The 121,896-nt window shown below is 48.7% G+C and overlaps 1 protein-coding gene and 1 long non-coding RNA gene across 4 annotated transcripts; one reads left to right on the top strand and one right to left on the bottom strand.

Annotated features, from left to right (window-relative positions):
• Window positions 1-3,189: 3,189 nt before the first annotated feature.
• On the bottom strand, window positions 3,190-107,466 carry Rasgrf1 (Ras protein specific guanine nucleotide releasing factor 1). The gene is made up of 27 exons (XM_005316870.4): window positions 106,591-107,466; window positions 86,923-87,029; window positions 79,317-79,464; window positions 71,483-71,575; window positions 68,673-68,926; window positions 57,670-57,749; window positions 55,426-55,619; window positions 54,805-54,914; window positions 51,175-51,293; window positions 49,084-49,244; window positions 45,394-45,457; window positions 43,813-43,949; window positions 41,591-41,673; window positions 37,751-37,999; window positions 35,480-35,850; window positions 33,264-33,389; window positions 31,547-31,717; window positions 30,498-30,604; window positions 29,913-30,025; window positions 27,774-27,834; window positions 25,330-25,433; window positions 23,799-23,883; window positions 19,100-19,297; window positions 14,789-14,868; window positions 8,608-8,725; window positions 7,180-7,248; window positions 3,190-4,487 (listed from the first exon to the last, which is right to left on the bottom strand). Exons 1-27 carry the CDS (start codon window positions 106,864-106,866, stop codon window positions 4,395-4,397), a joined length of 3,771 nt encoding a protein of 1,256 aa, XP_005316927.2. The 5' UTR covers window positions 106,867-107,466; the 3' UTR covers window positions 3,190-4,394.
• Window positions 50,183-57,199, top strand: LOC144377690 (uncharacterized). 3 transcript variants are annotated; one of them, XR_013438674.1, is made up of 3 exons: window positions 50,183-50,626; window positions 50,928-52,644; window positions 53,526-57,199. It is a non-coding gene; the product is annotated as an uncharacterized LOC144377690 (long non-coding RNA). The 3 variants fall into 3 exon arrangements; XR_013438675.1 differs by lacking the exon at window positions 50,183-50,626 and adding an exon at window positions 50,633-50,805; XR_013438673.1 differs by lacking the exon at window positions 50,183-50,626 and having other exon boundaries at window positions 50,633-52,644.
• Window positions 107,467-121,896: the final 14,430 nt, after the last annotated feature.

Here is a 121,896-nt window from a genome sequence, read left to right as displayed (position 1 = left end):
GCTGCTCCAACATTATTCATCTTTACTGTTAATTTATGACAACTCAGGGGAAAAATATAACCAGCCTAGTTTGGTTGCAGGTACAAACAAACTTGAATTTTCCTCTGTACTGAAATGAAAGTGGCATAGCTCATCAACACTGACTACCTTTTGTGCAGCATTTTATCAGCCATAGAAATAAGAGAATCTGTAAAACTTTGTGGAGTGTGAGGGAGGAAAGGACAAAGTATCAAAAACAGATACTCCTAAAACAAGGTAGAGGTAGCTGATCTCTGTCACTGCTCGAGAAGACTCTGAGCTTGTGGTGGTTTGAAGACTTCATGACTTCAGAACTTTGCAATGTATTTGATAATACAAATGTCCATTGCAATTTAATATTTATATCTGATTTTTGAGGACTCTGCTCTATGTCCATTCTGTTAACTGCATGAGAAAAAAATACATATGATAATTTCTGTATGTCAATGATCAAGACTTGAAATGTCTGGAAGAAAATAAAAACAAGATTGCAGATTTGTTCTGTATTGGTGACATTCTAATACTTATATATTTGCAATAAATTTATGGCTTTTTATTTAAAAAAAGATTGCATTAGGGAGCTGGGAATGTAGCTCACAGGCAAGGTGTCTGCCTAGCATACACAGGCCCTGGGTTTAATCCTCAAACCACCTCCCCCTACAATTGCACTAAAATGCTATCTCTATTGCTGAATTTTTTGGTAGTCTCTTACATTTAATACTCAAAGTTGGTACTTCTCTTGCCTCACCCTCACCTCAGAGCTTGGCCCATGGCCCCTCCTCAGATCAGAGCCCTGACCATCTACAATCAGATGAGTGATGATCTTTAACAATGAGTGTCATGGTTTTGCATCATACATGTTAGTCAGCTTTCTGTCCTATGATAAATATCTGAGATAATCAACTTGTGAAGAGAAAAGATTTATTTTGGCTCACAATTTTGAAGGTTTTATAGTCCATGATTGGTTGACCTTGTTGCTTTGGGCCTGTGGGTGAAACAAAACTATTGTGGGAAACAACAACAACAACAACAACAAACAAAAAACAAAAAACTATTCATTTCACGGCTGGGGAAGTGAAAAAGAGAGGAAGGGGCTGGGGTCCCACTGTCTTCTTCAAAAGTATGCCCCCAATTGCTTAAAGACTCCACACTAGGCCCTCCCCTCTTAAAATTTTTACCACCTCCCAATATCACCAGTTTAGGGGAAAAAGTCTTCAGCAGAAGGGCTTTGGAGGACTTTTAAGATCCAAACTATAGCAATCCAGTTTCAGGTCACGATGTCCCAGCCTCAGTCAGTCTCTACAAACCCTGCTTGATTGTCATCATGGATATATTTTTTTAAGTTGCTCACCCCAACCACACCAGGATGTAGGTTTTGTGAAGACAGGGAACTTATTTGCTTTGCTCACTACTATGTTGGTGGTGCCTAGAATGGGGCCTGCTACAAAGTAAGTGCTCTAGAAAGATTTTCTGAACAAATAACAGCTAATGGTTATCAAGCAATTGACATAGACTGATCACCCTGTAGGAGCTCATTTAATTCTTGCAGCACTCATGCAAAGCAGGTGTTATCCTAGTCCCCATTTTACAGATGGGGAACCTGAGGCACAAAGTGCTTCCATAACTTGCTTGAAGTCATATAGGAAGTTGGGATTTGAACCTGAGCATCTGGCGTTTAGAGCAGAGATACTCAGTCTTGGCATGATTGACATTTTGAACCAAATCAGTCTCTGTGGTGGAGGGCTGTCTTGTGCATTGTAGGATGCTTAGCAACTTACATGATCTCCCTATTAGGAGTTATAGCATCCTTCTTCCAATTGTAACAACTAAAATTGCCTTCAGATATCATTTGGTGGGCAAAATTCACTTTCTCTTGTAATCACTGCTCTCTGGATTTTAACTGCTACACCACACTGCCTTTCAATAATGGATCGTCAGATCATACTTACAGGAGGCCATTGTTTGATCTAGGTTCCTGTACTAGGCCCCAACAGACTAGACTAAAAATCAAAATGGAGTCACTCATGCTTAAGTACCAAACCCAAACTAAGCTGTTTATCTGACCTTCCAAGAAATGAGGAGAATGAAAGATAACAGCCAAATTTTCTAAACAGGCCAGTTTCAACTGGCATGTTAATGAGGTTTTCTCCAACTTTGTCCTCACATAGAAAGAGGTAACCTAAGCCTGATGTGGCCTGTAATCCCAGCTACTCTTGAGGTTGAGGCAGGAGCATCACAAGTTCAAGGCCAAGCTGGGCAATGTAGTAAAACCCTATTTCAAAATAAAGAATAAAAACGGGCTGGGGATATCGCAAAAAGGATTGAGGTATGGCTCGGTGATAAAGCTCTTGCCTGGCATGTGGGAGACCCCGTGTTCAAACCTTGGCATGGCCAAAAAAAATCAAAGATAACCTGATGTTAACCAACCAGCTGTTTTGCTACTGTTCTGTCTCCTGTCCTCTACCTTACAAGTAAAGAAATTTTGAAAAGACAAATACTTTTGTTCTTTGTTTCTGGTTTTATCAGCCCTTTTCTGTCTATCAAACCAACGTCCTCTGCTGATCCCATTGGAACACTCATTCTGTTTTATGGAATGAAGTGTTGTTGGATTCTAGAAAATAAAGTCAATTAAGATCTTTAAACTGGGGCTGGGGTTGTGGTTCAGTGGTAGAGTGCTTGCCTTGCATGCATGAGGCACTGGATTTGATCCTCAGCACGAAAGAAAGAAAGAAAAAGAATGAAAGAAAGAAAGAAAGAAAGAAAGAAAGAAAGGAAGGAAGGAAGGAAGAAAGATATTGTGTCCATCTACAATTAAAAAAAATGAGAAAGATTTTAAAACTAAATTTCTGTGATTTCATTCTTTGATAAATCAGATGAAGAAACATGCAGTTTCTTCCTGGTGCCTTCATTGCCCCAGGGTCTGTACCCAGCATGGGTAAAGGGCACAGAGATCTCCATCCCAAAAGGTTTTAAGCCATTAAATTTTGGAGTGGTTGGCTTCTGGCAGAATTGGTAACCAAAACAGTCTTGCTCATCAGACTATTGGTCTCCCCCAAAGCAGGGACAATGTCCTATCACTCTGGATCTCTGGTCCCAGCCCAGGGCAAGGTAAGGAACAAGTACTCATCAAATATTTCTCGAGTAATTGAATAAAACCCATCAAAACTCATGTTCACCCTGAGATAGAATAGATTTATTAGCAAGAGGTAATCAGGAAACATATATTTTTACAAAAAATGGAAATTTCTTTTTCCAAACAAGCTGTAAGTTGAAATATTTTAGGACTTGAAATAGAATTCTCATACCACTAGGTATTGCTTACAGCAAAAGTTGTCTGTCTGTTGTAGTGGAGCATGCCTGCCACTTCTGAGTGAACCTGTGTTCTCTATACTGTACAATGTAAAAAATACATGGTAATATTCACAGAATAAGCACTACGTTACTATATTCCTGCTAGAAGGCATTTAGACAGGACTACAGTATATGCAATAAAAACACTTGGTTATTGATTTCCTAATTCTACAGTGTGGTACTAATTATCACAAGGTATACAGACTTAGAGCATCTCAAGGTAAGCTTGTAGTGACCGTCAAGGCGGCTCAAAGAGGAAAAGTGACATTTTTGTGTTCCTGACTTCCAGTGAGTGCTGGGCAGCCGTCGGCAAAGGTCGCCGCGACCGGGTGTTGTGACTTCCGTTTTCCTAGGGAAGTTCTAGGGCCTTGTCCACTTTGACTGAGACTGTTTTCATGCTATCTAGTGTTAATCCTAGAGCGAGGAACATGTGGTGCCTGACGTGGCAGCGTTGGTGCGAGAGGCGTGGATCTCAGCAGAGAGGACTCCCTTCCAGCCAGGTTACTGGGAGGACTTTTGAGACCTGCAATTTGGGCTGAGAAAGCAGCTTTGGAAATTGGCATCGCCGTCAGCGGGAAGAGTAGTCAATGACTGGACTTGAGGGTATGGCTCCCCCCCTCCTCCCCCCACCCCCCACCCAGTTATAACGACTACATGGAACATGCTGGGAGGTGCCTGGGGCGCCAACCCCACCCAGGGGCGTGGGCCGGGAAGGACGAAGCAGGATCGGAGTGTAAGACTCGTGTTCCCGGGTTCTGTCTCCCCCTGAGAAGAGAAGAGCGAGGGTCTGGGAGGAGGGACAGCTGTTTGGAGGTAACAGGCACTGCAGAGGGGGGTGGGGGGCGGCCGAGTCTTAAACAGTGCAGAAATTCATATTCCGGTTCTACAGGAATCTAAGAACGAGAACGGATTTGTATTCTTGGAGAAGCACATACGGAAGAGGAAAATCCAGAGAAACCAAACGAGTATGTACACTATCATATTGCACGTGTCCAGGGGAGCGGCTAGGTCCCGGTGGGTCGGCTTCAGGTGGGGAGTTTTGGTTCTATTCGGAGAGAAGACTCGTAGAGGCTTTCTTCGTCCATTACAAACGATTGGTCCAGTAAGTATTGGGTTACCTGAGGGCAGAAGAGGGAGGGCAGGATTATAGGCCTCTATGGGAATCTATGGTACTATGACTGGACACCAGGTGTCTCATGGGGCCCAAAGACTCTTGCAGGGGTTAGGCACATATAAGGCAAGAAATGTGTTTGGTAATGTTTGTCTTAATATCATCTGTCTTAGTCTCATGTTTAACATTGTCCTTTTCTGTGATTGAAGCCCTGGGTGCAAGCACAGTGTTCAATTACCCAGTACTATAAACCAAAAAAACCAACAAGAGCACAAAAAATCCTTTGGAACATTGTTAGAACTTAAAGAATGCTGGTGAGCTGGGCGTGGTAGCCCACTCTGGAGGCAGGAGGATCACAAGTTTGAGGCCAGCATCAGCAACTAAGAGAGGCTCTAAACAACTCAGTAAGACTGTGACTCAAAATAAAAAATAAGGGCTGGGGATGTAGCTCAATGGGAAGTGCCTTTGGGTTCAATCCCCAGTACCAAAAAAAAAAAAAAAAAAAAAAGTCAGTGAGACTCCTATTCCTCAGATATCAATCAGGTTGTTAAAAGTCATTGAAAATACATATTAATGTATTAATGCCTTGATTTTCCTTATACATACTATATCCCTTTTGTTGTGGTATAGTATGTATAAGATAAATGCACTATTTAAACCATTATTAAGTGCACAATTCACCGGCACTAAGTGACAACTCTTTAAGTTACATGTGTAAATATATGTATATATGTTGTTTTCTCTTATAAGGATAGTATTGAATTATCAGGACACAAGTTTTGAGATGCAATTGTTGATTCTTAGTGCCAGGTGGATGGGCATTCACAGTTTCCTCAGTGTTTCTGTTGAAAAGTTTCCTAATAGAATGTTTGGACAGAATGTATGCAAATATTAGGATGATGTATTGTGAGATATTCATCCAAGAGGGGCAAATGGAGACCGAGCTGCCTGAGGAAAGAGCTTCCATTGTTTTGGCCTTAATGTGACTCACTCTGGGGCAAAATGTTGGAGTGTAAAGTCAGGAAGATTCACCCCTGTGAATTAGGTTCTTCTCTTCCCTTCTCCCTCTTCTCTTCCCTTCTCTCTTGTAAAGCAAGAGAGCAGAACTTAAATCTTGTGGGCAGCTCCCAGCTCCAACAAGTGTCTTTCCAAGATTCATTTGTCAGCTGTTTGGAGCAAATGTTCATCCTCCACCCCCACCCAGAAACCCAGAGCAGAAAGTGGGGGGAAAAAAAGTACTTCTTATTACACATTTGAGAATCTTCTGATAGTTGGGAAAGTCGAGCCTTGTGACTTGTCTTGGCTAACTGACTCTGCCACTGTGAGGGTTGAAACCAACCATCTAGGATGCTGATTAATAGTCATAGATGAGATGACTCTTAAGTTTGCTTAGGAGCTTACTCCCACCACCTCTAGGAAGATGACTTAAGATGTCACAGTCTGGTTTAACCCATACCTGTGGATAAAGATATGGTGATTTACCACCATGTGAAAGAGGCTAGTCTTTTAGTCTTAGCTTGTGCTCCGTGGGAACAGTCCTTTCTTTAATATACAATTCTCTATGTTCCCAAACCCTCTGGGGTTGAGCAGACTGATGAGTTAGTTTCTTTCCTTAATAAGCATAGTCAAGATAAATTTCCCTCATATGTTTTTCTTTAGTGGGACACTGCAGATACCACTGTGGCAAGGCTATTAATGAAAGAAGTTTGAAGAGCCATAATATTTACTTATATTGTACAGTAGAGCTTCAGGAAATGCTTAAAGAAGTGTCTGGAGACAGAATAAAATCCTGAATTTTTTTCTGGGGGGGTTACCGGGAATTGAACTCAGGGGCCCTCAACCACTGAGCCCCATCCCCAGCCCTATTTTGTATTTTATTTAGAGACAGGGTCTCACTGAGTTGCTCAGTGCCTCACCATTGCTGAGGCTGGCTTTGAACTCTCGATTCTCCTGTCTCAGCCTCCCGAGCCACTGGGATTACAGGTGTGAGCCACCATGCCCAGCCTGAACCCTGGAATTTTGCTGGCAAATTCTGAGACTTTCAGGGTACCATGTGACCACAATGCTTTCTAGAGGGAGCAGCCCCTGTGTGGTCTACATGGCAACGCTGGATGAACACAAACATAGTCCCCCAAATGTTGCTGAATCACATGGATAGTTTGTTTTAGTATTATTTTTTATTACAGAAGAAATGATTTGACAATATATATATATATTTGGCACTGGGGATTGAACCCAGGGGTACTTTACCACCAAGCTACATCCCCAGTCCTTTTTATCTTTATTTTCAAGATAGGGCCTCACTAAGTTGCCCAGGCTGGCCTCAAATTTGTGATCCTGCTGTTTTAGCCTTCTAATTCACTTATCTATAATCTTCCAAGTATAGATGTGCACCATCCTTCCCATTTAGCATTTTTCAAAAAGAGATGTTTATTTCTTGCCCAAGGGAGATCAGACAATCTGTGAACTATCCTTTGGGAAGTTAGATCAGAAAAGAATCATAAGACAAGACGGGTCTGATTTGAACAAGGGGCAGCTCTGACCAGGGGGACAGGGAGCAGGGACACCTTCTTTACAGGGATGGCATTTGAGCTGGGCCCCGAGGATTTAGCAAGGGAAAGCCCGCCCACGTGCAGGGAAAAGGGCAGAAGGCTGTGTCACTGTGAAGGAGCTGGGAGTCGGTAAAGCTGGCCGCTTACCTTTGCTTGGTGCTCTATTTTGTAGGCAGTTTGTTGAAATTGGCGAATCTCTCGGATGATGTGGGATATCTGTGGGAAGGAAGGAGTTTTAGAAGACAATCTGCTTTCTTAGTTGTCCTTCTCCCCACCCTTTGCAGGTCTGAAGAGCATCAGTGCTAAGTCTGAAGTCAGACCCTCTTAACTCCATTCCCGTTGCCTCCAGGAGGGTCCCATTGAGGTACCTTATGGTTTTCCCTCTGTCCCTTCCTCCTTTCCTTCCTTCCCATTTTTCTCTCTTTCTCTCTCCATGTCTCTCTCTCTCTCTCTTTTTGTGGTGCTCTGAAGGAACCCAGGGCTTCATACCTGTCAGGCAAGCTCTACCATGGAGCTGCACCTCAGTCCACTTGTAGTTTTCTACTATTTTGGTACCAGGAATTGAACTTAACCACTGAGTCACATCCCCAGCCCTTTTTAAAATATTTTATTTAGAGACAAAGTCTTGCTGAGTTGCTCAGGGCCTCTCTAAGTGGCCGATCTCTAAGTGACCAAGATGGGCTTTGGACTCATGATCCTCCTGTCTTAGCCTTCTGAGCCGCTGGGATTATAGGCATGCGCCACTACAACTGGCTTGTAGTTTTTTTTTAACCTGTTTCTAAGAGTGATACTTGTCAAGTTTCTATGCACTGATTACGCTAATGATTGAAAGGAGGAAAAATAAAAACCTCCCTCAATCAGTGGCAAAAACTTTCAACATTGCTATACAAAACCTTTCAACAACAGCAAAAGTCGGAGGGATCTAGGTGTCTAACATATGTAAGACACGATGTGAAAGTGCCCCTCACCAAGATAGGGCTTTTAACTTAGTTTTGATAGAGAAACACTTTTGATTAAACTAGGGTCCTATTTTACAGCAGAGGCCCTCTGTTGAAGTGAGGATGGGAAAAGCCGGAAGTCCCACTCCAGCTAGGAGAAGTTTTCTTGGACCCCGTCCCACGTTCTTGATTTGTTTTTTTTTTTTTTGAGAAAATTTAGGAGGTGCTGCATAAGTGACTTTACTTTAGCCACATAAAGCAAGTGTTTCTATGAAAAATAATGGATGTGGTGTGAATGAAGGTGCAGGATTTGGAGTCAGACCGACCTGGGCTGCAGACCTGGCTCTGCCCTTGTGATGCAACCTTGAGCTGATCACCTGACCTCACCAAGCCTTAGTCTGTATAGTGGAGATAATAAGAGCACCTGCCCCTCAGCTTGTTGCTTAGCACCTACCAAATGCTACCATGCACCAATAACAGTGATGCTTCTTATTGGAGCAGCCCACTCTGGCTTCTGGTGGGGAAGCATGTGGAGCAGGCTGAGCTGGGGGTGGAGCCTGAGTGGCCCCAGGTTGAGTCTGGGTTTTAGTTCCCCTTCCCCAACCATCCTCCCTCACAGCCACACTGGGAAACACACCATTCTCATCTTGGAGAAGTTGACCAGGCCGTCCTCCGTGTAATTGGGCGTCCCCTCCTCGATGAAGGCCAGGTCGGTGAGGTACATCCCCAGATAAGGGACACAGGGTGGGTCACAACTTGGAAGCAAATGACATTAACAAAAGTTTTTCACTTAAAAAAAGAAACTTCTGCTAAGAACAGAACACTCCCTGCCCCCATGCATATTTTGCTTGGCTAGAGGCAAAGAATTTCTCTTTAACAATAATAATAGTACATAATAATACTGTCCAGTGGGCCTGGGGTCCCTCCTCTGGGGAGGGGGTGATGGGGTGCTGCTTGGGCCTCTTGCACAGGCTGGTCTGTCCCAACTGTCTCAATGAGTCAGAAGGCCCCCTCTACCTCTCTGCCCTACGTCCCAGTCAGAGTCCTTGGACTCTGCTGCCCCAGCTCCCTCCTGGTCCACCTTTGCTATCTTTTCACTACTCTCCATCCAGATCCTACCCCGAGGGCTCTACTGCCAGCCACCCTGTCCAGCACCCTCTCCCTCTTTGTTCCCTGACATTCATCCTCTGCCTCCACTGGGCTTGGGTTACCATAGCAAGAGACCTTGGCCTTCTGAGTTCACTTTCCTGGAAGTGGCTTCTGGGTAGGGTTTAGGTGATGTTTCCATGACTGGGGACTCTTAGAGATCTGCATTTTCAGGAGATGGGGACTAGGTGTGATGGGCTGGCCACACCTTGGACTGATGGGGCCTGTGATGGAGTCCAGCAGCCACTATGCTCTGGTAGGACTCCCTTTAGCCCTTCAGGGGACTCCTCACACGGTGCTCTCAGCTCAGCACACAGAGGTCGGTGGAATTGCTGTGAGTGATGCAGGTGACCTTCATTTCCAGCCCAGCTTCCTGGTTTCCTCATGGCCATTTATAATCCTGCCATGCTGGAGGGAATGAGGCAGGTAGGATGGCAGAGCTAGAACAGAAACAGCCCTGTCCCTCACCTGCATGCTCTGTGACCTGGGCTTGGCCTTCTCCTCTCTGGTCCTCAGGTTCCCCATGTACACTGGCACTGATGCCAGCTAAGAAAATTTTAGGTGGCCTGGGAGTCGATTATTATTATTTTTGGCACTAGGGATTAAACCCAGGGGTGCTTTACTACTGAATTACATTCCTAGTCTTTTTTTGTAAATTTTAAATTTTGAGCCAGGGTCTTGCTAACTTGCTTAGGGCCTAGCTAAGTTGGGGAGGCTGGCCTGGAGCTTGTGATCTTCCTGCCTCAGCCTCCCAAGTTGCCGGCATGCACTACTGCACTTGGCTCTGGGAGTTGATTTTAAGTGATGCATATATTAAATAACATTGATTCACATGGTAAGAAACTTAAGATTTTCAAATTTTCCCTTGGTGCTCCAAAATAGCCTCATTTGGGTAGCATGTCTTTAACACTTTCAACACTCATCATTCTTCTCTCCCTGCTTTTCCTCCTTTTTAAACAAATAGTAACAAGTATCACTATCAGAGTATTGGCAAGCATCAAAATCCAGACAGAATTTAAATTTTTTACCTGGTAACTTTGTGTTCACAGTAAATATGCTGATTTTCCCATTGATTGTTACCACATATAATTATCTTAAGTTTATTTTGGGGAATAAGTGAGTTCAAGGAGATTACTAAGTAAACGCGAGGACAGTTGGCACATGGGCATGGCAAAGCCGTGACAGAGGCAGAAACCTGGTGTAAGAGAGCAGTGGAGAGAGGGCTTTCTGAGTCTTGGTCCTGTCATGGGAGTCAAAATCAACTTAGGAGGGTGTAGACTGGATTGAAAAAACGTGGAACAGATAATACCTGTTGACTGCATGGAATAAAAGTAGATATGTTGTTGAATATTTGTTCTTATATTTGGTACAAATATGCATTTGTACCCAGGATTGTAATTTCAAATTACACACATACACATGCACACACTTTTTTTTGGGTGGGTGGTGCTAGGGCTGGAACACAGGGCCTCATGCTTGCTAGATAAGTGCTTTAACACTGAGCCACATCCCAGCTCATAATATATCTATATCTATATATCTATATATCTATATCATTTATTTCTCTCTATATTTTTAACAGTGAGCTATGATAAGATAAGTGTAAGGCTCATCCTGGACCTTGGAGGACCTCCCTGGGTTCATCTAGCCTTTCTAGTGGGTGACTGTCAGGTGCTCAGTCTTTATTTTTCTCTATCATGCTCAGGTCTGAGGCTTGGGCTCATACAGCTGATGGAGAAATAACCCAAAGACCTAGGACATGCCTTGGGGTTGGAAGTCTGTGTGGGGCATTCGGCTGTGTGCAGGTTCCACAGGATGCTCTCCCCCTCCACTGGTCACCTCCTCATGGGATGGCAGCCAGGTACCCAGGGGTGCTTGAAGGAAGAAAGGAGAAGGGGGCAGCTAGGGGATTGCCAACTGACTGTGAACAATCCAAAGGGTCAGAGGGTTTCAGAAAGCCTTTTAGGTTCTCTGAATACTGAGACCAGAGAAAGAGATCAGGGGTAGATTCCCCTGAGGTGTTTATGGGGGTTCACGATCCAATGGTGAGAAGGAAACTGATTTGCAGTTTAATCATTTGCAAGGGTGCTGGCAGCCCTATCAAACTCTGTCCCTATTTACTGTCTCATAGAGAGGGGCCTTGGATGAGGGGGCTAGAAAATAATATCTCCCCACGCCCGGCCCCACACACTCTCCCAAAGCCCTGCAGGTAAATGTCTGGGGTTGGCAGAGTGAGATAGAAGGCTGGCGGAGGGCTCCAAAGGCACCCTGCCTGGGGACTGAACCACTCTGAGCCTCTGAATGACAAGGGAAGCATTTTGGAGGCTCCATAGTGGCAAGATATCAAAAGACTGGCCTGTTCTAAACCTTTATGGGGGCATCTTGGTTATCTCAGGTGGGATCCAGCCTTGCCCCTGGCCAGGGTTTACCCAGCAAAGCTGACTGTGGGGTGCTTCCTCTGTTAGCAGAGCTCTTGCATGCCTATAGCAAATGTTTTAGGGGGCAGAGCAGGAAGCACCCCACCCCCATCCTAAGAGCTGTAGCTGGCTTCCTGGTCAGTGCCTTATGGTGGCACCCTAATGCCTAGTGACACCTGCCATCTGAGCCTTGCCTGTGGTCGTTCTGAGTCCCCAGGCTTGATTGATGTTTCTTTCTATCAAGAAGTTCTTGATGATGTCAGGTGAAATAACATAATAGAGGTCAAGCTGTGCCAGGCACCGAAAGTGAGGTGAGTCTGTCCCGCCTGCTCATTGCCAAGCCTCAGGAAGTAGGCCCATGATATGGCATCCCTGTCCTTCCTGACCCCTGCACCTTCTCCCTTCTCTGGGTCAGGTCATCTGTCTCTGCTGGTGTGGTTGGGCACCTCCTTTCCTTCTCCCATCTCAAGGTGTGGTGAGGGGCATTCAGGGAGGGCTTGAGGGGCACTTGGGGCTGGGCTCTGTGGGCTAAATCCCTAAGGTTCAGGGTCCATAGATCTAGCATAAGCTATAGGGCAATTAGGACCTTGGACTTTGTAAGAAATATTTCAGTGTGGTGGGGTGGAAGCCCCATCTTGCTTTTTGCCCCCTAGGTACCAAGATAGAAACAGGTATTTGACTTTGCCGAAGCCTCAAAACTCTGGAGCTCCAGAACATCAGCCTTTGGATTCATGGTATTCACAAAGATAAACAGATTGTTACCCCATTTAAAGAGTGTAGGGGGATGGCCTAATGGTCAGCTGGCTGTCACGTTCCTCCAGGGTAGTTTCCTTTCTTAATTTAGGGGAAGAACATACGGTAAAAGGCTGTCCTCTGTATTTCTCTAAATCAAGGACTTCCTGTTCTAATTTAAGACAAATGGTACAGATATGTAAGATATGTACATGGTACATATCTTGGTACAGATATGGTACAGATATGTCAAAACCAGAAATGACCAAATTTTACTGCTAAAATTTAGTGCATGGAGCTGTTCTGATCATTGAGAAATTGACATGTGGGGACAGTTTTGTGGGCTTTGCAATGGTGTATTTTCAAGGAATAAGAAGGGGTGCTAATGTCATTCTTGGGGTGGCTAGGCAGGGAGCTGAAGGGGTACCCATGGTGAGGGTTGTAGGTGGACCAGGGGATATTTAGGAATTTGGCTGGGAGGCTGGGGTGCAAGATTTGGGAGTAAAGCCTTGGCTGGTAAAGGCAGTAAGTCCATTCTCCAGCCTGGTGCTGGCACAAGAGTGGAGATTTTAATGACAGGACATAGGAATGGGGCTGAGAACCCACCCAGTGAGACCCATCCCAGGGTCTTGTCTGGGTGGGTCACCGACTATGCCTGCAGACTACTAACTTGTTTCTTCTGCCTATTGTCCCCAGCCTGCTGAGACAGGGTTCACCCAATGTTGCTCTACATGAATCCTTAGAGCCTTAGAAGAAAAGGAACAGGGCAGGCTTGGCCCAGGCTCTCTTTGCCTCCTTCCTGTGCACCGCTGGCCCTACAAGGCTAGAACCTGGTTTGCATAAAGGTCTTAGCTCCCAGGATGCCCAAAGGCCACCTCTGCCCTGTGCTATAGCCGAGAGGCCTGGGGGAGGCACTTACACAGGCCCACAGGTAACCTGAAAGAGGGAAGACAGTCAGGATGGGGACTCAGACAGAATGGGGGGCCACGGAGGCAGTGGAGGTGGCGGTGGCTGCGGCAGACGAAGAAGCCATGTGAAGGAGGCGGATGGAGCGGCGCCCGGGGGCAGACGGACAAGTTGCCGAATGCACGGTGGGGCTTTCCCCACAAGCACAGTCCACAGGGGCTCCAAGGAGCCCGGGCGGAGGAGAGACGGCCGGACAGCACAGATGGGTGGAACATCTGTCTGAGGACACAAAGTGGAGATGGTCAAGGCAATGACACAGGAAGCTGGCGAAGGAGGGATTGAGTAGGCGGGAAGGAAACAAGAACAGGAGGCAGATGAGGCCGGCAGAGTAGGAGTGGGCAGGCATCAAAGCCACTGTCAAGGGCTGGAGGCTTTGGCTGTCCCAGTCCCAGATGCCAGGGATGGGGACCTCCAGTGGGACCTCTATCGGCAGGGGTCATGAGATCCCTTACAGAAGGGAGGAGAGGATTCCTGACTCTATAGGGAACCAGCACTCCAGGTCTCCCAGGGCCTCTCAAAGTTCCAGTGAGTAGCCAGCCAGGCAAGGAGGGAAAAGAACAGTCAACGATGAAAAGAGGGTAGAGCCGTGCGGAAGTCTGAGGGAAGCATCCAGTGGCAGCGGCACATGCAAAGCCCACATTTCATGAGGGCGTGGCCACAGTGCTCAGTGGGCGGAGCCACTGCTTCCCTGGAAGAGGCTGCCCAGACCTCATGGGACACAGTTCAAGGGAAACCTCAGAGCACTGGCCTTGGAGGCCTGCCTGGGCCTAGTCTGGGCTCTAGTGCTACAGCCTCGTGTCCTTGGCACAAGCCACTAGCTCCTCAGCTTTTTTCTGGAAAAACAGGATGGGAGGAGCTGCCTTAGGGTAGTAGTTCTCAGGAGGGGCAATTTCAGCAATGTCTGGAGACATTTCTGGAGGGGGGTCTTAGCATCTCATGGGTAGAAGCCAGGAATGCTGCTAAGGATCCCATAGTGTATAACACAGCCCCTACAACCGAACCATCCTGGTCAGAGTGACAAGAGTGCAGGGTGGAGAAAGCTGCCTCACAGGTAGTGTTGAGGGGTAGAGAAGGCTCTTTGCAAACAGGTGTGATTTTTGGTAAAAATGTATTTCTTTGATTCTGAGACGCCACTGTCTGTAATCTGCACTCTTGTTTTGATGACTCATTTTCAAGAAAAAAGAAAAGACAACCACATTAAACACATTGACTTGAAGACATACTCTGAGGTCCGAATTCTTAAAAGAAAAAAAAAAGTGCATTGAGAATCAAGGTATCGAGCACCCCTATTGTCATCAGCACCGCCACCATGCTTCTGGGGATTCCAGTGTCCCTCCTCTGCTTCTCCTAGGAAATGCTACCAAACCCTGGACTTTCTCTGGTAGAGGACAAAGCTGACCCTTCTTTGGGGTCTGGGAATCCTAGGGGTTTTGTGGGAAGACAGAGGGAAAGACAGACAAACAGACCTCCTGCTCTGGCTGGTGTGGCATGTGGATGTCTCTGCAATGCAGTTCTACAACTTTAAACAGAAAAGTGACAAAATGACACATAACTTACTTTTTCAGAGCTTCTCTGAGATTCTTAAATCTGCCCTCTGATGACACAAGCTTTTGGAGCTTATCAATCAAAGCTTTTGTCTAGAAGGAATTAGAAGCATTTACTAACACACAGCACACATCAAGGCCCATGGCTCTGGCCCACACTCCAGCATGCTGTCCTCCAGGGTGCCAGAGCCATATTTGCTTTGGATTTGGGAACTTTTTGTGTCTGGCAATCTTGCCCCCACCTCCTTAGGAGTCAGGCCTGGGCCCTCACTATGTGTGTTGGTCCTCACACACATTTCTCAGAGTACAGAAGTGGGTGTGGAAGCCTGAATGTGCTTCGGTCTTCAGAAACACTGCTGGATCCTAAACCAGGTAGCGAGAAGGATTTGGTGGGTGACTCCAGAAAGCCTGTGTTCTGAGCAGAAAATGGCTGATTTTCTATTATCATACTTCACATGAACTCTATCCAAAGGATGTGACCATCTTCTCACACCTTCACTCTGATGTGCCAGAAACACTTCCAAATTTAAGACTCAAGACAAAAGATGGCAGATGAATTGATCATCAAAGAAGACAAGGCCTGGGTGGAGAAGAAGAAACCCCAGGTTGAAGGGTTGCCACATGATCATCCCAGGCCCAGCCCACCCATCAGCTGGAGCCGAGTTCCAGTGGCTGGAGTTTGCCTGAAGAGACCAGTGTTGTGTTAGGTCTGGCTTGCATTCCTTTTCAGATGTGGTCTGAGGGAAGTCCCTTCACTTCTGGGGTTCTCAGCTACATCATTTATAAAAGAGTGAGATGATTTGTGACTTCCTTTCTAGCTCTGGTCCTCAAAAATCCAGAATGTGGCTGAGAAACTATGCTGGAGAATGGCCATGGGTCACCAGACGCACTCATTAGCCTGGAAGAGGTCATGGCCGTAGATGTGCTAGGTCAGATTTAATCTGAGAAATAAGCCCATGAATGACAAACTAAGTATCCATGCTGATGGAAGATGGAATCAATGTACACCCTTTGAGGGAAAAAAAGGGCAGAACACCCCATTTGGTTTAGTGCCTCATCAACAAGGAGAAGAAATATTAGTGTCTGGTGTGCACTGACTCTGATCAAAACAGAAATGTATTCTGGATCTGGTGACAGAGACATGCACCAGGATGGCACCACCCATACCAAGTCAGGTGATTCTGCATTCCTTGAGAGTCTGCTCTCAGATGCCTGGCAAAGCCTATCTACGCATGCCAGCCTCTGCCCAGGGCCTCTGCTTCCTTCCTGCCTTGATCCCTTCCCAGAGCTGCACCCTCCTTCCTCTTCTTGTCCACCCACCTTCAGAGGAATGACCTGAGATGACTTGAGGTCAGATATGGGAACAGAACATCAGAAGACCTGGGGCCTCCCTGGACTCTGTCACCCACCCTTGACATGCCCATGGGTAAATCACCACTCCATGCATTTTGATGGGCCTCAGTTTCTCACCTAGAAAATGAGAGGGGTGATCCAAGTGTTCCCTAAGAGCAGTGCTAGTTCAGATATTGTAGAGTTTTGGGAGACACAAGAGAAGCTAGATCAGAAGGTCCTGGTGGCCACATACTTCTGGGTGAAGTACCACTGAGCTTTGAGGCTATGAAAAGGTACAGTGGCTGTTCTGAGCTATGGTTTTTCTGAAAACATCTGGGGCCAATGATGTCTCTGAGCTGAGCACATTTTGATCCCTTTCATATACCTGTGTCTGCTCCTTTTAAGCTGTCGCCATCTATCCAGGCAGGAGCCACATGGGCTGGGAGGCCACAGAATTTTCCCAAGTGCTACTCAAAAAGTATGTTTCAGGGCTGGGGTTGTGGCTCAGTAGAGCACGTGCCTCATATGTGTGAGGCACTGGGTTTGTACCATATATAAATACACGAATAAAATAAAGGTCCATCAACAACTAAAAAAAAAAAGTGTGTTTCGCTCTCAAGCAGCTCAAGTATCATCTGGTTGGGCTGAAGGTTGCCATCCTTTGATGTTCCCTGGGGTACCAGGCCCTCAATCCTGGGCATTTCTGCTGGAATATGGATGCCAGTGGGCTTGACTTATGCCAATGAAACCAGGGATCAAGCAAAGACTCTGCCTTGGAGGCAGTGTCAGGAAGAAAGATGGCTATATGGCTTCCAAATTCCCACCCCTTCCTGTTCAACAAATGGAAGACTCTAGAGGCCAAGAATGTTTCCTCCCAAAGAGGCCAAAATGTGTTGTTAGCCAAAAAGAGGCTTTTGTCCTCATATATACAACCATCCTGGGGCAGCAAACGAAACCATGTCACTCATCAGTGCCATCCTCTCCTGCCATCCTATCACTCATCAGATCCTTTCCTGAAGAAGCATAATTGTTGGCAAAGGGGAGGGGAGAGAGGTTGAAAGAAGAGAGGAGAAATGAAAAGTTCCAAAGTACATTTGATTGCTTGTTTCTTGTCCAGGACTGCACTGGACTTCACAAAATGCTTTTCTGCTTTGGGCCAGCAGATTTAAGAAACTGATAAAAATGAGCTGCTTAGACTGTTTCAGGTCTCTAAGAAATGTGGCCATTTTCATGGGTTACAAGTGTCCCTCGGATACCTGTAGTCATACAATGAATTGCCCCTGGCTGGTGCTGATCAGGCCCTGGCCAGGGACTCCCAGAAGCCCTTGTAGCCAGGCATTTTGCAGATACACAACTACTGTGCACAACTGAGGGCTGGGAGAAGCTGCTGTAGAGGGTGGAGGCCTGGACATACTGCCAGAGGCATCTTTGGTTTTTGGAACAGTTCCTGAATGACATCCTAGACTGCAGGCCACGCTGCATACACTGACCACACTAACTTCCCCTGATTTTCACTCTTGGGAGTGAATGGTAGATTTAGGATGGCCAAGGTGGATCCCTCCCAACTCCTTGAGGAGGGTGATACTGTAGAATGAGAGGCCAAGAGATGTAGAGTATAGGTTCCAGGAAGATCCCCATGGGGTGGGAAAGTGAAGCCTGATCTGGGGAACCTCTGGAATGATGATGTAATCCTGATAGTACAGGATAGGAAAAGAAAGATATTGATCTGGATGAGACCCCTAGACCCTGCTGCTTGAACCCTGGTAGGCCAAATCAGCCTAGATGACTTGGTGGCTCTGCAGAGCTCAATCTTGACTTCAACAGTTTATGATAGCATGTGCCATGTGTGGCTGGATGTCCCTGTAGCCCGAAGCTCCTGTGTCCCCTGCCTCTGTTCTTTCCTGAGCCCACTAACAACAATGACATCTTTCATGGTTCTTATCATGATCTTGGCATCTTTGTGGGCCAAGAAGCAAGCACACTAACCTCCACGGGATGCAAGGGCTTGTCCCTGCACACTCTGCAGCCCTGCTGCAATCAGGGCCTACAGTGACTGAAAGGCTGGGTCAGGGCACCAGAGATGTCCCAGGACTTTCCTGATTTGGCAGCTTATCTAAGTAGGAAGGATTTATGGATCTGCTTCGGGATTGGTAGGTAGGATCACGACTAGCCATTGGCATGAAGAGGGTAGTGAGGGGCAGGTGATAAGAAGAACAGTGAAGGGGACACAGTATGCAAATTCAGAGTGTGCAGATGAGACAGGCCCCTTGGAGACACTGGGTCCTGCATGCCCACCCATTTGAAGGACCAAAGACACTGTTGCCAAGGTATCAGTGCCTTTAGAGGCTTCCCCTATCCATAGTGGTTAGGCTGCTTTTCCAGCCTCCTGTGAACACCCAGGTTGGGACATCCACCATGTATACCAGGTAAGTGATCCAAGTGCCTCATTATGACCTCCTTTAAGGAAAGCTACCCAGTCATGACCCTTTGAGAAGGAATTCACCTTATAGTTTTTCAGAATCATGTTCTGAATGAACAAAGACCAAACTCATATTAAAGATGATGAATTATCCCATGAGTAACAGGGACCAAGTAATTTTGGTGGCCAGAGGGCTGGTGAAATCAGAGTTTCGACAAGGGATCATTTATCATCTCAGCTGCACTGAAGATCTGGGCTGAGATATCCATGAAGACACCACTTTTGTTCCAATCCAAGAAAAAGAGTGTTGAGGCCAATAATCACTACTTCCCACTACTCACTTTGGGGTATTAATTACTGACGTGAGAATTACATGTCACAGGGCCCACTCCCACATTTGTGGGCCCCATATCTGGTCCTGCCGGCATATCTGGTCCTGGTTACAGTAGTATGTGACTCTTTTTGGCCTAAACACAGTCTTCACCTTCTGGATGCCAATGCGCTCTGGTTCTCTGCCCCAGATCTTCCAGCCCAGACCCCTGTGGCAACAGTACCAGCCCTCTTGGCCTGCACCTGCTTAGAGACTTTGAGCCATGTCTTTTTGAGCCGGAAGATTGCACTCCGGTTCATGGAGGAGGTGATCTCCAGCACGGCGTTGTAGTTGTGTAAGCAGCGACATATGTCAGCCACAGCTACCCACTTCTCGATGGCGCTCACCCTTGCATTGATGTCCTCATTGCGGATGATTTCTGAAGCGATCAAGTTACTGATCTTTAAGCCAATGCAATGAGACAGGAAAAAAATAAGAGGAATAATTATTATAAAGATGACAAAACATCATTATTTGCAGATACGACTGCCTTTTGAAAATGGCAAAAGAATGAATTGGAAACTTCAAGAACAAGAATAGAGTTCATTGTGATGACTGGTTAAGAACTCAATATACAAAAATGAGAAGTTTTCTTTAAGTTGGCAATAACTAATTTGAAATACTATAAAAACAGATTATCTTCAAAATAACAATGGGGATTTGTAGTTACCTAGGAACTTAAATAATTTAGAATCATGTAAGATTTTACATGGGAGGGAAAAGACAGACACCAAAGGGTATAAAAGTCTTGAAAAACGGAGAAAGAGATCACGTTCCCAAATGGGAATATAAACATACAATTTTTCTCAAAATTAATACATGAGTTTTAATGTAATCAATTAAAACCCAGAGGGAGTTTCCTCTAGAGCTTGACAAAGTTCTAGATTCTAAAGTTTATCTGGAACAATCAATAGTTACAAAAGGCCAAGCTCTGAGGGAATCTCCCTCCATATGTCTTGCTTGGTTAGACATACAGTCTGAGGCTTTGCTCACCTCACATACACAGTAGAAGAGACCTCAACCCAGCCAAAAATCACATTCCACAAATAATTCAAGTGTGGGTTGTATTTTGAGTAGCTAGGAATGTGGGAAACTGGGGCCAGACAGCAGGGAACTAGAATTGCAAGGAGTTGGTGTAGCATGAAGCACCAACCTCTTTGCAATTTCTTTGCAACTTCCTATGTATATAATTATTTTAAAATAAAAGTAAAAAAAGACTAATTTTTAAAAAGGTGATAAAAGAATATTTGCAGGTGAATAATAGTTATGGGGTTTTACTACCAAATCTTATAAAAAACAATTTCTTCCATTTTTTTTTCTTTTTGACATGCTAGAGATTAAATGCAGGGCTTTGCACATGCTAGGTAAGCTCTCTACTACTGAGCTACATCCACACACCCAAAACAATTTCTAAAGATTTCTAAAAAAGGAGGGCTGGGGATGTGGCTCAAGCAGTAGCATGCTTGCCTGGCATGCGTGCGGCCCGGGTTCAATTCTCAGCACCACATACAAACAAAGATGTTGTGTCTGCCGAGAACTAAAAAATAAATAAATATTAAAATAAAAAAAAAAGATTTCTAAAAAAGGTACTGTAGAACTACTTAAGCATGTAAAACTACTCAAGAGAATCAGGAGGGAATGATAACATAAAATAGTGCATGTATTGTATCTCCAAATAAATTGAAGTAGTAGTTAAAATATCTTTCCATCAAGAAAGCACTGAACTTGGAAACAGTTTTACATAAAAGTTATACTAGTTATTTTGTATGTTTTGGTATTGGAGATTGAACACAGGGGTTCTTTACCACTGAGTTTCATCCCCAGAGCTTTTTATTTTTTGTTTTGAAACAGGGTGTCAGTGGCTGAGGCTGGTCTTGAACTTGAGCTCCTCTTGCTCCAGCCTCCTGTTGTTGGGAATTACATGTATGTGCCTCTTGGCTCAGCTATACTAATTTTTTTTAAGAAAAAAGAGAAAGAGAATACCTGCTAATTTATTCTATGATGCCAGCATTACCTTGATACTAATACCAGAGATGGACAACACAAGAAAGGAAATGACATATCGATTTATACACCACAATCACATTGGGTTTGTCCCTGGAATGCAAAGATCTTTGATTATTAGAAAAAAGAGTGTAACTGTCATTTACCATATCAATAGACTAAAGGAGAAAAACCATATGACCATTTCCATAGCAAGAGGGAAAATACTTGATAAAAGTCAATATCCAGCTAGGCATACTGGTGCATGCCTGCAGTCTCAGCTACTCAGGAGGCTGAGGCAAAAGGATCAAAAGTTCAAGAAGTCCAGCATGGGCAACTTAATGAGACTCTGTCTCAAACTAAATAAAACATAGGGATGTAGCTCAAAGCGTGAGGCCCTGGGGTTAAATCGTCAGTAACACACAGTCTCTCTCTCTCTCTCTCTCTCTCTCTCTCTCTCTCTCACACACACACACACACACACACACACACACACACACACACAGTCAATATTCATCATGGGGAAAACCTCTAGCACACAGGAGTAGAAAGGATTTTAAAAAAAACCTTGATAGAGGAGCAAACACCATCTACATGGGGAAATAGCAGAAGCATTCCCTTTAACACTAAGAACAAGACACGCTGTCACTGTTTCCGTTCCACATTGTCCTGGAAAGGGTGGGGACTAGGATGAGGCACCTGAGGTCCCAGTGTGCAACTGCCAGGAGGGTGAATGGCTTCTTACGTTTTGCACCCTGGCCACCTTGCTTGTCTCCCCCAGGTCTAGCCCTCATGCTGGAGATCTTAGCTAGTACCAGTCAGAAGGGTGAAGACATGGAAGGCAGAAGGGCTGGAAAATAGCAAAGAGGACTATTCCTGGGGGACATTAAGAAAGCCACCGTCATCGAGACACACATTCTGTATCTCAGGATACAGAATGATTTAAACACAGACGGCCAAGTGCCAAGGAGTGACGAGGCAGCCTCTGGAGGCTGTCCCTGGGTTCAGAGGGGACTTTCCTGCTGTGTAATATGGGCGATGCAATTTAACTTCCTTGAGTCTCAGTTTCTCCCATTATAAAATGAGAATAGTGAATTAAGTGAGATGATGTCTATGAAACCCTTAGAGCATAGCACCTGCCACACAGTAAAAAGTGAATGATCAGTTTGTGTTCTTGTCTTGTCCTAAACAGTCCTGGGCACACAGTGGGACAGCACAAGGGAGAGGACAGTGTCGGGCTGCCTGGCACTGTGCACGTGTGTGTAAGGCATGGTCAGACCTAGGCCTCTGGCAGCCTGTTTCCTAAAGCTCTGTCTGGTCTCCATTGCTCTCTGTCCTGGGAGACACAGGGATAGCCATTCTGCTCTCTGTTCAGGACAGAAAACCACCTGGTGCCCAGGACTGGAAGGCTCCAGATGGCTCCTCCCCTCTGCTATAATAGTGGGTCTTTTCAGTTCCTCCTGGCTGCCAAGGACCCGCCCAGGATGGGCTGTGTTTGCCTGGGGGCCCATCCCCTGCTGAGGTTAATTCTGGAGCCCTGGCAGGTCGTCAGGATAAGTGGAATCATGTGCTCCCACCTCCACCCATCAAAGGCTCTTATGTTGATGATTAAACTCAGAGGAATGAAGATGCTGAGTGCAAATTGCTCTCAGAGCTATCACGAGGTTGGGTGTGGATGGGTCCCAAGGATCCAGGGGGCAGACCTTGAGCAAATATGGAGAAGTTGCTGGGAGAGAGATTTTCTCACATGGGCCATCTTCCACAGTGCAGGCACGGGAGGTATGCACGGCCACACACTCTGCTAGAGCCTCAGCTTCTCAGTATCTCAAATGTGAAAACAGCCCCCATCCCTTAGGCTTGGTGTGAGCTTTAAATGAGATTATTATGCATGTAAAGCGCCGTGCTAGGCACCAGGCAGGAAATCAACCAGGGGCAACTACTACAGGGAACTTTGCCAACATTCCATGCAGAAGAGACTCTTGCCTTAGCAGATTGAGACCTGTTTGGCCTCTGATCTCTGCTGCTCTTATGTTTTTCTGAGATGGGCTTCTAGGAGCTGGGTGTATGGGATGCTCCCGTCTGATCTTAGTGTCCTAATCAGAGTTACCTCAGGTCCTTTGTGCTATGTACAAGGGGCTGCTTTGCTGTTTTGGTATCTCTACAGTTCATCCCCAAGAAAGCATAGGGGGTGGGAATAGGGGATAAAGTAGGAGACAGAGACTGACGAAGTCAGATACCAGGCCATCCTGATCTTGCCTAGGGACATTCACAAGCCCTTGGCTTCAACCCAGCCTTGCCCCTTATTGGTTCTGGGTCTCTGGTCTCCTTAATGTGATCCTGTGGGGTCTAGTTACCCGTCATGAAAGTCAAGAGGGTGGTAAGAACATCACTTCATCACTTCCAGGGTAATTTAAGCTCCTAGTCAACATTTCAGGAAGTTTGGAGGGTGCTGGGTAATATGTGTATGCATTAGAGGGAGGGTGTCTTCCATTCCCCAGCCTAACAGTCCTTGTTTCTGACACTGAGTTGAGGTTAAAAGGTAAGCAGCACAGCAGAAGCACAACCCTTTCCTCCCTTCCTTTCCATCAGGCTCATCACTACATCTGCTCTCAGGTGACTCCTCTCAGTAATCACAGGTTTGAGGGAGGGCTCCCTGGGAACCAAGGCTGGGCTTAGTGTCTTTCTCTGATTGTCCCTGTTAATTGTCATGTGACCTTTCAGTGGTCAGCCCATTTATTAGGTGGAGAAACTGAGACTGAATAAGTCACCAGCCCAAGGTTATATGGCTGGGGGTGGGGACACCAGAGAGGACCCAGGTGGCCTGGCTCCTGCCAGTGTTCAGTCTGCCCTCCACTCAACCCTTTGAGGGTCCTGCTGAAGAAACTCTGGGCAGAGAAAGATGCTGCCGCCCATACGCACATCATTGAAGTGCTTGGTGGTTTTCATGATGTAAGGCGTCCTTTCGTTCTTCTCCAGCTTCATCCAGCCCTGTCCGAAGAACTCCCTGCAGGAAGGAAAGGGAAACCCAGGGGGGTGAGGTGCTGGGGATTGAGTACTAGGCACTCTACCCCTGAGCTCCACCCCCAGCCCTCTTTGTTTTTTGAGGTTGCCATTTATGGGAGATCTACCTTCCTCAGAGCTCTGGAGAGGAAGGAACCCTGGACTGGAGTCTAGCTCTGCCTTGTGTTGGTTGTGTGGCTTCAGGCAAGCCCTTTATGCCTCAGGGTCTAGTTCTCCCAACTGTAAAATGGGAATAACCAGGGCAGTTTCCTCACAGGGTCACTGTGAGGCTGAAATAAGACAAGGCTTGGGAGGACCATCCTCAGCTGTGAGGGGGGGCACATTAGATCTTGTCAGGAGTCTTGCTCGCTGTAGGGAGAACTCACATTTTACTGACTATGCAGGGATTTGTCTGTGGAATAGGGTCAATTGAGGCCAGAAAAAAAGGACTGGATAGAAGGACAAGGTTGCCTTCAAGCCAACCCAGCAGCACAGAGGACCTCAAGGAAAGCCACAGGCTACTCAGGCTCCTGATTTGATGGAATGGTGAGGAGATGCACCTGGCAGAATCTCAAGGGCAGCAGGGCTGGGAGGAGACAGGCTAGGTGTGAAAACACATCCTGCTTCTCCTCCTGGAGGGAGCACATCAGGAATGATGACTATTTCTACATCCGGGGATGTGGCAAGTTTTCAAAATGCCAGTGTCCTCATTTAGGTGAGGCTGCACTCTGGGGGGTGAGGGCTGTGAGGGTGCCAGGCCCCCTTTCTGGAAAGCAGAGACTGAAAGCCCTGCATGATGTGTAGCTTCTGATCTGGAGATTCCAATTTGGGAAAATTATTCTGGAACAACTGTCAGAAGTTCAGAGAAATATTTCGTTACAGGGATATTTGGTTTTAAGTTCAGTTTTAAATATAAAAGTGAAAAGTGAAAACCACCCTGTGACTTTATAATGCTGCTAGAGAATTCTCTACACTTGTTAAAGAAAGAGGGATGCAAAATTACCTAAGCAGTATGATTACAGTGAACACTGCAGGTGATGACTACCGACCAGAGCTGGTAGGCCTTGGGGTTTAGTCAAAGTTTGGAGCTGTCCCCAAAGTCTGTGCCTGGAGCTTGCATGTGAACACTTGTGTGCCCATACACATGCCTGTGTGCATATTTTCTCACATGTCTATGTGCACACACACATACACACATGAACACAGCTTTTTCTAGACCTTTAGAATAGGGGTTCTGAGCGCTGCTCCTGGAAAAGCCTGTGTACGTGTGCACGTGGGCAGCTGATAAGTAGACAAAGAACTTAGGGGAAGGAAGGGAATCCGTGCATCTTTATTCTGGGACATGGAGGGTCCGTGCAGCTCTGGGAACCTGCTTCCTGTGTCTCAGGGATGTGCTGAGGAGATGCCTGAGGAGCAAGAGAGGGAGGAACTAATGCCCGTGCCCACTTACTCATAAGGAATCTTCTTGAAGACGAGGTGGTCCAACAGGGTCAGCTGTTCTGCGATCTCCAGGGCCGAGTGATTTTCAAAGGGCTCAGCCTTCACACCTTCTGCCTAAGGGAGCAAGGTCTTGAGTTAGGACCAAGAGGGACACTTCCAGGCTTTCTGGCCACCTCACTGAGGGGCTGTGTTCAGTTCTGGTGGCAGGGGAAATGGATGGGATATGACAAGGGGAGAATAGGGGAAGGGGAGCAGAGCCCCAGCACTTGATGCACCTTGTGTGTGTGGCCTGTGCTTCAGGATCATTCTGTGCAGTTGGCACTCTGCCAGGGAGCCACCACCATCCCACTGGGACAATGGAGGCTTGCTGAGCTCAGGTCATCTGATTCCAGGATGTGTTGGTGACTCCCTGCTGTCTGGGCTCCAGACCACCCCAATACAATTTCCTTTTGAAAGTCATCAGTCAGTGTGCATTCCCAGGTATGATTATCACCTGGGACAGTGTTCTTATCCTGTGCCCAGGAGACAGCCATCTGGCCTAGGTCTTGGACTACCATGGCCCTAGCACCTGGGACATCACCTTTAAGGGGGCCCACAGTCTGGGCCCATTGACTAGGGCAAGTTCTCAGGGAAACATCAGCCAGGAATAGTGGAGCCCATGGCAGGGATGAGAGAAGAGGGAGACACAGTGGCGGGCAGGGGGCTGCCGACCTCCAGCAAGAATGACTCACAGACAGTCTGCTGGATCTGGAGAGGGCTGGAGGGAGGTGGAGGAGGAGAGGGAAGGGACAATCGCGTTGGTCTTAGGAGCAGCTGGTGTTCACAGAGGGATGAGTGTGGAACAAGGATCCTCTGCATCCCTACACCCTTGGGGCCAAATGGGCCATATAGGACATAGAGGGGTAAGTCCATATGGGTATGTGGGCTCACAGGAGGACCTGCCACAAACCACTCATGACTTCTGCTTTCCCTGCCTAGAAGTTCCGGTGGGCTGGGCTGAGCACCCTAGACCATCTGCATTGATTGCAAGGGAAGCGGGGTCTATCCACACCCAGGGAACAAGCCATTTCTCCTGGACTCAGTGTCTTCCTCCCTCCAATACTCCCATTTCTTCTCTAAACATTGAGGTCTGCATCGCCAGGCCGGGGTTAGACAATAGAGATACACAGACCTGAACACACAGACCCTGACTTCAGGTGCAGGGTGCCCACCATGTGGATGGAGCAGGAATGGTGCAGGAAAACAGCTTGTGTGTGCATGTTGGGCAGGGGGTGGGAGTGGGGGGGTGCCATGGATGCTTCCTGCCAGAGTCACCAGGGAACAGAACAGAGCCCAGCTGCAGGAACACAGGTGTGGGGAACCCCATGTCTTCGGGGATGAGAGTTCTCAGGAAGGCTGAGGGAACGAAGGCAACAAAGGCTATGTGTTGCCCTGTTGCAGGGCAAGGACATTGCATGGGGTCTTTCCCCTGTGTGTTCACAGGGAGGGGAACTTCAGTCTCTGAAGCAGGTGAATGCATTAATACAGGCAGAAAGTTCAGCCATATTCACTCTAGAGAGAACAACACTGGTCGCCAGGGGCTGGGCCAAGGATGATCGTATAGTCAAGTCCAAGGGTTAATCCAGGAGGCCCCACTGGGGTGAGTCCAGGAGGTCAGGCTGGGGTATGCCCACGGTACTGAGCAGCACAGAGGCCTGCACCAGGCTTTGAGTCAGGAGAAGGTGTACTGGTCAAAAGGGGACAGGTGGCCTTCTGCTTCCTTCAGGTGTGGCCTAAGAAGAAGGGTGACCCTGGAAGCAGAGGTCAGAGCCAAGGGCCTGGGCCACATTTCATCAGGCTTGTGAGGAACCTCCTGGGGTGAAGCTTCTCTCCTCTCTGGAAGTCTGAATCTGCATCTGCCCCAGCCAGGTTCTGGGATGTTTGAAGGCTCAGTTCTGAAAGAGCCTCAGGCTATTCACGAAGGAACAAGGGGTCTCTCTCTCTTGAGGGGCAAATGTTCCAGCCTGCCTCTCAAGGAGCCATTGCGTCTGCTCCATTGGTAGGCGCTTGCGAGGGTTGACCCAGCATTCTGACCTCAGAGGGTCAGTCTGGAAGAAGTGGGGTCTGGGGGAACCAACTTCCTTGCCTGAAGGGCACATGTGGATGGGGGCGGGGCACCAGCCCTGCAGTGCTGCCCCAGGACAGAGTATGGGCAGGGTGCTGCTGCTCCATTGGTGATCCCCATGTGTACCCCAGGTGGGAACAGTCAGTCCTAGGAATCAGGAGGAGGATTGTGAGACAGGAGAGGATCAGAGGTATAGGAACCAGGGTTCTAAGTCACCCAGTTTGTGGCTTATTGTTACATCAGCCACAGGAAATGGATACATGGGTGGCCATGCCTGGTTGGGAGGTCAGGGGCAGGGAGGACCAAAAGGGGGCTGCCTTGGTGAGTGAGGGGAGGTTGACCCTGCTCACCATCTGTGTGATCTCCTCCAGTGTGATCTGGTTGTCACCTGGGTCCTCCTGGGTCAGAGTCCTGGGGAGGAGAAGGCAGCTGAGCCCCCAGTTGTCCTCCCAGGCAGCCCCACCCCAGCCAGACAGAATGCCCTGCAGCTGCCTCGAGGCTTTCTTGCTTTCTTCCTGTTCATGCCCTTTTCCAGGAGTCCCTTTCCCTTTTCTTCTTCACTGGCCTCTTCCTGATGGTCCTGACCCTCCTGGCTGGGTGAGGTCTCCTCCTGGGGCTCCCTGTGTACTGCTGCATACTGGCCACTGAGAGACCTGGGCAGGGGGCCCTTGAGGTCAGGCTGTGTCTGATTCATTCCTGTGGCTCTGGCCAGTATTCAGCAGGTGTTCCTTCATGCACATGGAAGGAGATGAGGCACGAGGGAAAGGAGCTCTAGGCCTGAAGGACCAGAGCAGGCAGGAGGAGTACAGGGGGCCTTCCAGATGGGGTGCCCCTCTAGTCTGGTCTGGACCAGAGGGGGTGCACAGGATGGGAGGTAGCAGCATGGTGGTCCAGGGGCCAGAGGGGGACTGTAGTGGGGGGGAAGTGAGGACAGAGGTAGATGACTGAGCTGAGCAGAGTGGGCACCAGGTGGTGGTGGGAAGTGAGCGGGGCCCTCAAAGTCAGGTCAAAGTGCCTTGTGACAGGACTCGGAGCCACATTCTGTGAAAGCAATGGTGGGCCAGAGGGATAGAGGCTGGGGACAGGCTAAGAGCCAGTCCTGGGGTGTATGTGTGTGGGAGCAGCTGGGGGTCTTCAGGGCCAGGCTGGAGAGAGTGGCACTCTGCCTGGGTGTCAGCCCTCACAGCAGGCACCAGCATGTGTGTACCAGAAACAACTGCTCTGAGAACTGTTTCACCTGAGGACCCGTGGTCAGAGCACTGAGGGCGGGCTGTTCACCCAGGGCTGCTCCACCCCAAGCCTGCCACTGCACCCTGAGATGAAAGTGTTCAGAGCCAGGTCTCAGATGGCTTTGGTCAGTGTGATCAGGGGCACAGCATGCTTCCTAGGGAGGACTGTGAGGGAGACTTCGAAGGCCTGGAGCTGACTACGTGCAGGTGTGCATGTGTGTGCGCATGGGCATGGGCAGGGAGGTAGGTACTGAGGATGAGGGAAGCCTAAGGACATTCAAGGACTGTGAACCTGCAGGAGTGACTGGCTGGAAGCTGGGGCCTCAGGTTAGGCAAGGGGAAGGTTTGGTAACGTCAGGAGGAGAGGTCTGAGCTGTCACTTGGGCTGGGCTGGGCTTGGCTGGGCTGAGAGAGGACAACAAAGTCAGAGCAGTGAGAGCAGTAGGTGGGGAGGGAGGGGGGCTGTGCCTGACATCCCCTGAGCAACCTTTGGAACTGCCACTCTCGATCGCACTCCAGCTCCACCCCAGCCCTCCAAGCAGGTATCCTTCACCCACTTAACAGAGGAGAAAAATGAAGTTCAGAGAAGAAACCTGCCCGGTCATTTGCAAGTCGCTGGCTCAGCCAGCTCTGATGAGGGGGCTGCCTGGGCCCTGGCTTGCACCAGGGGAGGCTGCCTGGGGAGCAGGAACAAGCACAGGATTGGGGACAATAATTTAACTTCAGTCAATTCCACAAACGTTCCCTGGGTCTTACCAGTACTGTTCAACGGCACTCTCTACAATGAGGGGCGTGTGCTGTGTCTGCTGGGTCCAGACTGGGGTCACTAGCTGTGTGTGAAGCAATATGACTGTGGAAATGAATTTTAATTTTATTCAACTTTAATTAACTGAGGTTTAAATAGCCACATGTAGCTGGTGTTTACCACACTGGATGGCACAGGCCACACAGGTGTTAGCCATGGACACACTTGGAGAAGTGGGCATGGTTCTTGCCTCAAGGAGATCAAGGTCTGCTGGGGGAGGGGGAAAAGGGAGGGATGGACACATGGACCACCCACTCCCAAGTTGGGATGCTGAAGGGGGGCTGCATGGCTCTCAGGTGACCTGGGGCTCATTTCTATCCTGACATACCTTCCTGGGGCCATCCTTTTGCCTGAGAAGGACCCTCCTCACCTCCCTGGCCTCTGGGCAGCCTGTATGAGGGCAGAGGTGAGGGTCCCTGTCCCAGCAGGCATCCTGAGCTGGTGGCTGTCCTTACCTGGTGATGTTGGCTGCAGCCTTCCGCTCCTGAGTCAGGAGCTCTGGGTCATGCATGACCTCCTCCAGGAAGCCGATCACCTTGCATTTGAGCTCCTCGTTGGTCTCAAAGTCCTTCAGGAAGAGGGGATGGGTGGCTTGGCAACAGTTTTCAAGCATTCCTGCAGTGGGCTGGGCCCAGGCTAGCAGGAGAATCACGGCTTCTGTTCTGCCAGGGGCTGCCTTACATCATTACCTTTCCGTTGACTTCCTTGCAGGGTCAAGTGGGGCTGTGGGATTCTTAGCTATAGGTATAGGGCACTGGGGCAAGGCTATGGACTCCAGGCCAGGGACGCAGAAGCCTACTTGTTCCTCTGGGAGGATGGAAGTGGACAGACAGAAGCTCCTTGTATTCTTGAAAGTCCCTGATTCCCTCCTAGGGGACTGTGTGGGTCCTCTGGTAATATTAGCGTGGCACTTGGGCTTCCTCCCTCCTGCTGTCCCGCTGGCCATCAGCTCATTCAGCCAGCAGTCACCCTGGGAGCAGCCGGCTCCTGGAACCATCCCTGCAGGTCTCCTGCAGCTGCCCAGGAGGACTCCCACTCACCTGAGAGTGCTTGGAGACCCAGTGGCGGAGCACATTCAGGACTCGATTGGTGGCCGCTCTGCGGATCACAAACTCCTTGTCCCCGTTCCTCTGGTCAGGGGGAAACCCTGGTTGCATGAGTGGCAGAAAAGAGAGAGGATATAGGAAGATGAGAAACAGCTCGCTCTAGTCTGGATTCAACTCCCAGATCTGGATAATCTGGGCTGCTGCTCACAGCTGCCAGATGAGTAGTAGGGACCATCAAATATTCAACAACTAGGTTCTGACCCTTAAGACAGGTGCCAAGAGTTGTTAGTGGACACAGTCCATGAATCCTCAGCCTCTGCCAGAACTCTTCATCTTTCAGGGGCTGCTGGAAGTTTCTGGTGGCCTCCCCTGACAGGTCCACTCAGACACCAGGGCTCTCTGGGGTCCCTATCCCAGCTGGTGCTATGGGGCCACTGCTGAGGAAGTGGGTGGTAGGAGGGTGGGGGCAGAGGCTCCTGTGGGCTTTGCTGAGTGGAAATTTGCCAGTTGCAAAGTGGGCTGGGTGGGGAAGAAGGAGCTCCCTGCTCTGGTGGATGCTGTAGGAAGAAAATGGGATGGGTGGCAACAGTCTGCAGTGTGGGAGGGGGTAGTGTCTGGGTGGGTGCTGGGATGCAGGAGATAAGGCCACCCTCCTTGGGGCTTGCCAGGCAGGTGGCTAAGACATTATCCCCTTGGATAGAGGCTGGGAAGGAAGAGTGAAGATCAGGCTGTGCCCTGGGTGTGCAGTGGCCATGGCTCCAGGGGTGGGGTGTGCAGAGGCCCAGCTGGTGTGGGGCAGGGTGGGGGGCGTTGCTTCAGCATCCCCATAAGAGGAAGGGGGGCTAAAGTCAAAATCATGATGTGGGAAGCGTGGCATCCAGCCAGTGAGAGCCGTGAGTTGAAGCAGGGTTCTTGGAAGGGGTGCTGTTAGCAGGACTCACAGCGTCCCATGGGAAACACTGACTGTGGCCAACATCTTGGCTTCAGGCCACAGAGGGGATGACCTGGGGGGGGATGTGTGAAGCAGAGACTGCCCCACGTACCTGCGCTGGCTAAGGACATCCTGCGGTATTTCTCCTTGTTCGGGGTGCCCTCGTTGGCTCCTGCGGTTGCTATGGCAAAGGCAGAGGCTGCTGAGAGGGCGCTGCGGTTATTGTCCAGTTCGCGACAGGAGGTCACCACCACTCCGTTGTTGTAGGAAAAGAGCGGGAACTCTGTGGAGAGGAGGGAGGGAACCAGTCCTCAGCGTCCCTGGTGGTCAGCCCTTCAGGTGGCAGGAACCCTAGGCATCTGAGGCTGGACTAGCACCATGAGCAGGCAGCTCTGTCTTCACGGACCAGGCTTGGTCAGCTAGTGGAGGGCAGTGTGTGTGGGGTCTCTTCTCCAGCTAAAGTCTCTGGGAAGGGTCATGCTTTGATCTCCCCAGGGCTGTGCCAGGGTGGGAAGGTCCTGCCACCCTATTGCTTCCACCCACCTTTTCCATCACTCTGTGGCTCCCAAACCCATTGCTTTTCAGGCCCAGCTGTGCCCAGTCCAGCTTGAGGACAACACCATGAGTTTTCTTGCCCTTTCATTGTCCAGAGAAGTGACACAGTTTGTCCAATGTCTGATATCTAACAGTTCATACTGATGGGCTCATGGGCACAGTGCCATGGGGAGAATATTGCAACTGGAGTCCATCCACCTGGGTTGAAATTGTTCCCAACTATTCACTAGCTGTGTGATCTTGGTTAAGTTACTTAACCTCCCTGAGACTCAGTAATCACCTCTAGGTAATAGGGATAACACCTGTTTCCAAAGTGGATGCTAAGATTAAAGGAGATAACATAGATGAAAAGCTATATAAATACCATGGAACATCCTTGATGATGATGATAATAATAATAATAATAATACTTATTATTATTATTCATTTTTATAGTAATTATAGTAGAAAGTGACTCCAGAAACTTTTAGTTTTATCTTGTAAGTCTATAAAGTAATCCATACTTGGGACGAAGTAGCAGTTCTTAAGCTGTGGGGAGCAAGTGATTTAAAGATTCAGACTTATTTCTGAGAATTGGCCTTGCATGAGATGTGTCTGTGTATGTGAGAAGCTGTACCCAGCTGCAGTGTGCCCAGGGAGTTTTTGGATAGCCATCGAGTTTGGGATCCCTGTTGCTCCTTGCATGTGGAAGTGGGGGCTTGGAGAGGGCAGTGCCAGGCAAGAGCGGCTGTCCTCTCCCCACCTCTGGTGTCTCAGAGCCCTCTTGGGTGTGGGCAGGTGATTTACGAGAACCAGAGACCAGGATGGCTCCTCAGTGACCCTTCAAGATTGTGAGTCTGAGATGTCGGGTGAGCAACATCACCACCCTTCAGAGACTTTTTTTCCTTATTTGAAAAACAGGAATAACCTGGCCTTTCTGCAAGACTGTAGAGAAGAGGAGAGGGCCTGTCACAAGTCCTGATAGCCAGGGCCCTAGGAAGTGCCTCTGATCTCCCCTGAGTGAGCCTGACACGTGGCGCCTTCCTGCCCCTGTGTTGGCTGGTTAAATGCAGTTTCGCCTGAATTAGGGGTGACTTCACTGAGTTGAAGAGCAGGATCTACCCAGCTAATGCTCCACCACCTACAGCCCCCCGGGGCTTATGAAACATCAGAATAGTCACTGCCCTCAAGAGTTACTCAAAAAACCCAAGGATGACACCCACTTGCTTCAACTTGACCTGCTGCCCTCTCCCCACCTGGGAATCTATTTGTAATTTTGTGCTGGTCAGCTGTACCTGAAGAATTTTTGCTTTTGACTGATTTTGGTGTTGTTGGAGATTTAGTTGGCGATGTCTCAGTATCACCATCATCACTCTGGTTTTGATCAACATCTGACTCTTCTTTCACAGAGACTTCTGAGCCTGGGAGAAAAGAAAGAAATACTCTCTCAGTTATCTATCAATTTGAAAATTCTGTTATTGAAGTAGAGTAAGTGTGGGCTATTCTGGACGAAGAAAGTTTAACAGCTTTATTTGCCAAAGCCTTTGCCAGAACCTTTCATGTGCCAATGGGTACTGTCAATCTCCAGGATGGAGTTTGTTCCGTGGTGCTTCTCACACTTTAATGGATACACCCAGGAATCTTGGTAGAACATTGGCTTCTGATTCAGGTCCCCTGTGAGGCCTGAGAGTCTGTAGTTCTAACAAGCTCCAGGTGGTGCCCATGTGGCTGGCCCATTAACCACGCTTTGAGTAGCAAGTTTTTTCTATCTGATTTAGTATCTTAGGGTGAACATCTGCTCTGATTTGCCCAGGATAGTCCTGTTTTATAGGAACTTGTTGTCCTTCTGGTTTGGGCAATCTTGGGAGACTCACTCTCTATATACTTTGGAAAAGCAGGTGAATTGTATTAAAACTTAATTATGGGGCTGGGGGTGTGGCTCAAGTGGCAGCGAGCTCGCCTGGCATGTGTGAGGCACTGGGTTCGATCCTCAGCACCACATAAAAATAAAATAAAGATATTGTGTCCACCTAAAAAACTTAAAAAAAAATATTTAAAAACAACAACAAACAAAACAAAACAAAACTTAACTATGGCATGGTAAGTTCTTGGTCAAAAATTCTTAACTACTCTGGGCCTCAGTGTCCCCTCCTAGAAAGTGAGTGCAGTTACACTTGGACTTTTTGAGAACTCAACAAAACACAGTTATTCTCTTAAAAGAATACACACACACGCGCGCGCCTGGGTGTGCATAGGCACAAAGGCACACAATTAGGTTTGAGAGCCCCTGGATCACTAGCTGAGAAGAAGCCTGGTGGGCTTGCCGAGACAGCATGCATGAGACCCTGGGTTTGATCCCTAACACAGAAAGAGGACAGTGCTCCTGCTGCTGTCCCTCTGAGGATCCTGTATGCAGCACCATGAGATGGCATTTGTGGCTCTGTAGTAGGCTCTTACCTTACTTACCAACTTTCAGCTGTGAGAGTCACGCACATCACCCATTTGTAGTATGTGCCACAAGAAATGTATTACCCCTCACCACTTTTGCCCTCTGCTGGGGGTAACCTCTGCCTTCCTTCTTCTCAACTCGAAGGAGAGAGATCATCCTTCTCAAAGCCTAGTGCTTCTGGCCAGTCCAGGGTTGGGTGTGCATATGCGCGCGTGCATGTGTGTGTGTGTGTGTGTGTGTGTGTGTGTGTGTGTGTATGTGTGTGTATGTGTTGCTGGGCGATCACATGTTCATCAAGTCTGTGTTGAATGGTTCCTCAGGATGTGGCCAGATCATCTGATCTACAACAGAATCAAACCTGATCCTTCTAGAATGGTCAGGAGAAGCTCTAGAATAGGGAGGCACTGGCCTGCCTTCGCATCCTCTCTGGCCACTGCCCCCACATGCAGTGTTCTGGGTGTGCCAGGTGTGCAAGCTTCAAGCTGTTCCCTGAACACACAATGCCTTTCCAAGTGCCTCAGTCTTTCACATTCCATCCTCTTTGTCTAGAAGGTTCTGCCTTCCTCCTGGTGAAGATCTAGATCTAGTAGGTCCTCCATGGAGTTTTCTCTGCTCCCCTAATGCTGTCTCCACCCCGTCCCCAGTGCCCCTGAGCAGCTCTCTAAAACAACACATGTCACACGTGTCCACCTTTCAGTATCTGGTCTGTTTCTGCAGCTAGACTGTGAATCCCAGTGGGCAGGAGCTAGTTCTGATGACCTTTTCTCTCCTGGGCCCTGAAGGAGGCCTGGCCCAGATGCGTCTACTGCAGACATGGATGAACCTGGGGTGCAGGATGCTGCTGTCAGGCAGGGCGATGGGAGCTGACACCTCAAGTGGGCTGAGGCCCTGTGAACTCTGGCCACTCCCTGGCAGGCTGGGCGCCACATGTGCTACCTACCTGCACTGCCCACATCCTGCATCGCCCACACCCTGCACCACCCCCCAGCTGGATGGGCCCTCCACGCCGCTCCACTCCTGTGTGCCCCAAAGGCAACGCTGCTGCACCCACACACCACTCACTCTGCTTGCTGAGAGCTGAGGGGTCTTCAGGCTTCTCAGGGGTTGTATCACCCTCATCTGGAATCTTGTTGGCGAAGCTGCTGGACACATAGAGCTTGTTGGTGTCTAGCGTGGCCTTGCTGAAGGGTGACATGGCTGAGTACATGCTGGTGTAGCCATTGGAGCTGCAGCTGAGTGCAGCCAGGTCCAGGGCCTTGCCACCCGTGATGATGGGGATGTTCAGGGAGAGTTTCCGCCGGCGGCTGGGTGACGAAGTGCTGATGGTCAGGGGTGGTGGGGAGGAGAACTTGCGGGTGGCACGTGGGGACTTGGGAGGTTCCCCATACAGGAGCTTGTTGTTCTGGCCACTGGCAAACAGGAGCTCCAGGGACCTGCAGGAGGACAGGGAAGGACATGGTAGTCAGTGGTCATTTGACCTGGTCATCAGGCTTGCTTCCCATCTCCAGCAGGGCTCAGGAGGTGGCTGACAGCAGGGGCTCTCTTGCTCTCAGGATCTCTGAGACCTGGAGCTGATCCTCTGAGTATGGACTGTGTGATTTAAGGGCTTGTTGCCAAGTGTCTATGGATGTGATGGTTCACATGGTGGATGTGGGGGTTCATGGCCGGGTTGGGTGTACCTGCTGCTCCCTCCTCTGCCTCCCTTGGATTAGCAGCAGTATCTGACCTGAGATGCTCATGGTTGTTGACCTGCTGGTTTCTGCAAAACTTCCCTCCATCCCACCCAGGGCCTCACCTGCACATTCTGACCATATCCTTACAGTGGCTCTGATGGGTGCTTCATGCATGAGAAAGCTGAGGCTCAGAGACAGGAAATGACTCCTGAGGCCTCCAACTCTAAACCCAGTGTGCCCACCATGGCAAGTAAGGGGTCTCCCATGTGAATCTAGGTTGGGGGATGGGTGGGAAGTTGGGGAGCCACCCAGCAATCCTGAGACCAGAGACCTGGATTCAAGTTCCCACTCAGCTACAGACTTCTAGGGGCCCCAGGGAGTGTCCTGGCCTTTCAGGACCCAGCCAACCCAGGGGAAGAGCTGAGCTACAGTGATATAGATAGGAAAGGTGGCCTCTCAGGATAAGGTCTAAGCAGAGCAGCTGTAACCTGTGTTTCATTCTTTTCTTCCTTCCTCCTTCCCTCCCTCCCTTTCTTTCTTCTTTTTCTAGAGGGGTGGGGCCCTAGGTTTCCCAGTAGGGGACTGAACTGAGAACAGGGAGGAGAGAATAATGTGTATCCCTCAGACTCCCCCACTCAGGGCAGGAGTGGAGGAGGCCAAGACTGAGTGGAGGTGTCCTGCTTGCCAGCCCTCCCTGGCCTTGGGAGGGGAGGACCCAAAGCTCCTTTGAGAACATATTCTTAACCCTTACACTGCGCACAGTGGCCTACACCTGTACTTCCAGAGACTCGGGAGGCTGAGGCATGAGTATTGCAAGTTTGAGGTCAGCATGTGCTATTTATTTAGCAAGGCTGTAAGCAACTTAGTGAGACTCTGTCTCAAATAAAATATAAAAAGAAGAAGAAGAAGAAGAAGAAGGAGGAGAAGAAGAAGAAGGAGGAGAAGGAGGAGGAGGAAGGAGGAGGGAGGAAGGAGGAAGGAGGAAGAAGGGAGAAGGAGGAAGGAGGAAGAAGGGAGGAGGAGGAAGGAGGAAGAAGGGAGGAGGAGGGAGGAGGGAGGAGGAAGAAGGGAGGAGGAGGGAGGAGGGAGGAGGAAGAAGGGAGGAGGAGGGAAGAGGGAGGAGGAAGAAGGGAGGAGGAGGGAAGAGGGAGGAGGAAGAAGGGAGGAGGAGGGAGGAGGGAGGAGGAAGAAGGGAGGAGGAGGGAGGAAGAAGAAGGGAGGAGGAGGAAGGAGGAAGAAGGGAGGAGGAGGGAGGAGGGAGGAGGAAGAAGGGAGGAGGAGGGAGGAGGGAGGAGGAAGAAGGGAGGAGGAGGGAGGAAGAAGAAGGGAGGAGGAGGGAGGAGGGAAGAGGAAGAAGGGAGGAGGAGGGAGGAGGAAGAAGGGAGGAGGAGGAGGAGGGAGGAGGAGGAGGAGGGGGGAGGAGGAGGAGGGAGGAGGAGGAGGGGGGAGGAGGAGGAGGAGGAGGAGGAGGAGGAGGAGGAGGAGGAGGAATACAGATGCATACTGTCCTTGTGGTTCATGAGCTGGGTATGTCCCAGCATCCAGGCTGATGGGATGCCTTCTCCTCCAGGGACCTCCTGGGCACCCCTGGAGCAGAGTTTAGTTTCCCTCCAGGCCTCAGGTTCTGAGGGTCCAGTAGGAGGAGGGAACCTGTGCCCACCTGGCAGGGATGGCACTGATGGGTTTCTTGTAGATAGTGATGAGCTTGTCCAGGACCACGACGGCCGTGGTGAAGACGCGGTAGGAATGCAGGAAGGTGTTGAGGAAGTCGATGCTCAGGAAGCGCAGGTCGGTCAGGCGCTCCAGCAGCCGCTCCACGCTGGCATACCGGATCTGCAGCACTTTGCAGGAGTTCATGGTTTTACTGAAGCGAATGTCAACGTCATCACAATATAAGGAGGCGTCGGATCTGAGGAGGGAGGAAGAGGTGACATGGGTCTGAGGTTGTCTGGGCCCACCAGCTGGCAAGCCCATCTCTGTCCCCATGGTCCCAGCCAGGGATGGTCTTACTAGGAGAGCAGGGGATGCTTTAGAAGCATGGCACTGAAGGAGGGTCCTTTCCCCAGGATCCTAAACACCTTCAGCATAAACCTAGCAGTACTGGAAAAAATGACAAACACATGGGAAAAAAATGTGCCACCAAATTCTTGAGACACACAGGAAGTCTGTTCACTGAAAAATGTGTGCATGAATATTCATAGCAGCATTTTCTGTTATAGCCTGGAGATGGAAATATCCCGAGCAGCCACCAGCTGAGGAGTGGACCAGTGCCCTGTTATATCCACAGGGGTGGGACACTACTCAGCCATAAAAGGGAATGAAGCACTGACACACACGATGAGCCTCAAAAACATCAGGCCAAACCAAAGAAGCCAGACACAAGATCACGTGTCCTACGACTCCCTTTATAGGCGATGTCCAAAATGGGGACTATAGACACAGAAAGAAGATTGAAAGTTGCCAGGGAACAAGGGAGGGTGGCTTTGGAGGTGATTGCTACTAAGTACAGGATTTTCTATTGGGGTGGTGGAAGTATTCTGTGTTTAGATTGTGGTGATGACTGTAATCCACTAAATTATACACTTTAAAATGGTAAATTTTATGTTATGTGAATTAAATCTCAATTAAAACAATTAGAAGGGAAAAAAGCATAATAAGAGAAATTCCCAGGGACTCAAAACAAGGAGCAATTTGGAAACTAGCTGCCACTTTTGCTGTCTAGAGGGTGTCTGCAGATCTTGGGAACCAGTGTCTTGGGTTTTCACAGGAGCAGGAGACAAGGCCTGGCCTTTGGGAGTGGGAGGGTTGGACGAGACCACCATGTAAAGACGGACCCTTGAAGGGCCGCATCCTCGGAGAAGGGTGGTCTAGGAAAAAACCCACCCTCCTGAAAATGAAGATAGCAAGTCTTTTTGATTTGGCTGGGCTCTGGGGAACACAGTGCTCCCTTGAGAATGTAATACTTGCCCTCACAGTTATTTTGAAATACAAATATGCACTCTTTTTGTGGTCTAGGAGCCTCAAACAAAGGGCATAAAAATGAGGTTACAGGAAATAATGCTTTTAGTGCACCTGGTAGAAGCAATCACAAAACTTTGTGAAGGGCACTTCTCAGCTGGGCTGGTCTAGGGAGCCTTCAATATAAAATCAGCCATATCCTTGCTGACACCTGTTGCCTCTTGGTTCCAAAGGGTCAATAAGGTGAAGCTGGCTTTTCAATGGGTGATCATTATGAACTTCCAGCTCCTGTATCAAGGAGGGTGCATGCTCAGCTTTTATGTCTCTTCTAACTACTTAGCCTTTACAGGGGAAGATCATCCTGTCCTTGATCTACCTTGGCTGCCTGTTTAGTATTAGAAGAAATCTTTAGCCAGCAGTGGATCAGCTGGACTTCTGGTCTTTGACCGAAAGTGAAACCTTCCAGGTTGGTCAGACATGCTGGGTTGGATCTATCAAAGTCTTTCATCCTGAGTCAAAATGGGGAAGAGAGGAAGAGCATGAGATGAAGATTACCTCTACATAGGGAAGAGGGGTGGGAGGGAAAGGGAGGGAGAAAGGGAATTGCATGGATGGTGGAAGGAGACCCTCCTTGTTATACAAAATACGTGTATGAAGATGTGAGAAAAAAAATAGTGTTACCCTAGATTAGACAGAGAGAAGTGATGGGAGGGGAGTGGAGGGGTGGGGGAGATAGGAAGGATAGTAAAATGAAACAGACATTATTATTACTGTGTGTATATATGTCGATGCATGACTAATGTGATTCTGCAACCTGTATACTCAGAAAAATGAGAAATTATATCCCATCTGATTCCAAATGTATGATATGTCAAGGTCATTGTACTGTCATGTGTAACTAATTAAAACAAAACAAAACAAAACAAAACAAAAAGTCTTTCATCCTGGACAAAAGGGATCACTGCTTGAGGTCAGAATCTGACCCAGGCAACACCAATTTGAATCCTTCTCTGGGACTTTGCAATTGGATCTGTTAGCAGCAAATCTCTTCTCAGGCTGCCAGGACCCAGGGACAGGTGTTTAGTGCAGTCAAACGTAGCCCTGGGGACTGAGGGTGGAGCAGGTTCTAAACTTCTAAGGTCAGCCACCTCTACTGGGCGTGGTGGGAACCAGCAATCCCAAAAGCTGCTGCAACATGCAGCGCCCTCTGGTGGCTGAACCACAGCACACACATTTTAATGGTGGGATCCATCTACTATTCAAGGAATGTTTTGTTGTTTGTTTGTTTTTGGAACTGGGGATGGAATCCAGGGTGCTCTACCACTGAACTGGGGATGGAATCCAGGGTGCTCTACCACTGAACTGGGGATGGAATCCAGGGTGCTCTACCTCCCCATTTTGAGACAGACTCTCCCTAAGTTGCTGAACATGTGATCCTCCTGCTTCAACCTCTGAGTACTGAGTAGCTGTATCTGTAACCATAGGCATATATCATTGTACCCAGCAAACATTGACCCTTTTGAGCAATATTTTTTTTTCATTTTCTGGACATTCGAATCTTTGTTATCATGTTTACCTTTTTTTTTTTGTACCAGGAATTGAAGCCAGGGATGCTTACCACTAAGCTATATCCCCAGCCCATTTGATTTTTTTTTTTTTTTTTTAGACAGGGTCTCACTAAGTTTCTGAGGCTGCCCTTCAGTTTGCTTAGGGCCTATGTTTTTTAACCTGTAAAAGGAAAATAATAAGATCTACCATACAAAATTTCTCAAGAATGTAATAGGTGAACTGACTGAAGGACCTAGAACAGTACCTGGCACACAGGAGGTAACAAGTGGATGTCAGCTCTGAGCTCACTGGCCCTTTAAAGGATATCTCCTACTAGGACATGGTACTGCCTGGGTGGCCGCTGGCTGGCAGTTGATCAGTCCATCAAGCGCTGGCTTTGTCAGATCTGCCCTTGGGTTGGTGGTGATGTGCATGAAGGAGGTGTGGCATTTTGGACTCTAATACTGTTGTGTACTGATCCTTGGCACATGCACTTGGAGCAGCATAGAGACTGTGGTTACAGACACAGGTGGGAACTGGGACCTGATGTGCATGAGCTGAATGAACATCGGCAGGCTGGGGGCTCACAGGTTGGGATGGAGCCAGTGGGCTGCAGGGTGGAAACAGGAAGGAGGGTGGACGTTCAGTGTGCAAATCGCTGGAGGAGAATTGTGCCTGGTGCAGGTGAGGGAGGCTGCATATGGAGGGCTCAAGGTCTGGAGAGCTGTGTCCAGCAGAATCCTAGGCCCTTTGTCCTCGAGGTTGCTCAAACAGGGGCAGTGGCCCTGGGGTCTTCTGTGTGAAATGGTTTTGAAATGTTCCTTGTATTTATTTTGTAATTAGGAGAAGAAAAATAGTTATTTATAAGAGTGTGTAAAATAAACCCAGCATCTTTTGAGCCCCGGGGGCTGGCCCATACCAGGGTCCTGGCTGTCCCCGCATGGTGCACAATCTCTGGGACACAGCCTGGTGAAAACAGGTTAAGGGCACTTACTTGATCATCTGCGGCACAGTGACCTTGGAGTTTTCTTCAAAGGCGTTCATCATGAGTCCATTGCACCGGATGTTATCCACACACTGGAAACAGAGGGGACCCCAGGGTCAGAACCTTAGTCCCTTCCAGGATCTAGGCCCACCGAGGGCTCTGCCCACTGAGGGTTCATACACCCCAGCCTGACATGGGGTCCTCAAGCTTCAAGGTCATTGTCCAGGCAAGGACAGGGTGGTCTTGATGAAAAAAGCCTTCCTTGGATTTAGGTTGGAGGTCAACTCTATCTGAATGACCTTGGGGGATTACCTGACCTTCTTGAGTCTTAGATTCCCCAACTTCAAAATGGAGACAAGGACTCCTACCTCACTGGATTGTTTGTAAAATAGAGGCACATGACACTGACCACCCTGTTGCCTACCTCTGAGGTCCAGTGTCAGGGGCAAGATCAGCTCTACCATGATCTGGGCTCTCTCTTCTGGGAGGCCTATGCAGCTGGGCCTTCGCATCCCCTGCAGGAGAGCTCTGTGCTCTGCCCTCTACCTGCCTACCCAGTGCCAGTGCTCTGATGCCGTGGACAGTTTTCCACATCTCACATCCATACATGGGGGGCGCTTGCAGCAGGGGAACCTGTGATTGCATATTTTACGCAGCCTCCAAAAAAATTCAAAATCTAAGTATTGCTTTGAATAAAAACCACTCACACAAACAAAACTAAGAGACACATTTCCTGAATGTTCCCTGCTCTAGGACTTTACATTTCTGCCATGACAGGGTTTCTCCTTGGCTCAGGCCCATCACAGAATCTTCTGGAGTGTATGAGTGGGGGTGGATGTCAAGGTCACTGGGGTGTGGCAGTCTGAGAGGCTGGTAGGATGTCTCCAGATCCAGCTCCCTGGTCAAGGTCAGTTCCCTAAAGGCGGTACCTCACATAGGGAGGTTTCTGACATTTGTGTTTCTAGTCCAACTTCCCCACCTGCCACTGAGACTCTCCTTAGTGCAGCAGACTCAGAGGAGCTGGAGGGCCTAGGGAAATGGCCAATGTTGCTCCCCAGGGGAAAGGGCTAGGGGACCCATAATCACTGGCATCCGTGACATTGCCAGGAGAGCCGAGGACCTGTGAGCATCCTCTGGGAGAGCAGCCTGAGCCTCTGACAGTTATAGCTCCCTGGAGGTGGGAAAGGGCTCAGCTTGGGGTTCCCAGTTTTCTCCAGGGCATGCTGGGACCTTTGAAGACCCACAGGAAAACTAGAAAAAACAGACAGATACCATGCATTATATCAACATGCCTTGCTCTTCTGGAACTGAGAAGGCAGGCTGGAGTAGGTAGTCAGGGAAGCCTGGAAGTGGGCAGCAAAGAGAACGAGGGAAGCTCACTTGGTACAGTGAAGACTGCCCTTTGAGGGTCCCTAAACCCCTGACCTATAGGAGGTCACACTCCTCTAGGTTTGTCTCCTTATGGAGGAAACACCAGTCTTGCCTCCTATTCTGCTATCAGCTGCTCTCTTAAAATACCCATCCTGCTCTGCAGAGGGGACAGCCACAGGCAGGTGCACTGGGAGCCGGCTGCAGGGCTGGGCTACCCTGGTGTTTCTGGAGGCTGAATCCCAGCACTGCTGACAGTCTCTTTCCATACTCAGAATCCCTGCTCCCTGTACTTCCAATGCCCACGGGCCTGTGGGTCTGCTGATTGTACCTGGGGAAGCCTGTGCTTCCTGGTTAATGCTTCAAATAGGGCGAATGACCCTGATACTTGCAGTGGGCAAAGGACAAAGCCAAATCTTTCCTTTGCACGGCTGATGCTGGGTTTGATCTCAGGAGGCTACCTGCAGGGACCCCAGCAAGGCTCTCTCTCTTCAAAATCTGTTGCATCTAACATCCTTGGCTGGTGCTGCCCAGACTTTTCTTGGGGTGTATAAAGATGTAGATCCCAAGCCATCCACTAGGTCTTGAGAGGGGTGAAGAAGAGCCCAGGATTTGAAGTTTCTAAAATCACCTTGCCAGGTGACTCAGATGCAAGGGGTCCTCAGACTACACATGGCTGGTGGCCCAGAGGACTATGCAAAAGGATGCACTAGCTGAGCTCAGCCTTGGCTAGGACTGTGGACCTGGAGGACTTGGGTCTTTTCTAGCAGAACAATGTAGCTATCATCCCTCTTTGTCCCAGGTCCCCCACCAGGTTGGTCATTTAGAGATCACTTGCTCTCAGGAATAGGGGACATGCTTACCTGGCTGATGTCACTGGTCCATGCTGCCTTCTCCTGTCTGGATGAGGCCACGAGGATGACCGTGAAGGGCGGGGAATCCTTTGGCTCTACTCCGATCTTAAAATCCAAGTGGTCTACGTCTTGGCCAGATCCTTTGGCTTCCCGTTGCAAAACATGAAATTGGCAGAGTGGGTGTGGGCCCTTTGGGAGTTTTGCTGGTCCCTACCTTACCCATCAGTGATGCTCTGGATTAGGGCACCCAGACAATGGCTGCTACTTTCAGATTTTTTGATGACCTGGAGTGCAGAGTGACTTCCAAGCATTCAGGAATGTTCTGGATTCAGAGCCAGACTTCTGGAGTTTGCCCTCCGCCCTCACTGCACCAACAGGGAGCTGAGATCCTGAGCAAGGGTTAGCCATGCCTTCAGCAAGGCTGCCAAACTGGGGCTAAAGATGCTCTCACAGCCGGGACCTGCTACCCCAAGGCGTTATTTGGGCCAGCAGGGAACTTGGATGTCTTAAATTTTTATGCACTGGGCTGGTTGTTTAGTTCAGTTTAAAGCTCCCCAGTGCAAGAGTAAATCCTAGGTATTTTTATTACTGCTCTTAACCTGAAAATTTCCTTGAACTCTCAAAAGCTGTTTACTAGGAAGTCCAAGGCCAGAGTATGGATTTTTTTCAATGTGGCTACATTAATTGGGTATGTACTGAAGCGGGTAGGATGTTGTGGAATGTCTGCTTCAGTCCTGGGCTGTTCTGCTGCGTATTGCCTTGTGGCCCTGGAGTGACACCTTCCCCCTCCATCAGAGAGGCGTCAGGAGTCCTCCTGTACAACAGGACTGGGATCCAGGTCTCTGAGGCCCTGTCCCTTCCAGTTCTGACACTCAAGAGTTTTAGGACTTCTTGCTGGGCACAGGGGAGCTTGGGGAGCTTGACCTGTGTGGTGACTTGGGGGACCCTCTGGCTTCTCTGAGAGGTGGGGTGTCTGTGTGTTGCAGGTGGGAGATGCTCAGGCCCCTTTCCAAAGCCCAGGGAGGAAAACAGTTTAAGGGCCTCACAGTTCCACTCAAGTCGGGGCTTTCCTGTGCACCAGAGGTGGCTGACATCAGAGAAGCTTGTGCTGGTCAGAGTGCTCCAGGTAAGTCACACACATTTTCCTTGGGGAGCCACTGGGTTTGGCCCTCAGTGGAATGTGGCATGATGTGTTCTGCATGAGTGCAAGTCAAGGGGACATGGAGCAACCACCAAGTCCAAGCCCAAGCCCATGCTGTGCGAGATTGGGATGCAGACTCAGGCCCTCCCTGAGGAGCCCAGTGTGGGGAAGAGCAAAGATTGCAAGTCCTGCTGGTGTCCTCCCAGGGCAGGGCATCCACTAGTGTCTCTGAGTGTTGGCTGGGGCCAGTAAAGAAGGAAAATGAGGACCAAATTTGGGAGTTGGTTCAGGAAGACCCAGACCCTGGCCCCTCTGCATCCAGGCAAGGGGCTTCCACACTTGAGCATCTGCTCTTCCTCCCAACCAAAGCCAGTGCTGGGCTGTGACCCTCCTGGGTGATGTGTGTGTCTGTGTGAGCATGCATAGGCACAAGCAATTTGCACACTCACCTTCCTCCTCTGTGCTTTCTGGGTCCTCCATTAAGGTGCAGTCGATGAGGGATATGACTCCATTCTGAAAAAAAGCAGCAGTTTCCACTTGGACCAGGGTGGATATGCTAGCTCAAGAGTCCTCCTAGCATGCTAGTGTTGGAAGGGGCTTTACAGAGAGGGCCCAGGGATACACATACACAAGGGTATGTATTATATGCCAAGAAGAAATTTTGCTCTGGAAATCAAAGGATTTTGGTTTTGGTTCTAGAGATTGAACCCAGAGGTTGCTTAACCACTGAGCCACATTCCCAGCTTTTTAATTTTTAATTTTTTTTTTAGATACAGGGTCTCACTAAGTTGCTGAGGCTGGAACTTGAGATCCTCCTGCTTCAGCCTCTGGAGCTGCTGGGATTATAGGTGTTCGCCACCATGCCCGGCCTTGGAAGTCAAAGGACTTTATATATAAAGCCTAATAAAGTGGACGACAGGAGACTGACTCAGAGAGGCCCTCTCCAGATGAAGGCTGAGGTCAGGCTGTGGGCAGAGGGGCCAACATCTGTCCTGCTAGGCCTCCTTTTGCCCCTACAGCATCTCTGAGCATCACCTTAGAGTTCTACATCTAGAGAAGTTTAAGACCCCCTGTTCGAAGTCAAACCCTCATGTTACCAGACGAGGAAGTGAATTCAGACTGGTCTTGTGCAAATCACCTGGTCCATTAGTGGTGGGGTCCAGAGAGAGCCTCGGGGAATTGATCCCAACCCAACATCAGTTACTCATTTCTAATTATCAGGAAGACTCCTAAAATGCCTCCCATCTTTGAGTGTGTGAGCACTCCTGGATGTGAGAGCCCTTGATATTGTGGGGAGTGTGACAGAGCCTGTGGTGGTCGCAAGCATGTCCACAGATTGACACTCCTGCCTTCTGAAAGCAAAGGTGGATGGCCTTCCACCTGCATGTGGGCTGAACTTAGTGATTTGCATCTAATTAAAAAAATAAAGCAGAAGCAATGGTGTGCTACTTGGAGTCTGCAGCCTGCTGCTCGCTGTCTCGCTGTCACCTGTTCTGCAGGCAACTGTCATATCATGGGGGGAGGTGCACGAGGTCCCTTGAGCCCCAGGGATGCATCATCTCAGAATGATGAGATGGTCTCTGGCCCAGTGAAGCCGTCAGAGCCCTGTGGCCCAGAAGAAGTCTTGTTTGCAAACCCATGAGGGACCCTGAGCCGAGACCACCAGGGTAAGTCACACATGACTTCCTGACTCACAGACTTTCCTGACCTCCAGCTATTCCACTGGGAATAACTTGTTACACAGCAGCAGATAAATAACACAATAATGGACCATAACAGAGAGCTGGCCATGTGGCTAACTGAAATCTCAGATGCTTGTAGGCAGGGAGCCCTCTGGGAGGCAGAGGGGCACTGCAGAGGGGCACTGCAGAGGGTACAGGGGACGTCCAGGCTGTGGGATCTGCTTCTTGTCCAGCTCTTTGGTGGTCTTGGGAGGCTCCCAGACTTGCTGGGCCTTAACCTTGCCAGTGAGGTCATTGAACTTGGTCATCTTGGAGGCCCCACAAGCTCTAACATTCTCCTACTTGAGGCCCAAACAATTCTTACAGTAGTTTGCAGATTTGTGACCTGCTCCCTTCAGAATGGACTTAAGGTGTCCTGTTTCTACCTGCATGATTTAAAGAGCAGTGATTTCAATTTCAGCTCTTGGCTGTTGGAGGCCATCTGGCATAAGTGACTAAACACAGAATTTGCAGGCAGACTGCTTGGGTTCAAATCCTAGCTCTGCCACAGAGATTCTGTCTACTTCCTTTATCATCATATTGGGGAAAGTGACAGTGTCTGCTTCAGCATCTCTTCTAGGAGTTAAATACACATAAAGAATCTGGGATAGTACCTGGCCTGCAGTAATCATTATGTAGGGCTTGCTATTATTATCATCGTTACAAGTTCATTATTATACGATTAAGAGTGACAATGGTGGATACCTATTGAGCACTTATTGTGTACCAGGCATTGGGACTCCCTCACTTAATCCTCAGGGCATTCCTGGAAAGTAGGTATTTTCATACCCATTATGCAGATATGGAAACTGAGGCTCAGTGAAGTCACCTGATTTCTCTGAGGTCCCACTAGGATAGAGCAATGCTGGGACTGGTCAGTGCTTCAATTCTGTGTTCTTACTAGTATGCAAACTATCTTTCAAAACTACGAACAAACCAAAAGAAAAACCCTCAAATAAAACAAAATTAACCAATGTAAAAACATGTGCTTTCAGACTCTCTGAGCAGGAAGCTGCTTCCAGGTCTCCAGGGTAACCTGCCTGTTCGGACTCTGCTGCTAGGGAGCAGACCCCTGGCCTGGACAGAGAGCTCTGGATTAGAAGCTCCAGAGCTAATACATAATGAATGCTTTCCTTGGTACACAATTTGGTTGGAACTGGAGTATTCAATATTTGTAAATTAATTTCCCCTTGTGCAGCCAACCAACTAATTTGTTGACATGTTAACAGAAGTAGTGTATTCCCCGAAGCCCAGGCCTGATCTAACAGCTTGACAGGAGGTTACGGGCCAGGCATCCAGGGTCCGGAAGAATGGTTTCTCCAATGCTCTGACTTAATTAAAGGCACCTTCTGGCCCTTTCCAGGCTTCAGCATGTTCAGATGCAAAATCCAATCTGCTTCCATGAGGATGGACATGGTATTGGGAGAAAAGATAGCTTTCTAGAACTTGTGCTTCATAATCAAGAGGGCAAATTTGTGGACACCATTGGCTTACTGCTAAGTCCTCTGCACAATGCCTCTGTGAGGACAGTTGTCCCTGTTTGACAGACAAAGTGCAGACTGGGGCAATGACTTTTTTAGGGTTACACTTGTGACAGAGCTGGGAGCTAGGTCCTGAATTTGCATTTGGAACAATAGGACAAGCAAGGTGCCACATTGGGGAGCAGTAGATTCTGCTCAAGCCACAGGCCTTCCAGCAGAGGTGGTGTTTGAACAGGCCTTGAGTGACACGAGGAGTTCAGCCAGGGGAGAAAGAAGGCCTTGCAGCTGGGTCAACAGCAGGAACAAAGGCCCTGGGGTCTATGAGGAAGCAGGAGGGGTCTGAGATGCTTCTTTCCCTGCACGTTTAGGGATAGATCAGGGAGTTGAGCATGTGCTATGAGGTCCTGTGTGATGTGAGGGCAGGTCCTGTGGGAACACAGTCAGCAGCCTCCAAGGGCCACCAGGACAGTGTTCCTGTGATGGAGGTGAGGGTGGCTCAGAAGGGCACTTGAGGGGGTCTGTCCGAGCAACTTTTGGTTAGAGATGAGTGAAAGGCCCTGGGTGCTGCTCTGGCCCTCAGCCAGGGGTGGTCCTCCGCGCACGCACACGCACACACACACACACACACACACACACCCACACCACATATACACACGTGCGCACACACTCACACACACAACTATATACACATACCTGGCTCCTCTGTAGGAGAGTCTTTCATACTCTACTTTCTATTTCCCGTGACTCCTTTGGTGGAAAACCCGCTGTCTGTTCATTCCAACCCTCAGTTGAGCCAGGCCCTGTGTGCCTGCTCTTGTACTCACAGGTCCCAGACACCATCTGGGTTCCCATCGGGGTCTGTCCCAACCCTGTGGTCAGGGTGGAGCCTGCATGACTGGTGGACCTCCAGCCCTGGGGGAGGTGGCATCTCCCTTACCTTGGTCAGGTGAAGTTTCCCTCCGGAGCCTCTGGTGCAGATAATGAGATGCTTCGAGAACAGGAAGCACTGTCGCTCGCCTTCTTTCTTTAGCGACAGAGACCCGAGGCGCCCCCTCGTGATCTTGCCCTTTTCCGACATGGGCACCTGGATGAGGGAACCTGCGGATGGAGGAGAAAACCTGAACCCCCTCCCAGGATGACTGTGAGCCCCCAGCCCTGGTTTGAAGGTTGGGGTGTCAGCGGCAGCAGCAGTGGGACAGGGCCATCCTAGTTCCTGCAGCAAATGCCTGGGGACTCTCCTTCCAGCCCCTCCTCTGTGTGTGGTGGGGTGGGGGAGCCACCAGAGAAACCATGCAGGGTCCCTTGAACTTCCAGTCAGGGGGCCAGGGCCTTGGCAGCAAAGGAACCCTGAAGGGCTCGACCCATGAGGCGAGACTGAGGCTGCGTCAGGTCTGAGGGTGGCAGGGGCTGGACCAGTGGGGAGCTGGCTGCGGCCCCAGGAATGGGCAGGTTCCATTGCACTGCTGCTCTCCCGCCACCAGACATCACCCGCCAATCACAGCACTTAGCTGCAGAGCCCAGACTGAGCAAAGTCCTCATGAGGTGCACCAGGAAGCCATTACTGGGCAGAGCAGGTGGCTGTGAAGAGACCCATTTGCTGTCCCTCTTCTGGTCCCACCCTGCCACACATGCTCCACGGGCCTCCTTCTCCACTGGTCTTGGGATTCAGGCACACAAGGCCCCCGGTGGGATCTGACCAGGGCGTGCCTCCCAGTTTCTCTTGTCATTGTCTCCAACCTCTGTGACAAACTTTATTTTAGGTCATATTGCCCTAAATGCCGCCCTGGGCCTGGAAAGCCTTCACTCCAGTGACACCATGACCTTGGTCTTCTCCTTCAAGCTCCACCTGAGCTGTCGCCTGGGGACAGCCCTCGTGGACGTGCTTGGCCACACTCAGCCTCCAGCCTCAGTGTGTCCACCTGGGCTGCTTCCCCTCGTCTGTCTCTTTCTGACTCTACACAGGGGGCTTCTGGAGGCAGGGGCTGGCTCGTTCTCTGAGCAACCCCAGAGCCCCATGGAGGCCTGACCCGGACAGTGTAGGGGTCACTCACTGCTGGCTACATGACTCACACGTGGGAAAGGGCTGGCTGGACTGCCTGTCCTGTCTGCAGTCCTCCCCACTGTGTGTGGGTGGGGAGCTTTGGCTCGGGTGATGGAGCAAATTCTCAGTGTGTGAGGGCACTGCCCACTCCAGGAGGGGCCACATTTTGGGTCACTTCCAAGACAAACCCAGTCTGAGGTTCCTTCAGAGAGGCCTACAGATACCATGTGGGGTGTTTCTTGCATAGAAAGCACCCAGCACAGGACAGGGAGGCCAGGAGACCGGCAAGTTTGACTCTAGGCTCAGCATGTCACAGAGTGAGCCTGGGGAGGGGCACAGGGGCCACAGTGGGTCCTGGGAGCAAAATTCCAAGGACACCAGATCCATCCCAAGGACAGCAGGGCCAGAAGCAGCTGCATGGGGCCATCGGGAGGCTCTGGTAAGTGTTTCACAGACAGAGTTTCTGGGCTGGGTAGACGGGGCTCTGGAGGCCCATCTGGAGGCAGCAGTCCCCTCTGGGCATACGAGCTGGAGCGGAGTCTCCCACAGAACATGGAAGTTGAATGAGATGACCAGGAGACCCACTGTGGACACCGCCTTCCCTAGACGCAGGGGATGGTAAGGAAAGGACGGGGGCCGACCCAGCACCCACCTCCTCTAGGTCACCGAGAACGCTTGTGACTCATGGGATGAATCGGTCTCTGTCCTCATCCCCTGTCTCATACTTTCTCCCCCCAAAGGACATGTCAGTGTTTACAACAGAAAACCCAAGGCCATCTGGGCAGACTTGTGTTTACCTCGGGAGAGAAGGAAACTGTGAGAACCAACCATACCCACGCCTGTAGGTAGAGATTCCATCATCTGCAATCACTGGCAGGTTTGGGCACAAGGCAGCCAAACCAAGTGGCCGTGTCCCCGAGTGTCACCTCCCTCCCACTGTGGGGCCAACTGGGGGTAGCGGGGGGAAGGGGAGTGCAGTCACCGCACCTTGTCTTACGAAGGTCTGGCTGGTGTCCAGGAGGATCTCACAGCCTTCGATGATCATGCGCTCGATGGCCAGGTTTTTCCGGATGTTCTCTGTCTCACTCACTTCGTCATGCATTATTCTGTGGCAACAGGGGTGACAGGGTCAGAGGAAGGCCACCCCACCTCCCAGGGAGGACAGAAGGCCGGGTCTATGGCCAGATCTAAGAAGAAGGGCCAGGAGCCGGGACTCTCAGGTGGGCCTCTAGGCATGAGGGGGAAGCGGTGTGCCTCTGTGAGCACCCACTGTGTGCCAGGCACTTCGCAGGTGCCACCTCATCCTTCTGACACCCTGAGGAGCCAGGGGGTTTATTTCAGAAAAAAGGCAATGAAAGCAGTTAGGAAGCGGGCCTGCCATACTTCAAAGTCGGAGCCATGTACATCAGAGAGAGCAGGCCCAGCCCCAACCCCAGGAGGGATGTGGGAGAATGGGGGACATCATTTATTCATTACCTTGCCCTTCATCCTCTTCTGTTCTTACTCTCATTCACAGAACAAAGCTCATTCCTACCTCAGGGTCTTTGCCTTTACAGTTTTCTCCTTCTGAATACTCTCTGCATATCCTTTTTTCTTTTTAATATCCCTCTCCCATTAACTCAGGAGTGCTCTACCTCTGAGCTACATCCCCAGCCCTTTTTGAAACAGGGTCTTGCTAAGTTGCTGAGGTTGGCCTTGAACTTGGAATCCTTCTGATTCAGCCTTTGGACTTGCTGGGATTATGCACCACCACACCTGGCTCCTGATTTTTATATGTCGTCTTGTCTCTTCAATGTTGCTCAGATCCAGGAATGGTTATTTTTCTGTAGTGCCTGGTAACCCAGCTGGCTCAGGGGAAGACCGGTTCCAGCTTGCTTCCCTAGGCTCTGGCCCTTCTAGGAAGGAATGTAAGCCACTTTCATTTATCCCTGTTCTGATTTCTTGCAATATCCATAATTTCCAGGAGGTGGCACCATTTAACTGCTTTTTAAACAGCATTGGTGGTAAAAGATGGATGTTGGAGGCCAATATTGCCTCCTTGTTTCTAGGATTCTTAGGAAAGTCGTGAGTAATGTGTGTGTATGTGCGTGTGTGTATGTGTGTGTGTGTGTGTGTGTGTGTGTGTGTGTGTAGGGTGACTCTGGAAAAGTATTCCACTTACTTACTCTAAGAAGAGCACAAAGTCTTTTGAAATCCTACAATTTCAAGACGACCACTCAGGGGCAGGTTGATAAGTGTGGCTTAGAGTTCTCTTGCAGATACCATCCAGGTTAGCCCTCACAAGGATGAAAGATGACAGCACTCGAGCAGACCGGTCTCTGTGATGCACTGAATCAGCATGATCTTGAGCAAATTACTCAAGCCCTCTGATCCTTACTTAGTGCCCTCATCTATAGGATGTCGGGATGAAGATGGAAGAGAGAATATTCCAGGGACCAGCCCCAAGCCTGGCACTTGGTAGGTGCTGTAGTCAAGGGCAGTGATCATTGTTTCTGCTGTCACTGGTGGAAAATAAATATCAGATTTTCCCCCCCCTGGATGGGGACTAGCATTTCAGGCATGAACTCACTCAACAGTTTATCAGTCTGGGGCATCAAATGGAATCTTTTCTTCAGGAGCCTCAGTTCCTTCCTAGAGAGGGACTCCATTTTGAAAGAGCCAGTGGTAATGAGATCTCTTGGGGAGGTTGGGGGAGGCTGTACTCAGTAAAACATAAAGGGGAGATTGTAAAATAGCAAAACTCATTTTTCCTGTAGGACATGAACAAACGGTAGCTGGCGAGGATAAGTGCTGCCCCAGGCTGGGGTTTGTGATGGGGACCCTGTGTGAACATAGTTTGAAAACTCTGGGGGGCTCCTGGGGGACCTAGAAGTGAAGCCTTGGGTTATTAGTCAGGATATAGGGGTTCAGGATAGAAGGAAAAGTGCAGGCCCAGTTCCTAGAGGGGACCAGTGTTTCTGAGCACAGCTGGGGAGGGGGTTGGCCATCTTGCTGGCTTCCTGCTGGACAGAGAGCTTTCCTCAGCTGCCCTGTGGGAGGGGGAGAGGAGAATGAAAGGGCTATGCCATTCCTATATGTCATCAAGGCTGGGTTCTGTGTCAGGCACAGGTGGAAGAAAGCAAGCAGGCTGCAAACCTAGGATTGGAGGAAAGGGGATCAGGGTCTTAGGCCTTGTGTGCCTGTACCCATTTGCACAGGGCAGGGCATTCCTCAGCAACGAGAAGCCCCACTGCCTTATGACAGTCCTAAGCCCTCTCCCTTGGACAAGGGTGTGCAGGATTCGGATCCCTGGGCACCGTCCTTTCTTCCTTCCTGTCAATGATTTTGTTCCTCTGCAGGCTCACCATGCAGAAGACATCCTGGTCCTGATTCTCCACCCAGAGTCTGTAACTCAGCTGGGTATTAGAAGGATCTGGGGAAGGCTATACCCCGGGTCCAGCCCATTCCTTCCTCTGTGCAGCTAGAAGCAGTGGCCTGACTGGCTGTCCCTTGTTGTACTCAGGAAGCTGTCAGGGGACTGAGTGGACCCCACCCCCTGAAGACCTACCTCCTTTGCAGCCTTTGCCAGCCTACTTCTGACCACAAGGCCCATTCTCAGGTCTTGCTTTCTTCCACCTCCACACAGTGGAAGCCCTGGGACCCAGTTTTTGGTTCCTGTGTTTTTATCCTTAAACTCACTCCCTTGGCCATCTTACCAGTGCTGTGACTTTAAATCCCATCTCCAAGCTGATGACTGACAATATCTCTTGCCTCTCAACTCCAGACTCCAATGCCCCTCCCCAATGCCCCCTGCACTTGGACATCACATCAGCATCTTCAAGTTCAAGGTGCTCCCCAAGCAATCTCCTGAGCTCCTCCTCCTCCCCCTGTAAGTCTGCCCCTCCTGCAGTTTCCTCCAGCTCAATTAACAGCAATTCTACTCCTGGTTGCTCAGCCCAAAGTTCTGGAATCACCTTGACTCCACTCTTTCTCTCACCTCCCTCCCCCCATCTAATCCATCAAGGAATCCTTGGTTCCACCTTCAAGCTATATCCTGAATTTGACTCCTCTCAGCCTCCATGGCCACCACCTGATGCAGGTTGTCATCATCTGTGCCTGAGGTGTTGCAGAGCCTCCCTTGGGCTGTCTGCTCCTCCCCTTGCAGAGGGAGGTCCCTTTGGGTGACAGTGAGCCAGGTGAGGGACTCTGAATGGAAGACCAGGAGGACCAGGAATTGGACAGCCATGGGCTTATCCATCACTGTCACCACCTGCGGCTGACTGGAGCCTTGGGCACATGAATGCCTGTCACCCAGGATCCACTCTGGGGGTCCTGCCACCCCAGGTTTTGATACACTGACAGTGAAGAATAGAAGAAACAGGCAGAGTCCCTGGGCAGCTCCTTCTCCTGGGAGATGGGCCCAAGGGAGTGCCCAGAGCCCTTCCTCAGATCCCACGTGTGCAGGGACAGGGCCCCACCCATGCCATCCCCACTTAGTGACCACCTAAGCTTAAGATGCTAACCCCAGAGGTTACTCCAGGGTACTCAGCTTGGAGGGGCCCCGCCTCACATCCTGGAACCCGAGGGTCATCCTCAGCGTGCCCCACTGCTGCCTAGTGCCTGCAGGCAGGGGCTCACCTGGACAGCTCCTCCAGTTTGGACTTGGCATAATCCAGGCTGTTGCGCTCCACGTGCTCATGGGGCGTGTGGGCCAGGAGCTCATGCAGCGTCAGGATGTACCTGGGGATCTGCGGACATCAAGGGAGAGGCAGGGAGTTGGGAGGTAGTGGGGAATGGAGCAGAAGAGGGATGGGGCAGGGAGCAAGAGAGAGACAGAGCAGGCAGACAGGAATGAAAAGCAAGAGAGGCAAACACAGTGCTCTCAGCACGGGTGGGCGCTTCCACCACCCGACCACAGATGCGCTCTGACTCTGAGGAGTCTCTGCAGCCTGTCTGGGCTCTGCTCTGGCAGAAGGCAGGACCTGGGTGGTTGGCTTGGGAGCCAGGAGTAAAGGGTCCCAATGGATGTCTCCGAGAGCTTCCACCTTCCCTCACTGCCCGAGGGACAGGCCTATCAGTGGTCAGCTTGCTCTCACTGTCAGGGTTGGGGGCTGAGGGCTGACCCTACTCCATCTTCCAGCCAGGGCTGGGGTGTGTGCCAAGGACTGTGTCCTCTCAGCTGCGGCCTTCGAGTGTGGCTCCCAATACCCCCTGCTTCCCCCCAGCGTGCCCCTCTTGCTGGCAGGCCTGGGCAGCCACCTGGAACATGGGGTAGGTGAGGAAGGTCTCCAGGGTCCTCTCCTCGCAGTCCGGCTTGGCCTCGTAGTGCTTCAGCAGCTTGTCGAAGTCACGGTTCTGCTTGCAGTGCGCCAGGATCTGCAGGCTGTACTGGTGGTTGCGCACGAACTCTTGGTAGATGTTGAGCATGGGCAGCAGGATGTCGAACAGGTCGGCTGGAAGGAGGGTGGGTCAGAGGGTGACTGATGGCACCCTGGGAGGACCTATCCTGCAGCCACTCATGTGGCTATAGAAAGATCCCTGCCTTTGGGGGTGACCAATACCTCTGCCCTACTCAGAACCAGAGAGGTGGGCTCAGCCACTGGACCACATTAGAATCACAGATGTTTGGAGACAAGGCTGTCTATGTGACACCTGTGAGAGGGCAGGTGCGGGGATCTGCGGACATCAAGGGAGAGGCAGGGAGTTGGGAGGTAGTGGGGAATGGAGCAGAAGAGGGGACGCTCTTCTGGGGCACGCTGTCAGGTGTGGCCTGTATCTCCTTCAGAACCCATGTGCTCAATCCCCAGCGGCCAGGAGTGCTGGTGGCTGGGTTCCCCTCTGGGAATTGCTTTCAACTGAAGGAAGCTGCCTTGTTCAGGTCCTACTCCATCCCATATGGTCCACTGCATGGCAGACTGGTTCTTTGCTCCACCTGTCCCATGTCCTCATTCACCCACCACTGTCATTGCTGAGGGTGCTTCCAAGAGCTCCCATCTGAATCCTGCAGTCTTTTTCAGAGTGAACCATCTGAAGTCTCAGGGTCAATCAGAACTGGCCTGGAGCTGGGTCTCCTGACTTCCGCATTCCAAAGCCTTCCCACCCCATCCTCCCTTGGCTCCTCTGTCAGTCCTTGTCCTAGGACCTCCCAGGTTCACCGAATGGTTCCCTTCTGGCCCATTCTATCTTGGGTATAGACCTTGTCCTCCCCAGACCCCCAAATTCCAACCAGTCTCCTTAAACCTGCCCTCCAACATTTGACAGGATGGGCTGGAGCCCTGTGGAATTTTCCCTTATGAACTGGGTTTCCCGCCGTAGGCTCTATGAGACAGCTCCTAGAGCAGGCGTCCCACTGCCTGGTAGAGTGTCTGCTGCAATGTGACTGCAGGAGAGGCAGACCCTGTCTTTCTGGAGACACTTCTTATTTGGAACCCAGAGAAAAGCAGGGCTGTTTGCCTTTGAGATACACAAAAAGAGTGCCCGTCCAGAGGCCTTCTAGCTGAGGCTTGGAGAGCTGTGTCTGATCCGTGTCAGTGGCCTGCACTCAGATGAACCGTCCCCTCCTGGAACTGGTTTCTTGTCTCCAGAGTGGAGATGCCTCCAACACTCATCTTTACCTACCCAACTGGGAAAATGCCAAAAGAAAAAAAAAAAAAGATCATGCCTGGTGGGTCACGGGAGCAGGACTAGGTCCTGCCATCCCTCCCTCTGGGTACCCGGGCAGTGCAGTCCTCCTGGACACAAGTAGACAACAGGGTTGAAGCCAGAACCTTTAACACATTTATACCTTTTCATTTCAGTGATTCTACTTTTGGAAACCTATCCCAAGGAAATGGCCTCTAACATAGAACTTCATAGGCAGAGACAATTATGTCTAAAGATAACAATTTGGAACAACTCTAAAAGCCAACAATGAGAGCCAGTTGCACGGGATAATGGTCACATGCAGGGAACACTGAGAATACTGTCAGTCCTTGTCCGGCGACACTTTCCTGAAGCATTAATATGGTCAATAAAAATCTTTCAGCACGAGAAAGCGCTTCTGTTATAATGTTGAGAAAAAAAAAATCAAAACAACTCTGCAAGAATCACACTCTATAATTCAGCATGTTTGCAATTATGTAAAATGGGGGAAAAAAAAACTTAGGATCTATGTACAGAAGAAAAACACCGGAGTGTTTATAGTGGGTATCTTTGAAAAGCAGAATTATGGGTGATATTTTTAAGCTTTTTCTACTTTTCTGGGTTTTCAAATGTTCTCAAATGGGCATGTGCACATTCTTTTTAAAAAGGGAAAAGTGATTAAAAAAAACTAAAAATATATTACTTCCTCTTAGAAATATGACTTGTGACAACTTGTCTGTCTTCTTCCACCACCGTTGAGGGTGTCTGGGTTTGTAGGGTGACACTCTGATGCTCTGGAAGGACAGAGCTGCCCCCATCTCGGGAGGGGGGTGGCATCAGGAGAGGGATGGGCTGGGGCATCTTCGAGGGCTGGCTACTCACCCAGGACCAGCGTGGGCCAGCTGGAGATGCGGGCCTTCAGGCCCTGGTAGAAGATCTGATGCAGAAACATGATGGTTTCACTGAAAGAGAAAGCACAGCGTGAGCTCTGGCCAGGGACTTCCTGCTGCTCCCAGCCATGCTGCACTCTGCAGCGACACTTTCCTCAGGGTAGATTTTCTGTGAGAACTCCATCAGCTGGATGGACCAGACAGAACGTGAGGCCCAGCGCCAAACGAATACGGGGCCCCTTGTGAAAAAAGGACTAAGCACCTCAAGATGGTGACTACAGAGTGTTCAGCCAAGCAGAGGGTCACCTGCCCATGAAGAGGGTGGAGTTGGGGGCTGTTCTGGCTCATGGCCTCTGAGTCTCCTCGGGTCCCACTTGTGGGGGTGCCCCCTGAGATACATAGAGGGAGCCAGGGCTCTGGAGAGCACAGGGTAGTGGCCCTGACAATGTGAAGATTCAGGGCGTGGGACCCACTCAGGGCTCAGATCTGTCAGCCACATGACCCCAGTGAGGGGCTTCCTGCCTCTGAAGTCCAGTCCTTCTGTGTAAAACAGGAGAGTGAATGAAGAAGCTCCTGCAAACAATGGGTGACGTGAGTGCCACGGGTATCACAGGTGCCCAGCAAACGCTGCCCCCTTTTTGGACTTTTGGTAAGTCTGAAAAGCCAAAATACCCTGCTTGGGCACTCCACACGTGCCCTGGGAATACAGTGTTCTTATTGGCAGCTAAGCCCTGGCAGGGAAGGCCTCCGAACACTCCGTGGGCATCAAGCTGGCCTTGGCCCCTCCCTGCCTCTTTCCATGCCCACTTCTCCCCAAGAAGCTGGTCCCAGAGAACAGCCTGGGTCCTCTTCTGCCCAGACAAGCTGTGAGCACAGAGAGAGCACCAGAAAGAAGGTACCTTGCAGGCCAGGCCCCCTCTTCCCTTCCCAGTGGCCTTTCTGTCTCACCTCCCTCACCGCTGCCAGCTCCAGCTCCCAAAACCTGGCGACCTGGGGGTTCCCCCAATGTGTCTGGGAACTTCACAGTGCCTCCTATTTATGGATAGAAAAACTGAGGCTCAGAGAGGAAGAAGGAAAGCCCCTGAGAGTCACAGGCAGTCCTGGGCCGGCTGCCTGTCTCCCTACCCCGGAACTTTCTCATCTTTCTCTGCCACATTCTCCACGACTGTGCTCTCTGTTCCCTCCCTCCTCTGTGCTTCCCCAGGGCTGGTGTTTTCCACTTTGGTAGGCAGTCCTTGGATGCTGTCCCCTCTCCCAGCAGTCTGTGCTCTGACAGCCACTGGAATCCCCAGGTCTCCCTGCCTCCGCACAAGAACTGGCAGGGAGGGGCTGAGAGAGCAGAGAGGCCCTGAGCTGCAGCGGAGGTGGAGGAGGCTGTGCCCAGAGGGGCCCCTAGATGTCAGAGGCTCATGACCCCGGTGGGCTTGCAATGTCCTGTGCATCCCGCTATGTAGAGAGACAGGTGGGGAGAGGCAAGAGGGGGCAGGGAGGCTAGGGATAGAAGGAGCAAGAACACACATCTCCAGGCTGAAGGGCAAAGCTAGGAACTCCCTTGTGTTCCAGAGAATGTACAGAAGGAAAGGAAAACAAAGACTGAAACAAGACCCTTTTTTTTTTTCCTAAGTAGAGAATACTTTTCAAGTTCTTATTTCCAAGTGTGGATCTTATCATTACTGTGAGTTGTCTGTCTGTCAACTCCCTAAAGCTCCAAGTAAAAAAGGTCCCTCCAGGGATAGCAAGGCCAGTTTCCCTCTGCGGTGGGCCTCAAAGTAAACTATTGAATGAATAAACTTGTACCAATTTTAAGAAAAAATTTTTGACTACCTGTGAAGATCCTTTAAGACCAAGACACTCAGCCAGGGGTTCAGGAGAGTGTAGAGGGGACAGAACTAAGAGCATCTAGGCTGAGTGGGTGGCACGGCAGTCACGGGACTTTCAGGAGTTCATGACGGAGCCATACGTAGGATCTTGACATGTATCTAGATCTTTCTAGATAACCCTAAACACTGCTACAACAAGACTCAGGGAAGCCACTCCCAGGCAGCTGTGGCAAATAACTGTGGAAAACTCATCAGGGAGGAAATGAACTTTCTTCAATTCCAACCCTGCTCAGGCTTGCACAGAGCAAATCAGGATCATCATGAGCTAGAACCACAAAAATACACAGGCATGCCCTGGAGATATGAAAAGTTGGACTCCAGATGACTATAATAAAGCAAACAGGTCAATAAGGCGAGTCACGTGATCTTCTGTTTTCCCCAGAACAATTTTGTTCTGTTGACACTATACTGCCATCTATCAAGGGTGCCACAGTATTGTCTGGGAACTTCACAGTGCCCCCCATTTATGGATAGAAAAACTGAGGCTCAGAGAGGAAGAAGGAAAGCCCCTTTTTTTGAATTTTATTTTGTGGTTCTGGGGATTGAGCCCAGGGCCTCATGCATACTAGGCAAGTGCTGTACCACTGAGCCATACCCAGATCTTATCTAAATTTTATTCGTAACCAGCCAACTAGCACTTTGGTGTGTGATGAGAATAATAGATCTAAGTACAATCTTCTCCTTAGTTTGGTGAGCCAATGGCCCAATTTGAATACATCACCTTTTTCCTAAATTCTAATCAATTCTGGAATCTGTTTGTTCTTTTGTTTTATTTTAATGATCTACTATCTACTCTGGTATTAGTCTCAGGCTGTTTCCATCACTTTATATTGTAAATCTTAAAATCTTTTAAGCACAGGTAGGAAACATTATTATTTCCTTGTGTGCATTATCCCTTCGAATTAACTTTGAAACCTGTTGCCAGCCTGGGTTTTGATTGGAATATTAAATTTGCAAAAGATTTTGGGTGAAAATGGCATCTTTGGTCATGGACATACTAGGGTGCAGGTACATTTCTCTACTTTCTGATATCCTGGTTCATGCCCTCATTGCTTGGGTCCTGGGTTTATTCTTGGATAGTTTCTGTTCTTGTTTCTATTCTGAATGCAATTCTTTTCTCATATTATATTTTCTAAGTATCCCTTGTAAGGTGAAGGGAAAAGCTATTTTGATTTTTTTATTTTAATAACCTGGACTCATTGCAATTTTCTTGTTGATTCTGACCTCTGATCTACCCCATTGATTTGCTCCTCCTTCATGGGCTCCTCATTTCACTGAACGGCAGCCCCATCCCACCTGCCTCTCAGGCAGAACCCCTCCTCCTCCTTCACCCCTACATGTACGCCATCAATCTGCTGATTCTGTTCTCTGCTCTTGATTACCCCCGCCTCCCTTCATCTCTACCTGGACTTTTTGTTGGTGGACCCCTAACTGCTGTGCTTCCAGTCTTGCCCTGGTCCACTACATTTGATTCTCCACACAAGCAGATTCATCTCTTAAAAATCTAAATCAATCACGTGGAGTGGCCTTTAGTTGGTCTTCAAAGCCCTGCAGGAACCACCTCAGTCAGTCTATGGGTTGCTCTCTTCCCCCTCCCTCCTACCATTCTGACCTTATTTCTGGTCCTGGAATTTGTCAAGCATTTTTCTGCCTGAGGCTATTCCCTTCCCCAGCTCTTTGTTGGCAAAGCTCCTTTATATGGGGGGGGGGGCAGAGCAAAGAGGGTAAGGGGAGAGATTGTGCACATGCAAATATGCTTTTTTTAAAAAAATCAAATTTTGGTAAGAAGGGTTTTTTCATGTTCCATATCAGTTTAAGTAGAAATGATTGATTCTTTTAAAATGCTAAGCAAGTGTATTGGGACCCTAAGGGGAACACAGCATGCAGTTTTCCACTTTCCCACATGTATGCAGGTGGAACACCTCCTACATCTTGCAGAACCAGTGTTTCATTCATTCACTTAACACATACTTGTCAAGATCTCCTACTGGCAGACCTTTGGTGGGACACTGGTCTCCCTGCATTTGAACCCCAGTAACTGTCCCCACCAAGGCTGCTGGGTACACATTCTAGAGGCCCTTGTTTGTGTCATGTGGGCCAAATCTGGCACACACCTGTTTTTGTACAACCTGAGAACTTAGAATAATTTTTACATTTTAAATGGTTGAATAAAGTCAAAATAATATTTGGCAATATGTGAAAATGACATGAAATTCACATATTAGTGTGCATAATTTTTTTTTGTTTATGCCAGAGCCATTTATTTATGGATTATCTATTACTTCTTAGTTACTCTAGGGGCCCTAGGGCCTCCAAAGTTTACAATGTTTGTCACCTGGCCCTTTGCTGACCCGTGGTGTATGCGAATGATGCCCCCTGAATTGTGCAGTGTGTAGTGGGTGCAGCTGTATTCTAGGACCCTGTCCCCACCCAGTGAGTTCATTGTCTAGTGGACAATCCAAACACACACAAAAAATCATTATTTAGGTGTGACATAGGCTACAAAAGGGACTGCAGGGGACTCTTGGAAATGTGCAATCAGGGGACCAGTTGATGGCAAAGGGTGTGAGGGGTGGTCAGGGACATGACATCCAAGGAAACAAAGAAATGAGAAGGAGATTGCCCTGGGAAGGATGGTAGGGTGGAAAGAGTATCCTGGGGTGCAGGGGGGTGGTGGCCTGCCTAATGACACACTTGGGACCTTCTCACTTCTTTCCTTCCCTGAGGGAATGGAAGGAATCCTGACTACTCAAGGCCAGTCCAAGGTGGGGCAGTGACTGAGCATGACAGGAGCAGGTCTCTTACCCTGCCCCTCCTCTGCCTGTTGCATTCTTCCATTTACTCATGATGGCTTTAAGTGCCTTCCCCTCTCTACTCCCCAGCCCATGCAGACAGGAGGAATTGACTGGGGCATGGTCCTCCCGGGAGCCTCATCATCTTCCCAGTCCAGGGTTCCAGGTAGCCCCTTTCAATCAATCACAGCAGCATCAAGACACAGAGCCCATCCCCAGGAACTGGGTGGGTGTCTCTCATTCCAGGGCATCGCCTGTGGTTCCCAGCACTGGATACCAGGCCTGGCTTCTATGACAGTGAAATAGCCCAAGTCTATAAATAAACTCCCTGTCTTAGCTATACAAAGCCCACTGCAGGTGTGGCTTTCCAAGGTCTCTCCCTTTTATGAGAAGAACACAATTGACCCCTTCCCCTGTTCTGCCAATCTAGAGAGAGGCCTCTGTCTTCCTCAGGACCACTGTTAATGAGTTCCAATAAATTAAACCACCAAATTATCATCAGGTTTCTAATGTGGCTGTCCATTTCCACCTGGAAGCAAGCCTAGGGGACAGGTACGTGCAGAAATACTTTCCATTAGGTGGGCTGGTGGCCTGTGCTCCTGGCATGGGGTACCCAGATGCCTGTGCTGTGGCCTGAGGCAGGGAGGCCAGGGTGGTTCCTGCCCTGGATCCTGCCCCCCCTCCCCCCCTCCCGCAGCATTTACAGTAGGAGGGAATGCTGGGCTCATAGATGGGGAAAGGTCTAGAATAGAGAGGATATGCAGAGTCCTGCCCCGTGATGATCACACTCCTTAGAAGAATGGAGATCATGGAGAGGATTCTGGCCCACGATTTAACAAGGCATGGGGGGCAGGTTACGGTCCTTTATATAAATCAACTCAAGCTTAAAATCTCAACTTCCCCGTTCCCTGCCTACTGCACTGTGTGCCCTTGAGCACTTCCCTTTATCTCTCTGAGCCCTGGTTCCAGCCTTCTGTGGAGTCTCTGAGGATTGAAGACATACAGGCAGGCTGAATGTGGACAAGGAGCATGGCACGAAGCGGGTCTCACAGAGCACCACTCTAGGGTGGAAAGTACCCCCCACAACACTCAGGCCTGCACCATGCTGGTGGGGCTGTGCTAAGGGAATGAAGAAAATTCCAGTTGTTCTTTATGCTCATGAGATGCATGGAGGTTAAGACAGGGAGGACTGTGCTGTCCCTGACTGGCCATATACTGAGGGGATCATGTGGCAAGCACCTTCTAGTTCTTTCACCCCATCCCTGGTCCCTAGGGAAGCTAAGTTCTCTGGCTCATTCCTGTTTGAGAATGAGGTGGGGGGCATTTGGAGGGAAGAAGCCACTTGTATCAGACTTGCATGCATTGAGAGGACCATTGACTCTTCCTGCCTAACACATAGTAACCTTCATGTCCCGGAGTTCCACATCTGTAGATTCAACCACATGTGGATTGAAAATACTGGAAAAAAAACTGCAGCTATACTGAACCTATAGAGATGTTTTTCTTATCACTATTCCCTAAACAATACAGTATAACAATTATTTATACAGAATTTATGGGTATTGGGTATTAGGTATCATGCCATCCAGAGATGCTTTAAAGTATACAGTGGGATGGATGTGTATAGTATTCAAATACTGTGCCTCTCTCTATAAGGGGATTGAGAGTCTTCAGGTTTTCATATCTGTGGGGATCCTGGAGCTGTGGTAGATAGAATGGGAACTTTAACAGTTTAAGAGCTGACAAGCTGTGGTTTTGTTCTCTGACACACACAGCAGCTCTGCTTACTGACATTTAACCATAGAGACTTGCAGTGGCTAACAGGTACCTCTAACAGATAACCACAGTAGCAGAAGGAGGAAACAAAGCAATAGGGACAGAACAATCCCCCTTTAGGCTTGGTGTGTGAGCTGAGTCCCTAGGTCATTGACAAGCTTGTGCCCATATAAAGAATGTAGAATGCACCCTCCAATAGAATTGTACCAATTCCCATACCTTGATAGATCCCAAACTTGCTCATGTATAAAAGTAAAAGCCCAGCTGAGCTTGGGACTCAGATTTTGGGAATTATCCCTCTGGGTTGTGGTACCATTAATAAAGTGTTGCTTCTAGAACTCAGTGTCCTGACCCTCATTTCCCACTACAGAACCAAGGCCCTGAAAATGGTGAGAGAGGACTATAGAAAGACAATAAATAAATGACCTTGGCTAATTTTCAGTGTTGAACCAGGTTTGCATTCCTGAGATGAATCCACTTGGTCAGGCTTTTATTTCCCTTTTTATACACTGCTGGATTCACGTTGATAAGATTTTGCTTCTACACTCATGAGAGAGATTGGGCTGCAGTTTTCTTTTCTCATCATGCCTTTGTCTGGTTTTCATGTGAGGGTAATGCTGGCTTTATAAAATGAACTGGGAATGCTCTTTCCACATTAGCTTTGAATTTGATTTCTTGCAGGTGTGTTACTATGAGCACCTGGGATATGCTGAACTTGAAGCTAAATGTTTTACACCAACTCTCTCATTCGTCTTTCTGATACCTGTAAGAGGCAGATAGGGTTCCTGGCCCAGCCATTTCTGATGACCTCTGGGGTCCATATTTTGGAGGTTGTGAGAACTGATCTGACTGCTGCTACTGTGACTGGAGTCAATGTGATGACAAGGTGAACAACAGCAGACCTAGAATGCCTCTCAGAAAAGGTTAAAACAGACCTGGCAGTATATCAGCAGAGGAGGGGGTGTTGCCTCTCTGTGCAGAGATTCTCCTCAGACAAGAACCCTGTTCTTTTTGCCCCTAAAATCCAAGCCAGGCCTGGAGGTGTTGCTGTTAGAGAAGAGCTCAGAATGTTGAGCAGGAGAACAGCACCCCGGGCTAAACAGAGGGGCTCTCTGGGAGACGGAGTTTTGTAAGGAGCTTCTCAGTTGTGGAAGACAAAACTGATCCCTGTTCTAGGTGGCATGGGCACTGCCCCAGAGGCCTTGAGGAGAGTCACATCCATAGTGTCACTGTTTCAGAGCTGGAGATCTTAGAGGGCATAGCATCAAATAACCTCTTTACTGCTTCTGGAAAAGGGCTGCCTTTCTAGATTCTGCCTGTGATGGAGCTCGCTTCTGCCTGGTACTTTTTCCTGTAGTGCTCTGAGCCTTCAGCTACCCAGCACCCCACAAGGCACCAGGGCAGTGCACTCAGTGCCTTTGGCTAGCAGGACAGGAGGGGGCCTGGGACTCCCTCCATGGCCACTAACCTCCTCATCAGCCTCTCAGCCTCCACTCTTCCCCTATAATCACCTTCCACAAGGTGGAGAGGCTGAACACCCTGCCACAGACATGACCATGACATTCTCTGTCTGAAACATCTGATGGCTCCTTCCTGCCTTCAGGATCAAGTCCCATTCCTGCCTCTGGTCCTTTGAATGTGCTGTTTCTCTCCACTTGTGAAGTTCTTCCCTCTTCCATGTCCTTCACGATCAAGCTCAGACACCATTTTCCTTAGGGAGCCTCCTTTGGGGTTCTTATTCCATTTCATAAAAAAAATCTGCTCAGCTGTCCGTCCTTAATGGTAGGGTCCGTGGGGATCATCTCATCTCCACATCTATGGGCCAGCACACAGCCAGGTGCTGTGGGTCACTTGCCTTGTTTGCTGAAAGGATTGAGTGTCCCCGCCCTTGGTGGGACCACTGGTCATCAGCCCTTTCCTTCCATCCTGAATCACTGTTGGACCTCTATCCTGTGGACCAGTTTATAATGACCACAGGAGAGGGGACAACAGGCCCTGGTAAATCCCACTGCTCTGCTAAAGGATTAGTGAGTTCTATCTAGTTTTGTTTCTTTTTGAGGTCACTGTTGAAAATACCAGCTTCTTGAGAAAGCAAACACCCCTTTTCTCCTCGCATTCATTCTCAAAGGCATCCAAGCAGACCCTTTCAGTTCTTCATGATAAAGATGCAAAATCCTGTTGTGATTTTTTTTTTCAAACAATTTTTGAACAAGTTCTTTGAACTGGCATGAACACTCTTAACCCAAAATTTCAGGTTAAAAGGATTCTATTAAAGATCAAGGTAATGTGATAAGACAATTGTGGAAAGATAAAGAGAAGTAAAAGGATACCCTGAGCTCTTAGTGATGATGATGGTCGACAGGGGTTGTCAAGTTTGCAGACATGGCTCAATGTGCCAGAGACGTACAGACTATGTGGAGCTCCACCAGTGCTTCCTGAGGTGTTCTCCACCGCAGGTCATGGCTGGCCCTTGGACACCTTGTACTTACCTCAAGCCTGGGTTTCAGTGTGGTCCGGGCCCAGCAGCATCAGCTGTACCTGCAAACTTGTTGGTAATGTACTCTCCTGGGCTCCACCCAGATCTAGAGAAGGGCCCACATTTGAGAACCTGGGAACCCAGCGGAGCTGTCCAGGATTTATCAGGAGGGAACACATTCAGCCAAATTCCAGGTCAGAGACTCAATGTCTGGGCACGGTGGCACACACCTATAATCTGGTGGCTCTGAGGCAGGAGGATCATAAGTTTGAGGTCAGCTTTAGCAACTTTGTGAGATTCTGTCTCAAGTAAAAAATAAAATAAGGACTGCGGATATAGCTCAGAGGTAAAGCACCCCCAGGTCCCATCCCCAGTACCAAAATCAAAACAAAACAAAATAAACAGAAAAAAAAAGAGAAAAACAAAAACAAAAACACAATGGGATTTTTCTTGAGGTAGTATGTTACCTGATTTCATTACAATATAATATTCTTTTTCTTTAGTAAATGCACAAAAGCATTTATTTCATGTTTAAAAACTGTCAACATGTACATTAAAAAGCAACCTCATGAGGCCCCTCATGATTCAGTTTCTAGAAGGTCTCATGAGGCCAAAAGCTGTTCCCCCTCCTGCCTGTTTCTCTCTCTCTCTCTCTCTCTCTCTCTGTACCCTATTCTGATACTGCCGCAGTCTGGCTAGGCATGAATAACTGAGCCGCCACAGAGCCTTGTAGGTTCAAACAGCAACTACTTTATTTCAACTCTCACCGGCACTGCACTCCCGCTTTTTTCCGCCAACGCCACCCACGCAACCCTTCCAGAAACCCCCCACACCGGAAATCCCTCCTCCAGCACTTCCCCAACCAATAGGAACTCTCCAGGAATCCCCACGAGAACTCCAAAGTAGCAAGAGAACTCCAAAGTAGGGGGCTGCGCCCGAGGCTCTCTGCCCGACAGTAAAGGTCAAATATACAATACAATCAATCCAATATCACAGCAATTATATATAGCTTAACTCAAATCATCATCTCAACGGTTCCTGGCACCATCTTTCAAACATTCCCTCTGGCAAATGCCAGGCGTCATTCTGACCCGCAGTGGGTCTCAACATGATACCTCATTCATGTCCCTGCTCCACCCCAATGACTGGGTGGTGAAGGGATTAATGCCGGTTTCATAGAGTGGGGTGGTCTCCCAGGAGTTGATTAGCTACCACCAGAGTGGGTTGTCATAAGAGAGTGAGCCTGGCCTCTCCCTGTCTCTTGCTTCCTGTCACCATGTGACACCGCTCTTTTACACATGCACTTTCTAGGTGGGATCATCACCACGAAGTCCTCACCAGAAACCAGTGTTGTTACTGAGCTGTTAGTCTTCCAAAACCATGAGTGAAATCAAACTACTTTTTTTTTTTTAAAAAAAATAAGTATTCTGCCTCAGGTATTTTTTATAGCAACACAAACTGGAGTAAGCCAATAGTTCTTGAACATTGAATCCAAGGCTTCTTAACTATGGCACAATTTTGGGTGGAGTGATTCTTAGTTGTGGGGTCCCATCTTGTGCATTAATAGGATGTTTAGGAGCACTCTTTGGCCATTACTCATTAGATGCCAGTAGAAAACTTCCCCAATTTGTGACAATTAAAAATACTTCTCCTGGGCTGGGGTTGTAACTTATCGGTAGAGCACTTGCCTAGCACGTGCAAGATGCTGGGTTTGATCCTCAGCACCACATAAAAATAAATAAAATAAAGATATATTTTTTAAAACAACTCTTCTGAGTGTCTCCTGGGGAGCAAACTGCCCCAGTTGATAGCCACTAGTTTAGACATATACTATACAAGGTCCTTCTCCATTTGAACTCCTGTCCCAGGCCCCCAGATTGTTGGGGCTATTGTCTTCCAGCCACAAGACCTTGGGCCACTTCCTTCCTCTCTGGGCCTCAGTTTCCTCATCTGCCTTTGGTGGGAACTGGAGGGCTTTTGGTGAGGGCTTGTGTCAAGTTTGGCTTAGCATCTGGGACCAACGCTTGTTAGTCTCCTTTTTCTCTTTTTGGCCCATCCTGGGGGTGCTCACCTGTTCAGGAAGATGCTGCTGACGTCGTCATGGGTGATGGGGGGCTTCTTGGAGCTCGCGGCCATGCGCAGAGGACGCAGGAAGTTGTTCACGAGGATGTGCAGCTGCTGCACGTATTCAGCCTCGGCCTCCAGCATGCTGAACACCACCTGGTTCCTCTTGCGCATGCTGTCGGCATGGGGCGACCGGATGTAGTCCTGGATGATCGTCTTCCACTTCCGCCGGCACAGCCAGCCCCGCAGGAAGCTCTGCACCTGGGTGTGGAGACCAGTGGGGAGGGCCTCCTGTTAGACAATCTTGATCATTCTTGTCCTTCCAGGTCCTGAGCACTTCAAGGGCAATGACCAAGGTCACTGTCATCCCCTTTGCTGGAGGTATGGGGACAAGGGCTCAGACATGGGCCAGGCCTGCCTTTGCTTCCTGCATGACGCTGAGCATGGTGAACAGTCCCCAGGAGCCAATTTTCCTATCTGTAAAGTGGAGCTGAAGAGATGATGGCTGGACTAATGTGGACCATAGACTGGGCCAGCATCTCTGGAGATTTGGTCACAAATGCAGATTCTTGGGTCCTGCCTCAGACCTTTGCATTTTAACAAGATTCTTGGGTTGCTTTAGAGAAACCTGATGAAGGAGGAAAAATGTGGCCTGGAGTCTCCATATGGGAGGTGGCTTGAGGACAGAAGTTGCCAGGCTGTGCCTGGACCTTATCTTGTATAATGACTCACCTGAAAGCCCAGAGGTTTCAATTGGAGCATGTCTGAAGACAAGGTGATTATCAATGGAACACAACATGGCAAATTAGTTGCCTGGTGCTTGAGCCTCAGCAGTGGCTTTTAAGCCCTGGCGCCTGCCTGGAGGGTCTTCTAACTCAGGAGGGAGATGAGCACAGACACTGGACTCAGTGGATTTGAAGTCAAGCTGTGTGGAGTGGCCTCCTGTTGGCAGGAGCTTAAAAAACTTGACTCATTTACACACACCCACACCCATGCGAACAGTTGTTTAAGGTGTACAGGCTTCCAATCCAGGGGGCACCTAGCTCCCTGCCATTTCCGTGGAAATTCATGGGAAGTTCATGATCCACAGAGGGAGGGACACAGGGCAGCTAGAGCAAGGGCACTAGGCATTCTCTTCTGAAAGGACACTGGCCATGAATTACAGGCCAGGTTGTACGGGTGCAGAACTGCCGACTAGGGCTGTGTGCTCTGGAGACCAGCCTGACTCAGCCCAGCAGCTACCTCTGAAGATAGGAAGGACTGAGGGGCAGAGGGAGGGGCTGGTGGCTGGAGGCTCCCAGAGGGTGAACACAGCGTGGGGAGGTGGGTCTCAGCTGGTGCCCGATAAGAAAGGCTGCTCAAAGGGAAGGGGTGAGCTGAGACATTCCAGGGGCCACAGCAGAGAAGGCAGCCAGCTGTCCCTGCCTGAGGGGGGGAGGGCGGATGTTCCCAGACCTGGACAGCAAGTCCCAGTGCCTTCGTGTCTGGCAGGTCTTGCAGATAGATACATGTGCCCAGCTGGGCAGGGATGTGTTGGGGCAGCTCTTCCTGCTTGTCACCATGTATGAGAGGTAGTCTGGGACTGCTAGACCCCCTGTATTTTCAGGAGACAGTATATCCTAGTCCTGGTGACTGGGGATGTGGGCTCTGGGGCTGGTGGCCAGGGTTTGAACGTTGTTCTGGAAAGACTTTGCTGTATCAAGTTGAGCAAGTTACTTTGCTCTCTGTGTCTCAGACGTTCCAAGAATGAAATGGAGATAATAATAAAATCTAGGAGGCTTTTAATGAAGGTCCACTTAATCTGCACCAAGCTCCTAAAATCGTATGTAGCACATAGAAAGTGGCTAATGAACATTGGCTATTTTTCTTTCTTTCTTTCTTTTTTTTTTTTTTTTTTTGGTACCGAGGATTGAACTAAGAGGCACTCGACCACTGAGCCACATCCCAGTGTATTTTCTTTAGAGACAGGGTCTCACTGAGTTGCTTAGAGCCTTGCTATTGCTGAGGATGGCTTTGAACTCGTGATCCTTCTGCCTCAGCCTCCCAAGCTGCTGGGATTACAGGGGTGTGCCATTGCACCTGGACCGCTATTTTTGAGAAAACAGAAATTCAGATTTTTGTGTGAGGTATTTAGCTTTTAAAGCACTAGCTGAACTTGGCTTGTGGGACGTCTATTGCAATTTCTGGTCTAGGTGGCATTGGGTCCTTTTGCAGTCTCAAAAACAGACATCTCTGGTTTCATTTGTTCTCCTAAGGTGAGTCAGGCTCCCCTATCCTGAGTCTGTAGAGCTCAAACACAAGCCGTGCTCCTTTCCTGTGCCAGTCTGTCACCTCCCTGGCCACTGGTTGATCCCTGGTATCTCCCAATTTGTCTAACCCTGTGAGCACTAATAGGGTCAAAGCAGTGGGGCCCACTGTGGGTCCTATAAAAGTCAGGCTCCCTGTTGAGTCTGTAGAGCAGTTGAGAGAGGTGGTGTGTGGGTGATAGTAGGGAGCATGCAAGAGAGTGACTATGGAGAGGTGGCCTGGGGGAATCAGCAAGGCTGCCTTACAGTTGGAGGAAAGCTCTTAGTTGGGACTCTCAAGGCCTCGGTTCTGGTCCTGGCTCCACCTACTCCTTCCTCTAGTGGAATCTCAGTTTTCTTATCTGTAAAATGGAGCTGAACTACCCTACCTCCCAGGGATAAATGGCTTGACAAGCTGTCATTTGTGGGTCAGGAGCTGTTGGTTCTGTCTTTGGAGCTGAAGTGAGAAGGTGTGTGGTGTGCCCTGGGGACATGTAGGACATGGCCAACTCCAGGCTGGCTCTCTACAGACCTTCTTGATTTTCTTGATGTCGCTGTCTTCATCGTTGGGGGTGACAGTCTGGGTGGACTGGATGCGCTCATTGTCCTTGAGCAGGGATGCGATCTGCAACAGAAACACAGGTCAGCTTGTAGCAGAGAGGGGCACTGACAGGTGGGCAGTGGGAACATGGTGGCAATTGAGCACCTGCCTCTTCTTTTCCAAGAGCCAGTGATACGGTGGCTTGGGTCCTCTGCCCTCTGCATCTGGGTCATGGAACCTGACATGTCCCAAGCATCTGGAAGACAGTGAGTGCTGTCCACCATGGTTTGGGGTCATCCAAGTGACCTTGGGCAAGGCCCTTCTGCTCCCAGGGCTGCAGACTTTGGCCTAAATCCGCTGATTCTCCTCCCGACTTCCCAAACCATCAGTTCATTTATTGCTAAATTTTTTATTGTGGCAAAGAACGTGCAACACAAAATTGATCATTTTAATGAAGTGTACAGTTTAGTGGCATTCAGTACGTTCGTAATGTGTGACCATCGCCACCACCCATCTCCACAACTCTTTTGTCTTTCCAGACAGAAATTCTGTACCATTTACAAAGCAGCTCCTTATTCTCCTCTCACCTAGACCCTGGCAACCACTGTCCTCCTTTCTCTGTGTGGATCCTAGCAGGGACCTCATATATATGGAATCATGTAGTATTTGTCCTTTATGTGTGGCATATTTCACTTAGGTTAATGACCTCAAGCTTCTTCCGCCCTGTAGCCTGGGTGAGAATTTCTTCTTTTTTCAGGTTGAATAATAAATAAGTACAGTACAGATGGTATTTTTTTTTATCTCTCATCTGTCCATGGACATTTGAGCAGTCCCTTTATTTTTCCAAGCAAAAACCACACCTGGGTATAAATCAGATCATAGCAGGTGGCTTTGGGGATGGCCTGGCTGGCTCAGCTTTCCCCTCCCTGGGCAGCCCTGAAGCACTTCTCAGAACTAAAGTTCTCTTTGGTGCACAATCTGTACTCAGCTGGGCACTATGAGCTGCACTGTGGCCCGGGGCTGCTGGGACTACCCCTTAGGATAGCTGTCTGGGTGGGGCTCATTCCAGCCACCTCAGTTCTGCAGGTCCTGTGTCAGGTGCTCCCACTGCACATTGGCCCTTCCTATCAGGATGCTGAAATTGCCTAGGTCCTCTTCCACCTCAGCTGTGAGCTCTGTGTGTGGGGAGGGGGCTGGATCTGCTTCATTCATTAATGTACTCTGGGTGCCTAGCATGGGGCCAGGCACTCATCATGTAGTCACTGGCTACATAACAACACGAGTTTAGAAAAAAAATCTGAGCAACAGCAGCCACCAAACCCCAGACCAAGGAAAACCCGGCAGGAACTGAGCCCCACGTGTCTAAAGATAGCAGCTTGGGGGATTCTACAAACAACCATCGCCAAGCCGGCAGCACTGCTCCCTCTTCAGAACACGTGGCTGTGTCCCCTCAAGGCCACTCGCTGAACCACAGAATGAATGGGCTCTCACAATCCAGTGAATGCCACACTTTGAAAGCAAAATGGAACAGTTGCCTGCTCTCCACTCCCTGGTTGCTAAAATTACCCCAGCCCAGGCTTGGAGAGTGGCTGAAAATATCTGACTGAGAAATGTGGAGCGTGGAGGTGGGCTTTCTGTTCTTTCTCTCTCCTCGCCCTTTTTCTGATCCTTTGAGAACATTTGTACGTTGAAATAAAAACTGATTCTTGAATCTGTCTTCTAAAGGGCTGAGGAACACACACACACACACACACACACACACACACACACACACACACGAGAGCGCGCGCGCGCACGCGCTCTGGGAGAGCTCAGAGAGGCGGCACACCTGGTCAGCACCTTCACCTGGGCCTGAGGTTCTCACCTCCAGGCTGGTCTGCTTTCTTTGCCAGTTTTGGGATTTGCACATAGCACCTGTTTTCTCTTTAGGGCGCCACACACTCTTTAGGTGTGTGCGTGCGTGGTGGGGGATGGGTGGGTAGTCTGTATTTAAAACGGATGCTGCTTTTCTTGCAGAGAGACAATACCTGGGATCTACTCAGTGGGGACCAGGGCAAAAAAATAGATGCAATAAGGTCGAACACTATGTTACCTGCTCCAGTGACACTGGCAGCTTTCGGGTCTTTATTTAAGGATCAGGCTGGAAGGGTAAAGCTCCAGAAGGTGAGAAGCCAGGGGACCCTGCAAAAGTCTTGGGCTATAACCCACCCCTGCCAGGAGCCCGTATGGGGATGCAGTGGCAGCCGCAGGCCACTCCAGGAGACAGCCTTTCTCTAACCCCAGGAGGCCCTTCTGGAAATAGATTTGCTCTGGACCCTCCCATGGTTTGTTTGGTTGACCTCCAAGCCCTCAATGATGCTTGTCAGTGATGGTCATGGGGGACTGGACCTTTGGCTCTCTGCCGGTCTCTGGCTGCCTGGCTTCTCACTTAGCTCAGTGCCTGGTATCTCCACCAGCCCCTGCCCACCCACCGACTGGCCCCTGCAGACTGTCTTTCTTTGCCCATCAGGCAAACCCTGGCTTGTCACCCACCATTAGGCACTGTGCATTGGCCCTTGCCCCACCCTGTCCCCCTCCCTGGAGGTGCATTCTTTAAACCACAATGAGTTCAGTCAGCGTGTACTTGATGGTGGAATGACCAGATTTGTTTCTTTTTGTTAGTGACCCAGGTTTTACTAAAGACTGATGCATTTCCTGCTTTTCAAATAGCTGCCACACAACTCAGCTCTCCCTCCTTCCTTCTTGCTGGTCCCTGGTCCCTTCCAAGCCCAAGAGGATCCCCTCTCTACTCTGTGCCAACCTCATCAGCACACCCTGATGCTCTCTGTGTTGGGCGCTGTTGCTGTGCCCTGGGGTGACAAGGAGCTGGATGTGGATAAGTCAGATCCCTTCCCTGGAAGTGTTCCCAGCTCTAAGAAAGGGGTCAGACATCCATAGAGGTAAACTTCTTCTCTGTTTCTGGGGAGAACTGGGGATTTAACCCAGTGGTGCTTTGCCATTAAGCTATATCCCCAGTCCTTTTATTTTTTATTTTGAGATAGGGTCTCTCTAAGTTGCTCAGAGCCTTGCTAAGTTGCTGGCTTTGAACCTGAGATCCTCCTGCCTCAGCCTCCTGAGTCACTGGGATTATAGGTGTACAGCACTACACCCAGCCACAGGGGTAATTTATAATCCAACAAGGTAGGGCCAGAACTGCTGTGGGCTTTCCAGAAGAGCTTTTGAAGGACAGTTAATTCCAAAAGGTAGTCTATGGGAGGGAGGGAATTTGGAGAGAGGAAATGCTGTATCCAGGGGCACAGGGTGTGATAGGGTGTCATGTGCCAGGATAGCAGATGTGAATGCAGGGTGGGCTGGACAGGAGATGAGAAGCAGGACCCAAACTCTGGAGGGTTGGCATTGCTGAGGAAGGTGCTGGCTGGGGAGGGGTCATGGCCCCTCTCCCCTATTTCCCCAGAGTGGTTTTCTCTTTCACCTATTATACATATTGATGTTCCATGTTAAATTTTGTTTGATTCTGAGGTTGTTTTTATTTCCAACCTTAAAGACAAGATCTCTGTAGTTCCTTCCAGAATCGACCTTCTAGGAGTCTGAGTACTTACATGATGATAAAATATTATGACTATCTGTAAACCTCTATCCTGTCTTTAGGGCCTGTCTTAGCGCTCCAAATTTACTTCAATCATAAATAGGAGAAAACAGCTATTCAAAACGAAACAGTGCCAAACTGGGCATTCCAGGGGAGGAGGGATTCTCAGAGGTACCTGTCTCCTTTGTTTTAGATGATTTCTTTCTGGGCTTGGTGGAAAAAGTGAAGGTCTACAAGGATTGTTCACATGGAAGAGAAGAGTCTGAGACAAAGCTGGATTATTTTACTTGATCAAGTGACAGGTGTGTGGGCACCATCTCCTGTTACCTACAGAGGGAGTGGCTGGGGAAGGCACCACAGATTGGAGTGAGAATAGACAGGCTGGCTTCATGAATGAGTGACCTGTGCATTTGCCCCATGTCTAGTTTATACTTTTGCTATTGTTGTCTTGAGATTCACCAGTGCCTCACATTTTCATTTTGTTCTGGGTCCTGCATTTGTATATCTGATCATGAAAAAAGAGGCAGACAAATGTTTGTCCTTGGATGAAAAACTCTGATGGGCAGCATTTGCCAATTCCCATGGTGAAAACGCTCTTACCTTGCCCACTGCAAGCTATCAAAGCTCGGATAACCAGCTAGCAAAATTCTTGAAGATTTACCAATTGGCTCTTGCAAGCTGGTCTGAGCTGGCTGCAGCACATCTCTATATAGATGAAGGTCTCAGTAGAGAGAGAGAATATGAACAATGTTGACAAAATGGCAGTTGAGTATGGAGACCAAGGTCAGTGGGAAATTGCCTTAGCAGAAAAGGCTGGGTGGCATGAGGGCAGGGATGTCTTCCACTCATTTTAAAGTTGCTTTCTGTTTTAGCAGAGGAATGCCATTGTATCTAAAGATTTCATAGTCTGTGCCATAGAGCAGCCTGTGTCACAGGACTGGGGACTGAAGGAGGAGCCACCATTGAGTAGCCACTAGGTGTTTGGTGGATCCTCCAGTTTGCTTCATGCACATGGCAGGATTGTTTCTCTGAGATCTCTTGAAATTGGGTCTAGTCATGTGACTTGCTTTGTCCAGTGAAATGTGAGACTTGTCACGTGTCATTTGCCATGATCTTTCCCCCCACTGAATGGCCAATGAATTTCTTTCTTGTTTTGCTTATTTTTTTTTAAGATTGGTGCATTATAATTATACCTCATATTGAAATTTGTTGTTACAAATTTGTACATGCACTGGGGCGGGGGGTACTGGGGATTGAACTCAGGAGCACTCTACCACTGAGCCACATCCTCAGCCTTATTTTGTATTTTATTAGAGGCAGGGTCTCACTGAGTTGCTTAGTGCCTCGCTAAACTGCCTTTAAACTCGTGATCCTCCTGCCTCTGCCTCCTGAGCTGCTAGGATAACAGGCAGGCACCACCGCGCCTGGCTTGAACAGTGAATTTCTTGATGACTGAAGCTCCTTTGGTCTGTGTCCTGGTCTCTGAGGGGAGGAAGAAGATAAAGAGGTACAAAAAGAGAGAGGTGGGGGGAAAGGGAGACTACAGCCAGATAGCTTTACCAGTATGGGCTTTCTTTCAAAGCCATCTTTTAAAACCTCTTTTGCCTGGCAGGGTAGTGCAGTGCACTCAGTTAGAAGTATTGCTCCAAATTCCCAGCAAATGGGCCTCTGCTGCCACTTTGAGGCAAAATGCGCGCGCACACACACACACACACACACACACACACATACTCTCTCTCCTGATTGATTTATTTTCTGTTCCCTAGCACCAGATAGGCCCTTTACACCTATAGCCCTTCTCTGGCCTATAACCCCCTGAAACCTTTCCAGGATCTGCATGGCATGACCCACACCCTCCCAGGCTCCAAAATGACTCACTTCCTGAGTCCAAACTGACTCCCGTAAGGAATCAGGGAAGGAGTGAGGCCCCAGCACCAATTACTAGCTTTGTGACCGAGGGAGTCCATATCATTTTCATTCCCTCTCTCACTGGAAAGATCACCTACCCACGAGTCTCACCTTCTTCCACCATGGCTGTTATGGCACTGGTCACACCCTACCACAACAGACCTGAGAGGCTGAAACTTCCATATCCTTGGTGCCTACCACAGGGTAGGAACCCACTTACTCATCAAGCCCTTATCTACTATGCGCCAGGCAAAACAGAAGTGTTAAAGGACACTGCCCGGCCCTCAAGGAGGTCCCTCCCAGTGGGTGGAGGGACAGATACACATGGGGCCAGTTCTAATGCTGTGTGCAGACATTTGGGAAAGCCCAGGGAGAGATGGCAGAGAGCATGCTCTGGGTCTGGAGTCCCCAAGGAGGAGTGCTTGAACTTAGGATTTCACCAGGTGGGAACTGTGGAGATGAGAAGGGCATTCCAAACAGAATCACTGGCATGTGCAAAGGCCAGGAGGCAAGGAGACAGCTGTGGAGTGCTGGCTACTGCCTGAGTGACTCTAGAGGAGGGGCTTGGGGAAGAGGGTGAGAATCAGTGAGAGAGGGAACCAAAAATGATACTGGACTCCCTCAGTCACAAAGCTAGTAATTGAATGCTGGGGGCCACACTCCTTCCCTGATCCCTTACGGGAGTCAGTTTGGATTCAGGATCTGTGTGGGGCTAGGATAGACTCCAAAGATTCTCTACAGAGAGGAACTGATTCCAGAATGAACCAGGTGGGTTGAGAGGGGCCGGTGCTGAGCTAGGTTCTGAGAGTACGAGGGGTGGGTTGGGTGGTGGTGGTGGCAGTGGGGGGCCAGAGGTTCTAGGTAGAGTGGGGAAACAGGCAGGCAGGAGACCTGGGTCCTGGGTCTGGGTCTGTTGCTTCCTAGCTGAGTGAGATTGGACAGGTGAGTCGTGCTGTCTGAGTCTGGTTCCCCCTGTGAAACATGGTGACTGACTGGTCCTATCAGGATGGCTGTGGGGACAGATGAAGGAGGTCTGACAGTATCTGCTGCTGGGCTAGAGAAGGTGTGTTGAACCTAAAATTTTTTTTGAACATGAAGTTCCAAGTTGATGTTATTACTAGTTCAGAGCTTTGTTCCTGCGGGGCAAGGAAGAATTGGTGGCTTCAGGTCTTTGAGCATTCAAGAACTGGTTCCACTGGCATGTGATGGGGTCTCATGCACAGAAAGCTCTGTACTTGGTAGGTCTGCTTGGGGCTTCAAGCTCTGCTTTTGACATTTTGGAATTCTTGTTAATTTCCTCTTTGAACTATGTCTTGTAAGAGGAGCCTGTTGGAACTATGGAACACCCTGGAGGCTCAGAGCCTCGGCTCAGCTTCCTGCCTCTCACTGCCCTCTTGCCTCCCTGGATGGGTTCTTGGCTGCCAAGCCCCATCCTGGGTTTCAGGACCTCTGCTACTCTCAGACCAGGGAAGCAGATAATGGAGCCAGCAGGGGGAGGCTCGTGTCTCATCTGAGGGGGCCTGGGTATATGTGAGGGTGGGATCCAGTGGACACCCTGCATTAGGTAGATAACTCAGAGGACCGAGGAGGTGGGTCCTTATGTGATATGTCCAGATGGTTCTAAGCATTCTGGGAAGGTGAGGGGGTAAGAGGGCAATAGATTATTCAGTGATGGGGGGACCATTAGAGAGGTCACTGACCAGAGCCATTGCATCCCCATAATTAATATAAAAAGGATCCCCCGGGATGTTGGTTAAATCCAGGAGGACTGGGGTGGTGAGATTTTGCATTTGCAGCTGGCTCCAGATGAGAGGCAAGCTGCCTCCTCGCTGACCACACAGCCAGTAGCTGGACTCCAGGGGTGCATCTGCCACAGCAGGGCCACTGCTGCCTGGTGAGTCTCATGGCAGGCATGAGAAGGGGCCACCTTGGGGCTGAGCTCCTAGTGCATTCTAATGACCTACTAAGGACCCTGTGCTCTCCATAATCCTGGGCTGTTGGTGCGGAATGCTTAGCCACTGTGGTTCCAGCACAGTCTAGGAACTTGCCCATACCTGAGCTCACTCAGTCCTCATCCCCTTGTCAGGTAAATATGAAAGACCCTGTTTTACGGATGAGGAACTGAGAAGTAGGAGGACTTGTTCCAGATGGCACTTGGTAAGTGGCAGGGGTGGAATGTGAACCCAGGCTGACCGCAGGACCTTCCCACTGGGCAGCATGGCCATCTTTCACATTCAGTGGCTGCAGCCAGTCCTGCTCCCATCATTCGCCTCCCTCCTGCAGGAGCCTGGGCCCCGGCCAGTCCCCTCAGATCCCCAAGCCCGCAGTCACCTCTGCTTTCAGCCTCTCTATCTCGATCTCGCCGTCCTCGATCTGCTGGCGAAGCTGCTTGGCCACTGTCTTTTCTGTCTCGACGATCTGCAGCAGGTGCAGGTACTTTTGCATCAGTGCCTCGTGCTCGGTGGCCAGAGTCCTGTAGCTGTGGACGGAGGGACACAGAAGGTAAGATGCTGCCTCCCTGTGCCCTGGTGATTGCTCCAGCCCCTTGCAAACCCCAGTCACTCCAGGTGTCTGGAGAAGGAGCACACACACAGCCTCCACTTTGGGAGTTTTGCACTGGGAGGCCTGTCTTAACCTGTCTCTCCCTCTTTCCTCGCTGAGTTAGCTCCATCCTCTTCCATAGGCTGGTTCTGGTTCCAGGTGAAATGCTATCCCCAGGAAGCCTTCCCTGGTGGCCACCAGGCAATGCATGGTGTTTCCTCAGCACCTGGGCTCCTGGCCACATGATGGGTGGCAGGGGCCATATCTGTGTTGCTTGCTCCTATACCCCTGGGGTACAGTGTCTTTTCCTTAAAAGGCTCTCAGTGGAAGAAATGCTTGGGGGATGGATATTAGGCTTTGCAGGAGAGTCAGGCATATACTTTTCACTGTTTGGGGACATCTGAACAACCTACACAGTGCACATGACTGCCAAATTTTGAGTCACAGGCTGCTAGTGCTATTGGATCGATGAGGGGGCAGCAATGAGGACTTGCAATCAGGTAAGTCCTCATTGGAGGAGGAGGTCACCCCAGGGAGGAGAAACCCAGGCTTTGACTCCAAGCCCAGTGCACTGGACACACGCACTTCAGAGGGCAACTCTGGGTGAAAGACTTGTGTTAGGGGTAACTTGTAACAGGGCTAGGTAGTTAGGTGTTGCCAGATCAGAGGACTCCCCAAAGGATAAGCAGAGGGTGGAAGAAATGTCTCATAATTTGTATAAATAGCAGACTTTATATGTGTAGAGCATCAGAACAGAGGTGGAGGTGGGGGACTTGGAAGGTCAGAGGTGTCATGGCTTGTGTAAGGTCACCAGGCCCCTAAGGAGAGAGCCTGGTCCACTATGTTCTAGCCCTGGCCCTCTCTCTGATGCCCACAGCATCAATGGGGCCATTTGAGGGTGTCAGAGCTGGGGAGGACTCTGATTCCAGTAAAGAAGGTGAAAGAAGACTCTGAGAAGGGGACCCCAATATCCTGGGGGAGGTGTCTGTCCACAAGGCCAAAGCCAGGAGCCTTGAAAGGCAGGTGTGTTTTATTTTATTTTATTTTTATTTCTTAACATACATCACAATAGAGGAGTGCATTACATTCATATTTTTTTTTACATTTCAATTCTTAATATACCTTTATACCACAATTTATCGAATCTCTATTTGTATATAAGATATGTTGTCACCAATTCACATCTTCATACATGAATTTTGTATAATGATGACAAATGTGTTTTCTGATTGGGAAGGAAGGTTTTGAGCTCTTGTGGCCTAACAGGTCTGGGGCTGAGGCTCTCTGTCTTCCTCTTTCTATCCAGGAGGCCTGGAGTCGTGAGATTCTGCATTTGCAGCTCTCCACACTCCTACTCCCTGTGTGCTCCAGCCCACCTCTACCTCAGAGCCACCCCTTCCCACCTTCTCTCCCCTGCCCCAGCACAGCCCTGTATCTCCCTTCTCAATGGTGAGGAGCTCCCTTCTTCCCTGTGCATGCCCGTCAGGGCCCCTCAAGCTTCTGTGTCAGGTCTCTGCCTTCCCATGCTTCCTGCCCACCCTATGTTAGCAACGATCCTGCTCCATGTAACCCCCTCAGCACACAAAAAAGGTTCAGGTAGCTCCCCTCTTAGGACACCACCAAGCTGTCCTGGGCCTCCCTGACTCCTGCTTTGTTCAAAGAGGGCCTCCGTCCCCACTGTCTCTTCCCCTCCCTGTCTGGCATTTCCCCCAGCACTTGCAGGAACTGGGCCCCTCTGTCTCCTATCTGCCAATTGAGGGCACTTTCCCACACTACTGTCCAGCTACCCTGGACAGGGCTAGTGAGTGGGGGCCAGGGGAGGGAGGCTGGTCTTTGCTGCACATGGGGAGCCTGTCACATAAGCTCACTAAGCCTCTGTGACTCTTGAGGTAAAACAGGACAATGATAGCTTCCCTACAAACCCCAGGTTTGAGGTGAAGACCTGGAGGGTCTTGGCGGGAAGCAATTTTACAATAAAAGTGCTGCACCAAGGTGGTGACGGGGCCAGGGCAGCTGCAGAGTCCTGTCCCCTGGTGGTGTCAGCAGGTGCTTTTTGTGGGAGAGGGGAGGGGTGGGGGAGAGCTGCAGCTGCACCCTGGAGAGGAGGAAGGCGTGGACCCCCAGGCCAAGGACACCTGGTGCAAAGACCTAGAAGTGGGCCTGGGCAGGAACCTGAGGGAGAAACCTGACCTGAAAGGCAAACCCCTATTCTTGTCACACCACCCCTTAGAGATAAGTAACAGCTGTGAGAGACAATTCTTGAGATTACAGTACTATCTGGTTAATATGAGGAGTTTTGTGCTCCTCTTAGGAAAATGAAGACCAGCTTTTAAAATTTTTTTCCAGCTGCCCAAGAGACTTAATTGTCTCTACTTGCAAATGAAATTCAGCAGAGAACAAGGAGTGTGTTTCCCCCGCTGCCAGCCTCCCTGACCTGAGCACGGAAACCTGCTTCATTAGCCTAGTCCTACTAATGACACCTCGTGGAGCTTCAGTAGGAGAAGCCTCCTCTGCAGTGTGGTCCTCTTGCCCCACCCCGCCCCCATCCTTCCCTCCCCCTCTCATCCTCCCTCCCAACATCCATGAGGAGCCACTGGGTGCCTCCCTCTGCAAGCACTGTCCTTACAGACTCATGGACTCTCAGAGCTAGACAGGAACTCAGGGATCATGAAGGGCGGTTGGAATGGCCTCATTTGATAAATGAGGAAACTGAGGCCCAGAGAAGGGAAGCAACTTGCCCCAAACGACAGTGGGTCGGTGTCAAAGCTGGCACTGGCTCTGGGCCCCTCTCCTACCAGGTGGCCTGGTTCGGGACCTAGTTCCTTGCTGAAATGCAGACTATGAAACGCATTCCATTTTATAAATCTACACACACACACACACACACACACACACACACACACACGTGCGCCACAGAGGCATTCCATAATACTCGAATGATATACATGCAGTGTGAGAGAACATTGTGTCTCTACATAATATTAATACCCTACCGTGCTTATTTTTGTGCATAGAATGTGTCTATTAAGTCTATGTAAATAAAAACTAAATTGGGAGTATGTAAAAATACTGTGGAAGAGAGCCAGCGCCTCCTCTCTCTCTCTCCCTCTCTCTCTCTCTCTCTCTCTCTCTCTCTCTCTCTCTCTCTCTCTCACACACACACACACACACACACACACACACACACACACACACACACACAGGATACAGCAGGAAGGCTTATGTTGCCCCAGGTGCTGCCCAAGAGGCCTCAGCCTGGCCAGGTTGGCCGACAAGTAGTTCAGGGAAGGTGACTCAGTTTCCCTTCTCAGTGACCATCATTATGCCTTCCCCAGTCTCAGTGGGAGATCCTCCTCTGAGGTCAGTGTGCTGGTCCAGGCTCTAGGACTTGGCAAGCAAAGATCAACAATCTGCCCAGCCACTCGCACCTCCCCATGCAGCTTCTAAAAGATGCAGAGTACAGAGAGGTTTCTGTTCAGAGGTAGGTGTGTCCCTTTGCCCAGCTGCTCCTTTTCGGGGAGGGCAGGCTTCTGGTTTGGGTGGAATCTGCCTTACCTGGGAGTCACAGAGCCCTCAGCTGTGAGTCAGGATCTGTGGCACCGCATCTCCCACTCGAGCAGATCCCCAGGCCCATGCAACACTGTGTCTCAACTGTCTGTGGACGGACGGACCCTCCCTCTGGGTTGTTGTAAGGAACATATGACACTCTTTGGGTAGCATTTTGCAGATTCTTGAGGACTGTGCTGGGGACACAAGACCCAGACTGGTCTTGCAGGTTAGGTGGTTTGTTATTATTCCATTGGCTGCTTGGAGCCAGTTTTTAATTTAGTGACTTGCTTTAAAAATGACTGTCCTCTATCAGTGGCAGGCAGGATCCTAAGACTTCTGGCCCTGCCCTGTTTACCTGTCCTGCATGAGTGGAGTGGCTTTTACTAAAGCCTACTTTGACATGAGCCTACTGTCACTAGGTCGTATTGATATGGCACAGGTGACTTAAGATAGGGAGATTATCCAGGTGGCACACCTAATTACACAAGTCCTTGAAAATGAAGAGCTTTGTCTGACTAGGGGGAGAAATCAGGCTGAAGAATCTTTGGCTTGAGAGTGGAGGGGACCATGTGGTGAGGAATGTGGGTGGCCTCTATTTGCTGAGATCCACCTTGGCTTACAGCCAGCAAGGAAACAGGCACTTCAGTCCTACGACCACGAGGGACCAAATCCTGCCAACAACAAGGAGGAGGCTGGGAGTGGATTCTTCTCTGAGCCTCCAAACAGGAGCTCAGCCAGCAACTCCATGATTTCAGTCTCTCAAGGTCCAAGGCAGAGACTTTGGCCAAGTCCTGACTTCTGATCCAAAGAACTGTGACATAATGAAAGGACATTGTTTGAAGTTGCTAAGCTCGTGGTGACTTGTTATGCAGCAATAGAAAATAGAAATATTCTCTTTCTAAATAAATCATATCGTATCATATATCATTGTTTAAATATTTGTAGTTTAATATGCATGTTGTGAAAAGCATAGTTTTTTTGTTTTGTTTTGTTTTTTTGGTACTGGGGATTGAACCCATGGGTGCTTAACTATTGAGCCACATCCCCACCTCTTTTTTATTTTTTATAAATTTTGAGACGGGGTCTCTAGATTGCTTTTCTGAGCTGTTGGGATTACAGGCATGTGCCACAGTGCCAGGTGAAAAGAATAGATCTTAACTACACAATTTGATTAATTTTGATGAATTTATAGACCCTCATCAAGATAACAAACATTTCCACCACCCCAGAAAGTCCTCTTAAACCCCTCCCTAGTTAGTCCCCTATCCCTGAAGAAACTACTGTTCTGATTTCCATCATCCATGGATAGTTTTGCCTCATACAGAATTTTATATAACTGGAATCATATTGTACTATTATAGCTTGTACTACTATGCTATACTCATTCAGCATATTGACTTTTAAATTCACCTGTTTCACTGTACTTAACTTTATTTGACTCCTTTTTATTGCTCAGCAATATTCCATTGCATGGATGTACCAATGTTTGCTTGCACATTTGCTTGTTGATAGACACTGTGGCTATTTCTAGTTTTTGGACTACTGTGCATAAAGCTGTTAAGGACATTTGCATATGAGACTTTTTGTGGACATTTTTCATTTCTCTTGGATAAATACCAAGAAGTATAATTGCTGGGTAATAGTGTAGATGTATGTTTAGCTTTTTAAGTGACTGCTTAACAATGTTCCAAATTGGCTGTGCAGTTTTACACCCTCTTCAGCACTGTGGAGAGTTATCACAGTTCCATTCCCTCTCCAGCAACTGGTATTGCCAGTCTTTATCATTTTAGCCTTTTATCATATGGGTATTGATATTGTCTTTAGAAAATTTTTGCATTAATGGATATTCTTTGTCAATGTAGTCCTGGTTATCAGATTGCACAACAAATCAGAATGCTATAATGCTTCAGTAGTTACAAAGTCCCTTGATGTAAATGATCCCATTTGAGTTAAATGAAATGTTTGACCTTCAAAACAACCCTATTATTGGTTCTGCATTAATGTTGGGGAGACTGATGTCCAATTGTTCTCCCTGAATCTGGGTTCTTCTTCACTTAGTTCTGTTCTTGACAACACAAGCAATTTCTATTTCAAATCATAGCTTTGGTCACGTTACTCCCCTGACATAAAACCCTCAGTGGCTCCTATTGTTCACAGAGGAAAGGTCAAACAACTCAGCAAGATATTAGAGATCAATTATGGTCTGATGTCAGCTGATTGTCCAACCTCACCTACTTTCTAACACCTGAACTTTGTCTCTACACTATCCTTGTAGTTATCTTTCCTGTATTACTGCTTTAAATAAAAGGCATTTTACTTAAAGGTTTAAATGCTTATATTTAAACTCATCAAATCCACTCTCCTGTCTTCCACTCATGTCAGATTTATTCTATCTGCCTTCCCCAGATTCCTTCATTTCCCTGCAGATGGAGTTCATGTGTCTCTCTTGTAGTGTGTTGTACTTGACACAGCCTTGATATCCCAGAGTTATTTGTGCGTAGGACTAACGTCTCCCCAACTAGACTGTGGTACCCCAGAGTTGTATCCATCTCTGGTCTACCCAGCACTATGCACAGGGCCTGCTTTTATTGGTTCATGTGTTAGTTCCTGGTCTCCATATCAAAAGACTCTCCTGGAGGACAGAAATAGAGGTGGCCTAATTCCAGGGCTGAGGTCATTGCTATGGTCATAATAAGTGTTTCTGTCATAATAATTTTTGGTTCCGGGGCTAACTAGTCTGATTCAAGACTCAAAGAGGGGTCCTGGGATCCATCCGTCCGTCCGTCCGTCCATCCATCCATCCATCCATCCATCCATCCATCCATCTATCCATCCATCCTTCTGTCCATCAATCCATCACCACATACACTTTCAACACTCCTCCACTGTTCCATCCATCCATCCTCCATTCATGCATCATCATCTTCCACATGTAAACTCAACATCTAGCCTTGCATCCACCCTCCATTCATCCATGCATCTTTGGTTTCTTCCAACCCATGTTTGCTGAGTACCATTTCTATGCTTTTATCAGTCCCTGAAAATGTGAAGAATTATACCTGGTCCCTGTCTTCAGGAACTTAGTCTTATAGAAAGGCATCCATCGCTAAACTGAGCTAGAAGCATCTATTGCCTGGAGGGTGAACCTGGGTTCTCCATGCTCAGCTCTGGCAGGGGATTGTTGGTTCTGGGGCCACACCTCCACCCACAAATCCATCAATTCCCTAGGACCCAAAAAGGACTCATCCAACTTGGAGGCCCACCTTCACTGTAGCAGATATTGTCATTTGCCTGTTCTTCCTCCAACCCCTGGGCCCAGTGAGTCTCCCTCCAGAAAGGGAAAGGATACTGCTGAGAATGCGGGGAGGAGTAGGTCTAGGAACCCTGAATATCAAAGTTCAAAAAGGTGTAGAAAATTTCAGTACCTAGATGAGGAAACCGAGGTCCAGAGGGAAAGTAGGACCAGTCCATGGTCACACAGCAAATTAGTAGCTGAATCTGGGTTAGAACCTCCACACCTGAGACTTTGGTAGCCAGAAAAACCCTTCTACCAAACTAAATCACACTTGGTTCCCCTAACATTTAAATAGGAATTAGTCTGGTGGAGCAGGGTGAGAAGCTGCAGTGCCATTCCTGATGGCCTCTCATTTCCTGTGGTCCAGGGGTTCAGCCCCTGAGGGTGGCCCTTGACAAGAAATGCAGTCATTCTCCCCTTCTCTCCTCCTTTTCCGCAGCCTCTTCTGTCTGGGGCATGGGTTTGCAGAAGAACAGGGTGCTTGGTTTGGTCTCTTCTGCCTGGACTGTTGGGTGGGGGGGCTTCCTGCCCTGGGAGTGGGGTGAGACATACCTGGCATGAGCGATGGCTGCCACCCACTCGTCACAATCCTTTGCATCCTCTGTCCTCAGCTCCAAAGCTTTCTGATTCTCATGGGTGAAGTTCACTGTGAAGTAATGCTGTGCCAAGAAAAAGACAGCCCAGTCACCAGGGTGTCCGCGAACCAGCGACTTCTCCTGCTGTCAATCTAGCTGTTTTGCCAAGCACTCTCTGCGATATCAGCCAGGCATAGATCCATTATTGTGGCTATTGGAATGCTGTTCTATTTAGTGGTTTCATACTCTTGATTAAAAAGCCTTTTGTGCAATGTAACAAAACCTATGCTTAGGATGTAACAAGGAAGCAAAACCCACAAAACCCTATTTGCCAACAAATTACAAAAAAAACGTTTTAAACCATCAGGCATGCTGGAGGGAAGGCAGGGAAAACACCAAGGGAACATCCCCTTTGGGAATTGGGTACCAATTCAATGCAGTTGCATTTAATTCACTCCATGAAACCTGACTAAGCGCTTCTCTGAATCCTGGGGTTAGAGTGGTGAATCAACAGACACGGTCCCTATGAAAATCCACGAAAGCCACCTCGGTTGGGTGCAAATGACTGACTTAGAGCTGAGTCAAACATGGGGCCTGCCTGCCCACCCCCTAACATTGCAGGGAAGTGGAGGAGCCAGACAATAGACATGCATCTGCAGTATTGTTATGTGAGTTAAACACCCATAAAGCTCTTTGAACAATGCCTGGCACTTGGTAAGCACTATCTCTGTGTTTGCTATAATTAATGCAGTGTGATCACTACTGTACAGGAGGTAAGAAAAAGAGCCATGGGGTGCAGAGAAAGCCACCCACTGATTTAGCCCAGAGAAATCAGAGAGGGCTTCCCAGAGGATGGGACATTGGTCCTGGTTCTATTTCAGTTGGATGGAGGACTGGGGGTTCCAGTTATAGCCCATGGTATGTTGGGGACTAGGGGAGCAGGAAGGGTACATTATGCATCCAGTACAGATGGCTGAGGGTGGGTCCCCAGGTGCTGAGCACTGGACTAGAGTGCATGTGGGAAGAGAGAGTAGGGAAAACTCCCAAGTCTCTGCTCTGGGCAACTGGAGGGTGGGGTGCCATAAACTGGGGTCCACTAGCAGGATGATAACGGGTTTCAGGGGGCAGGGATGGGGAAGGGGGACAGACATGCAGATTGTGTGGGTCATGCCCTGAGAGGCAGCCTCAGGGTGGAGATGTGACTGGGAGAGGGTTCAGTCAGATAGAGGGCAGATGAGCACCCTGCTGCTGCCTCCTGGGTCCCGCAGGCCATGGGGACGCTGGGAGGAAAGAGAAGGGGAGGGTATCAAGAGGGGTCCTTGGCCCTACCATTTGGAGGGTGCACCAAGGGCCAGGCACAGTGTGGCACTGTGCCAGAGATGGTGTCTCTCCCTCAGTGTCCAGGTGGCAGGGAGCAGCAGCTCAAGGGGTGGTGTGCCAACTAATTTTAGCTTCTGCTGACATTTATTGTCTTTCTGCTAATTGTCGTCCTAGGTGGCAGCCAGCATGTGAGTGTGTGTGTGAGAGAGAGTGTGTGTATGTGGGGGGAGCAGGAGAGAGACTTGTTGCAGAGTCAGTGTCTCTCCTGGTTTCCTAGGAAACAGATAACTGGGGCTATAGAATGAAATGTCAGCTACAGCCTCAAATAACTGAATTTGAAGGCTCTAGTGGGCACCTCACCCCCCCGTGAGAAAGAAGCAGGTTAAAAACAGAGCTGCAGGTGACTTCCCCATCTCTGGAGGGGTGACGAACACCCCAACGCTCATCTTTAATGATCTTATTCTTTCCCCGCTATCCACTATCTGTCTGACAGTGATGAATCTGAAACTCAGAGAAGTCGAACTACCTGTTGAAGGCCACACAGCTGGAATGGAACACAAAAGAGGACAAGCCTTCCTGGACATTGACTCCTGCCCTGGGCTTGGCTCCAGGGTGCACGGATGAAGAAAGCAGGGTCCCTACCTCAGAGGAGCCTGCAGGAGGTGAGGCTCAGGATTCTACCTCAGACCACACGGGTGTGTTCAGGGTGGTGTGGCCTCAGATGGGGTCCTTCCTAACTCAGAAACAGGCCTGCTCAGCTCCACACAGGCACAGCAGGGTGGCTAGGCCCCTTTAGAGCCTCCAGGGCACATCCCGGGGCTAGATGATCCCATTGCGGCTCAGAGCAGGAGTGGCTCCTTCCCTGCTGAATTACCCTGGGTGTGGCTGAGGCCCCCACCTCCTAGAAGCTTCTTCCCAACTAGTCCTGCTTCAAGGAGAAGCAAATGGCTCCCCGCCACCCTTGAGGAACCCTCCCCCTGAAACATCGACCCTTGGAAATCTAACCACAGAGAACCAAGCCAAGGAGACCTCTAGGCCTGAACCCACCACCAGGGACCTCTGGTTTCTGACAGGGGATGGCACTTGCCTCTGGCCCTCACACTAGCACTAGGGCTCCTGGAGGCTGCAGAAGGCTGTTGCAGGACCCCCCCAGACATCTTCCTCTTTGCCTCCCCAATGTCCCCACAGGTAGTTGCTTGTCCACCCATCTGTCTGTCTGACTTCTGTGTGGCCTTGCTCTATCTGGGTAACCACTGCTCTAGGTAGGCCACAGTCTCCTAGCCAGTGTCCTGCAGATGGTGTCCTCCTTGGAGACAGTATCTAGACCCAAACTGACTGACAGGCTGGAAGTTCTGAGCCCCACTGAACACACAGGCCAGAGATTCAGATATTGGGGGAAGGATTTTTTCTGGACCTGAGGTTTGGACTGGTTCTGTCTGGTGAGGGCTGTCTGTGGACACCCCCTTTACCTCACTCACAGGACTGACTTCTCCCTGCTGCCTTGGAGCCTCGCTCTTCAGCTGAGCATGGACTTCTCAAGGCCAGGACCTGGGTGGGCTTCATCCAGGGTCTCCAGAGTACCACATTGTGCTTGGTCCCCAGTGAATGCTAAGAAATGGCCAAAGAAAGAGGGAATGAACAGACACTGAAAACTTCACCCTACTCTAAGGTTCTGACATCTCACTCAGGTGCCCAGGACACTGTGGTCCTTCTGTTGTCACCCTCACTAAGATTAATAATGATTCCCAAAACAAGCTTCCTGAGCATGTGCCGTGTGCCCACCATGCTGCCAGGCGTGGCTGCTTCTCTCAGGGACACAGGGCCCTGTAGGGAGGGCAGGACCTTGAATTGATTGCCTTTAATTAGTGGGGATCTGGGGTCATTTGTTTTTTTTTGTTTTTTTTTTTTTTAGTACCAATATAGAATCACTCCAAGTAACCCAGAGCCCAGGGGGTAGGCACTGTGGGTGACAGAATTTTCTCTGTGCCAATCTATTTCCTGCACAGAATGGAGAGGTTGGCAAACTTTTCCAGGGGAAGCAAATTCTGTCACAGTGAGAGAAAAGGGACATTTTTGTGATGGTGTGAGAACAGCAAAGGTTATGGATGTCCTGGGGTTTTAAAAGTAAGGGAACGCTAGAATTGGGGGAATAAAGGAAAGAGGAGGGACATTCTATCGACTCTTATCGGGCCCTCGAGTTCCCTGTTCCTCACTCCCTCCTCTCCTCCTGCCAATATTTATGGTGAAGATCTTGAGCTTTCACCAATGTTACAAGAATTTTTTTTAATATTTATTTTTTAGTTGTAGTTGGACACAATATCTTTATTTTATTTATTTATTTTTATATGGTGCTGAGGATCGATCCCAGGGCCTCACACATGCTAGGCGAGTGCTCTACCACTGAGCCACAGCCTCAGCCCGTTACAAGAATTTTACAGTAAAAACCCACATGTATGACGGCCTAGATTCCTGCACTATACTCTGACACTCTCAGGTAACCTCCACGACATGCTCTTGGAGCACAATCACTCAGGCGGAAGACTCCCCTGCAGGGGTTGGCACAGACACCCTGAAGGCCATGCAAGTCACCTCCCCATAAGAAGCTCTGTGTGGTCCCTGGCTGGAGCAATGCCCCAGCCCCCAGAATCTGCTACTTGTGAGCTCACGTTTGGCTCTGTTCAACTGTTTCTGACCTTCCATAGGCGTGAGGCTGGGTTGGTGACAGCTTAGGTAGCCTGGGGGACTTGGGAATGGAGAATTCCCAGAAGGCTCAGGGTTGGAACAATCCAGTTTTGTGACCCACTTTGGGCCAAGGATACCACATCCCACCTAGCCTCCACCCTGGGAGCTGCCCTGGCTGCTTTACTTCAGTCTTAATTTCTGTGTGGGGCTGGAAAAAGGGAGGATGTCTCCATTTGGAACTTTATTTCCTATTGAAATAAAGAGGTGGCCTTAATCACGGGGGAGGGGGGTAGTTCATCTTTCTGTTTTAGATGACAACAAATGAAAGGCGTTAGGCACAGTGTTATTTGAGAACTGCTATTGTTGGTGCCACTTGCTAGCTGGGTGACGGTGGGCACTTAGCTTGATGGCTTTCAGTTTCTTCATCTAAAATGGGCATTAGAAGGGTTCCTTCCTTTCATGACTGCTGTGAGGCTGACTGAGAGAACACTAGTGCCTAACAGCTAGCAAGCACCCTGCATGTTCACTATAGTCCTATTTTATTAATATCTTTATAATATTCTCCTTGGCAACCTTGGCTGGACAGGAGAGCTGAGCCTAATTCAAAACACAGGTGACTTCTCGATTGGTACATTCTGTCGTGGGCTTAGGGTAACAATACGATGCTCTGCCAGGCCTTAATTCATTCTAGACATTTTTGGCAAAGCTTGGTACAACATCAAAAAACCAGTTGCAAAGTTGTGGAGGGTCTGAAGTGCCCATTTCATGGGTGCCTGATGGCTGCCCAGGAGCAGGTGGAGGTCAGGGTGTGCCCTCCCCAGGGGTGTGCAGAACCCTTCTCCTCCTCTACTGATACCCACCCCAGGAGGGCAGCTGCACCCTCCAGTGGGGCTTGGATTGGGTCCCGCCCTGGGAGAAAGATGGAAGGCAAAGGGATATTGGTGCTTGAGATGGCGTCATTGCCTTCAGTGGTGACTCTGGGGTCCCAGGGAAAGGCTGTCTCCCCTCTAAGGGAGCAAGGATGCCTCTGGCTTGGATGAGCCAACATTCTAGATGGAACCTGCCTCATGGTTCTTTGAACCTGGAGAGGTATCATGTCCACCCCCCCTGCTCTTTCCACGGTCCTCTATCTTCTCTCTCTTTTTGTGTCTTGGTTCCTGCCCATTTCCTCTCCACCTGCACCTCAGGTATCTCTCCCCCTATCCCAATGTCAGTCTGGGCTGGGTCTACTTCCCCTCTTGTCTCAGGATAAGCCTGGGTTTCTGCAGCCCTTGGTGCCAATATCCAAGAAACTTCCACTTCCCAGAGCTCTGGCTTCCTCACTGCCCAATAAGCAGGACTGTAACACTTGCCTCGGTCAACCGTACACAAGTGGTGTTAGCCGTGAAAAGTAAACTTTTCACACCTTTTACTCTCTGAGTGATTGATCGTTCACTAAACTGACCAAGATGTATTATTCAGTCTCCTGGAAGAAGCCAGTTCACCTTCTGGCTTGATTGACAACATCTACACCCCAGGGCAAGTGCTGCCAGAGGGCACAGGTGCTCCTCCTAATCAGCTCTTAGCCCACGTCAGGCACCATGGCTTAGGCAGGCTTCCGTGGGCCCTGGCAGCCCTGCCCATTCCCACCCAGGCCATATTTGCCTCTGCAGTGGAGTCTGCATCGTCCGCTTATCAGTGATATCTGGGAACTCAAAGAAATACTGATGCTTGAGCCCCTCCTCAGACCCAGGAAAGCAGAGTGTGGAAAGCAGAGTGGGGGCACTGGTGTTAATCACCCACCCCCAACTGGTTCTGTTGTCACCTAATGCCCAAAGCCCCTGAGGGAGGAGCGCTGTTTGGCAGATCAGGCACTTCTCCTCCTGCCCCCTCACCCTCTCAGAGACCCACAGATGGGGATATAGCCACCAGGAGCAGCTGTGGAAACCTGCCCCAGAGTCACCCAGCCGGGGGCTCCTGGATTCTGCAGCAGACAGGGAGAGGTCAGACTGGGCAGCTGTGTGTGCTGAGCTCCAAGTGTGGGACAGAGACAAGAAGGAAGCAGAGCGTCTCAGAGAAGAAGCAGACAGGAGACAATGTCACTAGAGTGATGGGGACAAGGGCAGGGCAGGGCAGGAGGGTTCCTTTTCTGGGTTCTAGTAATTTCTGCGCTAAGCATTTTGCTTAGGCTGCTTTGAATGGGCTCATGTTCCGCTCAAAGAAATGATTTCTGACTAAGAAATACCTCTGAAGCCTGGCACCAGGCCTTGGCCTGTTTATGAAATGGATTACCAAAGGCATGAGCCCAGCTTATTAATTAATTAATCAGCTAATTAAGAGCTAATAGCATAACCACAAAGTAGGTGGCATGAATTTGCTCCTCAGGCATGGGCAGTGAAATGAGTTGGAACGGGGTGGTGGTGGTCTTTTCTTCCTTTCTTTGTATTTATTTATTTTCTTTTTTTTCAGTACTGAGGATTGCACCCAGGGGTGCTCTATCACTGAGCTTTTAATTTTTTATTTTGAGACAGGGTCTCACTGCATTGCTTAAGGCCCCTCTAAGTTGCTGAGGCTGGCTTTGAACTTGTGATCCTCCTGCCTGAGCCTCCTGAGTGGCTGGGATTACAGGTGTGCTTGACCACGCCCAGCAGAATGGGCTTTTCATGAAAGACATCTTGATTCTTCAGAGAGAGCTGGAAGGCACTGAGCAGTCCTGCAGCCAAAGACCTTCTTCTGGAATTTATTCCTCCATGGAACCTTTTTGTTTTCAATTTTGGAGAAAAATCTATCCACAGTCTGGTTGTCGGTGTGAGGGTGTTAGGAGTTCACTTTGGAGCCCTGGATTGTGGCCTATGCCAGGGTTTGCAGTCATCAGACCTGGGTTCAAATTTATTATTTAGCCTTGGTTTTCAAAACATGTGTTTACTTCCATGACAGTTCCCTTTTATAAAACCTATCTCACAGGATTCTTTAAAACAGATACTGTTGTGAGGCCTGGTTCAAAGGGCTTATATTCATACATGTGCACACACATGTATATACACACAGCACGAAATTCAGTCCTGTCCTAAGGGTGAGTGCAGGGCTTGTAGGCAGAACGGGGTCACAGTTGTGCCAAGATCTGGGGTTATTATGAGTTAGCACTTTTTGGCCTCCTCTTCCTCCTCCTCTTCACTTCCTATTTCTTTATCATTCCCTCATTCACTGGCCACTGAGTGCCTGCTCTTTCTTTCTTTCTTTTTTTTTTTTTTTTTTGGTTTTGGCATCCTAGATTGAACCCAGAGGTGCTTACCCACTGAGCTGCATCTCCAGACCTTTTTCTTCTTTCTTTCTTATTTATTTATTTGTTTATTAATTAATTTATTTTTGAGACAAGGTTTTGTTAAGTTGCTGAGGCTGGCCTCCAACTTGTGATCCTCCTGTCTCAGCCTCCCAAGACACTGGGGTTACAGGTGTGTGCTACCACTCCTGGATCCATCTGTTCTATAAAATCTCTTCACTCTGTGCCTTTCCCCCATCCTCATTGCCACATATCATCTTCTGTCTGGACGAGTAAGCAGCCCCTCCAGCTCCCCTGCCCCTTCTGTTGCCCTCTCCTATTCATCCTGCCTTTGGGAATTCAGTCCCAGAGTCTGGGGCTCTGCTCGTTGCGTTACCCAGGAGGAGGGGTGGGCTGGGTCTGGGTGAGAATGGGTGTTATGGCTCTTGGGCAACCCCATCCCTTACTGTTCCCACCCTGTTGCCCTGGTTCGGTGGGGCTGGCCTCTCCCCCACCAGGTCCTGGTTCTTTCCTTCCTGGTCGAGTTTTGGGCTGGCCCTGGCCTCAGCCAGCCTGCTCAGCCAGATGCTGCTTGATGTCCCAGTGCAGAGGGCAGCTGTGCTACAGGGAACCTCATGTGTGTGTGTGTGTCCTATGGTCTGGAGTCCAGCCTCACCTTCCTTCCTTCAGTAAGGGGACATCCATCCAGGATCCCCGTCACGTACTCCAGCTCCCAGGGCAGCCACCTGTCCTCTGGCTCTTGCAGGCTATCCTGGGAGCATCTTCTGGCCACTCTCACAGCTTCTGCAATGCAGTGCAGGCTCATCAGTGCTGGCCTTCCCTGTCTGGCTGCACCCCCCTGGGCTTGGAACCCAGCGGGGATTTCACTGGGGGTAGGCTTTCCTGCAGGGCCTACTTGATGGCAATATCTTTCTCCAGGTCACTGGTGTCCCCACACAATCCAGGAAGGACCCGCCTGCCCTGCCACTCACTGCTGTCTCATCTGATGTGCCTGACATGGGGGTCAGGGGCCCTCCTCAGGACCTCCTTCTGCCTAACCTCCGCCCCTAAGTTCTCAAGTCCCAGTCTCCCAGGGCCTTGCTTGCTGCACCAAGACCCCTGCTTTGTTCCTGAGCTGAGTGCCTGCCCCAGGACTTTCCAGATCCTGGTCTCTTGTGAGGTCCAAGCCATGAGTCCCTTCAGCCTGCAACCCTGCCCAGGATGAGGCCTGCTGCTAGGGAGCAGCCCCCTGTATGCCATCCTGTGCTCTACGGTGCTCCCTGCCTAGGCCCCCGGGAGAAGAGAGGACGTGGGAAATAACTGCAGTGCCAGAGCTTAAAAGCCCTGTGACGGTCTATCCCGCAGAGTCAGCCTCAAAGCAGGCCCAGGTCTGCCCGCCGAATGGTCTGTTTTAATGTGCAGTATATGACTCGGTGCCCTGGGAGCCACGGCCACAGATGAGGCAGGTCCTGGTGACCATCACACTTGGCTCGTCCTGCACAGACATCTTCCAATCTATCATTGTACCCCAGGCAGCCTGCCCTTCACCTCCCTACCCCCCACCTCTGTTTGCTAAATGAAGGTCTAAACTCTAGTTTGAACATGCCCTTCAGCTTCTGCCCAAAACCTGGTTAGAAATGATCTATGCAATGTATGATTACATGACCTGTGTAACATCATGTATGACCAGACAAATGAGAAGTTCATACTCCATTTATGTATGCTGGGTCAAAATGCATTCTGTCATGTACAACTAATTAGAAAAATATATAAAAGAAATGACCTATTCAAAGAAGTATTTATTAGTTGCAGCTTTGTTTGCAACAGCAAAAGACTTTCAATATCCCAATATCCTTCAAGAGGAGACTTTCTAAAAACACTATAGTACAGCCCCATAATGGAATACCATGTAACTGCAAAAAAGAATGAGGACAATCTCATTATACTCACAGAGAATCATCCCCACTAAACAGTAAGAAAAACAAGGTGTAGAACAGAGTTTATACTATATCACAATTTGTATAACAATTATGTACACGTGCATATATCTGGGCATATATTTGCATACATATGCTCTCTGGGAGATTGCACAGAAACTGGTAATGATGACTGCCTAATGAAGCAGGAGAGGAAAGCGCACTGTCACTGTATACTTTCTTGCATCTGAATACTGAGGCGTGGGAATGTGCTACCAATTCTAAAATTTAAAATAAATGAAGGAACTGCTGTTTGAGTGTGTGATGGATGTGGAGCATCTTCTGACCGCTCTCACAGCTTCCATTCGCCGCCAGGCTTCAAGCTGTGCCATGCACTGTCTGGTCACCAGGACCCTCCTCGCTCGACCCCATCAGTCTAGCCTCCTGAGTTTTACTAGTCTCCACTGAGTATGCTCAGCAAGCTCTGAGATCCAGCAGGAACAGCTGACGGATGGGGGCAGGCCCCTGCATTTGCAGGGTTCTGCCCTCAAGGTCAGCATCATTTCCCTGTGGATCCTTCTTATCCAAACCCCTAGAACATAAGACTCTTGCTCATTTCATCCATGAGGCAGCAAAAGTCTAACTAGCCTGTTTCCCTGTTTGCACTGGCCACCAGGAAGCTCTCAGATGTAATAACTCACCTGTCCTCACCTAAAGCCTCACAGTACTTGCTCTCCTCCTGAAACTCTACCCAGCCTCCCTTTGCCAGTTCCCGCTGCCTGCAGCTCTGACCAGAGGTAAAGGGAGCCCAGCTGGCAACTAGTATAACTGAGGGCAGGGAAGGCCCATTGACCGGGGAAAGAGGATGGAAGGGCACTAGTGGGTTCACGATGAGGGGGTCCAGGCAGGCTGAACAACTGCAGGTGACCAGCTTCTTCCAAACAATGTCACTACCTTAAGTCTGCGTAAGAGCCCAGGAGGCATTTAAACAAAGTTGGTGATATTTCACTGTGAAGTCTGACAGAGGAAAAGTCAGGCTAGGCCAGGCCTCTCTCCGCATCTATAGATGGATTTTTGGAATACCAGCTAAGCTTGCTAAAAATTCATCCCTTCAGTCTTCTAAAACCAGTTTTGAAAGGCTTTGATTTTAAGATCTGAATTGGGTTTTCTAATTTGAAGAAAATCAAAGTTCAACCAGGAGGTATCTTTTGGAAAATAATTATCTCATTTTCCAAAGGAAAGAGACTGCATTAGCCCTGCAGGATTAAAAAGATCTCATCTTTAAAATAAAAGTTGCTTAATTTAACAATCAGCCTGAAAGTCTACTGACCAATCAACCCAGAGCAGGGAGGTCTGGTTCAAGTTCTGACTCTGACATTTAGCAGCAAGAACCCAAAACAGACCCCCCACAGCTACCTGTGTGGAGAGGGAACTCCACTCATCTGAGTGTCCTCTGCCCAGTGAGGATTGTGTCTTTCTTGAGTGAAACTGCAGTGAACAAAGGGTTACTCTGCTGGCTGACAGGATGGCCAACCAGGTGGACTATGCAATCTGAAACAGTGCTTTGTCCAAGTGCATGGCTGGCGAGGAAACTGGGGTGGCAACATCTTCCCACAGGATGAGACCTTGACACTCCCCACCTTTGCCCCAACCCAGGCTGGGGCACAGTTTTAATGCCCCTGGGGTTCTAGATGGTTTTAGTGGCACAGCAGTGAGCCAAAGCAGCGGATTCCATGGTGCATTCAAAAGACTCGGGATGAGAGCAAAGGGGGCCCTTTAGTGCTCCCCAAATTCAGGCCCCTGTCACTGCTCGGTTCTGTAGCCTTTGCCTGACTGGCCTCCTGCCTCCCGATGGGTTTTTCTTCCATTCCTTCCCACCCTTCAGGAACCTTCCTAACAGAGATGGGAATAGCCCCCTCCTGCTCAAAGTCCTGGCGACTCCCCACTATGCCTGGGCAGGGCCCAGGCTCTGCAGCACCACACACAGGCTTTGGGGGTGGTTTTGGCCTCCCTCCTATCTGACTCGTCCTGTCTGAGGAGTAGGTCCCTTTCTTTGTGGAGCCTTCCTGGTCTCTCCAGCCTGGGGAAGTGCCCTTATTAGATGCACGTAAACTCCCTTGTCCCCACCCCTGCGCTTTCCTTTGCTCCAGCTGCGATGGCACTGCCTGATCCTTATCTGTTTCCCACCTGCCCATCACTGGATGGTGAGCTCCTCCAGGGCAGGTCCTTTGACCCCATCCTCCCAGTGCCAGGCAGCCACAGGCAGGGCACCTAGGAGGTACTGCTCAATCCCTGATGAGCGAACACTACCAATGGAGTGTTAACAATCTCACAATGACACCTCAGCCTTTAAACCCCCCCCCTTCCTTGTTAATTCCGGTGAGCCCAATGGCCAAAATGCTTTCGTGGCACTTGGTCAAGGATGACAGAGTCCCTGTGCTTAATGAAAGGAAGGCAGGTCTGGCAACGGTCCTGCCCCTTGAAGCATGAGCAGAGTTAACTCCGCACACTCTCTGCCTCCTCATTAACCATCACGAGTGCTCTTTGCCTTTATCTCCAGCTGCTGTGTGTGTGTGTGTGTGTGTGTGTGTGTGTGTGTGTGTGTGTGATGATCAGATTTGCGCGTTAGGAAGATTGTTCTGATTGCAGAGAGGACAGTGGGTTGGGAAGACAATGCATAGGGGGAGATGGCTAAATGTGCTCTTGGGAACCCTGGCACTCTGCTCTTCAGGTAAATGGTAAGTCTGCTCTTCCCCTTCTCCTTGGAAATAAGCCTGTCCAGTGAACTGTGCTTACAGTAAATCCCTCCTGGTTGAAGCTTAAAAGCTAAAGAGAGATCTGCCACATTCCCTCTCTGTAGCTGAGGTGATCATGAGGGCTGGTGTCAGGATGAAGCCTCCATGTGCCTGGGCCCCTGAGCAGTCACCATGAGCATCCTCCTCCTGCCAACCTACATGGGACATAAAACACGAGCAGGAGACATATCTTAGTCGTGTTCATGAGACCTGGGGCTGGTTGTTACTGCAGCATAACTCAGCTTGCCCTGACCATTACACCACAGAGGAGGCTACTGTGTAAGTGCAGATATGAGGGTGCAGGAAGGGAGGGACAGGAGTGGATGGACCAGAGAGCTATTTTGGAGGTCAAATGGCAGGGTGGGTGATGGTGTGGCTGCAAGGGATAAAGGAGTCCCCTGCAGCAATCTTCTTTCCTGGTTTTAGGGGCATGGCTGACTCTGACTTTTTCAGGAACTCACAGGTTTCTGAGCTAAGATTTGCATCCTCTCTTTATATTCAGGGTCAGGTCTTGGTGTGACTTGCTTCAAACCTGCCAGAGACCTGGGCAACCTGTGCCATTGCTTCTTTGAGGAAAAGCGTTGCTATCATAAAAGCAAAAGCTGAAGCTGTAACTGCCACAATGTGCTGCTTCTTACATGGAACCCAGTTTAACATAGAGATGGAGAAACTGAGGCTCAGTGAAGACCTTCCTAAGACAGGAGGTGGCAGAGCCAGGATCCACAGCCGGGGCCGGAAACCCACAGCTGGAAATCCCTTATGCTGCTTCATCGTCAGAGGCAGAGGAACTCCTCAGTGAAGGGGCTGGAGTTGGAAACGGAGGCTGTGCACTCCTCTCTGAGTGGGGGACGGGGCTTGGGGGTGTCTGAGCCTCCCAGCTGCTCCCTGCACGACAGTCGCCCTCACGGAAGCGTTTGGGCGTTGGCAGTGTTCTGGGCCCCTGTCAAGTCCACGCGTCACCAGTGCTCCTGCATAAACATCAGGGGGCTGAGTTCTGTTCTTGGCTGCGTGTACGCGGGCACCAGCTCCAGGCTCCCACGGATTCCAGGGAAACCGGACTGTGGGGTGTGGATGGCTGCCTTGGAGTGTTTCCCCTTGATCATGGGATTCAGAGTTGCAAGATTTCCACCCAAGCAGAAACAAAAGCCGCCTTCACAAGTCCCAGGAGTGGCTCTGACATATTTTCACTTGCTGTTAATTCTTTTTTTCTCCATCTATCCTGGCAGAGAATGGGAAGAGCTAGTCCCCTAGCAGTCTTTGTTTTTTTTTTTTTTTTTTTTTAGCAGTGCTGGGGATGGCACCCAGGCCCCACACACATGCTAGGCAAGAACTCTGCCACTGAGCGACATCCCCAGCCCCCAGCAGTTTTTGTGTTTGAAGAGCACAGGCTCAAGAGTCAGGCTGGGTGCCAGCTTCTCCACGTATTTGCTCTACAACTTTGAACAAATTACCTAACATCGGTGGGCCTCAGTTTTGTCATTTTGAAAATGGGGCCACAGTGTTAACCTGATAGGGCTGTTGGGATAATTAAGGGAGATACTGTATGTAAATCATGCACTCTGGTGCCTGGTACCTGAGAAAGGCTTAATAAGTTGCATTTATTGTTATTATTCAGCATTTTTGGCCTTGTGTTTGAAGCATCCTACTATAAAATTATACACATTTAAACCTGCATTCATAATACGTCAGAACTGAAGAGCATTTAGTAATAATTCTGATGAAGATATTAATGCTTTTTAAAATCATTAATAACGATGGGTTCTTAAGTGGAAATTTAATTAAAAAACAGTTAAAAATGGGGCTCCTCTGATGGAGGCAGGAAACCCATAGATGCGGGGGGGGGGGGAGAGGGGCTGGGCAACCTGTCCACAGCCACAGTGAGGGAGAGAATTTCAAACCCTACTCTTGATGCTGCTTTGGCAAAGCCTCTGTGCTTTCTGTCCTCCCCTGTGAATTGGGAGCCACAGGACCTGCCTGCCAGGGTTGAGACGCTGAAATCGAGTGTGGATGAGCCAAGAAGTTCACCTTCCAACAACAGCCGCTCCTGGAGAGGAGGCAGCAGGGGCTGATAGCCAAGAATGAAGGCAGACCCTCAGGGACCAGGTGAACCTCTCTGCCCAGCTGGCTCTGCCCTGGGCCAGCCCACGTGTCCCCTGCTGGGCACCTGGCAGCCACATGGCCTCGTTCCTTGGGCTCTGGGCAGCAGGGCAGCCACCTGCCAAGCCTCTGAACATGCCCTTTCATTTGGTCCATCCCCCTCAACACAAACGCCACTTTTCTCCTGTGGCTTCATTTGCCTCTGTAAACATCCTCAGGCTTCTCAAAATTGACCTTCTATGATGGGACTCATCATCTACCACTGCCCCAAGCCAGCTCCTCCTCTGACCTTTCCCTCTCTGCTGGCAGTGTGCCTCTGTGGCCTAACACAAAATGTGGACATCAGTGCTCCTGACATCTGCCCTACACCATCGAGTGGGAGCACGGGTCCTGCCAATTCTCCATGTGAGCATCTCTTGATGCAATCTTTATCCTAGACCTCCGTTCCTTCTTCCTTTCAGGGTTTCTACACCTGTCACCTGGACTCAGTTACATTAATCCCTGATGTGCTTCCTGTCCCTGCTGTCTCATGCTCTCCTGATGCACAGTCTAGTTCTAGTGGGGAAATGGCCATTCCCAAATGGCCAGCCGAGTGCATGACATCATCATGGACTGTAATGACATCATCGTCACTGCTGTGAATGAAGACAAGAGGGCTATCTATGAATTCAACGAGGGAAGCTGGGAGCTGTGCTGGCTTCGGTGGGAGGAGAGGAGACCTGCAGAAGAGGCAGGAGGAGAAGGGGCTGTCCATCCAAAGGACATGGGGGCAGAGTGAAGATAACTCCAGGCAGAGAGAAGAGCTTCTTCCAGAGCTGCTAGGGAGGGTAGGGGAGGCCTCCTTGGGGAGTTGTGGACAGAGGAGAGAGGGGAAGAAGCAGAGGGTGAGTGGGCTGGACTAGAGGGGTCAGCAGGCTGGATCTCAAGGTGTCCTCCAGCTAGTGGCTGGCAGAAGAGAGGAATCTGAATGTACTCACCATAAAGAAATGATGAAAGTTTAAGGTGATGGATATGCTAATTACCCTGAGTTGATCGCCACCCAATGTATATATGAATCAAAACATCACATTGTACCTCACAAATATGTACAAATATTATGTGTTATTATGTGTCAATCAAAAAAAATTTAAAGGATACGATGATAATAATAACAAAAGCACACTCTGGCTGCTTGCTTCCTGGAGCTGAACTGGGCAAGGTGGGATAAGGATGAAGTTCTTCAGTGAATGAAGCAGGACAGCAGGTGGCCCTGAACTCCTAACCAAGAAGGTCTGGGACAGTGTCGGGCTCTTTGGGAGGGAGTGTTCCATGCACTTGGAGGTTACTGTGGGGTGAGCCTAGACGGAGAGCATCCCACTCAACCATGGGCACTTGGAGGATGAGGATGAAGCTTTCTTCTCTGTGCCTGGGGGACCGAGCCCAGGCCTGGCACAGAGAGCAACGCTGTATACTGCATGAATCAATGACTGAGAATTTAGCTTAGGCTGATTTCCTGATCTCCACCCCACTGTCACCAAGAAGGAGGTGGGGAGCAGATTTTTACTTGTCCCATTTGAGGCACAACTCCATTTCTGCTGGGGGATGGTGTAGGGAGATGTGTACCCCATACAGTTAATCCTAGACCCCACACTTGTGGGGCAGTCTTTCTGGCTTCCTATGGGTACAGGTCCTCTAGTGTGAGCTATTGGCACCACCAGTGTGCCAGTGTCCCCGTCTTCCATGTCTTGAGGGATGCTGCTTTTAGAGCAACTTACTCTCCTGCATTCGGGTTTGCATGTTGCTGATTGGCACAGGGCTCGAGTGTGCTGCAGCTCTGGGAGGGCCTGCTCTGTGCTGACACAAACACAACTACAGAGAGAGAAAGCCAGAAAATGAATCTCTGCCACTGCCGTGCTGGGTAGCCACTGAGGAGAAGGTTTCCTCATCTGTAAAATGGGCATAGTCAAACCCTGCAGGCTGTTGTGGATCTGATCCTCCAGGCCAAGAGGACAGTGTCTTAAAATGATGAGGACAGCAAGTATAGGGCTTCATCTCTTCTCCAGGAAAGGGTGGACGGGAAGTACTAAGAGGTCCCCCGTTTCCTGAGCCTCTGATCACATTGGGTTCTAGGCTCTGACTGCTGTGTCTCCTCTATCCCAGGTGAATCAGGAAGAGCCTGACCCCTACATTTTGACCTCCATCTGGGTGGGGAAGTGAGGGGACTGCTGGGGTTGGTTTGGTGGGGTTTTGCTACAAAGCAATTGGAGCTAGAAACATTATTTCAAGGAGCTTGGAAAAGCAAGTGTGGCATGACTCTACTCTGTAGCAGAGTATGGAACACCAAGGGCCAATCTCTACCAAAAATGAACTCAAACTCTAAATCCATTCCACCTAGGCCTTTGGTTTGTGGGCTGCAGGGCTGCAAAGGAAAGGAGGTCACGACTGAGCAAGCTGGGCCCAGGCCAGGGAGGTGCTTGTAGCTGTCAAGGGAAATGGGGAGGGCATGGCTGTGCCACTCTGACTTCATGAGACCCTGAGATCCCAGGAAGACGCAGTCAGGCCAAGCTGGGTGTAGCCAGGTGGGACTGCATTAGGTTAGGATGGAGCAGGTACTCAGCACCTGGGTCCCGAGGCAGCCTGTATATTCCAGAATTAGAGTATCTTCCTAAATTGAGGGGCCCTCTCTTATCTTCCCCAGGGGCCCAGGGCTTATGACAATCAGCTTCTTAGGCCTAGGTTCCAACACAGGGCCCAGCACCCAGTCAGTCCTCAGGATATGAAATATAGAATTAATAAAGGATACACCAACAAGTCCTGTTTAATCAACATTTTCTGTGCATCTACTATGTGCTTCATCCCTGACTCTGTCACTGCCATTTGGGGGTTCCCAGCTAAGACTTGGTCTCTCTGTCTACGAAACTATTCTTGGTCCTTCAAGAAAGGAGCTGTCTGGACTTGGGTAGAAATGATGCCCTACTAAAAGCAGGTCTTCACCAGATACTAGCTAAGTCAGTCCAATTGATGGCTTCTTTGAGGCCTATTAGTCACAGGCACTCCACCAAACCCCAGTGGGTTTTAACTCAAGGATAGGATTCTTGTGAGCTCAAACCTGTCATAGGGTGGCCTGGAGCCACTCACACTGGCTCTGTAGCTTGTGCCATGGGACACCCAAGTCACAGAAGAAACATGGAGCTGGTTCAGGAGCCATCAATTTCACTCAAAGATTTTTTGGGAAAAGTTGTGAACTTTTGTACACAGGTATGGGCCAAAGGAGCAGGATCTACTTTCCCACATGTATCAAACTTTCTCTAGAGTTAAATGAAACATCATTATAAGCATATGAGATGAAGCATTAGTCTTTAACAAAACTCTGTGCCCCAGCTTGTTGGTACTAGATTATCACCTGCTACTCCCAACCCTACTCTCTTCACTGGTGTTGGGAGGGCTCCTCTAGAGAACCCACCTGAGGCTCTCTGGGGAGATGGCTTTGAACACATGTGCATATCATCGATCTGTTTTGCACTTCAGTTCCTGCATGATCCATTGCTAGCATGATTCAATACCCAAACCAAGAAAGAGTTGGGTGATCTGGAATCAATGTGGTGTCTCATTTTCAGGAATTCTTAGACAGTGGGTGAATTCTAGGTCTGATCCTGCTAGATTTGATCTGTGATGTCGGGTAACTCCCTTCCCTCTTTTTGGTCCTCATTTTCCTAGTATGTAAAACGGGAAGGGTAGGTGGTGCAATCTCTGAGTTTCTTTCAGCTTTAACATCTAATGACTTCAATAACCCTGCCCGCATGGATATAATTCAGATTGAAGTGAAATTTATTTAGATCCCACTAAAATGTACTGTGGGCATATTTTCATATACATTATTTAATTTAATATTCTCAAAAACCTCAGAAAGGTCTGTGTTATCTCTACTGTACAGATTATGAAATAGAAAATTTTAGTTTGTTAACTGAAGTCACACAGTCAGGAGGTCATAAAGCTGAGATTCAGTCTCAGGTCAGGCTGTGTTCATGTCCAGGGGCATTCAGAAAAGATACTGTGAGTCCACACAAACTCAGCTACCCTGCCTCTCCCTCCCTGCCAGCCCAGGAGTTCAGCCATGGAGGGAGGCCCTGGTTGGGGCTGGGGCTGTAGGTCACTACCAGTGGGTAGATGCAGGTGTACTTTGGCTGGAGAAGGGCAAGTTAAGAAGGGTTGAGAGCCAAGTCTCTGGCCCAGCCTGGATCTCTTTCCCAGACGACTCCTTTCTTAGGCTCTGTTTGAAACTGGCTGTTCTTTCCATCTTTGCCATCTGGCTTGACTCCTCAGAGACCCATCCTCAAAAATTCCTGTCCACACTTCCCAGTCCCCAGAAACCATCTTCTAACACCCATGCTCTGAAGGCAAAGAAGGGAGATGTGCCAGAGAAATGGAGCTCAGATTCCTGTCCTGACAATTAAGTGGGAGACTTCAAACACCGCTTCTAATTTCAGCCAGTTCAATTGCCACCAGTCTGCATGCAGCAATGGCTTTTGCGATCTGATTTCTCAGAATCTTGGTGTGGCCTCAACTCCTGCTATGCCACTGCATAAGTGAATCTCTCCCTTTGGACTTCAGTATCCCCCAGTAACTTGCTGGTTGGGCTCCATAGATTTCAGGTCCCTCCCAGTGGTGACATTTTAGGACCCACTATCAGTTACTTTATCTTCCCAGAGTCAGGGGGGACCAGATGCATTCGAGAGCACATTAAGCTTAAAGATACCTCTCCCTCGGGGAGTGTTCCTACTAGGCGGCTGCAGGTGCCCCTCCTCCCTCCCTGCCAAAGATGCACCCCTCCCGGCCCAGACACGGGTAGATCCAGGCCTGGCCCTTTAGCCTTGCAGCTCAGGAAACGCGAGCGCAGCGCTATAGCCGCGACTGCGGCGGCGGCGCAGGGGGCGGGGGAGGAGAGAAGCGCCCACTTGTCCTGCTGCCTCCGCAGCCCTGGCTCTAGCCCCGGCGCATTAGCGCTGTCTTTGGAACCCCTAGGTTTATTGCTCTGGTCAGGGGCAGGGTGGGAGTCCATAGCCGCTCGATCGCACGAACCTACCCCTGTGGCCCCGCAAACCCCCAACTCAGCGGAGCTAGCGCAGGTTGCTCTTGGCCCTCAGCTGCAGAGAGACAGGGGCCAGTGGCACTTGGATGCCTCTGTCTCGCCCTCCCAATGCCCAAGCACAGGGAATTACATCTCCTCGGGTCTAGGGCAGACAATTTGGTCTATCACTGCTGGGGGAATGGGGGCGGGGGCATCATTTTTGGCAGAACCTGAGTCCAGATTTAATGTTTCAGTCTGTTCCTTCGTACCCCGGTTCCCTCTGCATCTCCAAGTCTCGATCCCTCTGACCCCGTCTCCCACAGCGCTCATCCGGCGAAGGGCAGCTGCAGCCCTCACCTACTCCCTGCCCGCAGTCCCTGCCCCCTCTGCCCGCCGCAGGGTCAGTCTCTCCTCCCACTGAGACGCCCAGAGCGGCCAGGGTGCGGAAAGTAGAGGGGCCAAAGTTCAATCACAAAGGCTGGTCAAAGGCCCTGAACCCAGAGGGCCGCGGTCAGGGGTCTGGTAGGTCAGGACGGCGCGCTCGCCTCACCTGTTTCTCCAGTGGCTCCTTGGCGGAGAGCGCCGGCTTGGGGGAGGGCGCGCGGTCGCAGACGCAGCCCTCCAGCAGGTAGAGCCCTGAGGGCCGAGAGCTGGAGTCGCTCTCGAAGTAGAAGAGCAGGTTCTGCAGCAGAGCAAACCACTTGGTTTGCCATTTTGTGTTGTCCGAACTCCGCTTGCTCAGGTAGCCTTTGCGCGTGCCGTCCTTGCGCGCCAGCAGTCCCAGGGACGCGACGTGGCCATCGTTCAGCCGGATCCCCTTCTGCATGGTGCTCGGAGGCCAGCGAGACCCCACGCGCTTACATCTTCTCCGCGCGGCACCCTGCAACCCCCAGTCTGTGCGCGCCGCGCTGCTTCTCTCAGGAGCTCGCTCGTTCCCTCTCGCTCTCCCCTCCCCCCAAATATCTACACTCTGGGATCTAGAGCTGAGCGGAGGCTTCTTCAATCTAGATGTATCATTCCCCGCGTAACCTCTTCGCTTCGCAGAGCGCTGAGTTGCGGGAGATGCTGCCCGACCCTCCCCCGGTTCCGGGCAAACTGAGCTACTGGCGATCTGCGCGCTGGTGAGGGGCAGGCGGAGTCATGTGACGCCGATCCCTCGAAGAGCCCGTTTCAGCAGCGCGGACAGGGACACACGCACGCAGCCCCGCCGAGGCGCAGAGCGACGCGCAGGCTGCACCTTGGAGCCTCCTCCCCCTCCACGGACACACACGCGCACACGCACTCACACAAACATTGCCCTCCCTCTCCTGGTTTCCCCTTCTCCCCTTTGGGTGTTAAAAAGAAAATCAGATCAATTTTCGTTTAACCCAGTGGAACCCCGGAGGCTCGCCATCCCGGGAGTTTGCATCTTTGCGCCTCGCCGCGGCGCACTGTAGACCTAGGGTTAAGTCTCAGCTGTCATTTTGTCCTCCATAGGCTTTCCCACCCCCCCGCCCCTGGTACTTATTTTTCTAATCCAAGGTGGATGGAGGAAAGTGGTGGCGAAATAGATCTGATAGAGCCTTCGGTCCTGGTCTTTGCATAATCAGCGGGGGCACATAAATTTCAGCATCCAGCCCCATTCCGGGAGGCTTCTCCAGCGACCTGAGGATAACACAGGGGGTGAGATGAGGAGGGGGAAGGTGAGCATACATTTTATTTGAGCGTTGCCATAATTACCGGCGCCACCCCCTGCGCCCTGAGATCTGGCTGGCGAGTAGCTGCTGGGAGTTTTCTGCAAATACCCCCCAAAGCCTGAAGGCGGGCTTCAAACGCAGGCGCCGGGGACCATGGGAGCCTTCAAATAGCTGCGCTGGCGCAATGATACCTTAATGATAGATTTTCCGTTCTTATTTTTAGCTCCCATTCGCCTACACAGTTACACGGCATTTATCCGAGAACGTCACAGCGCCCGCATGCTGCACCGGGAGAGCGCGCGGGCTGCCGGGCAAGCGGGGTGCTAGATCAGGGAGCGCGCATCACAGTCTGCCGCAGAGGGCAGCGGCCTCGCTTGGACAGTGGCGCCAGGCCGGGCCAGTTTGCAGTTAGGATGGGCTCCCGCGCAACTCTTGGAAGGAAGGAAGGAAGGGAGGAAGGAAGGAAGGGAGGAAGGAAGGGAGGGAGGGCTCCATTTTCCGCACGGAACCTGCGACCGCCTTTCCCATGAGACAGACAGACAGACAGACAGAATCACACACACACACACACACACACACACACACACACACACACACAAACTCACACCTTGCTCTGGAGAGCTAGATAAGGGACTAGTCAATCAGGTAACCCTGGGTAGTTCAAAGAGAGTCCACGGAGATGTTTGGCTGTGAAGGAATGGAGTTGTCCCTGTTCTGGGCACAATGGCCCAGGCCTGTGTTCCTGGGTGATGCTGATTTTTCTTCACAAGTAATGAAAAGAAAGAAGGCAGATGACTAAACCACTTCAAACAGTTTTAATTTTCCCAAGAGGGATTCTACACCGTGATCACTTTTACTTCTTTTTTTTTTTTTTTGCCCTTGGTGGAAGCAGAATTTCCAGGATTGAGGGTCTTAATCCAGGCCACTTTCATCTAAACTGTTATTAGAAAGCCTGTTAAAGGCCAAAAAAAAAAAAAAAAAAAAACCTTCAGGGAAGGGACACCAATCTAAGTGCTTTAGATGGTCTTTCCCTAATCAGCCCCTTTATTAAGATGGAGAAATTACAACATGGAGGGGTCCAGTTACCTGTTCAGGGTCACTGAGTTAAGAAGCTGCAGAGGTGGGAATTGAACCAGGCTGTTCTATGTAAGGCTGAGTAAGTCATCCATAGGTGGCAGGGAGGTAAGTTTTTATCTTAAGAAGGGGCAGGATAGTCAGGGAAAAGGTCTCCCAGGGAAACCAGATCCAAGATTGAGCCTGCACAGAGGCAGGTGTATTAGACAGACCTATAGTACATGGATCTGAATCTGGACTGCAGGTTCAGGGATGGGTAATACACTCCCATGAGCAATCGGAATGTGCAGTGAAGTTGGAGAAGCACTGGTGTATGGCAGAACCAGTGATGCCTGGGGATATAAAAATGCAGATTGCCATTCAGTGGATTAGGGGCAGGATCTGAAAATCTGCATTTTTAACAAGCCCACTGGTGATGAAAACCTGCGGGTCTGCAGATCACCCTTGGGAAGATTTCAGGCACTCAGGAGGTGGGAGAGGATGGGATTGACTCACTCATTCATTTATTCATACACATCTTATTTTACTAGTTGGGCCACTGGGTTCATAATGATAAACAAAGCACAGCCAATGCCTTGTGGAACTTAGGTCAGCCCAGGAGTTTTTTCTCTGTCTGGCCTTTAGTGTAGCTGAAGGAAAACCACTGTATCTGGGAAAGAGATTCTGATCGGAGGTGTAAATCAGGAGAAGGATGGAGCCCACTTGTACACTTTAGAACTACTTGTAGAGATTTTAAAAATCTCTGTATTCAGGCTCTACCCAGGTTAATGAAACCAGAACTCGCGGACCTGGCATCCTATTTTTAAAAGCTACCCAAGGGATTCCAACATGCAACCAGTGCTGAGAACCATTAAAGCTTTTGAGCCAAGAAATCCCCGCCCCCCACAGTATCTTCCCTCCCTAACAAGCATTGAGGAGGCTGAAGGAGCCACTTTTGCTAGTCTTGGAGTTTCGGGAATTCCTGGTGGGCCAGGCCATGTTGGAAGGCTGAGCTTGGCTCAAAGTCTGTGTGCTAGAGAGAGAAGGGTGGCAGTGGCCCGGCACTTTAATTACTTCAGTCTGGGCTGAGTACATATTGACTTCTCTCCAGTATCCACAATCGGAAACCTGAGTGTAGCTTGTGGTTGGACTCTCTTCAGTCATTTGCCTCAATTCTACTCAAAGCTCAGGGCCCTTGGAAGGCCCTTATGGGAGCTAGCCAAGAAGATAATGGTTGGCACACAACTGTCATCCCAGGAACTCAGGAGGCTGAGGCAGTCTCAGCAACTTGGAGAGGCCCTAAGTAACTTGGTGAGATCCTGTCTCTAAACATAAAAAGGGCTGGGGATGTGGTTTAGTGGTTAAGTGGCTGGGTTCAATCCCTGGTATTTAAAGAGAGAGAGAGAGAGAGAGAGAGAGAGAGAGAGAGAGAGAGAGAGAGAGAGGAGTAGAAAATGGTTTCCAGACTGGCCGTGCTTGGGCTGGGCAGGGTGCAATGAGGGGGTAAGCAGGCATACCTTGCCCTAGCTGGCTGAAGTGGGCAGAGCAGAAGTGGGCAGGATATATCTAGCTAAAGCATGCACTGTCCAGAAGACCTGAGACCCACTCTTCCCTTTGGGGAAGGATGGAGAGGATGTTCACAGGAGTAATATAAGTGAATATGGGTTTTACCTTGTTTTGTTTAATCCTTTCAATGAGGGATTTGAACAAGGGTTTATAGCCCCATTTCACAGATGGAAAAGGTGAGACCCATATAGTGGCCAGAGTCTTAGAGAGAGAAACTGAAATGAGAGGAGGGTTCTGATTATTCATCTTGAGCTCATTCTAGAGGAACTGGTTCACTGGTTTTCCATCTTCTGGGCTGAAGTCTCTGCAGATAAAAAAAACAAGAAAGAGAATTAAGGAATATTTTGGTGGGTTTGATCTCTGCATTTAGAAATGGCTAGCTAATGACAAGGATGCTGCCTATTCAGAATCTTGCCAAGTCTTCATGGGGGATTTCTATTAGGCTTTGGATTAGAACTCATTAAGCATTTATTAAGATGGGTGTTCTGTGAGTATGTGATGTGTATGGTGTGTGTGTGTGTGTGTGTGTGTGTGTGTGTACACGTGTAACACTTAGAGAAACTTTGCTTTTATTGCAATATATTTCAAAAGAGAAATGTAGTTTCCACATAACTTAAAAAATGAAGTCTTGAGTATATGGAGACAGAAACATTTTTGGAAATGGAAGCCTTGCCCATGGGGGTTTCCTACTCTAACTTTGGGCTCAACTGATCTGCTTTGCCCTGGCATCCAAATGTGGACAGTAGTGGTTTACACCTTTGCTTTCTAGTCAAAGAGAATAGTCATATTATTCCAATTGATTATAAATATAGATGCAGGTTCTTTGTAAACAATTAAGAGAATGTAGAAAATCCAGAAATAATGGCTCCAATTTCTTTTTGTTTTGTTTCTGCTATGTGATCCATTTAGCTTTTTTCAATGTAAACATATTTACCAAAATGGATTTCTATAATGCATGCTATTGTATAATCTCATTCTCTTTGCTTAATAATATGTGATGATATTTTTTCATATTACTACAATTTAATTAACTGGTTAGTTAATTGATTTTGGGCACTTAAGTTGTTTTCAATTCCTTTTAAAAAAATAATGCTGCAGTTAATATCTTTTATATACATGTCCCCTCAGGCTGAATTTTAGTTTTAGGCAGACACAACATCTTTGTTGGTATGTGGTGCTGAGGATCGAACCCGAGCCGCACGCATGCCAGGCAAGCGCGCTACAACTTGAGCCACATACCCAGCCCACATTTTTTTTCTTTTTTCTTTCTTTTTCTTTTTTTTTTTTTTTAAATAGTTTCACTTTTCCATTCTCCATCTTAAAATTTGTTTAGAATTTATTTTTGAGAAAGAGGTGAGGTTAGAGTCTCACTTTATTATTAATTGTTCTGAAATGACTAGCAAGTTATCCTAAAGCCACTTGTGTCTGAATAATTCAAACTCTACCACTGATATGAAGTAGCATCTTTATCAGATTCAAACTTTTTGTCTCTGCTTGGGACTACCCTCAGATTCTACTTTTTGTTCCATTGTCCTGTCCATCTGTTCTTATACCAGTAAAATGTGATTTTGTTTCTATGGCTTTATCACGCATTTGAAATCTGCAGATTCAATGGATTGCAGAAATGCCTCCATTTCTTTTATTTTTTTACAGTGTTCCTAAATATACTCATTTCGTCAAGTTCCAAAAAAGTCTCATTGAGATTTTGAGTGAAATTAAATTGAACATATTACTGGAAGAGTTAATACTATTTTGGTAGGGTTAATAATGTTTTGTCTTCTTATTCTTTCTCTCTTTCTCTCTTTTTTTTTTTTTTTTTTTGTGGTGCTGAGAATTGAACCCAAGATCTTGTGCTCAAGAGGTAAGTGCTTGTGTTGGGGATGTGGCTCAAGCGGTAGCGCGCTCGCCTGGCATGCGTCCGGCCCGGGGTTCGCTCTAGGCTCGATCCTCAGTACCACATACAAATAAAGATGTTGTGTCTGCCAGAAAAACTAAAAAAGATATTAAAAAGAAAATTCTCTCTTTTTTTAAAAAAAGAGGCAACACTCTACTGATTAAGCTATAACTGCTGCCATTGAGCATATCCCCAGCTACTAAGCTATATCCCCAACCCAATTCTTTATCCTTAATCTCTTGGTTATACTTTAAATATACATGTCTTGTACATTTCTTATCTATTTTTTCTGGTTATTTTATTTAATGATTACTACTAGAAATATGATCTTTTCCCTTATATTTTAAAATCTGGACATTGTTGACTTAAAAGAAAACTACTGCTATTTTTATATTTATTTTAAGCTACTATAGTTTTGAATTCTTCTCATTCCTAAAGTTTTAAATCATACAGGTTTGCTAGTTAGACAAACGGAATACATTAATACATTTTCCAATATTTAGGCATTCCTATGTTTCTCAGACAAACTCCTCCTAGCCATGGAGGAATTTAAAATTATTATTGAAGGGAGGAAGAGAAGGAGGAAAAGATCAACTTTAAACAGAGACATGAGGTGGGAGGGAAAGGGAGAGAAAAGGGAAATTGCATGGAAATAGAAGGAGACTCTCATTGTTATACAAAATTACATATAAGAGGTTGTGAGGAGGAAGGGAAAAAAAAGGGGAAAGAATTAAATTACAACAGATGGGGTAGAGAGAGAAGATGGGAGGGGAGGGGAGGGGGGATAGTAGAGGATAGGAAAGGTAGCAGAATACAACAGTTACTAAAATGGCATTATGTAAAAATGTGGATGTGTAATCGATGTAATTCTGCAATCTGTATTTGGGGTAAAAAGGGAGTTCATAACCCACTTGAATCGAATGTATGAAATATTATATGTCAAGAGTTTTGTAATGTTTTGAATAACCAATAAAAATTATTATTGATTTATTTAGTTTGTGTCTTTTCTAAAGTGAATTTTTCATGTTTCTCAATTTATTACATAGACTACCAAATATTCTTTCACAGTTTTTTCAATTTATCTCTGTTACTTCCCTTATTTATTTATTTTAACTTCCCCTTTTTAAAAGGTACTGATTTTTATGTCTTATGTCTTAGTTATATTATTGTTACTAAGTCTCTCAATTTATCAATTCTAACCTTTCTTTAGAGCAGTAATATACACCTGTATCTTTAGTAAATTTTTTATCTTGCTTTCTTTAGTTTTATTGTGTTGTTTTCCCCAACACAATAAAATGGATGCATAATTAATTTATTTCCATTATTTCTTCTTTAAGTAATGAGAGTCTTTCATACTATGACTTTTAAGTACAGATTTTTTTTCTAGCTCCAATAGGATTGCTATATAAATTTCTGATGATCATAATGGGAAAATGTGTGAAATTACCTTATTTTTAGGTGGGTAAATATCAAAGCTTAATTGAATGCTTCTTGGAGTTCTAAGTAGATCTTTTGCTTGTTTTTCTCATTTCTAGTTACATCTCATCGTGCTCAGAGAAATCTGTATTGTTTTCTACATTTTGAAATGTATTGCTGTTTTTGTTGTATTCTATATCTGGTTAATTTTGTGAATAATCCAGGCCCACCTAGAAAGAAGACACCTGCTCTGTTCAAAGAGTATAGAGTTTGACACATATCAAGTAGCTCAGTTCAATAAATTTTGGTATTCAGGAGCAAATCTCTGATAATAATCTCTGCTCAGGGTAGCTGGCAGCTGTGTGCAGAAGTTGCAGATATTTGGTGTGAGTGCGAGGGCTGGGGGATGCTGATTACTCTTCTAATATAGTCCAGTGTCCTGTGGCTCAGGGACTTGCTCAAATTTGGAGCTCATAGGTAGACCAAGAAGCCAATATAAAGGGCCTCCAAGTAGCCAAAAGGAAATCAGAATGCCCATAGGCTCCCAGGCTCTAATGTCACTAAACTCAACACCCCCCCCCCCCCGCCTGGGGCTCTAGTTCATTACCTGCCATGGTCTGAATGTTTGTTCATTGCAAAATTCACATCGAAATTTAATTGCCTTCAGAACGGTATTAAGAGGTGATGGGTGGTGAGGGCCCTGTCCTCATAAAGGGACTTATGTAGTTATCATGGGTTAGTGGGTAAGTTATCCACTGGTAAAAGGATGAATTGGACACATTCTTTTGCCTGTCTCTTGCATGCTTACTTGTCCTCCTGCCATTATTATGATCAGCATGAAGGCCCCATCCGATGCTGGCCTCATGATGTTGGACTTCCAGTCACCAGAACCATGAGTCAAACAAACTTCTGTTGTTTCTAAATTACCCAGTGTGTGGTATTGTGTCATAGCATCAGAAAACAGATAAGGACATCCCTACATTGTCACATCTACATTTACAGTCTACAGTGACTCTGGTGAACTTGGTGATTAGGTTTTCTAGCCTATCAAGGGTTGGGAAGAAAAAATTCACAGATGAGTGAACCAAGCATATGGCTGATGACAAGTGAAGAAAAACAAATGTGCACCCTCCGTGGGCATGGCTGAGGAGTGTTGGGCAGCAGTACCTCACCAGTGGCAGTGTGTGTTGGGCAGCTCCCATTGGCTCCTCCAGGCAGAGGTTCTGCCCTCTGTCCATCCTGAACTGGGCCTGGGAAGATGGTATCAGACCCTTGTCTTAAAAGAATGAAAGGTTTCTGGTTGGGGTTGGTCCAAGAGCAGCATTTTTCCTGGAGGGAGAGAGGAGAGTGAGGTTGAGAGTAAGAGAGAGGAGAGTGAGGCCCTCCTTCCAGGGCCCCTAGGTGACAGTCACTGCCTTGCTGCTCAATAGCAAGTAGGGGTGGTACATATTCCATGGAAGTGGGCTGGCTCCTGTGTCTTCTCCTCTGCCAGTCCAAAACTCTGTAAATAGTTCCTTTATTATATTCTCCTCCCAAATTACCCAACTTGAGTGTACCCATCTGTTTCCTGTTGAACCCTAACTGATGTAGAGCTGGTAGAAAATTCAGGAATAATTCAGCCCAACTTTCTCATCTTTTGCTTTTGAAAATGATACTCAAGGTCGTAGGGAATTCATGGCTGGCTAGGACTAGAATCCAGGATCTCGGGTCTTAGTCTGCCCTTCTTTCTTCTCTAGTATTCTCATTTTGGATCACATTTTGTTACATATAGAGGACTAAGGTTGACTTAATATGAGAAAGAAGTCAAAGAGTTACCACCTTGTTCATTGGGATTACGCCCAGGAAATCTGATCTTTCGTATCACTTTAGGGGAGTCGGAGGAGGGTAGGCATCATATGCACTCTGCTTCTCTTTTAGTTTCAATATTTTTCACTTTTTTCCTTTTCTGTGGTTTCCACTTTTTGTAATAAAAAGTTTCTATAGGAAGGAAACAAGACAAGGACATGCAAAGACATTTGAGAAATGCTTTCTGCAAAAAACTTCTAGTGTTTAAGAGAGTGGACAGATCTTTCTTTGAGTGTTCATCTATCCACAATGGTCCAGTTCTAGAGAGTTCTAAAGTGTCCTAGAGAAGAAATTTTGCTCTTTAACCAGATAACTGGTTCCAGGTCCTGTGTGGATTCTTTTAGGGAGGTTTGTTGCAGAGTCCAAAATAAAAGAAACTTCTAGGAAATGGAATTCAGAGAGTTTTAAAAACCCATGTATTATTGTTAGGTTGATTTCAGTATTTTAAGTAAAAAAGAGAAAATCAATTTCTTACTGGAATTGAGTGGCCCAATGTGGACAGTCAACTAATAAATAACTTTTGAGGATGTCCCACCCTTTGACCTTACACTTGACAACTCCTTGAGCACAGGGGAAGGAAGAGAGCCCTTTCCCATAGGCAAGATGCGCAGGAAGCAAGGCCCCAAGTCAGTTCCAGTGTCTCAGCTGGCATAGACTGAACTCTGGTGCAAGTAAACGCCAACTTTTATGACTTAAGTTTGGTGGAAGTTTATTTCTCTTAAGCCCAAAAGAATTTTGTTTATTAACAGTTCAGGATAATTGGGTGGTGTCTTTCCACACAATGACTCAGGGATCCAGGATTCATCCTGTGATTCTGCTAGTCTCTAAGTTTGCACGTTATACAGGTAGATTCTAATCTTGGCAAAAGAAAAGAGAAAAAGCACACTTTTTTTTTTCTCAAATCTCCCATTTCAGAAGTAGTATAGTCCTTTCTGCTTGTATTCCATTGGCGAGAACTGGGCATTTGGTCATTCATAACTATAAGGGACGATGGGAAATATAGACCAGTCAAGTTCCTGGGAAGAAAGAGATAACAAGTTTGAATGAAAACTGAATCTCAGAGAGATGAAAGAACCTGCCAGGCTCAAATCACTTATGTGTGGTAGGGTCGAATCGATGTGATTCTATATTCATGTGTTTTTCACTATATCACTCTGCTTCTTGAGTACCCTGATAACTGAGAGTTACTCTTAGAATAAAATTTAAACTCACCAGCATGATGCTGAAGGCACCTCCCTTTCATACTCTGCACCCTCTGCTATGTTCTTGTTGAGTCTCATGAGATTCCCTGTCTCTCCTGGGCTGTTCATGCCTCTCATGTTTGCACATGCTGTTCCCTCTGCCTGCAACACCCTCCTCTCTTTCACAGAGATTTGCTTTATTTCTCTTTGACTCAATTTCCTCACCTGTATAATTACAACCTTTGCATTCTGATAACAAATTTTCATTGTAAGAGCCTACATCTAAGCTGGATGCTCCTCTGCTGCATCAAGTTTTAAAGACAAAAGAGTGGGTTCCTTTCAGTTCTGGAGTTCAGAAACAGTGTTGGGTTCTGCCTTGGGGAGCCAAGGGGTCACCTGAATGGGCCATGTACTAGGTGGGAATCAGCACACTCTGAGAAATAGGAAAAAGTTTAATAAAAGGACTATTTTAAAGGGCGTGTCAGGGCCAAGGAAACCATGAAGGATAATGTAGCACCCTAGGGCTGGCAACAGTGGGAGCTCTCACCACACAGGCTTGAAAGGGCAGTTACTGATTCCAGTGACAGAGCATGTGGAGAGGGTCATCTGATAGGAGCTTTGACCTTCACTACAAGGACACAAAAATCCCATTGTCTTGAGGGGTGAAAAAAGAAGGATTCAATATCCCGAATTCTCCTCTCTGAATCTCCCTCAGGACAAGCCTAATCAGAAGGCAGAGGGTCATAAAGATTCACCTCTTGGGACATGGAGCAGGATGGAGAGTGGATCTGGTGGAATCTGGCATCATTCGTAAGCCAGACTCATAGGTCGCAGGTCCTGCTGGGGGAGAACTCTACTGCACAGGGAGTTCAGGCGGTGAGTGGTTTAGTTTGGGGGTGTGGGGGAGGGCAAATGCACAGTGGAAAGCATTTGGAGGTGCACAGGCTGAAGGCGCCAGGCCTTGGGGGGTAAAGTTACCAGGCATAGACATTTGATTTGCAGAGGGGATCAAAATGATGATGAGGATTCTGTTCCTTTTGATGCGGCTTTGTGTCTGCTGTCATCGCTTTTTCTGGCCTTGCTCTTGGGCTGATGCGAGGGGCAGGGAGGCAGCTGGGGGTCCGCTCTCAATTCCCATCACTGGCGCTTTCACCCTCTTTGCAGGTAGGGACAGCAGGGCTCACCTCTCAACTATTCTGACGGGAACCTCACACCAGGTGAATGCGCTAAGAGGCCAGAATTCTAAGTAGGTGGCAACATCATCCGGAAAAGTAAGGGCCACCCGGAATTCACTTCCTCTTCCAGTGAGAATACTCCTGCTTGCTCTGGGGCTCTTCTTTACAACTTGGCCAAACAGCTCAGACGCAAAGTGACTCCACCCCCAGCTCCAGGCCTGACCAATCAGAGCACTACATCTCCGCTCGCTCCAGTGAGTGGGTTAAAGCTGATCACGTGACCCGAGTGAGGGCAATCAGAATGTCCCAAACTCAATTTTAGGGGCATTCTGAAACAATCAGGGAGTTTGAGTTCTTTTCTGTTGGCGATGCTGAAACTGTCTGGTGTAAGCCTAGAGATGCTAATAGCCAATCAGCCCAGTGTTGGCAAGACTGAAACCAACATGAGAAAAGCAGAGACAGTGCATGAAAGGAGAGAGGCTAGGTTTTGATGGTGTGGTTAAATTAACCAGTAAATTCCCCTTTCTGTCCAAGCTACTTCGAGTTTCTAGTACCTGAAAGAACCCTGGTTACTGCAGCTGGAGGGGAAGTGAACTGAGTGGCTTTGCCTTTTGGGGTTGCTGTGTTTTTGTCAAACCGGGGCTGCCAAGCATCAGTTACAGGCTCCTTTGGAGGTTCCTCTTGCTGCCAACGCCACTTGACAAATAAAGAAAACAATGCTCAGGAAGAGGAAGTGACTCATGGGTGCAGCCACATGACATTCTGCAGCAGGTCTGGTACAGACATAGCAACTTGAGAGTGTCCAAAGCGTCTATGTCAGGTGCTCATGGCTGCCCAGCTAATTCCTTTCTCCACATCCCCAAAGATGATGAGGCATCTTTGGGGATGGCCCCTGGGGAGGGACTTTCAGAGTCTTACAGTGGGATGCTTTGTCCTGCCCTTTGATGACAGATATGAAAGAGGTATTTGAAGGGCCACAGAGTTTAGGAATCTAAGTGCAGAACTCAGAGTTAGGTCCAAGTCTGAGCTCTGGGTACATCCTTATTTTTTTTCTAGGCCACTGCTTTCCATCTGCTGTCTGCCAGCGAAGGATGAATGTACCAGGGAACTTTTGTAAGTTGGGAGAGCTGATATTTGCCTGAGCTTCAGAAACTTCTGATCTGTAAAGAGTTTCTTCATCAGTCGAAAGTCTACGTGGCAGATGAGAAGGCTTGTGCTTCAAATCCTTTAAACTTTTTTGAGGTTTCCTGGAAAGAATTCTGGCACATGCCCTCTTAAGAAAAGCTTATCTTTTCTCTTTTAGGGGTCTGAATCTGAGCGTTTCTGGGTGTGGGTAAGGGAAAGGTGGGCAGATGGGAGCCTTGTGTTCCCTCCAGGGATCAACACTTTCCCCCAAGGTTTATCAACTTCTGGAACTAAATGCCTTGATACATCAGGAATGTGAGGGTCTTCCCACCGTTGTGATCTTTTTTTTTTCCAGCTTGGGCCTGCTCTTCCCTCCTCCTTCAACTCACCCCAGGGTCATCTAAGTGGGTGTGAGGACTCTGATGTTTCACAATTGAGCTGTCTAGAATTCTTTATTGGTCATTCTGTCTCAGGTTGCCAAGTGACAATGGCAAATTTACATTCAAATGAGCACAGCAGTCCAACACTCAGGCCATAAGCTTATATATGAAAGCAATGTATTTTCCTATAATTGAGCTTCATTTCTATTTTGAGCCCAATTCTGACAGGAGGCAGTTGGTAAATCCAATTGGTTCAGGTTTTCAATTTATTCAAGGTGTCATTTCCCTTTTTTTTTTTTTGTTGTGGTGGTAAACTGTAGAAGACCAAGCACCCAAGAGTGAGGGCTTTTATTGTGTAGTCATTGACACTGGCACCTTGAGCCTCTTCTGAGATGATCTTGGCTTGGTTGGACCTTGATCACCATTGCTTTGCCCCTCTCATCCTTGACTTGGGCTTTTCAGGTCCTGACTTTCTTTCATCTGCTTCAGTACCACATTGGCATAAGGGACTTTCAGCTCCTTTGTCTGCTGTTCCATCCCACTTATTGGGGAATGGAGAATTCTGAAGCTTCCTTGGATCATTGGCTAGACATCCTAGGAAGTCAGCTCTACTCTACTGACCTAGCACCAGACTGGGTGGGTGGACATCTCCTGAGATGTCCATCTTCCTGAGACCCACATATGAAATGAGACCTTGACTTCTTCTGCTATAGGAACCCCTAACAGCTAGGACGTTCCTGCCATTTCCATTTCCTTAGGGATAAACTTCTAAGGGACCTACTCTACCTTCTAACTCTTTTGATTGACATCTGACTTTCCCCCATCTTCCAGTGCAGGAATTGTAGAATAGAAAAAAGATGCAAAAAATATATAGTATCTTGGATGATAATGGTGAGAGTACTTGTTCTTGACTTATTTTCAGTCCTAAGGGCGAAAATATTCAGGCTTCACCTTAAAGGATGAAGTTAACTATAGGACTTAAAAATAGATGTTCTTTATCAGCTCAAAGAAGTTCCTCTGAATTCTTAGTTTTCTGAGAGATTTTGTAATGCAATAATAGAATGTTGAATTTTGTCAGATGCTTTTTCAGTATCAATTTATATGAAAAAGTTATTTTTCTTAGCCTGTTAATATGGTGGATTATTAATCTGTTGCATTGTTAGTATGGCTGATTAACATTTAAATATTGAATGGATTTTGCACTATTAGAAGAAACCCATTGGATCTCAGTGTAAAAAAGTTCTAGTCCTTTTTATTTATTGCTGAATTTGATTTTTTTAATATTTGATTTAGAATTTTTTGGCTTCTATTCATGAATGATATGGTGGTCTGTAGGGTTTTATTTTTGAACTGTTTGTCTGATTTGGCTATCAGAGCAATATTGATCCCATAAAATGAGTTGAAAAAAGTGTTTTTTAAAATCTATTTTCTGAGTGAGATGTGTAAAACTAGTGCTGATTTTTCTTTAAAAATGCAACCCAGTACTGGAAGTCCTAATAGCTCATGAGGCATGAAAAGGAACTAAATGGCATACAGATCAGAAAGGAATAATTAAAATGATACTTAATTTTCTGTGGCATGATAGTCTATTGTAGAAAAATCTCAAGATATCCAGAAATGACAGAAAGCATCCTAAAACTGAGTTCAGCAAGGTTGTAGGACACGAAATCAACACATAAAAACCAATTTTATTTCTACATAATCACAACAAAACCGAAAATAAAAACAATATACCATTTATAAATGCTCAAAAATGAAATTCTTAGGTAAAAGTCTAACAAAATATATACAACATTTGTACACCTAAAACTTACAGAAGCTGATGAAAGAAATAAAATATAAAGAAGAGTAGACACAATTGTGTTCATGGGTTGGAAATTTCAACATGGTTAAGATATCAATTCTTCCCAAGTTAATATGCAGTTTTAATGCAATTCATGTCTAATTTCCAGCAATGTTTTTTGTAATGTAGACGTAATATTTCCAAAATTTACATAGAAAGACAAAGGACTGTATAGCTAAAACAACTTTTAAAAAAGAAAAAAAAAGAAGAAAGTGGGAGGAATCAGTCTACCTGATTTTATGACATTATGTACTTGCATGGTATTGACAGAAGAGGGGCTGTTACATAGACCAATGGAACTGGAGATAGATGCAAGAAATTTATCTAATAACTACAACCCACTAATTTTTGACAAAAGTGCAGAAGCAATTCCATGGAATGGTAGACTTTTCAATAAATGTGCTGGAATAATCAGATATCCATAGGCAAATATGTCAACTTTAATTTAAACCTCACATTGTATGCAAGAATCAACTCACCATGGATCACAGATATAAATGTGACATGTAAACTATAAAGCTTTTAGCAGAAAGTTCTGGGCATGGTGTGCACTTGTAATCTCAGAGACTCAGAAGGCTGAGGTGGAAGAATTGCAGGTTTGATGCCAGCCTGGGCAACTTAGTGAGACAATGTCTGGGTTCAATCCCCAGAACCACTTTAAAAACACACACACACACACACACACACACACACACACACACA

This window comes from Ictidomys tridecemlineatus, chromosome 5 (assembly GCF_052094955.1).
Source record: "Ictidomys tridecemlineatus isolate mIctTri1 chromosome 5, mIctTri1.hap1, whole genome shotgun sequence".
NCBI lineage: Eukaryota > Metazoa > Chordata > Mammalia > Rodentia > Sciuridae > Ictidomys > Ictidomys tridecemlineatus.
The sequence above is the reverse complement of the archived record's forward strand: the minus strand, read 5'-3'. Positions and strand labels throughout refer to the sequence as shown.

What these genes read in the sequence shown, in the direction of transcription:
- Rasgrf1 (XM_005316870.4), bottom strand. Translation starts at nt 106,866, where the DNA reads ATGCAGAAGGGGATCCGGCTGAACGATGGCCACGTCGCGTCCCTGGGA. An exon ending in GGACCAGTGACATCAGCCAG is followed by an intron (nt 41,674 to 43,812) that starts GTAAGCATGTCC and finishes CTCTGTTTCCAG; the next exon opens with TGTGTGGATAACATCCGGTG. An exon ending in TTCAAGAAGATTCCTTATGA is followed by an intron (nt 23,884 to 25,329) that starts GTAAGTGGGCAC and finishes TCCTTCCTGCAG; the next exon opens with GGAGTTCTTCGGACAGGGCT.